The sequence below is a fragment of the Urocitellus parryii genome, chromosome 6, assembly GCF_045843805.1.
Source record: "Urocitellus parryii isolate mUroPar1 chromosome 6, mUroPar1.hap1, whole genome shotgun sequence".
NCBI classification, from domain to species: domain Eukaryota; kingdom Metazoa; phylum Chordata; class Mammalia; order Rodentia; family Sciuridae; genus Urocitellus; species Urocitellus parryii.
Window position 1 is genome coordinate 128,202,330 of NC_135536.1, and position 144,179 is coordinate 128,346,508.

Genomic DNA, 144,179 nt, shown 5'->3' on the forward strand with positions numbered 1-144,179 from the left:
TTCCCTAGCTCTAAACCTCACTCTTACGCTCTACCTAACCCTTACACTAGACCTAGCCATAAACTGAACCCTAAAACGATCCCTAACAGTAACCTTAGACCCGACATTAGCCCTAGACATAATCCTAGTCCTAACCCTAACACAAACCCTAGCCCTTATCCTAGCCCTAAACATAGCCTTAATTATAACCCTAACCCAAACCCTAGGCCTAAGCCTAACACTAACCCTTAGCCCTAATTTAGCCCTATCCCTAACCCTAACCCTAGCCCAAAGACTACCTCTAACTCTCACCTTATCCCTAACCCTAGTTCTAACCCTATCCCTTACTAGAACCCTAAACCTAGCCCTAACCCTTGGTCTAAACCTAGCCCTATCCATAGCCCTGGCCATAACCATATATCTAACCGTAACTCTAAATCTAACCCTAACCCTAAGATTAAACCTAAACCTACCACTAGCCCTAACCCTAAGACTAATCCTAAAACTAGTCCTAACCCTCTCCCTAGCCCTAAAACAAAACCAAGTCATACCCATAACTCTAACCCTTAACCTAAACCAAATCCAAACCCTACACCTAGCCCTAACCCTATCCTTAATTCTTGTCCTAACTGTAACACGAAAACTAACCATGACCCTGACTGTGACCCTAACAAATAATCCTAGCTCTAAACATTATCATAACTGTAAAAAACTCTTACCCTAGACCTAGCCCTAACCCTAACCTTATAACTAGTGCTAATCATAACCTTCCTTCATACATTAGCCGTAGACTTTACCCTATCCCTAACCTAACTGGAAACCTAGCCTTAATCCAAGTCCTAAACCTAGCTTTAACCCTAAACTTAAAACTAACCCTAACCCAAACACTAGCCCTAATCCTATACATAAACCTAGCCCTAACCTTAGGTCTAACCCTATACATTACCCTAACGATAACCTTAACCCTTATGCTAACCCTAGGAATAACCCTAACCATATCCATTACACTAAACCCAACCTAAACCCTAAAAGTAACCTGGTCATTACCCTAAACCTAAACTCTAACCTAACCCAAACTCTAACCCTGACCCTGACCCTAAAAATAATGCTAGATCTAAACCTGACCCTTAACCTAAATGTAACCCTTACACTAGACCAAGCCATAAATCTAACATTAAATCTATCCCTAACTGTAACCCTAGACCTGACATTAACCCTAGCCCTAATATTATCCCTAACACTAACACAAACCCTAAACCTCATGCTAGCCATAAACCTAGCCTTAATCATAACCCTAATCCTAACCCTAGCCCTAACCCTGATACTAACCCTCGCCCTATCTCTAAGCCTAGCTATAACCACATCCCTTACCCTAAACATAACCCTAACTCTAACCCTAACCCTAGTTGTCACCCTTGTTCTATACTTAGCCCTAGATTTAACCCTAGATCGAAACCTAACTCTAAATCTAACCCTAACTCGATGCCTAAGACTAACCCTAAAACTGGCCCTAACCCTAATGCTAATTCTAAAACTAGCCCTAACCCTATCCCTAACACTAACCCTATTCGTAATTTAGCCCTATTCCTAACCCTAAACCAAACCCTAGCCCTAAGACTAACTCTAACTCTTACACTAGCCCTATAACTCATTCCAACCCCATCCCTTACAAAACCTCTAACCCTAACCCTAACCCTAGTCCTAACCCTTGCCCTATCATTAGCCCTACCACTAACCTAAGATCAAAACCTAACTCTAAACTAACCCTAAACTGAAGCCTAAGCATAATCATAACACTAGCCTTAACCCTAACACTAATCCTAAAACTTGCCCTAATCCTAACCCTAGCCCTAAAACCAAACCAAGCCAAAGCGCTAAACCTAATCCTTAACCTAAACCAAGCCCTAACCATACCCCAAGCCCTAACCCCAGCCCAAATTCGAGTTTTAAGCCAAACCCTAAAACTAACCCTGACCATAACAGTAACCCAGTGGCTAAACATAACCCTAACCCTAAACCTAAACCTAACACTAAACATAGCTGCAATACACTAAAATTAGCCCTAATCATAACCCCAGTACTTACATTAGTGGTAACCCTAACCCTAGCCATAACTTAACACAAAACCTAGCCATCATCCAAGCCCTAACCCTAACCATAAACCTAGCACTAATCATAACCGTAACCCTAGCCCTAATCTGATCTCTAACTCTATCCATTACCATAATCATAATCCTAACCCTAATGCTAACCCTAGGTATAAACCTAACCCTATTTCTAATCCTAACTCTATCCATTACCCTAAACCTAACCTGAACCCTTAACCTAACCCTATGTTTACCCTAACCCTAACACTAACACTAATTAGAGCCCTAACTTTGAACCTTAACCTATCCCAAACTCTATCCCAGACCTTGAGCCTAATAATAACCACAGCTCTAAACCTGACTCTAACACTAAACCTAACCCTTACATTAGAAGCAGCCATATCTAACCCTAAAACTATTATTAAGCATGAAATTTCAGGTGAGAAAATTATCCCTAGCCTGAAATTAGCCCTAGCCCTAATCCTAGCCCTAACACTAAAACAAACCCTAGCCCTTATCCTAACCCTAAAACTAGCCTTAATCATAACCCTACCCTAGCCATACCTCTAACCCTAATTCTAACCCTCAACTATCTCTAAACCTAGTTATAATGCCATCCCTTACTCTAAACTTAACCCTAACTCTAACCCTAACCCTAGGCTTAAGCAGAACACTAACCCTAGCCCTAATCCTAGCCCTAATTTAGCATATCTGTAACTCCAACCCTAGCCTAAGACTAACTCCAACTCTCGCCCTAGCCCTATCCTTAGTTCTAACCCTATCCCTTACTGTAACCCAATCCCTACCTCTAACCCTTGCCCTATCCTTAGTCCTAGCACTAAACCTAGATCTAACCCTAACTCCAAATCTAACCCTAACCCTAAGCCTAAGCCTGACACTAACACAAGCTCTAACAATAACCCTAGGACTAAAACACATCCAAGCAATAGCCCTAACCCTAAACCTTAACTTAAACCAAACCCTAACACTACACCTAGAACTAACCCTAGCCTTAATTTGAGTCTTAACCCTAACCTTAAAACTAACCGTGACCCTGACTCATATCCTAACATTCATCCTAGCTCTAAACACCACTCTGACCTTAAACTGAACCTTAAGAGTAACCCTAGGCTTAATTCAAGTCCTAACTCTGACCTTAAATCTAAACTGACCCTGACTCCTATCCTAACATGAACCCTAGCTATAAATATCACCCTAACCTTAAACCTAACCATAACACTAAACCTAACCCTAACCCTAAAACTAGGTTAACCCTAACCCTAAAACCCTAATTGTAACCCTAGTTCTTACATTAGCTGTTGCCCTAACCCTAGACCTAACCCTAACACAAAAACTAGGCCTAATACAAGCCCTAAATCTATCTAACCCTAACTCTAACTCTAACAATAGCCCTAAACCTAGCTCTAAACCAATCCCTTACCCTAAGCAAAACCCTAAAACTAAGGGTAACCCTAGACCTACCCCTAATCCTTAGGCTGACCAAAACCCTAACCCTATTAATAGCTCTTACTCTTGCCCTCATTCTAGCTCTAAACCTATCCCAAACCCTAACCCTAACTCTGACCTTTATACTGACCCTTCCACTAATTCTAGGTCTAACCCTAATTCTAACCCTAACCTAAAACCTACCGTAATTCTATCCCTAAACCTAACCCTGAAACTAATTCTCAGCCTAGCCCTAACCATATCTCAGAACCTAACCCTTATGCTAAATATAACCCTAACCCTAACCCTAGTTCTAACCCTTATCCTAACCCTAACTCAAGACCTAACCATAACCCTAGCCCTAACCTTAACTCTAATCGTATCCATTACCGTAAACATAATCCTTGTCCTAATGCTAACCCTAGGCCTAACCCTAATGATAACACTAGAGCTACCCCCAAACTTATCAATTACCCTAAACCTACCCTGAACCCAAAACCTAACCCAATTATTACCCTAACCCTAACCCTAATGCTAATTTGAGCCGTAACCCTTAAACTCAAACCTAAACCAAACCCTAACACTGACCCTAACCCTAGTAATTCTCTTAACTCTAAACCTGACTCTTACCGTTCCTAACCATTACACTAGATCTAGCCATAAACCTAACCATAAAACTATCCCTAACTGTAACCCTAGACTTGATATTAGCCCTACCCATAATCCTAGCCCTAACCCTTACCCAAACCCTAGCCCTTATGCTAGCCCTAAACATAATCTTAATTATATCCCTAAACCTAACACTAACTCTAGCCCTAATCTTAGCCCTAATTCAGCCCTATTCCTAACCTTAATCCCAACCCTAGCCAAAAGACTAACTCTAACTCTCACCCTATCCCTAACCCTAGTTCTAAACCTATACTTTATTGGAACCCTAATCCTAACCCTAACCGTAGGTTTAAACCTAGTCCTATTTATAGCCCTGGCCATAACCATAGATCTAACCCTAACTCTAAATATAACCTTAACCCTAAGCCTAAACCTAAACCTAACACTAACCCTAACCCTAAGGCTAATCCTAAAACTAGCCCTAACCCTAGCCCTAAAGCAAAACTGAGCCTTAGACCTAACCCTAACCCTTAACATAAACGAAGCCCTAACCCTACAACTAGCCCTAATTCTAGTCCTAATTTGAATTTTAAGCCAAACCCTAAAACTAACACTGACCCTGTCTCTGAACTTAACACTAACCCTAGCTCTAAACAGCACCCTAATCCTGAACCTAAACTTAACACTAGACCCAGCCCTAACCCCAACCTTAAAACTTGCCCTAATCGTAACTCTGGAACTTACATTAGCCATAACCCTGACCCTAATCTTAATTTATTCCTAAACCCAGCCTTATTACGAGCCCTAAATCTAAATTTAACTCTAACCTTAACCCTAGCCCTATCACTAATCATGACCATAACCCTAGCCATAACCCTAACTCTAACCCTATCCATTACCGTAACCATAACCCTAACCCTAATGCTAACCGTAACCCTAAAACTAACCCTATCCCTAATCCTAACCATATCCATTACCCTAAACCTAACCTGAAACATAAACCTAACCCTATCATTATCCTAATCCTAACTCTAATGCTAATTTGAGCACTAACTTTAAACCTTAACTTATCCAAAACAGTAATTGTGACCCTGACGCTAATAGTACCCTTAGCTCTAAACCTGACCCTAACCCTAAACCTAAACCTTACACTAGACGTAGTCATAAATCTAAACCTAAAAATACTTTTAACCATAACTTTAGACCTGAAATTAGCCCTAGTCCTGATCCTAGTCCTAAATCTAGCCTTAATCCTAACCCGAAACATAATCTTCACCCTAACCCTAATTGGAACCCTTGCCCTATATCTAAACCTACCTATAACCCCATCTCTTACCCTAAACCGAACCATAACCCTAAACCTAACCCTAACCCTAGGCCTAAAACTAAGCCTAGTGCTAATCCTAGGCTAATTTAATCCGATCCTAACCCTAACCCTATCCCTAAGACTAACTCTAACTCTTGCCCTAGCCCTAGCCCTAGCCCTAGTTCTATCGTTAGCCCTATTCCTAATCCTAGATCTAAACATCACTCTAAATCTAAAGCTAACTCAAAATTTAACTATAACCATAAAACCAAACCCTAACACTACCCCTAACCATAACACTAATCCAAAAACTTGCCCTACCCCTAGTCCTAGCAATAAAACAAAACCAAGCCATAGCCCTAACCCTAACCCTTAACCTAAACCAAACCCTAACCCTACACCTATCCCTAACCCTAACTCTAAAACTAACCCTAATCCTGACACTGACCCTAAGGCTAATCTGAGCTCTAAACATCACCCTAACCTTAAATGAACCCTAACACTAGACCTAGCCTTAACCTAACCCTAAAACTAACCTTAATCATAACCCTAGTTCATACATTAGTTATTGTCCTAAACCTAGCCCTAACCCTAACACAAATCCTACCCCTAATCTGAGCCCTAACCCTAGCTTTAACCCTAACACTAGCCCTAACCCTCACCCTAACCCTAGCCCTAACCCTAGCTCTAACCCTATTCCTTACCCTAAGCCAAATCCTAACCCATATGCTAATCCTAGTTCTAACCCTAATCCTTAGCCTACTTTAAACTCTAACTGTATTACTAGTCTTAACCCTGGCCCTCATTCTACCTCTAACTAACCCTGACCCTCATCAGGCCCTAACAGTAACCCTAGGTCTAAACTTGACCCTAACCCTAAACCAAACCCTAACACTAGACCTGCCGGTAACTCTATACCTTTAACTAAGCCTAACAATAGATCTAGACACAAAGCTAATTCTCAATACAGCTATAATTCTATCTCTAGACCTAAAAAAAAAAACTAGCACTAGCCCTAACAATAACCCTTAACCTAAACCGAACACTTACCCTGACCCTAGACCTAACCCTAGTCCTAATTTTGGCTCTATAACCCTAACCCTATCCCGAACACTGACCCTGACCCTAACACTAAACCTAGATTTAAACCTGACACTAACCCAAAACCTAGACCTAACATTAGACCTAGCCATAACCCTAACCCTAAAACTAGCCCTAAACATAACCCTAGCTCCTACATTACCCATAGTCTAACCCTAGCCCTAAATCTAACACAAAACCTGGCCTTAATTCTAGGGCTAAACTTAGTTCTAAGCATAACCCTCAGCCTAACCATAGCCCTAAACCTAGCCCTAACCCTAAACTTCGCCTTAGACCTAATCCTAGCTCAAAGCCTAACCCTTACATTAAACATAACCCTAGACTTATCCTAAACCCTAACCCAAACACTGGCCCTATTCCTAATGTTAACCTTAGCCCGAACTTTAGCTCTAACCATATCCATTACCCTAACTCTAACCCTAACCCTAATTAAAATCCTATCCCTAACACTAAACCTTACTCTAACCATAAATGTAAACCTAGACCTAAACCTAAACCTAACCCTCACACTAGCCCTAACTCTAGCTCAAACACTAACCCTTACCCTACCTAACCATAACCCTAGCCCTAAACCTAACACTTACCCTAACCCTAACACTTACCCTAAACCAAAACCTAGCCCTATCCCTAAACCTAACCCTAATCCTAGACTTAATCCAAAACATAACCTAGCCCTAACCTTAGCTCTAAACCTAGCCATTACACTAAACATAACCCTAACCCTAATGCTAACCCTAACTCTATCACTAAAACTAACTCATCTATTACCCTAAACCTTGACTGAACCTAAACTAAACCCTAACCATTAATCCTAAACTGAATCATAACCTTAGGCCTAGTCCTAGCTATAACCCCACCCATTCCCCTAAACTTAACCTTAACCCCAATGTTAACCCTAACTGAAGCCTAACCCCTAGGCTTAATCCTAACACTAACTCTAGCCTTAATCCTAGCCCTAATTTAGCTCCAACCCTAACCCTAATTCTAAAACTACTCCTAAGACTAACTCTAATTCTCGCCCTAGCCCTATCCCTAGTTCTAACCATATTCATTATGGTAACCATAACCCTAGCCCTAACCCTAGATCTAACCCTAACTCTAAATCTAACCCTAACCCTAAGCCTAAACCTCACCCTAACACTAGCCCTAACCCTGATGCTAATCCAAAATCTAGCCCTAACCTTAGCCTTCGTCATAGCACTAAAACAAAACCAAGCCATAGCCCTAACCCTTAACCTAAACCAAACACTAATGCTACACCAAGTACTATCTTTAGCCCTAATTCAAGTCCTAACCCTAACCCTAAAACTAACCCTGACATTGACTCTGACCCTAACAATAACCCTTGCTCTAAACATCACCCTAACCCTAAACCTAACTGTAACACTAGACCTAGCGTGAACTCTAAACCTAAAACTAGCACTAATGTAACACTAGTTTATACATTAGCCATAGCCCTAATCCTAGCCCTAACCAAGCCCAAAATGTAGCCCTAATTTGAGCCTTAACCCTAGCTTTAACCCTAACCCTAAACCTAACCCTAACCTAGAACCTAGCCCTAAACCTTACCCTAACACTAGCCAGAATCCTAACCATAACCCTAGCCCTATCACTAGCTCTAACCCTATTCATTACCCTAACCATAACCATAACCCTAATGGTAACTCTAACCTTAACCTTAACCGTAACCCTAACCTTACTATTAACCTAAACCTAACCTGAACCCTAAGCCTAACCCTATCAATACCCTAACCCTAACCCTAATGCTAATTCAAGCCCTAACCCTAAACCTTAACCTAACACAAACCCTAACTCTGACCCTTCCCATAATCATACACCTAGCTCTAAACCTGACCCTACCCTAAAACTAACCCTTATAGTAGACATAGCCTAACCCTAAAACTATCCCTAACCATAACCCTAGACCTGACATTTGCCCTAGCCATAATCCTAGTCCTAACCTTAGCACAAACCATAGCCTTAATGCTAACCCTAACCCTAACCCTAGCCCTAATCCTATCTATAACTCTAGCCCTAAACTTAGCTCTAACCCTATCAATTAGCCTAAACATAACCCTAATTCTAATGCTAACCCTAGGCCTAAATCTAACCCTATCCCTAACTGTAACCTTATCCATTATGCTAAACCTAACCTGAACCCTAAACCTAATCCTACCATTACCCTAACCCAAACCCTAACGCTAATTCAAGCCCTAAACCTAAACCCTAACATAAACAAAACCCTAAACCTGACACTTACCCTAATAATGCCCTAGCTCTAAATTTGATCTTTACCCCAAACCTCACCCTTTCACTAAATATAGCCATAAACCTAACCCAAAAACTATCCCTAACCATAACCCTAGACCTGACATTCACTCTAACACTAATCCTAGCCCTAACCTTATAACAAACAATAGCCCTCATTTTAGCCCTAAACCTAGCCTTAATCATAACTCTAACGAAACCCTAGCCCTAACCCTATTTCTAACATTTGCCCTAGCCCTGAACCTAGCTCTAACCCCATGGCTTACATAAACCCAACCCTAAGCCTAAAACTAACATTGAGCCTAAACATAATCATAAACCTAGCCCTATCCCTAGCACTAATTAAGCCCTATACCTAACCCAAACCCTAAGCCTAGACCTAAAACTAACTCTCACTCTTACCCTAGCCCTATCCCTAGTACTAACCCTATCCCTTCCCATAACCCTAAGCCTAGCCATAAACCTAGACCTAACACTAGCCCTAGACCTAACCCTAGATCTAATCCTAACTCTAAATCTAACTCTAACCCTAAATCTAACTCTAACCCTAAACTTAATCTAACCCTATCACTAGCCCTAAACCTAATGCTAAACTTAAAACTACCCCTAATCATAACCCTAGCCCTAAAACAAAAATGAGCCATAGCCCTAAATTTAAAACTTAACTAACCATAGCACTAGCCCTAGCCCTTAACCAAAACCTAACCCAAAAACCTAGCCCTAGCCCTATCCCGAAAACTATCCCTGACTTTGAATTTGACCCTAACACTAACCCTAGCTCTAAACATCACCCTAACCCTAAACCTAACCCTAAAACTAGACCTAGTCGTAACCCTAATCCTATAACTAGCCCAAATAATAACCCCCCATACATAGGCCATAACTCTAAACCTAGCCCTAACACTAACCAAAACCTAGCCCTAATCCAAGACCTAATCCTAGCTTTAACCATAAACCTAACCCTAACACTAGCCCTAACCCTAACTCTAAATGTAGCCCTAACCCTAGTTCTAACCCTATACCTTATCCTAAGCCAAACCTAACTCTAATGTTAACCCTAGTTCTAACTTTAATGCCTAGCCTAACCCAAACCTTAACCCTATTAATAGTCCAAACCCTAGCCCTCATTCTTTTTCTAACCATAACCCAAACACTAACCCTAACCTGACACTTATTCTAATCCTAATGATAACTGTAGATCTAAACCTGATGCTAACCCTAAACCATACCCTAACACTAGCACTAGCAATAAACCTATACCTAAACCTAACCCTAACACTAGCCCTAGACCTAAATCTAATCCTAAATCCAGCCATATCTCAAGCCCTAGACCTAAACAAAAACTTAGCCCTAGACCTAATTATAAACCTTAACCTAACCCAAACACTAACCCTACCCCTAGACCTAACTATAGTGATAATTCTGGCTTTTACCCTAACCCTAACTCTAACCAGAGCACTGACCTTGACCCTAACACTAACCCTAGCTCTAAACATCACACTAATGCTAACCCTAACCCTAACACTTTACCTAGCCATATTACTAACCCCAAAACTAGCCCTAATCATAATTCTAGCTCATACATTAGCTGTAGCCCTAACCGTAGCCCTAACCTAACCCAAAACCTGGCCCTAATATGAGCAATCACCCTAGCTTTAACCCTACCCTAATCCTAGCCCTAACCCTAGCTCTTACCCTATTCGTTATCTTAAGCCAAACCCTAAACCTAATGCTAACCCTAGTCCTAACCCTAATCCATAGCCTATCCCAAACCCTAACCCTAACCTTCATTTTAGCTCTAACCCTAACCCAAACCCAAACCCTAATCCTTACCTTTATTCTGACCCTAACACTAACCATAGGTCTCAATCTGACACTAACCCAAACCCGAACCCTAACATTAGCCCTACTGGTAATCCTATACCTAAACCTAACATTAGCCCTAGACCTAAACCTAATCCTAAATCTAGTCATAACTCTAGCCCTAGACCTGAACAACAATCTAGCCCTAGCCCTAACAATAACCCTTTACCTAACCCATACATTAACCCTATCCCTAGACCTAATCCTAGTCCTAATTCTGGCACTAACCCCAACAATAACTCTAACTTGAACACTACCCTGACCCTAACATAAACCTAGCTCCAAAGCTGACCCTAAGCCAAAACCTAATCCTAACACTATATCTAGCCATAACCCTAGCCCTAAAACTAGCCCTAAATATAACCCTAGCTCTTACATTACCCATGTCCCTAATCCTAGGCCTAAACTAACACAAAACCTGGTCCTAATCCTAGGCCTAAACCTAGCCCTAAGTGAAACCCTAAACCTAACCCTAGCCCTAACCCTAACCCAAACCCTTGCCTTAGACCAAACCCTAGCTCAAAGCCTAACATTTACCATAACCATAACCCTAACCCTATCCTGAACCCTAACCTAACCCTAGCCCTAATCCTAACCTTACCAGAGCCCTAACTATAGCTCTAATTCTATCCACTACCCTAACCCTAGCTTTAAATCTAATCATAACCCTAGCCCTAATCCTAGCTCTAACCCTACCATTACCCTAACCATAATTCTAACTCTAATGCTAACCCTAGGCTTAACTCTAACCCTATTGCAATCCCTAAACCTATCCATTACCCTAAAACTAACCTGAATCCTAATCCTAACCCTATCCATTACCCTAACCCTAACTGTAACCCTAATGCTGATTCAAGCCCTTAACCTAAACCTTAACCTAAATCAATCCATAAGCCATACCCTGAACCTAATAATACACCTAGATGTAAACTTGACCCTTACCCTAAATCTAACCCTTACACTAGACCTAACCATAAATGGAACCCTAAATCTATCCCTAACTGTAACCCTAGACCTGACATTAGCCCTAGCCCTAATCCTAGCCATAACCTTAACACGAACACTAGATCTCATCCTAGCCCTAAACCTAGCCTTAATCATAACACTAACCCTAATTCTAACCCTTTCCCTAGCCCTAAACCTAGCTATAACCCCATAGCCTACCCTAAACTTAACCCAAACCCTAACCCTAACCTAACCCTAGCCCTAACCTTAACCCTAGGCATAGCCCTAACACCAACCCTATCCCTAATCCTAAACCTAACCCTAATCCTAGCCTTAAGACTAACTATAATTCTCGCCCTAGCCCTCACCCTAATTCTAACACTATCACTTACTCTAATCCTATTACTAGCCCTAAGCCTAGAATAACCCTAGCCCTACCTTACACCTTGTCCTAACCCTAGATCTAAACCTAACTCTACATCTAATCCTAACTCTATGCCTAAACCTAACCTTAACACTAGCCCTAACCCTAACGCTAGTCCTAAAACTAGCCCTAACCCTAGGCCTAGCCCTCAAACAAAACTGAGCCATAACCTTAACCCTAACCCTTGACCTAAACCAAACCCTAACCCTATATCTAGCCTTAACCCTATGCCTAATTCGAGTTCTAACCCTAACCCTAAAACTACCCCTGAACCTGACTCTGACTCTAATACTAACCCTACCTCTAAACATCAACCTAACCCTAAACCTTACCCTAACATTAGATTTAGTCCTAACCCTAATTCTAAAACTAGCCCTAATCATAACCCTAGATAGTACATTAGCTGTAACCTTAATCCTAATGCTAACCAACCAAAACCTAGCCCAAATCTGAGACCTAACCCTAGCTTTCATCCTAATGCTAACCATAACACTAGCCCTAACCCTAACCCTAACCCTAGCTCTAACATAGCTCTAACCTTATCCCTTACCCTAAGCCAAACCCCAACCCTAATGCTAACTCTGGTCTTAACCCTAATCCTTAGCCTAACCCAAACCCTAACCCTATTACTAGTCCTAACCCTAGCTCTCATTCTAGTTATAACCATTACCCAAACTCTAACCCTAACCCTGACTTTTATTCTGACCCTAACCCTAAACCAAACCCTAAAACTAGCCCAACCCATAACCCTATATCTAAACCTAACCCTAACACTATCCCTAGACTAAACCTAATTCTAAATCTAGCCATATCTCTCACCCAAGACCTAAACAAAAACCTAGCCCTAGCCCTAATGATAACCCTTAACCTAACCCAAATACTAACCCTACCTCTAGACCTAACCAATCCTAATTCTGGCTCTAGTCCTAACCCTAACCCTAATCCAAACACAGACTCTGACACTAACACTAACCATAGCTTTAAAACTGACCCTAACAAATACCTAAACTTAACACTAGATCTAGCCATAACCCTAACCATAACCCTAGCATTAACATTATCATAGCACTAACCCTAGCTCTAAACCTAACACAAAACCTAGCCTTAATTCTAGGCCTAAACCTAGCCCTAAGCGGAACCCTAACCCTAACCTAACCTTATCCCTTACCCTAAGCCTAACCCTCACGCTAACCCTAACCATTGCCTTAGACCTAACCGTAGCTAAAACCCAAACCCTAACCCTAAACATAACTCTAGCCCTAGCCCTAAACCTAATCATAACCCTAGCCCTAATCATTATGTTAACACTAGCCCTAATACTATCTCTAAAATTATCCATTACCCTAAACCTAAACCTAACCCTAATGATAACACTAGTTCTAACCCTAATTGTAAACCTAATCCTAGGTCTAACGCTAAACCTAACTCTTGTCATAGCCCTAAACCTAGATCAAAACCTAACCCTTATTCTAACCCTAACCCTAGCTCAAACCCTAACACTAACCCTAAACCTAAAACTACCTTTAACCCTAACCTGACATCTAAACATATCCATTAACCTAACTCTAAAGATAACCTTAGCCCTAACCCTAACACTAACCTTAATCTTAACCATAAATCTAACCCTAGACATAACCCTAAACCTAACCCTCACCCTAGCACTAACCCTAGCTCTTAACCTAAAATGTACCCTAAATCTAACCCAAATACTAACCCTAGCCTTGCCCTAAACCTAACCCTAACTCTAACCTAATCCTAACCAAAACCTAGCCCTAACCCTAGCTCTAATGCTATCCTTTACCCTAACGATAACCCTAACCCAAATGCTAACCTTAGGACTAACCCTAACCCTATCACTAATCCTAAACCTACCCATTACCCTAATCTTTACCTGAATCCTAAATCTAAACCTATTCATTACCCTAACCCTACCTCTAAAGATAATGCTAATTTGAGCCCTAACCCTAAAACTTAACCTAACACAAACCCAACACCTGACCCTGACCCTACAAATACACCTAACTCTTAACCTGACCCTTACCCTAAACCTAACACTGGACTTAGCCATGATCCTAACCCTATAACTATCCCTAACCGTAACCCTACACCTGACATTATGCTTATCCCTAAAACTCGCCCTAACCCTAACACAAACCCTAGCCCTCATCCTAAACCCAAATCTAGCCTTAATCTTAACAAATACCTAACCCTAGCCCTAAACTTAATTCTAATCATTTCCCTAGCACTAAACCTAGCTATAACCACATCCCTTCCCCTAAACTGAACCCTAAACATAGCCCTAACCCTGGGCCAAACCCTAACACTAATCCTAGACCTATTCCTAGCCCAAATTTAGCCCTAACCCTAATCCTAACCCTAGCCTTAAGACTAACTATAACTCTCACCCTAGCTCTATTCCTAGTTCTAACCCATCGCTTAACATAACCCAAACACTAGACCTAACCTTAGCCCTAACCCTAGCCATAATCCTAATCCTAGAATTAACCATAACTCTAAATCTACCCCTAAGCCTAAACTCACCCTGTCACTAGCAATAACACTAACGCTAATCGTAAAACTACCCTTGACTTTAGCCTTAGCCCTAAAATAAAACCAAGCCATAGCACTAACATTAAACCTTAACCTAAACCAAATCCTAACCCTATTTCTAGCCCCAAGCCTACCCCTTATTCGAGTCCTATCTCTAACCCTAAAACTAACCCTGACCCTGATTCTGAACCTATCACTAACCCTAGCTCAAAACATCACCCTAAACTTCAACCTAACCCTAAAACTAGACTTAGCCCTAACCGTAACCCTAAAATTAGCCCTAATCATAACCCTAGTTCTTACGTTAGCAGTATCCCTAACACTAGCCCTAAGGTAACCCAAAATCAAGTGCTAATCCGAGCCCCAACCCTAGCTTTAACCGTAACTTTAACCCTAAACCTAGCCCTAACTCTTACCCTAAACCTAACCCCAACTTTAATCCTTGAACTAACACTAAACCTAACCTTAATCATAGCCCAAACCCTAACCATAACCCTAGCCCCTAACCCTAGCTCTAACCCTACCCATTACCCTAACCCTAACCCTAAACCTAATGCTAACCTTGGGCCTAACCCTAACACATTCCCTAAATCTAACCCATCCATTACCCTAAACATAACCCTAACCCTAAACCTAACACTAGACCTACACTTAACACTAACACTAAAACTAGCCCTATAGTAATCCTAGTTCTTACATTAGTCATAGCCCTAAAGCTAACACAAAACCTAGCCTTATCCAAGCTCTAACCCTAGTTTTAACCCTAACTCTAATCCTAACCCTAGCCCTAGCCCTAACCCTAAGCCTAGCCCTAAGCCTAGTGCTAACCCTATCCCTTAACCTAAACCAAACTCTAACCCTAAAGTTACCCTAGTCCTAAACCTAATCCTTAGCCTAACGCAAAATGTAACTCTATTAATAGTCCTAACTCTATCCCTCAATCTAGCTTTATCCCTACCCCAAACCTTAGCCCTAACCCTGACCCTTATTCTGACCCCAACAATAACCATAGGTCTAAACCAGATCCTAACTCTAAACCAACTCCTAATATTGGTGCTACCTGTAACCCTATACCTAAAATTAACCCTAACACTAGACCTACACCTACACCTAATCCTTCATCTAGTGATAACTCTAGGCCTAGCCCTAAACAAAAACCTAGCCCTAGCCCTAACAATAACCCTTAACCTAACCCAAACACTAACCCTACTCCTAGACCTAACCCTAGTCTTAATGCTGGCCCTAACAATAAAGCTAACCCTAACCCCGAACACTGATCCTTACCCTAACACAAACCCTAGCTCTAAACCTTATCCTAAACCAAACCTAACCTTAACACTAGACCTAGCCATATCACTAACCCTGAAACTAGCCATCACTACAGGCCAAAATCTACCTCTAACTCTATCCATTACCCTAACCAGAACCCTAACCCTAATGGTAACCCTAGCCCTAACCCTAACCCTGACTCTAACCCTAAACCTCGTCCTAGTCCAAACCCTCAATCCCTAACTCTTAAACTTAAACTAACCCTAACACTAACCCTTGGCCTAACCCTAACCCTAACCTTAACCTTAGCTCTAATCCCAACCTTAACCCTAGCCATAACCCTAGCTCTAACCCTACCCATTACCCTAATCCTAACCCTAACCCTAACCTTGATGATAACCCTAGCCCTTACCCTAAATCTAACCTAGCCATAACCCTAGACATAACATAAACCTAATCTTTGCCATACACCTATCCCTAGCTAAAACCCTAATAATTACCTAAAACCTAACCCTAAACCTATCCCTAACCCTAACCTTAAGCCGAAACCAAACACTAACCCTAACCCTCACCCAACATCAAACCCTATTCAATACCATAACCCTAGCCCTAAATTTAACACTAACTTTGACTCTAACCTTAACTATAAACTGGACCTAACCCTAAACCTAACCCTCACCCTAGAGCTAACCCTAGCTCAAAAAATAAACCATACCCTAAACCTAAACCTAACCCTAGCCCTAGGCCTAACCATAACCATAACCCTAACTCTAGCCCTAATACTAACTATAACCCTAGTCCTAACCCTAGCTCTAACTCTATCCATTACCCTAAGCACAACCATAAACCTAATGCTAACCCTAGGCCTAACACTAACCCTTTGACTAACTCTAATCCTATCAATTATTCTACACCTAACCTGATTCCTAAACCTAACCCTATCATTACCCTAACCCTAACCCAAATGCTAATTAAAGCCCTAACCCTAAACCCTAACCTAAACCAAACCTGGAACCTGATTCTAACCCTAATAATACCCCTAGCTCTAAACCTGACCCTTACCCTAAACTTAACCCTTACACTAGACCTAGCCATAAACATAACCCTCAATCTATCCCTAACCATAACCCTAGACCTGACACTAGCCCTAGCCCGAATTCTTTCCATAACCCTAAAACCAACCCTAGCCCTAAACCTAGCCCTATTACTAGCCCAAAACATAACCCTAGCCCTAACCATAATTCTAACCTTCAGCCTAGCCCTAAAACTAGCTATAACCCCATCCCTTCCCCTAAACCTAAACCTAAGCCTAAAACTAGACTTAACCCTAACACAAACCCTAGACCTAATCTTAGCCCTAATACAGCCCTAAACCTATCCTAACCCTAGCCCTAAGACTAACTCTAACTCTCGGCCTAGTCCTATTCCTCGTTCTAACCCTATCCCTTACCATAACCCTAACACTTGCCCTAACTTTAGCCCTAACCCTAGTCCTAGCCCTAATCCTACATCTAATCCTAACTCTAAATTTAACCTAACCCTAAACTGAACCTCTCACTAACACAAGCCATAACAATAAGCTAATCCTAAAACTAGCCCTAACACTAGGCCTAGCCCTAAAACAAAACTGAGCCATAGCCCTATCCATAACCTTTAACCTAAACCAAACCCTAAGCCTACACCTAGCCCTAAACCTAGCTCTAATTCGAGTCCTATCCCTAACCCTAAAATTAAGACTGACCCTGACACTGACCCTAACATTAACCCTAGCTCTAAACATCACTCAAAACCTAAACCTAACCTTAACACTAGACCTAGGACTAACCCTAACCCTAACTTGTGGTGAGCCGCTTCTGCCGCTTTTGCAGACTGTGGTTGCCATTACAAGATGGCACTGGCTCCGCTGTGGTTTGTGACAAACAACTCCTAATTTGGGAGAGTTGGCACATGGATTTTCAACACCCTATGAGAAAGTTGCATTGTGGCAGCTTCGCATTGGGGCTTGAGGTGCTTTATTAAGGCTGGGAGGGGCATCCGAGAGTTAGAAGAAAAAGTATCAAGGACCTGAATAAAACTGCTGAAAGAAGATTCCTGAGTTGCGTCTTCCTTGCGGGCAAGGGGTCGCGACAAGTGGTGCCGAAACCCGGGAACCAGAACTTTCAGTCAGTCAGGGGCAGTGCACCGGTTAGTCCCAGGTAGGTGGGATCCGCGACCAAAGCGGGGATAGTCCCAGTAAGCGGGATCCGCGACCAAAGCGGGGTCAGCTCCTCTACAAAGAAAGAGAGAGCCTCACATTTATTGCAGCTGCACTGTGTACTTTCACTTTTGTTTTCCGTGTTTCTTTTGTTGTGTCGTTTCGCTTTTGTTTTTTGTGCGTCTTTTGTTGTTGTGTCATGGGTGTTGCATCTTCAAGTCTGCTTCTCCTGGCCCTGGATGACCTGTTACGTTCCAAGGGCCTAGAAGTGAAACGTAGTACTTTAGAGAGATTTTTACAGAAGACAGATATTGCTGCACCGTGGTTTGCATTTTCGGGCAGCCTTACTATACCTAGCTGGGATAAATTAGGCAAAGATCTTGACTTTGCTTCTGAACAGGGCATATTAGAGGGTGGGGTGATACCTCTTTGGAAAATGGTCCGTAGTTACCTCACAGATGGCAGATGTCAGGAAGCACTTACTAAAGGACAGGAAGTTTTAGAGCAATTACATGAGGAGAAGTCAGAGATGGCAGAAAGTGAGATGTCTCAGGAGGATGGGAGTGTGCGGAGCGCGAAACAGGGGAGGAGATGACTGTCTCCGGCAAGAACTGAGATATCTCAGAAGGAGGGGAGTGTGCGGAGCGTGAAACAGGGGAGGAGACGATTGTATCCAGATCTCAGTGCGCTGCGCACACCCCCATGCGAAAGTGGGTCAGAGGAAGAGAAGGATGAGGAGGAGGAGCTTGGGAGGCTGTCTCGTCAGCTAGGGAGTGTAGGTATAGGAGAAGGGAACAGAAATAAACAGGGGCTCAAGAAAAATGATCCTCCGGATCCACCGCCGTACGGCGGGGGTGTTTCGGGGAGAGCTTTCCATGCCCAAACATGGAGGGCTGTTAATGCTGAGATGGGTCTTGCTTATCCAGTTTTTCAGGATGACAATAGGGGAAGATTCCATGAACCCTTAGATTTCAAAATTGTGAAGACCCTGGCGGAGTCCGTGCTTACTTATGGGGTGGATGCCGCCTTCACACTAACTCAGGTGGAGGGTTTGTCTAGATACTGCATGACTCCCTCTGACTGGGCTAGCCTTGTTCGGGCTTGCGTTTCCCTGGGTAAATATTTGGACTGGAGAGCATTTGTGCTAGAGGGCGCCATAGAGCAGGCCGCCCAAAACCATGCGGCAGGACACCCCGCTTGGGATAAGGATATGCTTTTGGGGCAGGGGAGATTTGCTAATCAACAGACAGGATTTCCTCTTGAGGCATATGACCAAATTAACAGCATTTGCATTCGGGCATGGAAGTCACTTCCAAATAGAGGAGAGGTATCTGGTAATTTGACCAAGATTCTACAAGGCCCTACAGAACCCTTTTCAGATTTTGTAGCAAGGATGGTGGATGCCGCTGGAAAGATTTTTGGGGATCCTGATAGAGCCATGCCCCTTATCAAGCAATTGGTCTTTGAGCAATGCACAAAGGAATGTAAAGCAGCGATCACTCCTTATAAAAACAAGGGCATAGAAGCATGGATGAAGGTGTGTAGAGAGATTGGAGGACCTTTAACTAATGCAGGTCTTGCAGCCGCTGTCCTTCGGATTGCAAAAGGGGGCGGTCCTGCCGCCGGAACATGCTTCCATTGTGGTCAACCCGGTCATGTCAGACGTGAATGTCCCAAAAAAGACAATTTTACTGGACCTCCTCACGGTGGAACTTCCAATGGCCTTCGTCTACCGGGGTTGTGTCCGAGATGCAAAAAGGGGAAGCATTGGGCAAGAGAGTGTAGATCAGTGAGGGACATCCATGGACAGCCTATTTCAGCTGGGCCAAAAAACGGCCGACGGGGCCCCCGACCCCAGGGCCCACAAATATATGGGGCAGTGGAGAGTGTCACACCCGAACCCGAGACCTGGCCGTCTCTACGCCATCCCATGAAACGCGGAGAGCCACTACAGGCGCCGCAGGATTGGACCTCTGTTCCACCTCCAGACTCGTATTAACACCTAAGATGGGAGTCCAATTGGTGGAAACTGAGTTTAAAGGGCCTTTACCACCTGGCACTGTAGGTTTGTTAATTGGACGTGCATCCTCTATCTTGCAAGGTCTTCATGTTTTCCCTGGAGTCATAAGCCCTGATGCTGTAGGGACGGTAAAGGTTATGGTGGAAGCTCCAAGGGGCATTGTGTCTATTTCTCCAGGGGATCGGATTGCTCAATTACTAATTTTGCCTAGCTTGCATAACCACTTCCCTGCTGACTCAAGGTCACGGACAGGAAATGAGATTGGTACCACCGGAGGGAATTGTGCCTATTTGTCACTGAATATGAGCAATCGCCCCACTTTGGAATTAAGCATAGAAGGTAAATCTATTGTGGGATTACTGGATACAGGCGCAGACCGTAGCATTATAGCCCTTAAGGACTGGTCTAAGGGATGGCCAGTGCAGACTTCTGATCAATCCCTAAGAGGACTTGGATATGCCCAAGCCCCTCAAATCAGCTGTAGACATCTATCTTGGAAGGACCCGGAAGGACATAATGGTACCTTTCAGCCTTATGTACTTGATTTACCTGTTTCTTTATGGGGCCGTGATCTGATGAAAGACATGGGGTTTACTCTTAGCAATAACTATTCCCCGGTGTCCCAACAAATTATGCAAGATATGGGGTATAAGCCAGGTCTAGGATTAGGAAAACACCTACAGGGGCGTAGGCATCCTGTGCACGGTCATCAAAAGCTTAACAGATTTGGTCTGGGTTTTTCCTAGGGGCCACTGGGGCTCAAATACCCATAACATGGCTCACCGAGGAGCCTGTTTGGGTGCCTCAGTGGCCTCTTCCCTCGGTTAAATTGGCAGCAGCCCATGACCTAGTTAAAGAACAACTTGACTTGGGTCACATCCAACCTTCTACTTCTCCATGGAATACTCCCATATTTGTCATTAAGAAAAAATCAGGGAAGTGGCGCCTACTGCATGATCTACGAGCAGTTAATGCTCAAATGCAACTTATGGGGCCCATTCAAAGAGGGCTGCCTCTGCTCTCCTCTGTTCCTCAGGGCTGGCATATTATTGCTATTGACATTAAAGACTGTTTCTTTTCTATTCCTTTGCATCCTAAAGACTCACAGCGTTTTGCATTCACCCTTCCCTCGTGTAACCACGAGGAACCAGATCAAAGGTTTGAGTGGGTAGTGTTGCCGCAGGGCATGGCTAATAGTCCTACGATGTGTCAGATGTATGTGGGGAAGGCACTCGTACCTCTCAGACAAAAGTATTCCTCCATTAAGATCATTCATTATATGGATGATGTATTATTGGCTGCTAAATTAGAACAAAGGGTTAATGAGGCTTATAAAGACTTAATAAACCTGTTAGCTCAATATGGGCTGCATATCGCACCTGAAAAGGTTCAAACGGGGGATTCTATTAAGTATTTGGGAGCGACAATTGGGTATGATAAATTAAAACCACAAAAAATCACCATAAGAACTCAGGATCTCCAAACTCTGAATGATTTTCAAAAACTGCTGGGAGATATTAATTGGATAAGAGGATATTTACATACTCCTAATATTGTGCTTCAGCCTTTGTATGCTACTCTTAAGGGTGATCCAGATCTTGCTTCCCCTCGTAGCCTCACCAAAGAGGCTAGAGCGGCCCTTATGAAAGTACAAGAAGCTATACAGCATGCCACTCTATACAGGCTCCAGAGTGATAAACCTTTCCAGTTATGTGTGCTTGCCACTATGCGGCAGCCTACTGGAGTACTGTGGCAAGATGGGCCTTTACTATGGATCCACCCACATGTATCTCCAGGAAAATCCTTAGAATACTATCCTGATGCTGTTGCAGCGTTAGCACTTAAAGGGATTCAGCAAAGCATTCAATTTTTCGGACAGTCACCTTCTTCTCTTATCATACCCTACACTAAAGCTCAACTTAATATTTTGTGTGCTACTCTAGACAACTGGGCTATTCTATGCTGCTCATTTCAAGGAGATATTGATAATCATTACCCTTCTCATCCATTACTCAATTTTGTTAAAGAGCATCCCATCATTTTCCCTAAGGTAACTTCACCCAGTCCTATTCCGGGGGCTGTTAATATATTTACTGATGGTTCCAAATCTGGAATGGGAGCTTATGTAATTAATAATTCTCCCCCTGTCCAGCATCAATTTGCTCCAGGAAATCCACAATGGGTAGAACTACAAATTGTTATTGAGGTTTTTAAACAGTGTTCTTTCCCTTTTAATCTCATTTCGGACTCCATCTATGTGGTACAAGCACTAAGAGTCCTGGAGGCCGTGGGAGCTATTAGTGATGCCCATAATGTATCTGTTTACTTTAATCAACTTCAACAGCTTATCTGTAGCCGCACTGCTCCCTTTTATCCAATGCACATCCGGGCTCACACCTCTCTTCCTGGTCCATTATCACAGGGCAATGCCTGTGCGGACTCAGCCACTAGAGATCAGTTGATATGCTTGGCTTCCTCCTTAGAGGGGGCTAAATTATTTCACCAGAACTTCCATGTTAATGCTTTAACGCTGCGCAGGCGTTTTTCCATTTCAAGAGCAGATGCTTGTCAGATAGTATTACAATGTCCTCATTGTGTCACATTTCTTCATCCCCCTAATTATGGAGTAAACCCACGGGGATTGAAGCCATTGGTTGTCTGGCAAATGGATGTGACACACATTCCTGACTTTGGTAACTTCAAGTATGTGCATGTTTCTGTTGATACATGCTCTGGAGTTATTCATGCTTCTGCTTTATTGGGAGAAAAGGCACGTAATGTTATTACTCATTGCCTAGAAGCATGGGCAGCATGGGGTGCTCCTACATCCCTTAAGACGGATAATGGACCTGCTTATACTGGCAGACAATTTACATCCTTTTGTTCTACTATGGGAGTGCAACTTACTCATGGTCTGCCTTACAATCCTCAAGGACAAGGCATTGTTGAGCGTGCTCATCGCACCTTAAAGGAAACTTTACAAAAACAAAAAGGGGGAATAGGAGCTGAACACACTCCTAAAGAACGCCTGTCCTTAGCTCTCTTTACCATTAATTTTTTGAATTTGGATATTCATGGTCGCTCTGCGGCCGATAGACATGTGTCCCCTCAGCCCTCTGTGATTGGCTATGTTAAGTGGAAAGATGTTCTTATGGGCCAATGGAACGGCCCCGACCCCGTGCTGACATGGGCATGAGGATCTGTATGTGTTTTTCCCCAGGATCGCAAGGAACCACTGTGGGTCCCTGAACGCCTGACAAGAAGAGTCTTGACACCAACCAACCAGCAACAAGAGATACCACAGCAATCCTGTGATGAGGATCTTCATCCTGCTAAGTGCTCTGGCTCTGATGCTGATGCCGATGGTACAGGCGACACCGATGCAGTGGTGGGCAGTGGCACGGGCATGGCCAATGCCGATGCCGGTTCATGGTAATTCTAGTGTCCTCCCCACTCTTTTTTCTACCTCATGTGAGATGTCTGCTCCCTGTGCTTCTCCTAGAGGGGACATGGAGAGCATTTTTAATCAATCTCAAGTTAATCTCACAGGAGTTTTTTTGCTTCAGCCTTGGGAATGCTAATTGTATTAGCCTTAAGACCAAAAATTTGACTAACTGGGAGGACCCATTGCGGTCCAGTCAGGACTCAGGGAGCATTATTAGTGCCGTACTGAGCCAAGTAGTTTCGGGGAAGCAATCAGGCTCAGGGACCCCCGCAAATAGCTCTGCTTTAAATATAACTACCTTGGCTATTATCTCCGAGGTGCTAATCCCAGTGCCTCCTTCTTCTAATAGTATCTATCATGCCACTCATTTCAAGGCCTCTCCTTACTGTACCCCTAATCTTGGTTTTCCCCCAACATTTACACCTTGTCAGGATCATTCCTGGGAGAAACATCAAGTTGCTAAAGGTTTCTCCCTTTCCCCCTCTCTTAAGAGGTATGTTTATAACTTTAATAACAGTGCCAACTCCTCTACAGGAGTGGGTTGGTCCTGGTTTCAATGGCTGATTTCCAATGAAAGGGGGGCTTCAGCCAATATTTCTACATTGGCTCAATTGCTAGGAGCCAAAAGTTGGTTGGCTAATGTTTCTGGCACTGTTAGGGAGAGTGAACGAGGTAATAGGCTTACTTCTGTTTCGTTCAACTCTCTGTTATATAATGCCACATTGCCCCCTGCAATGGTCTGTGTCCAATCCCCGTTCCTGTTCCTTTTGGCTAATGATACCTCATCAGGGATGCTGAATTGTTCTAATGTTACCTGTCTCTTATCTGAGTGTTGGAATGGTTCTTGGACTGTAGCAGTGGTTATGAAAATTCCAACTTTTGTCCCAATCCCGGTAACTGCGGATCCTGAAAAATTCCCCATTGTTGAGCTATTTAGAGTCCGCAGGGATTTTGGAATTACAGCAGCTATAGTGACAGCCGTGGCGGTATCTGCTGCTGCAGCGGTTACGACCGGAGTGGCCATGGCCAATCAAGTACAAACTGCTGCCACCATTAATCGAGTTGTTCAACAAACTTCCACCATACTTGAATCCCAAAACACAATTAATCAGCATATTTTGTCAGGGATTTTAGCTGCCAACCAAAGAATAGATTTACTCCAAGCTCAGGTAGAAGAATTGGCTGACTTGGTGCTTTTGGGTTGCGTTGACCAACGTGCACATTTATGCATAACCTCTGTCAGATTTAATGATTCCAGGAATGCTTCCCGCATCATTGGCGAATATTTGGCCGGAAATTGGTCCATGGAAGCGGAAGACATGATCCAGTCTCAACTAACCCAAATAGCTGTCTTGAACAGTACCCGTGTCGATCCCGTGACTTTGGAACAATTCACCGATTGGATATCTTCTGCCTTTTCCTTCTTTAAAGAGTGGGTGGGGGTAGGCGTTTTTGGTGCAATGTGTTGCTTCGGTATGTTCCTCTGTTTGTGGTTTCTCTGTCGCCTCAAGGCCCGCAATGCTCACGATAAGGCTATGATCATACAAGCTCTTGCAGCTTTAGAAAATGGCAACTCACCTCAAGTCTGGCTTGCGCATCTTAAACAGTAAATCTTTGACATGGTCGTTGCACCCCAAGTTATTATAACATTGCACTGGGATCAACATGTCTTTCCTCGCTATTCTCTTAGTGTTGGAAAGCCCTTGCACTCTGCTGGCCTTGCTGCCATTGCACGCAGATGGGTTTCCACACTAGTGCTTCTCTATCGCTTTACAGTCCGTACCTTTCTTTCAGGGTGCTGTCAACTTGTTTGTCGTTGTAAACAGCCACAGTTCAGCCTCAGCAATCCCCCTCCGTCCACCACCGTCACGATACAGGATGCGAGGCAAGGCACTGCACTTGAGTGATCCTTGAAGTGGACCTCAAGGAGAGCATGTCCTATTGCATGCGGGTTTGACGGGTTTGACGTCCTTCCTTACCCCAACTTATCCACGCCCCGCCCCACGAAAAAAGGCGTCGGCTGATATGGCCTCAGATCTGGGGAAGGGCCCTCCTTAGGGCTGAGCCATACTATGCAGCCACTTCTGTACAGTGGGATAGGACCTCTACTCTTGCCTGTATTGTTTTAAGAAAACTAAAGGGGGGAACTGTGGTGAGCCGCTTCTGCCGCTTTTGCAGACTGTGGTTGCCATTACAAGATGGCGCTGGCTCCGCTGTGGTTTGTGACAAACAACTCCCAATTTGGGAGAGTTGGCACATGGTTTTTCAACACCCTATGAGAAAGTTGCATCGTGGCAGCTTCGCATTGGGGCTTGAGGTGCTTTATTAAGGCTGGGAGGGGCATCCGAGAGTTAGAAGAAAAAGTATCAAGGACCTGAATAAAACTGCTGAAAGAAGATTCCTGAGTTGCGTCTTCCTTGCGGGCAAGGGGTCGCGACACTAACTAGCCATAATCATAACCCTAGTTCTTACATTAGCTGTAGGTCTAACCCTAGCCCTAACCAAACCCAAAACCTAGCCCTAATCAGAACCCTAACACTAGCCTTAATCCTAACCATAACCCTAATCCGAGCCCTAACTCCTACCCTAAACCTAACCCTAACACTAACCCATGCAATACCCCAAAACCTAACCCTAAACATAGCCCTAATCCTAACCATAACCCTATCCCTAACCCTAGCTCTAACCCTATCCATTATCCTAGCCCTAACCCTAAACCAAATGCTAACCCTATGATAACCCTAAATCTATTCTTAACCCTAAACCTATCCATTAATCTAAACCTACCCTGAACCATAAACCTAACCATAGCCATAAACATAATTCTAACCCTTTAATCTTAATCCTAAAACTATCTCTAATCATAACCCTAAACCTAACATTAGCCTTAGCCCTAATGAAGCCCTAACCCTAAAATAAACTCTAACCCTAATCCTAGCCCAATCTTAGCCTTAATCCTAACCCTAAACGTAACCCTAGCCCTAACCCTAATTTTAGCCCTCGTCCTAGTTCTAAACTTAGCTATAACATCATACCTAACCAAAACCATAACCCTAACCCTAGCCTTAAACCTAGGCTTAGCTCTAATACTAACCCTAGCTCTAATCCTAGCCTTAATTAGGCCATAACCCTAACCCTAAACCTAACCCTAACCCTAAGACTAAATCCAACCCTTGCCCCATCCATATCCCTAGTTCTAACCCTATCCCTTATGATAACCCAAACCCTAGCCCTAACCCTATCCCTAAGCTTCACCCTAGCCCTAAACCTAGATCAAACCCTAACTCTAAATCTAACCCGAACCCTAAGCCTAAACCACGCCATAACACTAGCTCTAACCCTAAAGTTAATTCAAAAACTAGCCCTAACCCTAGCCCTAGCCCTCACAAAACCAAGCCGTAGCACTGACCCTAATCCTTAACCTAAACCAAACCCTAACCCTACACCTAGCCCTAACCCTAGCCCTAATTCAAGTCCTAACCCTAACCCTAGAACTAACAAAACCCTGACTCTGACCCTAACACTAACCCTAGATCTACACATCACCCTATACCTAAACCTAATCCTAACACTAGACCTCACCCTAAACCTAACTGTAAAACTAGCCCTAATTGTAATGCTAGTTCTTACATTAACAAAGCCCTAACTCTAACAAAAAAACCTGGCCAAGATCTAAAACTAGCTTTAACCCTAACCCTAACCCTGGCCCTAACCCTATCCTTAGTTCTAACCCTACCCCTTACACTAAGTCAAACCCTCATCCTATTGCTATGCTAGTCCTAACCCTAATCCTAAGCCTACCCCAAACCCTAACTCTATTACTAGTCCTAACCTTAGCCCTCATTATAGATCTAAACTTAACCCAAACCCTAACCCTAACCCTGACCCTTATTTTGACCCTAACACTAAACCTAGGTTTAAACCTGACCCTAACCCTTATCCGAAACCTAACATTAGCCCTACAGGTAACCTATAGTTAAATCTAACACTAACACTAGTCCTAGACCTAAACCTAATCCTATATATAGTCATAATCCTAGCCCTAGCCTTAACAATAATCCTTAACCTAACCCAAACACTAACCCTTGCCAGGGACCAAAAAGGAGTTCTCCTTCAAAGAATAACCTGACAGTGCCAGGGACCAAAAGGGAGTTCTCCTTCAAAGAATAGCCTGACAGTTACAAGAAACAGCCCCCTAGGAGACATCTCGCCTGGGAGACACCCTGCAGCCATCCATCTCCCTGAGACATCCTGCGGCCATCTGTCTTCCTGAAACATCCTGCGCTATCTCACCTTGTGAAGACTTCTAGCAACTGCTGATAAGAGAGCTCCCCCCATCCCCAGCCCATAAATACCCCTGTGTGAACAATAAAAGTTTGCAGCTTGATCAGAACTTTTGTCTTGCAGTCACCCTTCGTGTCTCTTGTCCCTTCATTCCTCCCCATCTAGGTTCGCTGCCCATGTTGATGTGTCCTGCCGGTCGGGACATTTGGCACCCAGTGTGGGGCTCGAGCCTTTGACTGAGGGGGAACACCGTCCTCCAGGAAGACTTGGCCAAGCGGGAGCGTGCGATCGCCTCCGCAGACATGACTGAGAGACAGATCTGGGAGGAGAGCGAGGACGACGCAAGGTGAGTGACACACCATGGGACAAGCAGTTTCGTCACATGAGTTGTTTTTATCAGGCCTCAAGGAGGCCCTCAAGACACGGGGGGGCGCGTGTTAAGAAAAAGGGCTTAAAATTATTCTTTTCATACGTAGGAGAATTGTGTCCATGGTTTCCCCTTGAAGGGACCATTGATGGTAAAAGATGGCTTAGAGTAGGAGACTGTTTAAAAGATTATTATGAATCCTTTGGCCCAGAAAAGGTGCCTGTTCCCACCTTTTCTTACTGGAACTTAATTAATGAACTTCTTAAAAGTTCATCCTTTGACAATGGCACCTTAAAACTTGTCAGGATTGGGGAAGAGGCTATGCAAAAGACCTCTCATCCCCCCTCGGCATGCCCTTCAGTTAGTATAGACACAGACCATTCTCAGTCTCCCCAGGACTCTGGGAACCTTCCTGGTCCCGCTCAAAACCCCACCCTAATAAATAAGGCTCCAACAGTTACCAACCACCTTTATCCAGTTTTAAATCTTGGAGACACATTGACCCTTGGGGAGGAGGCTACCTTGGAGAAGGAAACAGCTCGCTACCATTCAGAAGACCCGCCACCTCTCAGGACCCTGCCACAGCCTATAGGACTTACACATCCCCCTCCCTCCTATATCCCTCCTGCCTTTTGTGCTCAGGCCATTCAGGGGCCAACTGCCCCCTCAGATATTTTTTCTCCACTTCCCCTGCCTGACCTGGCTCCCTTGCGAGAGTCTCTCCAACACAGATGGGAACAGATCCAACTTTTAAAAGAATTAAGATCCCTTGACTCTGAGCTCTGCTCATTAGCCTTAGGCACAGAGTCAACCCGAGCTGGCCCAAGGCGATCTGATACAAAGGCTAAGCCACGCCATCGGCCTGTTCTAGCCTTCCCAGTCACCCGCAGTCAGACAGATAAGCCCGCCCAGGCTGAGGACAAAGAGGTGAAAGCGGAGGAAACAGAAGAAAGGAGGAAGCTGAAGAAAGGGATCAAGGGGATGAAGGGGGGGGGCAAGAGGAAGATCAGGACTCAGAGGATGAGGAGTTCACCCCTAGGCAGGAAGGAACCCAGAGTGCTTACAAAAAATTAAGCCTGCGCTTTCTTGAAAAACTTAAAAAGGCTTGTGCTCACTATGGACCCACTGCGCCCTACACATTGGCTTTACTAGAGAGTCACAGCGCACAATGGCTTACTCCTAATGACTGGAAATTTTTAGCCCAAGCTACCCTCAGTGCCGGAGACTTCCTGTTATGGAATGCAGATTTCAAAGAGCACTGTCGGAAATTGCTCAAAAAAATTTAACTAAGGCCTCCTCTAAATCATGGACTTATGTTAAGCTAGTGGGCAATGCGCCCTTTGACACTAACCCTAAACAGGCGCGTTTCCCTGCTGGACTTTTGGCGCAGATTCAGACGGCTGGCTTACAGGCTTGGAGACGCCTCCCTCAAAAGGGCTCGGCTACCACTTCCCTGGCAAAAATCCGACAAGGGCCTGACGAGCCTTATAGCGACTTTGTTGCCCGGCTTAACCTAGCCGCGGAGCGCCTGCTTGGACCAAGCAAAAGCGAAAGCCCCTTTGTAAAACATCTTGCCTTTGAAAACGCCAACCCGGCATGTCAGGATGTTCTTCGACCACATAAGGATAAAGGGGAACTTTCTGACTTTATTAGACTCTGTGCCGGGGTGGGTGCAGCCCATGCCATGGGTCTGGCCATAGGTGCTGCCTTTACCAAGGCCTTTCACAATCCTGGCTCACGTACTTGCTTTACTTGTAAACAGCCTGGCCATTTTGCACGTGAGTGTCCAACAGGCAAGCAAAGCCTAGGGATGGTGTCTCCTCAAACCAGGGCTAAACCGCCCCCAGCCACCCTTTGCCCTAGATGTGGTAAAGGTCGTCACTGGGCTAGTGAGTGTAGATCTAAGGCAAATGCCCTTGGACAGCCTACCTCTTCCCGCTTCCCAGGAAACTCCCTGCGGGGCCAGCCCCTGGCCCTGACCTCCCCCAGGACAAACTCAGGGGCAATAAGGTTTGTTCCCTCCCAAACTCCCAACCTACCTCAAAACCCTTCTCCATGATTGCCTCCCTCCAACGAGCCACCCCAGGCAGCGCAGGATTGGACCTCTGTGCCACCACCGATACAATATTAGACCCCATGCAAGGGCCCCAGATAATACCCACTGGAATTATGGGTCCCCCTCCATCTCATACGTGTGCCCTTATTCTTGGAAGGGCCTCTACTACTTTACAAGGTGTTCAGGTCTTCCCTGGCATTATTGATAATGATTTCACTGGAGAAATAAAAATACTGGCCACAGCTATTAATGGAGTTGCAGCCATCCCAACAGGAACAAGACTCGCACAATTAATACTCCTTCCCTTAGATTCAGGAGGCACTTCCACTGCCCAAACACTACCTCGGGGGACTGCCTCCCTGGGCTCCTCTGATGTGTATTGGGTTCAGCCCATTTCTCACAATAGACCCACCCTTACCCTACTTATTGAAGGAAAGAACTTCCAAGGAATTCTAGATACTGGGGCTGATGCCACAATTATCTCTCAAAAATACTGGCCATCAGGCTGGCCCCTCACCCCATCCTTGACTGACCTTAAAGGGATAGGACAGTCAAAAAATCCTCTGGTCAGCTCTAGGGCTCTTAGCTGGACTGATAAAGAGGGTAATAAGGGAACTGTTACTCCTTTTGTGGTTCCTGACCTCCCCGTTAACCCATGGGGCAGAGATATTTTGAGTCAAATGGAAGTTATTCTTGCCAGTCCCAATTCCATGATGACTCATCAAATGCTTCGTATGAATTTTGTTCCTGGTACAGACCTTGGGAGACTGAGACAAGGACTGGTTGAGCCCATACAACCCATACAAAAAACAGATACATATGGACTTGGGTATTCGGATTTTTAGTGTCGGTCCCTGACCCTCCTGTACCCCATGCAGATAAGATGATTTGGGAGACTCAGACTCCTGTGTGGGTGGATCAGTGGCCCCTTACCCAAGAAAAATTGGAGGCTGCCTCCATGTTAGTGCAGGAACAGCTGGCAGCCGGCCATGTAGAGCCCTCAACCTCACCATGGAATACTCCTATTTTTGTTATCAAGAAAAAATCAGGCAAGTGGCGCCTTTTACAAGATTTACGTGCCATTAATAAAGTTATGCGCCCGATGGGAGCACTACAGCCAGGCATTCCCACACCAGTGGCTATTCCCAAAAACTATTGTAAAATGGTTATTGACTTAAAAGATTGCTTTTTTACCATTCCTTTACATCCTGAGGATAGACTCTATTTTGCCTTTAGTCTCCCTCGCATTAATTTTCAGGGCCCTATGCAGAGGTTTCAATGGAAGGTTCTTCCCCAAGGTATGGCTAACAGCCCTAGTCTTTGCCAAAAATACGTGGCTCAAGCAGTAGACCCTGTAAGAGAGTGATGGCCACAAATTTATATTTTACATTATATGGATGATTTGTTAATTGCTGCACCTAATAACCATGACCTTAATAATTGTTACTTGGACCTTTACAAAGCCCTCACTACCTTGGGACTACAGATAGCTCCTGATAAGGTTCAAACACAAGACCCTTATACCTATTTGGGCCTTAAACTTCAAGATAATCAGATCCAAATTCCTATAATACAACTACGTGTGGACCAACTTCACACCCTTAATGATTTTCAAAAATTACTGGGGGATATTCAATGGCTAAGACCATATTTAAAATTACCCACTTGTGTACTTCTGTCCCTTAATGATATTTTGAGAGGTGATTCCCACCCCTCCGCCCCTCGAAAGCTTACTCCCGAGGCACGACAGGCATTAAACCAAGTCACAGAAGCCATTGCCCAACAGTTTGTTACACAAATTTCCTATAACCTTCCTCTGGTTCTGGTTATTTTACACACTCCTCATACACCCACAGGAATATTTTGGCAGCGGGATCCACATTTTAAAAATAAAGGCTGCCCCTTGCTTTGGGTCCATTTACCCACCACATCCTCCAAGGTTATTACTGTTTATCCTGCTCAGGTAGCTTCTATTATTATCAAAGGTTGTTTGCTTTCTCGACAACATTTTGGCAAAGACCCTGATAATATTTTAATTCCATATACTAAGGACCAAACCCAATTTTTACTACAGACAGGGGATGAATGGGGTATTGCCCTATCAGGCTTTTTGGGAACAATTGATAACCACCTCCCCAATGACCCCCTTTTACATTTTGCCCAATTACATCCATTTATTTTTCCCAAAATTACTCAAAAGGCTCCCATTCCCCAAGCCCTTACTGTCTTTACAGACGGCTCCAGTAATGGCCGTGCGGTCTTTGTTGTCAATAACCAGCCTACCACCTTTGATACTGTCTATCAGTCAGCACAGCTTGTGGAATTGTTTGCCATAACACAAGTTTTTATAACATTTTTCGATAAGCCTGTTAATATTTATACAGACAGTGCCTACATTGCTCACTCTGTGCCCCTGCTGGAGATTTCACCTGCCATTAAGGCTTCTTCCCATGCGGCCTTTCTGTTTCACCAGCTTCAGCAGCTAATTCAGGCCAGACAACACCCATTTTTCTTAGGACACATCAGGGCACACTCTGATCTTCCCGGCCCTCTAACACAAGGCAATGCCCAGGCTGATGCAGCAACTCGTTCCATCTTTCCAATTTTTGTTGGCTCAGTTCAAAAGGCCACGGAGTTACACAATCTTCACCATCTAAATTCCCAGAGCCTTCGATTACTTTGTAAAATTACCAGGCAGCAGGCACGAGAAATAGTAAAAGCATGTCCTGCTTGCACTGTCTCCCTCCCCATTCAACACTTGGGAGTTAATCCCCGAGGATTGCTGCCCAATCAGGTTTGGCAAATGGATGTCACTCATTTTCCTGAATTTGGAAAAACCAAATATATACACGTTTCTATAGATACCTTCAGTGGCTTTATTTCCGCATCACCACATTCCGGAGAGGCTACCAAAGATGTCCTTTCCCATCTTGTTTCAGCCTTTTCCATAATGGGTAAACCAATACATATTAAAACAGATAATGGTCCTGCATATACCAGTGCCAAGTTTAAACACTTTTGTGCCACTTTGCAAATTTGTCTTTCTACTGGAATTCCATACAACCCTCAGGGCCAAGGCATTGTGGAACGTGCCCACCTTACCTTAAAGACTTGGCTAACCCGCCTTAAGGCTTCTGGCCTTGTATTTACCACTCTCAGGGATCGCCTTAACCATGCATTATTTGCCCTTAATTTTCTTACCCTACACAGTGAAGGCCATTCGGCCGCAGACAGACACTGGCATCCCTCGTCCAGTTCTGTTCGCCCACCTGTTATGTGGCGCGATCCCCTTACAAATAAATGGAAAGGCCCAGATCCTGTCCTCATCTGGGGACGAGGCTCAGCTTGTGTTTTGGACCAAGAGCAAGCAGCCCCAAGATGGTTACCAGAACGCCTGGTTAAACAGGTTCATGACTTACCTCCACCCAGGGACGGAGACCCTCCCCCTGAGGACAAATTTTCCTCTTTTTTGCTGCCTAAATCCCAGATCCTGCTTAAGGCACTTCTGTTGAACAGGTTTGTACACGGAGGCCTTGGCCCTCCACCTTCCAACATCAGGGAGTACCTTTTTGGCCCTCCCTGTGAATGCAGGGGAGGATTTTGGACTCAGGCTCCCACTAGTTGGACCCAGACTGCTGACTGCTTGACTAAGGTGGCTTACCTCCGTGCTGAGGTTGACCATAAACTTGGAGGATTTCATCAGCCTAAATGGGTATGTGTTAACAAACCAAAGATTATTCCCCCCAGTACAAGCAAAGCTCTCCAAAATTGTTCTGCAACTTGTATGCATACCCAGGCGATGCATGTCTCTTGTTATGCATCAGCCTCAATTTGTGTTAACAAGAAGGGAGAACAATTTTTTGAAGCCACCCTAACCAAAACTCATGCAGCAGGGGGGACCGCTATTCATTATACTCCCGTTCTCTGACCGGGGAGGAGAAGGCATATACACCAAGTTACAGTCAGCTGGATGCCAAAGCACTGTTGGTAAACCCTCCTGCTGGCCCATTAAGGCCCCTACAGGGGTCTCTGATGGTGGAGGACCCACTGATGCTGTCAAGCATCTTCAGATAATCAAACTTTTGAAACCACAAATCCCTGAGCTCACATATCATCCCTTAGTGCTGCCTAAATCCCAGATCCCAGATTTAGATACCAATACATTAGATATTTTGGGAACTACCTTCTCCTTGCTTAATAATTCCAACCCCATACTCGCTGGTGATTGCTGGCTCTGCATGACAACAGGGGCAGTCATGCCTATGGCGGTTCCTATTAATTCTATCATAGACAATTATAATACATGCCAACCCGGATTTCCTTTTAAAGTACAGCCTATAGGCACATTTACATTATGTATTTTAGGCACGATGCAAAATAATACCTATGATATTGATGTTGGAGTTATTTCCTTTGGAAATTGCTCAACAGTAAAAAAGTATTCCTCACCCACCCCATCTCTTTGTCCCCCCAATGGCACAGTTTTTATGTGTGGAGGAAACTCAGCCTTCCCCAGGCTTCCAGCAAATTGGACCGGTGGCTGTGTTCTTGCCTTATTACTCCCTGATATAACTATTGTCCCAGGAGATGAACCTCTACCCGTTCCTAGCCTAGACACCTTAGTCAAAACACATAGGAGGGCAATACAGGCCTTACCACTCCTTGCCACACTTGGAATTACAGCTGCTGTGGGTACAGGTAGAGCTGGCTTAGACACAGCTATACACTCTTACTGTCGCCTATCTCAGCAACTTATAGATGATGTACAAACTCTATCAGGAACCATTAAAGATATACAGGACCAAATAGACTCCCTGGCAGAAGTGGTCCTTCAAAACAGACGAGGCTTAGATTTGCTGACAGCTAACCAGGGAGGTATTTGCTTGGCCTTAGGGGAACGATGCTGCTTTTATGCCAATAAATCAGGCATAGTACGGACTAAAATTAAGCAGCTTCAAGAAGATCTAGAAAAGAGACGAAGGGAACTATTTGAAAATCCCCTCTGGACTGGGCTTAATGGAATTTTACCCTACCTTCTTCCACTATTAGGCCCTTTGTTGGGTTTACTTTTAATAATGTCCATAGGACCCTGCATTATAAACAGGCTGGTTCAATTTATTAAAGAACAGATTAATATTTTAGCCTCTAAGCCCATACAGGTTCACTATCATCGTCTGGAGATGGAAGACCGCGCTGCCAACATTTAAAAGGATGCTATACCCTTCTCACAGGCTTATTTCTTAAGTTTACATCCCCACAGATCCTCCTTTCTTAAAAGTGTCCTTTTACCTGAACTCAAACAAGAAAAAAACCAAAAAGTAAATTGTATGATATTTACTAATTACTGGCCAGTCATTTTGACTCTTGTTTTTTCCTTAGATTCTGTATTTTTTGAGCTCATGGACAAGTTAATGCTTTCTGATCAGTTCTATTTTTGATCAACTGTGGAGTTTTTAAACATTGCAATGGAGATTTAAAAAAAAAAACTGCAAGGCCTTGTGTATGTGTTACACTCATGTTATGTGTTGTATGTCCTATGTCTGTGTGTGTGTATGTCCATATATCATGCAGTTATATGACAATTGGCAGATATACAAAGAGCGGAATGTCATATAAGAGGAAAGGAGGGGTAAGACAAGATAATACAAATGGAAGAAATGATTTACAGTAAAAGGGGTAGAGAGAGAAAAGGGGAGGGGAGGGGATGGGAGGGGAGGGGAGGGGGGATAGTAGAGAATAGGACAGACAGCAGAATACATCAGACACTAGAAAGGCAATATGTCAATCAATGGAAGGGTAACTGATGTGATACAGCAATTTGTATACGGGGTAAAAGCGGGAGTTCATAATCCACTTGAATCAAACCGTGTAATATGATGTATTAAGAACTATGTAATGTTATGAACGACCAATAAAAAAAAAAATAAATAAATAAATAAATTCCCCATCCTATAAATTGATTTATTAGAGTTAGAATTACCTCATATTTAACATTGGTAGTTCTACTTCTGAAATGCTCTATAAGCAGTAAATATACAGTAAATATTAATAGCACAGTGTCAGGAAAATCAATTTCTATCAGTATAAACCCAGTCAAATGTCCTTTTAATATGCATAACCCCTACAAAAAAAAAATAAATAAAAAATAAATAAAAATAAAAAAAAATAAAATAAAAAAAAGGATCCAAATATCTTTGATTCACATGATTCAAATGGTTCAATTTAAACTGGGTAAACAGATAGAAGTTAAGATGTCTTTAAAATTAAGCTTATAAGTTTTTCTAGGTGTTCAAAAATAAAACCTAATAAAATGTTGATGTCTATGAAATAATTGCTTAAATTCAGAAATTTACAAGTATTATTTCAAAATGTGAAAAAAAAGAAGGTTAACAGATGAAAAAGAAAAAGTAAAAGGTTCTAGATATGGATTTAATAGAGGGAAAATGTGTTTCTGGATAAAAAAGTCTATATGATTAAATTAACAAAAGGGTTTAAGCAAGTGATAAAAAAGGTCTGTGTAAATTGGTTATATGTATAAGTTTTCAAAATTATACAACTATGGTTAAACAACAACTGTTATTTTTTCAATATTGTAATGTTATTTCTTTAAGAGCTAAACTCGGTCAATATAAAATCATCAATGTAATTATGGTGCTATTAATTCATATCTTCCAGGTATAGAAGTCTGTAAGGTAGAAGCTTCAAAAGAGCATTATATCAAGCTGGTGTTCTGAAGTTATATGGTAATTTTAGGCTTAAAAAAAACATGTTGGAGATTTATTTATATCATTTGTGTTCTCTAACTGGATTTGTTATCAATAAGATATGTAAAGTTCCATGTTACTTTACACTGAGATACAATTTAAATGTATTTTCAAGTTAATGGGAGCCTAATCTGTGTGAAGGTTTTATTGTACAACACAAAAGTACTTTGCTACTTTTCAAAAAAAAAGGGGGGGGGTAGAAGTTTTCAGCCTTTAATTGATGTTGTAGATGTGATGTGTTAGCTAATGTTCATGTAAACTTGAGCAACAATTTATGTAGGCTTTATAAAATGATGTCTAAAAAACAAAGATCAGCTTCAGAACTATAGTACTTAAGATTTATAAAGAGCCCTGCCTTGCCTGAGATAAGGCTCTATGCCCCGTCTCACTACATGTGAGAGCGACTATGAAAGAAGCAGACCAGATTTCAGTACATTTAAAAGTTGTGTCCAAAAGTTGGTTCTTGTCACGATTACCAGGATCTCAAACAGGGGATTATAATGTATAACTCTGCCAGAATTCAAGGTAGCTATTACATAAACTAAATATGCTTTTACCCTAGTTAATTTTAGTTCGTAGTTTGCTTATAGGTGGTCTAAGGATTGCTTGTTGCTGTTTTACAGAGGTACTGATTTAAGAACACACAACCTGGGCTAATTTAAGATAAGGAGTTATCACCTACAGGATAGAGAGATAGATATTAAAGCCCAGTACTATTAATATAAGGCTGTTAAAACTTATTTGCTGGATGTTTAAGATTAAGTTCTAAAATTAAAGTTAAATTAAAAGGGCCAAGAAAACCAATATTTGGCTCTTGCCCTCAGAGTCAGTCTGAGCCAGGGAATAGGGGACTTCTCCAAAGGTCTCTGCAACCCTAGGCCACATAACCTCCTGAACAGGGAGATTAATGAGACCAGTGGAGGACAGAAAGCCAATCAGTGCATTTGCTGTGAAGAGGAGGGTTACCAGAAAAGGGAGACATCCCTGATGCTTCCAAGGGAAGCCACGTGGTCAAGCAAGGCCTGGACCCATCCTAGCGCAAATGGCACTAGCAGAACTGAGAAGCTGCTGTGAAGTTCCCGAGGATTTCCAGAGTAACTCAGCTGACTGTTAACAATAGGTAGAAACAAAAATCAGTTTGACTTGCTTCATCTTAAACACTTAGCAAAGAGAATCAAAGCCTAAACACTGCTATTCCTGGGTATTTTAAATGATAATAATAGTTAAATGTAACTTCCAAAAATAAGTAAACTGGAGGCTGCAAAAGAGATTCTCAGACAGGAATGCCTGATAACCATCAAAAGGGACTGCCAGAATAGTTTTTAGTTTAAGGCCTTTATTTCTAACCTACACAGGTAGGCTTAATGTTTGCTAGTATGGTTATCCAGCCCTAAGTAACAGAATTAAAGATTTCTCTATTAGACATAGGCCAGTGAGGTATGGTCATATATTTTATATAAGTAAGGGGGAGATGCCAGGGACCAAAAGGGAGTTCCTCTTCAAAGAATAGCCTGACAGTTACAAGAAACAGCCCCCTAGGAGACATCTCGCCTGGGAGACACCCTGCAGCCATCCATCTCCCTGAGACATCCTGCGGCCATCTGTCTTCCTGAAACATCCTGCACTATCTCACCTTGTGAAGACTTCTAGCAACTGCTGATAAGAGAGCTCCCCCCATCCCCAGCCCATAAATACCCCTGTGTGAACAATAAAAGTTTGCAGCTTGATCAGAACTTTTGTCTTGCTGTCACCCTTCGTGTCTCTTGTCCCTTCATTCCTCCCCATCTAGGATTGCTGCCCACATTGATGTGTCCTGCCGGTCGGGACAAACCCTACCCCTAGACCAAAGCCTAGACCTCATTATGGACCTAACCCTAAACCTAACCCTAACCCGAACACTAAAACTCACCCTAACACAAACCCTAGCTCTAAACCTTATCCTAACCCAAAAACTTACCCTAACACCAGACAAATTCTAAATCTAGCCATAACCATAACCCTAGCTCTTATATTACCCATACACATAACACTAGCCCTAAACTTCACACAAAACCTAGCCCTAAACCTAACCCGAAGCATAAACCTAACCCTAAACCTAGCCCTAAACCTAACCCAAAACCTCTCCCTAGCCCTAATCCTAGCTCATACCCTAAACCTTACCTTAAACATAACCCTAGCCCAAACCCTAAACCTCATCCTAACCCTAGCCCTAGGTCCTAACCATAACCGTAGCCCAAACCCTAGATCTAACTCTATCCATTAACCTAACCCTAAACCTAAGCCTAATGCTAACTCTAGCCCTAACCCTAACCCTAAATCTATCCTAGCCCTAACTGTAACCCTAACCCTCATCCTAGCCCTAACCCTTGCTCAATCCCTAGCCATTACACTAAATCTAAACCTAACACTAACTAAAGGCCTAACTCTAACCCTAACCTTAACTAACCCTGAACCCGACTCATATCCTAATACTCACCCTAGCTCTAAACACCACTCTAACCTTAAACTGAACCTTAACAGTAAAGTTAGCCCAAATTTGAGTCATAACTCTAACCCTAAAACTAAGCCTGACCCTAACAGCTATCCTAACAATAACCCTAGCTCTAAATATCATTCTAAGCATAAACCTAACACTAACACTAGAACTACCCCTAACTCTAACCCTAAAGCTTACCCTAATTGTAAACCTGGATCTTACATTACCCATTGCCCTAACCCTAGCCCTAATGCTAACACAACTAGTTCTAATCCAAGCCCCAAAATCTAGCTTTAACACTAACCCTAACCCTACCCCTACACTAGCTCTAACCTTATTCCTACCCTATGCATAACCCTAACCCTAATGATAAACCCTAGACCTATCCCTAATCCTTAGGCTACTCAAAACCTATTCCTATTAATAGTCCTAACCCTAGCCCTCATTCTCGCTCTAACCTTATCCCAAACCCTAACCCTAACCTTGACCCTTATTCTGACCATAACACTAACCCTAGGTCTAAACCTGAACCTAACCTTAGACCAAACCCTAACACTAGCCCTACCAGTAACCTTATACTTAAGTACCTGACCCTATCACTATCGCTAGATCTAAACCTAATCCCAAATATAGCTGTAAATCTAGCCCTAGACCTAAACAAAAATCTAGTCCTAGCCCTAACAATGACCCTTAACTTAAGACAAAGACTAACCCTAACCCTAGACATAAACCTAGTTCTAATTCTTGCTTTAACCTTAACTCTAAATCTAACCTGAACACAGACCCTGTCTTTAACACTAAACTTATCTCTAAACTTGACCCTAACCAAAATCCTAACCCTAACACTAGTCCTAGCCATAACCCTAACCCTACAACTAGCCCTAATCATAATCATAGCTCTTACATTACCCATAGCCCTAACCCTATGCCTTAACCTAACACAAAACCTAGAGTGAATACTAGGCCTAAACCTAGCCCTAAAAGTAACCCTAACCCTAACCCTAGCCCTGACCCTAACCCTAACCCTAACCCTAGCCTTAGTCCTAAACCTTCCTCAAAGCCTAATACTTACCATAAATATAAACTTAGACCTATCCCTAACTCTAACCCTAACCCTAGCCCTAACCCTAAACTTAATCCTGTCCCTAAACCTAGCTCTAAAGCTACACATTATTCTTACCCTAAAGCTAAGCCTATTGATAACCCTAGCTGTAAACCTAACCCTAACCCTAAACCTAACACTCACCATAGCCCTAACCCAAAACCTAACACTTGCCATAGCCCTAACCCTAGATCAATCCCTAACACATACAATAAACCTAAATATAACAATAACCTTAACCCTAACCCCAAAACTAAATCTAACCATAACCCTAAGCCTAAACCTACATCTAATCATATCCATTACCCTAATCCTTATCCTAACCCTAATGATAACCCTAGCCCTAACCCGAAACCTAAACCTAAACCTACCATTATACTGTCCCTAGACCTAATGCTGAACCTAAGCTTCGACCTAGTTCTAGCCCTAACTCTAGCTTAAACCCTAACCCTTACTCTAAACATAACCCTAGCTCAAACCTTAATCCTAATCCTAGCCCTAATCCTAAAAGTAACCATAGCCCAAACCCTAGCTATAACTCTATCCATTACCCTAACCATAACACTAAACTTAATGCTAAACCTAGTCCTAACCCTAACTCTAATTCTATTCCTAGCTCTGATTCTAAACCAAAGACTCAACCTAGCCCTAACACTTACTCAATCCCTGACCCTTACCCTTAACCTAACCATAAGAAAACCCTAAGCCTAAGCCTAACCCTAACCTTAACCTTAGCCCTAATCCTAAACTTAACCCTAGCCTTAACCATAGCTCTAACCCTACCCATTACCCTAACCCTAACAATAAACCTCATGATAACCCTAGCCCTAAACCTAACTGTAAACCTAACCCTAGACCTAACCATAAACCTAATCGTTGCCGTAGTCAAAACCCTAACTCAAACCCTAACAGTCTTGCTAAACCTAACACTAATCCTAGTTTTAAACATAAACCTAACCCTAACCCTAACCCAACATCTAACCCTGTCCATTACCCTAACACTAATGATAACCTTAGCCCTAACCATAATACTAACCCTAACCCTAAACCTAACCCTAGACTTAGCACTAACCCTACTCAAATCCTAACCCATACCCTTAACCTAACCCTAACTTTAACCTTAACCCTAACCCTAACTCTAGCCTAATCCTAAACATAACCTTAGCACTAATTCTAGCTCTAAACCTATCCATTACCATAACGATAACCATAAACCTACTGCTAACCCTAGGCCTAACCCTAATCCTATCCATTACCCTAAACCTAACCTAAATCCTAAACCTAACCTGAAGCCTTAACCTAACCCTATCCATTACCCTAACCCTAACTCTAACCCTAACACTAATTTGAGCCCTAACCCTAAACCTCAACCTAACTCAAACACAAAACCAGACTTTGACCATTATAATACCCCTAGCTCAAAACCTGAACCTTACCCTAACCCTAACTGTGAAAGTAGACCTAGCCATAAACCTTACCCTAAAATTATTCCTAACTGTAACCCTAGATCTGATAATAGCCCTAGCCCTAATTCTTGCCATAACCCTAACACAAACACTAGCCCTCATCCTAGCCCTAAACCTAGCCTTGATCCTAACCTGAACCCTAGCTCCAGCCCTATCACTAATTTTATCCCTTGCCCTAGTTCTAAACCTTGCTATAGCCCCATTGCTTTCGCTAAATCTACCCTAACCCTAACCCTAGACTTAACCCTTACACTAATTCTAAACCTAATCCTAGTCCTAACCCTAACACTAGCACTGAGACTAATTCTAAATCTCGCCCTAGCCCTATTCCTAGATCTAACCCTATCCCTTTTCATAACCCTAACACTTGCCCCAACCTTAGCCCTAACCCTAGCCCTAAACATAACCCTAAACCTAGATATAAACATAACTCTAAATCTAACCCTAACCCTAAGCCTAAACCTCACACTAACACTAGCCCTAACACCAACGCTAATCCTAAAACTAGCCCTAAGCTACTCCTTGCCCTAAAACAAAACTGAGCCATAGCCCTAACCCTAACCCTTAACCTAAACCAAAACCTAACCCTTCACCTAGCCCTAACCTTAGCCCTAATTCCAGGCCTACATTAACCCCAAAACTAGCCTTGACCCTGATTCTGACCCTAACACTAACCCTAGCTCTAACATCACCCTAAAAATATACCTAACCCTAAAACTAGACCTAGCACTAATCCTAACCCTAAAAGTAGCCATAATCATAACTCTAGTTCTTAAATTAGCCAAAGCCCTAATCCTAGCACTAACCTAACCCAAAACCTAGCTCTACTCCAAGCAGTATACCTCATTTTAACCCTAACACCAACCCTAGCCCTAACTATTACCCTAAACCTAACCCTAACTCTAAAACTTGCCCTAACCCTAAACCTAACCCTAGCCTTAATCCTAACCATAATTCTAGCCCTAACCCTATATCTAACCCATTTCCATTACCCTAACCATAACCCTAGCCCTAATGCTAACCCTAGGATAACCCTAACCTTATCTCTATCCCTAAATTCATCCACTACCTTAAACCTAACCTGAACCCTAAACCTAACCATAAACATTACCCTAACCTTAACCCTAAACCTAATGCTAATGAGAGCCCTGACCCTAAACTTTAACCTAACCCAAACCTTAACCATGAACCTAACACTAATAATAATCCTATCTCTAAACCTGACCCTAACTCTCAACCTACCCTTACACTAGAACTAGCCATAAACCTAACCCAAAACTAATCCTAACCATAAACCTAGACCTAACCTTAGTCCTAGCCCTAATTCTAGTCCTAAACAAAACCTAGCCCTAATCTTAGCCCTAATCCTAGCCCTCAATGTAGCCTTAGTCCTAATCCTAACCCTAACCCTAGCCCTAAACCTAGGCCTAGCCCTAACACTAACCCTAGCACTAATCCTGGCACTAATTAAGTCCTAACCCTAACCCTACCCTTAACTCTCACCCTAGTACTAACCCTAGTTCTAAACCTATCCTTTACCATAACCCAAACCCTAGCCCTAAACCAAGCCCCAACCTAGCCCTAATTTTTCCCTAGCTCTAAACCTAGATCTAACCCTAACTCTTAATCAAAACCTAACCCTAAGCCTAAACCTCACCCTAACACTAGCCCTAACACTAATGCTAATTGGAAAACTAGCCCTAACCCTAGTTCTAGCACTCAAATAAAACCGAGTTATAGGCTTCACCCTAATTCTTAACCTAAACCAAAACTTAAGCTTATACATAGACCTAGCCCTAGTCTTAGCCCTAATTCGAGTCCTAACCCTAACTCTAGAACTTACCCTGACCCTGATGCAGACCCTAAGACTAACCCTAGCTCTAAACATCACCCTAACCCTAAACCTAACTCAAACACTAGACCTAGTCCTAACCCTAATCCTAAAACTAGCCCTAGTCATAACAGCAGTTCTTACATTAGCCATAGCCCTGTGCTAACAGAAAACCTAGCCCTAATCCTAGATCTAAACTTATCTTTAAACCTAATGCTAAATTTAACCCTAGCCCTATCCCTAACCTTAAAACTAGTGCTAATTTTAGCTCTAACCCTATCCCTTAACTTAAGCCAAACCCTCAACCTAATGCTACCCTAGTCCTAACCCTAATTCTTAGCCTACCCCAAACCATAGCTCTAATACTAATCCTAACCCTAGCCCTCATTCTAGCTCTAACCCTAACTCAAACCCTGACCCTAACTCTGACCCTTATTCTGACCCTAATTCTAACCCTAGGTTTAAACCTGACCCTAACCCTAAACCAAACCCTAACACTAGCCCTACAGGTGACCCTATACCTAACCCTCACCCTAACACTCGACCTAGACAAAAGCCTAATCCTAAATCTAGTCATAACTCTAGCACTAGTCCTAACAAAAACCTAGCCCTAGCCCTAGTAATAACCCTTAACCTAACCCAAACACTAACCCTACCCCTAGACCTAACCCTAGCCCTAATTCTGTCCCTAATCCTAAATCTAACTCTAACACAAACACTGACCTTTACCCTAACACAAACCTAGCTCTAAATTTTATGCTAACCCAAAATCTAGCCATAACCCTAACACTAGATCTAGCCATAATCCTAATGCTAGCTATTACATTACCCATAGTCCTAATGCAAGCCCTAAACCTCACACAAAATCTAGCCCTAATCCTAGCCAAAAAAATAGCCCTAAGCATAACCGTAACACTAACCCTAGTCCTAACTTTAATCCTAACCCTCACCTTAGCCCTAAACCTAGCTCAAACACTAACCCTTACCATAAACATAACCCTATCCCTAACCCTAACCCTAACCCTAGCCCTAATCCTAACCATAACTAAGGCCAAACCCTAGCTCTAACGCTACCCATTGCCCTTAACATATCCCTACCCTAATGATAACCCTAGTTAATTTAAACCTAATCCTAAGCCTAGACCTGACAGTAACCTTAATTCTTACCCTAGCCCTAACCATTGTTCAAACCTTAATACTTACCCTAAACCTAACCCTAACACTAACCCTAGGCATAACTCTAACCCTAACCCTAACCCTAGCCCTAATCCTTACCATAACCCTACCCTAAACCTATCCATTACCCTAATCATAAGCCTACCCAAATGCTAACCCTAGGCCTAACCCTAAACCTATCGATACACTAACCCTATACATTACTTAAACCTAACCTGAATACTAAACCTAACCCTATCAGTTATTCTAACCCTAACCTTATCCCTAACGCTAATTTGAGCCCTAAACCTATACCAAACTCTGAACAAGACACTGACTCTAATAACACACCTAGCTCTAAACCTAACCCTTACCCTAAACCTAACCCTTACACTAGACCTAGCCATAAAACTAACCTTAATACTATCCCTAACCGTAACTCTATACCTGACATTAGCCCTCTACCTAATTCATGCACTAATCCTAACACAAATCCTAGCCCTCATCCTAACCCTAAACCTAGCCTTAATCCTAACCCGAAACCTAACCCTAGCCCAATCCCGAATTTCAACCCTTGCCCTAGTTCTGAACCTAGGTATAACCACATCCCATCTCCTAACCATAACCCTAACCTTAACACTATCACTAACCCTAACCCTAGCCCTAACTCTAGGCCTAACCCTAACACTAACCCTAGCTCTAATCCTAGCCCTAATTTATCACTAATTGTAACCCTAACTCTAACCCTAGCCCTAAGACTAACTCTAACTCTCACCCTAGACCTATTTCTAGTACTAACCTTATCTGTTTCTGTAACCCTAACACAAGCCCTAACCTAAGTCCTAACCCAAGCCCTAGCCCTAAACCTAGAACTAACCCTAACTCTAAATCTAACCCTAAACCTAAACCTAAACCTCACCCTAACACTAGCCCTAACCCTAATGCTAATTTGAAAAGTAGCCATAACCCTAGCCATAGCCCTCAAACAAAACCCTAATCCTAACCCATAACCTAAACCAAATATTAATGCTACACCTAGCCCTAACCCTATCCCTACAACTAATACTAACCATGACTCTAACCTTAAACTAACCCTAGCTCTACACATCACATTAACCACAAATGTGACCTGAACACCAGACTTAGCCCTAACCCTAAGCATAAAACGAGTCCTAATCATAAAGCCAGTTCTTACATTAGCCATAGCCCTAACCCTAACACAAAACATAGCCCTAATCTGAGCCCTAACCCTAGCTTTAATCCTAACCCTAAACCTAAACCTAGCCCTAACACTAACCCTAACCCTAGCTCTAACTGAACACTAATAGTAAACCTAGCACTTATTTGAGCCCTAACCCTAAACTTAAAACTAACCCTGATGCTTTCTACTATCCTAACAATAACCCTAGCTCTAAATAATACCCTAACATTAAACCTAAACCTAACACTAGACCTACCCCTAATCCTAACCCTAAAACTAACCCTAATTGTAACCCTAGTTCTTACATTAGCTATTGTTCAAATCTAGCCCTAATCTGAGCCCTAAACCTAGAATTAACCCTAACCCTAACTCTAGCCTAATCCTAGCTCTAAGGCTATCACTTACCCTAAGCAAAACCCTGACCCTAATGGTAATCCTAGACCTATCCATAATCCTTAGGTTAACCAAAACCTTAACCCTATTAATAGTCCTAACCCTAGCCCTCACTCTAGCTCTAACCTTATTCCAAATCCTGATGCTAACCCTCACTCTTATTCTGACCCTAACACTAACCCTAGGTCTAAATCTGATCCTAATCAAAAAAAAAAAAAAAAAAACCCTAACACTAGCCCTAGATCTAAACCTAATCCTAAATCTAGCCTTACCTCTAACCCTAGACCTAAACAAAAACCTAGGTCTAGCCCTAAGAATAACCCTTAAGCTAACCCAAACACTAACCCTAACCCTAGATCTAACGCCTGAGTCCTAATTCTGGCTGTCCTAACTCTAACTCTAACCCAAAAACTGACCCTGCCTTTAGAGTAAACCTATCTCTAAACTTGACCCTACCTGAAAATCTAAACCTAACACTAGACCTAGCCATAACCCTAACCCTACAACTAACCCCAAACATAACCCTAGGTCTTACATTACCCATATCCATAACCCTAGGCCTATACCTAACACAGAACCTAGAGTTAATCCTAGGCCTAAACCTAGCCTTAAGCATAACCCTAACCCTAACCCTAGCCCTAACCCTAACCCTAGCCCTAACCCTAACCTAACCCTCGCCTTAGTCCTAACCCTAGCTCAAAGCCTAGCCCTTGCCCTAAACTTTAACCTACACCGATCCCAAAATCTAACCCTAACCCTAGCCCTAATCCTAACCTTAATCCTAGCCCTAATCCTAGCTCTAAACCTACCCATTATCTTAAACCTAACCCTAACTCTATTGATAACCCTAGGCCTAACCCTAATCCTAAACCTAACTGGAAAATTAACCCTAGACCTAACCCTAAACCTCAAACTCACCATAGATTAACCCTAGCTCAAACCTTAACCCTCACCATAAATCTAAACATAAACATAACCATAGCCTTAACCCTAAGCCTAAACCTCAATTAAACCCTAACCACTTCCCTAAACCTACATCTAACTGTATCCATTACCCTAACCCTAAGCCTACCCCTAATGATGACCCTAGCCATAATCCTAACCCTAATCCTATCAGTACTGTAATCTTATCCCTAGACCTAACACTAAACCTAACCTCACCTAGCCCTAACCCTAGCTCTAAACCTAACCCTTATGCTAAACATAACCCTAACCCTAACCCTAGTTTTAAATCTAACCCTAACCCTAACTCAAGACCTATTCCTAACCATAAACCTAGCCCTAACCTTAGCTCTAACCCTATCCATTATACTAGCCATAACCCTTACACTAATGCAAACCCTAGGCCTAACCCTAACCCTATCGCTAATCCTAACCCTATCAATTACCCTAAACCTAACCTGAACCCTAAAGAAAACCCTATCATTAACCTAACCCACACCCTAAGGCTAATTTGAGCCCTAACCCTAAACTTTAACCTTAACCTCAACCAAACTCTAACACTGAACCTGACCCTAATAAGTATCCTAGCTCTAAAGCTGATCCTTACCCTAAACCTAACCCTTACACTAGGCCTAGCCATAACCCTAATCCTAAAATTATCCCCAACCATAAACTTAGACCTAACATTAGCCATAGCGCTAATCCTAGCACTAAACCTAACACAAACCCTAGGCCTTATCCTAGCCCTAAACCTAGCCTTAACCCTAACCCTAAACCTAACCATAGGTCTAACCCCAAAACTAACCTTAGCCCTAATCTTAGCCCTAATTTAGCCCTATTCCTAACCCTAGCCCTAAGACTAACTCTATCACTCTAGCCCCATTCCTAGTTCCAACCTTATCCCTTACCAGAACCCTAATCCTAGCCCTAACCCTACCCTAACCCTAGCCCTATCCTTAGCCCTAGCCCTAACCTAGATCTAACTTTAACTTTAAATCTAACCCTAATCCTAAGCCTAAGGCTAACCCTAACCATAACTCTAAATCTAACTTTAACCCTAAACCTATACCTAAACCTAACACTAGCCCTAACCCTAATGCTAATCCTAAAAGTAGCCCTAACCCTAGCCCTAGCTCTAAAACAAAACCTAACCTTAACCCTTAATCTAAACCAAACCCTAACCATAACCCTAACCTTATCCCTAATTCAAGTTTTAAGCCAAAAATTAGAACTAACCCTGTCCCTGACTCTGACCATAACACTAACCCTAGCTCTAAACATCACCCTAACCCTAACCCAAAACCTAACATTAGAAATAGCCCTAATCCTAACCCTAAATTTAGCCCTAATCATAACCCTGGGACATACATTAGCCATAACCCTAACCCTAGCACTAACTTAACCCAAAACCTAGCCCTAATACGAACCTTAACCCAAGTTTTAACCCTGATTCTAAACCTAAACCTAGCCCTAATTAAAACCATCACTCTAGCCCTAACCCTAGCTCTAACCCTATACATTGCCATAACCATAAAGCTAACCCTAATGCCAACCCTAGTCACAAACCTAACCCTATCCATTACCCTAAACCAAACTTAAACCCTAAACCTCACCTTATCATTGCCCTAATACTACCCTAACGCTAATTCGAGCCCTAACTTTAAACTTTAACCCATTCTAAACCTTAACCCAGGCCCTGACCCTAATAATACACCTAGTTCTAAACACCACCCTAACTCTAAACTTAACCCTTACACTACATGTAGCCATAAAACTAACCTTAAAACTATCTTTAACCATAACCCTAGACCTCATATTAGCCCTAGCCCTAATCCTAGTTCTTACCCTAAAATGAACCCTAGCCCTAATCCTAGTCCTAAATCTAGCCTTAATCATAACTCTAACCCTAACAATAGCCCTAACCCTAATTCTAACCCTCACCCTATCTGTAAGCCTAGCTATAAAGCCATTCCTTACCCTAAACTTAACCCTAACACTAACACTAACACTAGGCCTAAAATGAACACTAACTCTAGTCCTAATCTTAGCTCTAATTTAACCCTAGCCCTAGCCCTAACCCTAATCCTAGCCCTAAGACTTACTCTAACTCTCACAATAGCCCTATCCCTAGTTCTAACCCTATCCTTTAAAGTAACCCTAACCCTAACCCTACCCCTAAACCTAGGCCTAACCCTAGCTATAACCCTTGCATAACCCTTATTCCTAGTCCTAACCCTAGATTTAACCCTAACTCTAAATCTAAATCTAACCCTAAGACTAAGCCTAACATTAACACTAGCCCTAGCCCTAATGCTAATCATAAAACTAGCCTTAACCCTAATCCTAGCAGTAAAACAAAACCAAGCAACAGCCCTAACATAAACCTTAACTTAAACCAAACCCTAACACTACACCTAGCCCTAACACTATCCCTAATTCGAGTCCTAACCTTAACCTTAATACTAACCCTGACTCTCATATTCTAACACTCACCGTAGTTCTAAACACCATCCTAACCTTAAACCAAACACTTACAGTAACGCTAGCCCTATTTTGAGTCCTAACCCTAACTCTAAAACTAACCCTGACACTAACTATTAACCTAACACTAACACTAGCTCTAAATATCACCCTAACCTAAAACCTAATCCTAACACTAGAGGTTTAGCACCTAACCATAACTGTAAAACTAACCCTAAAAACCCTAGTTTTTATGTTAACCATTGCTCTAACCCTAGCCATAAACCTAACATAAAAACTAGCCCTAATCTGAGCCCTAATCCTAGCCTTAATCCTAGCCTTAACCCTAGCTCTAACACTATCCCTTACCCTAAGCCAAATCCTCACCCTAATTCTAACACTAATCCTAACCCTAATCCTTAACCTAACCAAAACCCTAACCCTATTTCTAGTGCTAACCCTAGCCCTCATTCTAGCTCTAACCATAACCCAAAAACTAACCCTAATCCTGACCCTTATTCTGACCCCAACACCAATTGTAGGTCTAAATCTGAACCTAACCCTAAACCAAACCCTAACATTACCATACCGGTAAACTTATACCTAATTCTAACCCTAACACTTGCCCTAAACCTAAACCTAATCCTAAATATAGCCATAACTCTAGCCCTAGACATAAAAAAAATCCTAGACCTTGCCCTAACAATAAGCCTTACCCTAAGCCAAACGCTAACCCTTCCCCTAGACCTAACCCTAGTCCTAATTCTGGCTTTAACCCTAACCATAACACTAACCTGAACAATGACCCTGACACTAAGAATAATCCTAGCTCTAAAATCACTCTAACCCTAAACATAAACCTAAAACTATACCTAGCCCTAACATTAACCCTAAAACTAGCCCTAATCATAATAAGTTCTTACATTAGCAGTAGCCCTAACCTATTACAAAACCTAGTCCTAATCCAAGCCCTACCCTAAATTTATCCCTAAAGCTAACCATAATCCTAACCATAGCCCTAACCCTAACCCTAAGCCTAACTCTAGACCTAATCCTAAGCATAACCCTAGCCCTATCACTAGCTCTAACCCTATCCATTACCCTAATGATAACTCTAACCTTTATGCAAACCCTAGGCCAAACCCTAATCCTATCCCTAACCCTAACCCTATCCATTACCCTACACCTAACCTGAACTCTAAACCTAAAACTATCATTATCCTATCCCTAAACCTAATGCTAACTCAAGTCCTAAACCTAAGCCTTAACCTAACAAAAACCCTAACACTTACTCTGACCCTAATAATACCCCTAGCTCTAAACCTGACCCTAACCATAAACCTAACCCTTACAATAGACCTAGCTATAAACCAAACTGTAAAACTATCCCTAACTGTAACCCTAGACCTGACATTAGCCCTAGCTCTAATTCTAGTCCTAACCCTAACACAAACCTTAGCCCACATCCTAGCCATAAACCTCACCTTAATCATAAAAATATCCCTAACCCTGACCTTAATTTGAACCCTCACCCTAGCCCTAAAACTAGCTATAATCCCATCCCTTACCCTAAACCTAACCTTAACTCTAACCCTAACAATAACCCTAGCCCTAACCCTAGACCTAACCCTAACACTAACCCTAGCCCTAATCCCAGCCCTAATTTAGCCCTATCCCTCACCCTAACCCTAACTCTAGCCTTAAGACTAACTCTAACTCTTGCCCTACCCCTATATGAGTTTTAACCCTATCCCTTACCATCACCCTAAACTTAGCCCTAAACTTAGACCTAACCCTAGCCCTATCCTTAGCCCTAGCTCAAACCCTAGCTCTAAACCTAACTCTAAATCTAATCCTAAACCTAAACCTAAACCTCACACTAACACTAGCCCTAACCCTAACACTAATCCTATCTCTAATTCTAGTCCTAACCCTAACCTGAAAACTAATCTGGACCCTGTCTCAGACCCTAACACTAACCCTAGCTCTAAACATCAAGGTAACCGTAAACCTAACCCTAACATTAGACCTAGCCCTAACCCTAACCCTATAACTAGCATTAATCATAACCCTACTTTGTACAATAGCCATATCCTTAACCCTAGCCCTAACCTACCACCAAACCTAGCATTAACCCGAGTCCTAAACCTAGCTTTAACCCTAAAATTAAACCTGACCCTAACCCAAAACAAAGCCCTAATCCTATACATAACCCAAGTCCTAACCTTAGGTCTAACCCTATCCATTACCCTAATGATAACCTAGCTATATCCAATTCTTTACCCTAATTCTAACCATAACCCTAGGCCTAAACTTAACACTAACCCTAGCCCTAATATGCCCTATCCCTAACCCTAGCCCTAAGACTAACTCTAATGCTCACACTAGCCCTATCACTAGTTCTAACCCTATACCTTGCGATAACCCTAACCCTATCCCTAACCCTAGTCCTATCTCTTGCCCTATCCTTAGCCCTAGCCCTAACCATAGATCAAAACCTAACTCTAAACCTAACCCTAACCCGAAGCCTAAGCCTAACCATTATTAATACATTTATAGTTAGACTCTATGTCTACAGATGTTGGCTTCAATTATTATTTAGAATATAGTCAGTAGTTTCATAAAAGGCATACCATTTCTGGTGGTGTATAGAGAACTGAGGGTCAGGTGTAGGAGTCTATGTTAAGGGGAAAAGGAGTGAGGGTATTGGATTAATCTAACTTAGCATCTTTGGAGGAGAACTCTGATGAATAGACAGGGATAATTTATGGAAGAATGTATATATTCAAACTCCTTATCTGTATTCATAAAATTACCCTATGTATAAATAGTAAAAGTTATGAGGTTGAAAGTGGGATAGAAGGAGGAAGAAAAAAGAAGAAAATAACAAGGAAAGAAAGGGAGAAATACAATTAGAGAAAATAAAAGGGGGGTGAGGTGGGGCCTATGCAATTCCTCTACATTATACTATTCTGGTGATTCAGTTCTTAAAGTCCAATTTGATGCAAAGTTCTTGGTTTTACATATGTTGAAGTTGTGAGGACCAGAGGGGGGGGGGAGTAGAGGAGAATGGATGAGAAGAGCGAGAAAAGAAAAGTAAGAAAGAAAAAAGAAAAGCCTCTCAGAACTTTGTTTTCTTTTCTTGCAGTAGGTGGAGTTGTCTATTCCTAGCTTGAATCTCTGTGCTCAGGTTGGTGGAGGTAGCCAGTATGAGAGGGCTTGCCCCACTAGGCTTCACAACTTTGGGACTTCTATGATCAAAGGTTATCTAAACAGGTTAGAGTTAAGGTTCGGTTAGGATTAGGGATAGGTTTAGACCTAGTGTTAGGGTTAGAGTTAGTTTTGTTCAAATTTCTTTGATACTGGCAGGATTCATCTTTTACCGAGATTTACTATGTTCTCCAAGTTTGGGCCTTCTCAGTTCAATGGTTCGCTGACAGTATTTTAAGGTTTCACTTCATTTTGACCCTTATGTAGGGTGAGGGTGAGTGTTAGAGTCAGGGATAGGGATAGAGTTAGGCTTAGGGTATGGCTAGGGTTAGCATTAGGTTTAGGGTTATGGTTAGGGTAATGAGTTAGAGCTATGGTTATGGTTAGGAATAGGGCTAGGATTAGGGTTAGGGTTTGGGCTAGGGTTATGTTTAGGGTAAGGGTGAGGGTTTTAGCTAGAGTTAGGCTAGGTCTAGGATGAGGGTTAGGTTCAGTGTTAGGTCTAGGGATAGGATTTATGATAGGTTTAGGTTTAGGATTAGGGTTAGGGCTAGGGTTTTCATTAGGAATAGGATTAGGGTTAGGGTATTGGATACAATTAGATATAGGTTTAGGTGTAGAGTTAGGGTTAGATTTAGATTTAGGGTTAGGGTTAGGGTTAAGGCTATGGTTATGTTTAGGTTTATGGTACGGGTTAGGATTTGAGCTGGGGTTAGGGCTATGGCGAGTGTTAGGTTTAGAATTAGGTCTAAGGTTAGTTTTCCAGTTAGGGTTAGGTTTAGAGTTATAGCTAGGGTTATCAGTAGGGTTTTGGTTAGGGTTAGGGTAAACAGTAGGTTTAGAGCTATGTTTAGGGCAAGGGTTAAGGTTGTGATTAGGGCTAGGGTTAGGTTTAGAGTTAAGGATATGTCTAAGTTTATATTTAAGCTAAGGGTTAGGCTTTGAGCTAGGTTTAGGACTAAGGCTAGGGTTAGGATTAGGGTTATGGATAGGGTTAGGATTAGGATTACACTTAAGGCTGGGTTTAGGCCTAGGATTTGCTCTAGGTTTTTTGTTAGGTTAAGGCGTAAGGTTAGAGCTATGGGTAATGTAAGAGGTAGGGTTATAATTAGGGCTAGTTTTATGGTTAGACTATGGCTATGTCTAATGTGAGGTTTAGATTTTTGGTTAGGGTCAGGTTTAGAGTTAGATTTACTGTTAAAGGCAGGGTCAGTGTTTGGGTTAGACTTAGTGTTAGAGGCAGAATTAGGACTCGGTTTAGGTCTAGGGGTAGGGTTAGTGTTTGGTTTAGGTTCAGGGTTATTGTTAGAGCTAGGGCTAGGTTTTTGTTTAGGCTAGGGCTAGAATTAAGGTTAGATGTAGGATTAGGTTTAGGTCTAGGGCTAGTGTTAGGGTTTGTTCTAGGGTTAGGGTCAGGTTAATCCTAGGGTTAGTGTTAGGGTCAGAATAAGGGTCAGGGTTAGCGTTAGGGTTTGGGATAAGGTTAGAGCTAGAGTGAGGGCTAGGGTTAGGACTTTTAATAAAATTAGGGTTAAGGTTGGGGTAATGGGTAGGTTTAGAGACAGGTTTAGGGCTAGGGTTAAGGATAGGATTAGGGCTAGGGTTAGGTTTAGAGTCAGAGAAAGGTCTAAGTTTGTATTTAAGGTAAGGGTTAGGCTTTCAGCTAGGTTTAGGACTAAGGCTAGGTTTAGGATTAGAGTTATGACTAATATTAGTGTTAGGGTTTTGCTTAGTGCTAGGTTTATGCCTAGGATTCACTCTAGGTTTTGTGTTATGTTAAGGCATAAGGCTAGGGCTATGGGTAATGTAAGAGCTAGAGTTATGATTACAGCTAGTTGTAGGATTAGGATTATGGCTAGGTCTAGTGTTAGGTTTAGATTTTCGGTTAGGGTCATTTTTAGAGTTAGGTTTACTGTTAAAGGTAGGATCAGTGTTCAGGTTAGAGTTAGAGTTAGGGTTACAGCCATAATTAGAACTAGGTTTAGGTGTAAGGGTAGGGGTAGTGTTTGGGTCAGATTAAGGGCTATTGTTAAAGCTAGGGCTAGGTTCTTGTTTAGGTATAGGGCTAGAGTTAAGGCTAGATTTAGGATTAGGTTTAGGTCTAGGGCTAGTGTTAGGGTTTGGTCTGGAGTTAGGGTCAGGTTTAGACCTAGGGTTAATGTTAGGGTCAGAATAAGGGTCAGGGTTGGCATTAAGGTTTGGTATAGGGTTAGAACTAGAGTGAGGGTTAAGGTTAGGATTTTTAAATGGTTAGGGTTAGGGTTATGGTAATGGGTAGGTTTAGATCTAGCTTAGGGCTAGGGTTAAGGTTAGGATTAGGGCTAGTGTTAGCTTTATAGTTAGGAATAGGTCTAAGTTTATATTTATATTTAGGGTAAGGGTTAGGCTTTGAGCTAGGTTTAGGACTAAGTCTAGGGTTAGGATTAGGGTTAGGGCTAGGTTTAGTATTAGGGATTACACTTAGGGATAGCTTTAGGCCTAGAATTCGCTCTAGGTTTTGTGTTAGGTTAAGGCATAAGGTTAGGGGTATGGGTAATGTAAGACCTAGTGTAATAATTAGGGCTAGTTGTAGGGTTAGTGTTATGTCTAGGTCTAGTGTTAGGTTTAGGTTTTTGGTTAGGGTCTGGTTTAGAGATTGGTTTAGTATTAAAGGCAGGGTCAGTGTTCAGGTTAGAGTTAAGGTTAAAGCCAGAATTAGGACTAGTTTTCTGTCTAGGGGTAGGGTTAGTCTTTGCGTTAAGTTAAGGGTTATTGTTAGGACTAGGGCTAGGTTTTTGTTTAGGTCTAGGACTACTGATAAGGTAGGTTTAGTTTTAAGTTACAGGTAGGGCTAGTGTTAGGGTTTTGTTTAGGGTTAGCTTCAGGTTTTGACCTAGGGTTAGTGTAATGGTCAGAATAAGGGTCAGGTTGGGTTAGGGTTTGGGATATAGTTAGAGCTAGAATAGGGCTAGGTTTAGGACTATTAATAGGGTTAGGGCTATGGTTATGTTTAGATTTATGGTAGGGTTAGGGTTTGAGCTAGATTTAGGACTATGGAGAGTGTTAGATTTAGGGTTATTTCTAGGGGTACTTTTCCAGTTAGGCTTAGAGTTAGCTTTAGGGTTCAGGTTAGAATTATCAAGAGAATTAGGGTTAGGGTTAGGGTAATGGGTAGGCTTAGAGCTAGGTTTAGGCATAGGGTTAACTTTAGGATTAGGGCTAGGGTTAGGGTTAGAGTTAGGGATACTTCTAGGTCTATGAGTAGGGTTAGGCTTTGAGCTAGGGTTAGGTTTAGGGTTAGGGTTAGGGTTTATCTGGGTTTAGGGCTCAGATTAGGGATAGTTTTTGTGTTAGGGTTAAGGCTACGGTTAGGGAAATGGCTAATGTAAGAACTACAGTTACAATTAGGGTTAGTTTTAGGGTTACGCTTAGGGGTAGGTCTAGTGTTAGGGTTAGATTTAAGATTAGGGTGATATTTATTGCTAGGTTTAGTGTTAGGATATGATTCAGGGTCAAGGTTAGTTTAGGGTTAAGGTTAGGACTCGAATTAGGGTTAGGGTTAGGTCTAGGTGTAGTGTTAGGGTTTCATTTAAGTTAAGGTTTAGTGTTAGGCCTGTTGCTCAGTTTTGTTTTAGTGCTAGGGTTAGGGTTAGGGCTAGTTTTATGATTAGCATTAGGGTTAGGGCTAGGGTTATTGTTCGGGTTAAGATTAAGGCTAGGTTTATGGCTAGGATTAGGTCTAGGTTTTGTGTTAGGTTTGGGGCAGGAATTAAGACTAGGGCTAATGTCAGGTCTAGGGTTACAGTTAAGAATTCTTTAGGGTTAGGTTTATGGCTAGGTCTAGTTTAAGAGTTAGGTTTAGTGAAAGAATCAGGTTTAGAGCTAGGGATATTATTAGGGTAAGGGTCAGGTTTGGGGTTTGGGTTAGGTTAAGGTTTAGGTTTAGGGCTCGAATTAACAGTAAGGTTACAGTTAGGGTTAGGGTAATGGATAGGGTTAGGTTTAGGGTTCAGGTTAGATTTAGGGTAATGGATATGGTTAGGGTTTACAATAGGTTTAGGGTTAGGCTTAGGGTTAGCATTAGGATTATGGTTATCATTATGGTAATTTATAGGGTTAGAGCTAGGGTTAGGGTAGGGTTATGGTTAGGATTAGGGCTAGTGTTAAGGTTAGGGTCAGGTTTAGGGCTAGTATTAGTGTTAGGATTAGGTTTAGGGTACAGTTTAGGGTTTGAGCTATGGTTAGTACTAAGGCTATTGTTAGGTTTAGGGTTTGGTCTAGGGTTACGTTTGTGGTTAGTGTTAGGGTTAGTGTTAGGATTAGGGATAGGGTTTTCACTAGGGTTAGGTAATTGATAAGTTTAGATGTCAGGTTAGAGTTAGGATTAGGTTTAGGTTTAGGGTTAGGGTTAGGATTAGTTTTATGATTAGTTCTAGGGTTAGGTTTATGTTTAGGGTTAATGTTGGTTTAGGTTTAGGTCTAGGGTAATCATTAGGGTTAAGTTTAGGGTAATGGGTAGGGTTCAAGCTAGGGTTAGGCTAGGCTTAAGGTTAGGGTTTAACCACTTTAGGGTTAGAGTCAGGGTTTCAGGGTTAGGGTTAAGGTTAGGATTAGGCCTTGGGTTATTGTTAGGGTTAGGTTAAGGGTAAGGGTTAGGGATTGAGCTAGGGTTAGAGTTAAGTAAGTGTTAGGGATAGTCAGGGCTAGGATAGGGTTAGGGTTAGGGTTAGGGCTAGGTTTAGCATTAGGTTTAGGGTTAGAGTTAGGGTTAGGGTTAGTGTTATGGTTATTGTTAGGGTTAGGGTTAGGGTAATGGTTAGGATAATGAATAGAGTTAGAGCTAGGGTTTGTGCTATGATTATGGTTAGGATTAGGGCTAGGTTTGGGGTGAGGTTTAGGGTTTGTGCTAGAGTTATCTTTAGTGTAAGGTTTAGGGTTGAAATTAGGGTTAGGTCTAGGGCGAGAGTAAAGGATAGGGGTAGGGCTAGGTTTAGGGTTAGGGTTATGCTTAGGTTTAGGTTTATGGCTAGGATTCGGTCTAAGTTTTGTTTTAGGTTTATTGCTAGTGTTAGGACTATGGGTATTGTAAGAGCTATGGTTATGTTTATGGCTAGTTTTAGGGTTAGGTTTATGGCTAGGTCTAGTTTAGGTCTAGGTTTTGGATTTGGGTCAGGTTTAGAGATAGTTTTAGTGTTAGGGTCAGGGTCAGTGTTCAGGATAGGGTTAGGGTTAGGGTTAGAGCCAGAATTAGGACTACGATTAGGTCTAGGGTTAGGGTTAGTATTCGGTTTATGTTAAGGGTTATTGTTAGGGCTATGGCTATGTTTTTGTTTGTTTGTTTGTTTGTTTGTTTGTTTTGTTTTGTTTTGTTTTAGATCTAGGCCTAAAGTTATAGCTATATTTAGGATTAGCTTTAGGTCTAGGCCTAGTGTTAGGGTTAGGTATAGGAATAGGGTTACTGGTAAGGCTAGTGTTAGGGTTTAGTGTTAGTGTTAGGGTTAGAGTCAGGTTTAGTAGGGTCAGAATAAGGGTCAGGGTTAGGGTTAGATCTAGAATTAGGGCTAGGTTTAGGACTAGTACTATGGTTAGTGTTTAAGTTAGGCTAAGGATAAGGGTTAGGACTAATGTTAGCATTTGTGTTAGTGTTTGGCTTAGAGTAAGGGAAAGGGTTAGAGCTAGGGTTAGGGTTAGGGTTAGGGCTAGTGTTAGGTTTAAGATTACAGTTAAAGCTAGAGTTAGGGCTCGGATTAGGGATAGGATATTGTTAGGGTTAGGGCTAGAGTTAGGACAACCACTAATATACGAATTAGGGTTATGATCAAGGCTAGTTTTAGAGTTAGGGTTAAGGCTAGGTCTAGTTTTAGGGTTAATTTAAGGTTAGGGTGATGTTTAGAGCTAGGGTCAGCGTCAGGGTCAGAGTCAGTTTTAATGTTAGGGTTAGGGCTAGGTGTAGGTTTAGGTTTTGGTTTGGGTTAAGAGTTAGGGTTAGGGCTATAGCTTGGTTTTGTTTTATGGCTTGAGCTAGGGGTAGGACAAGTTTTAGGGTTAGTGTTATTGTTAGGGCTATGTTAGGGTTTGGTTTAGGCTTATGGTTATGGTTAAATTTAGAGTTCAGTTTTAGAGTTAGGTTTAGGGCTAGGGCTAAGGATAGAACTAAAAATAGGGCTAGGGCCAGAGTTATAGTTAGTCTTAGGGCTAGGGTTAGGGTTAGGATAGGACTAAATTAGGGCTAGGGTTAGGGTTAGGATAGGACTAAATTAGGGCTAGGATTAGCACTAAGCTTAGTGTTATTGTTAGGCTTAGGGTTAGGTCTAGGGTTAGGGTTAGGTTTTGGGTCATGGTTAGGTTTAGGATTATGGTTGGGTTTAGGGTAAGAGATGGGGTAATTGCTAGGTTTAGGGCTAGGGTGAGGGTTAGAATTAAAGTTAAAGCTCAGGTTATGGTTTGGGTTAGGATTAAGGCTAGGTTTAGGGCTAGTATTAGGGCTAGGGATAATTTCAGGTCCAGAGTTATGGTTAAAGATAGTTTTAGTGTTGGTTTCATGGCTATGTCTAGTGTAAGAATTAGGATTAGGGTTCAGTCAGGTTTAGAGCTAAGAGTATTATTAGGGTCAGGGTTGCGATTAGTGTTTGGGATAGGTTAATGTTTTAAGTTGGGGTTTGAATTAGCATTAGGGTTAGGATTAGAGTAATGATAGGATTAGGTTTAGGTTTTTTTTAGGTTTCAGGTTAGGTTTAGGGTAATGGATAGGGTTAGGATTAGGGATAGGGTTAGGTTTAGGCCTAGGGTTAGCATTAGGGTTAGGGTTACGGTTAGGGTAATGGATAGGGCTAGAGCTAGGATTAGGGCTAAGTTATGGTTACAATTAGTGCTAAGGTTAGGATTAAGGTAGGGTTAGGGTTAAAGCTAGTGTTAGGGCAGAAATTAGGGCTAAGTTTTGGGTTATGTTAGGGCTCAGATTAGGGTTACTGCTAATGTAAGTACCAGGGTTAAAATTAGGGCTAGTTTTACAGTTAGGGTTAGGTCAAGGGCTAGTGTTAGGTTTAGGTTTAGGGTTAGGGTGATGTTTCGAGTTAGGGTTAGTGTTAAGGTCAGAGTCAGGTTCAGGGTTAGTTTTAGGGTTCAGCTTAAAACTTGAATTAGGGCTAGGTTTGGGCTAGGTGTAGGGTTAAGATTTGATTTAGGTTAAGGGTTAGGGTAGGGCTATAGTTCAGTTTTGTATTAGGGCTAGGGCTAGAGTTAGGGCTAGTTTTGGATTAGCATTAGGGTTGGGGTTAGGGCTAGTGTTAGGTTTACGGATAGGGTTAGGGTTAGGATTAGGCTTATGGTTAAGGTTAAGGCTAGGGTTACCAATAGATCAAGGATTATGGCTAGCACTAAGGAAAGGACTAGACTTAGGTTTAGGTTAGGGCTAGGATTAGTGTTCTGGTAAGGGATAGGATTAGAACTAGTTTTAGCGCAAGGGTGAGATTTAGCCTTAGGGTTAGGGTTAGGATTAAGGTTAGGGCTAGGGCTAAATTAGGGCTAAGATTAGGGCTAGGGTTAGTGTTAGGGTTAGGCCTAGTGTTAGGGTTAGGGTTATGATTAAGGCTATGTTTAGGGCTAGGAAAATGGCTAGGGTTTGTGTTACTGTTAGGGCTAGAATTATGGCTAGGGCTAATGTCAGGTCTAGGGTTATGATTAGGGAGTTTTAGAGTTAAGTTTTAGGCTAGGTCTAGCGTAAGGGTTAGGTTTAGGGTAAGAGTCAGGTTTAGAGCCAGGGGACTTTTTAGGTTCAGGATCAGGGCTAATGTTTGATTTAAGTTTGAGTTTAGGGTTAGTGCTTGAATTAGCATTAGCATTAGGGTTAGGGTAATGATAGGGTTAGGTTTAGGGTAATTTATAGGGTTGGGGTTAGTGATAGAGTTAGGGTTTCTTAGGGTTTGCATTAGGGTAAGGGTTATCTTTTGGGTAATGGATACAATCAGAATTAATTTTAGTGCTAGGGTTATGGTTAGGATTAGGTTTTGAGTTATGGTTAGGGTGAGGTTAGGACTAGGTTTAGGGTTAGGATTATGTTTAGCATAAGGGTTAAGTTCTGAGCTAAGGTTAGGCCTAGAGCAAGGGTTTGGTTCAGGGTTAGATCTAGGGATAGGATTATGGTAGATTTAGGGTTAGGATTATGATATATTTAGGGTTAGGGATAGGGTTAGGGATAGGGTTATCTAGGGATAGGATTATGGTAGGTTTAGGGTTAGGGATAGGGTTATCATTAAAGTTAGGGTTAGGGTTAGGGTAATGAATATGGTTAGATGTAGGTTTAGAGTTATGATTATGGTTAGATTTAGATTTAGGGTTAGGGTTAGCACTATGGTTTTGTTTAGGTTTATGGTAAGGGTTAGTGTTTTAGCTATGGTTAGGGCTATACCGAGTGTTAAGTTTAGGATTAGGTTTAGGTTTAGTTTTTTGGTTAGAGTTAGAATTATGGTTAGGGTTAAGGCCAGGGTTACCAATAGGGTTAGGATTAGGGTATTTGGTAATGGGTAGGTTTAGAGCTAGGGTTAGGGCTAGGGTTAAGGTTAGGATTAGGGCTAGGGTTAGTGTTATATTTAGGGATAGTTCTAGGTTTATGTTTATGGTAAGAGTTAGGCTTTGAGCTAGGGTTATGCTAGGGTTAGGACTAGGGTTAGGGTTAGGATTATGCTTAGGGCTAGGTTTAGGCCTAGGATTAGCTCTAGGTTTTGTGTTAGGTTTAGGCCTATGGTTAGGGCTGTGGGTAATGTAAGAGCTAGGGATATGATTAGGGCAAGTTTTAGGGTTAGGGTAATAGCTACGTCTAGTGTTAGGTTTAGATTTTCAGTTAGGGTCAGAATTAAAGGTAGATTTACTGTTAAAGGTAGGGTCAGTGTGCTGCTTAGAGTTGGAGTTAGGGTTACAGCCAGAATTAGGACTAGGTTTAGGTCTTTGGGTAGGGTTAGTGTTTGGGTTAGGGTAAGGGTTATTGTTAGGGTTAGAACTATGTATTTGTTTAGGTCTAGGGCTAGAGTTAAGGCTAGATTTTGGATGAGATTTAGTTTTATTGCTACTGGTAGGGTTAGGTTTAGGAATAAGTTTACCTGTAGGGCCAGTGTAAAGGTTTGGTCTAGGATTAGGGTCAGGTTTAGACCTAGGTTTCATTTTAGGGTCAGAATAAGGGTCAGGGATAGGACTAGGGTCAGGGATAGTGTTTGGGATAGGACTAGAAGTAGAATGAGGGCTAGGGTCAGGACTATTGATGGGATTAGGATTTTGGTCCTAGCCTAATCCTTAATCCTAATCCTTAGAGTTGCCATTAAGTTTAGGATTTCACTTAGGGTAAGGGATAGGGTTAAAGCTAGGGTTAGGGCTATAATTAGGGTTAGGGTTAAGATTAAAGCTAGGTTTAGGGCTTGGATTAGGGCTAGTTTTTGTATTAGGATTAGGGCTAGGTTTAGGGCAATGGCTAATGTAAAAACTAGAGTTACAATTAGGGTTAGTTTTAGGGTTATGGTTAGGGGTAGGTCTAGTGTTAGGATTAGGTTTAAGGTTAGGGTAATATTTAGAGCTAGGGTTAGTGTTAGGATATGAGTTAGGCTCAGGGTTAGGGTTAGGACTCTAATTAGAAATAGGGTTACTCTTAGGTTTCAGTTTTAGGTTAGAATTGTGTTTAGAGCTAGGGTAAGTTTAGGATATGAGTCAGTATTAGGGTTAGTTTAAGGTTAGAGTTAGTACTCTAATTAAGGCTAGGGTTAGGTCTAAGTGTACTTTTAGGATTTGGTTTAAGTTTAGGTTTAGGATTAGGGCTATTGCTCAGTTTTGTTTTACTGATAGGGTTAGGGTTAGGGCTAGTTTTTATGATTAGCATTAGAGTAAGGGCTAGTATTGGTGTTGGGCTTAAGCTTAGAGTTAGGTTTAGATTTAGAGTTAAGGTTAGATCTAAGGTTAGGACTAGGACTAAGGATAGGGCAAGGGTTAGGGCTAGTGTTAGGGCTAGGGTTAGAGTTACTGTAAAGGATAGGGTTAGAACTAGGGACAGGGTTAGGGTTAGGGTTAGGTATAAGGTTACGGGTAGGGCCCAAGTTAGGGTTTGCTCTAGGGTTAGGGTCAGGATTAGACCTAGGGTTATTTTTGAGTCAGAATAAGGGCCAGGGTTAGCAATAGGGTTTGGGATAGGATTTGAGCTAGAATGAGGGCTAGGTTCAGGACAATTTAGGGTTAGGATTTTGGTTAGCCTAAGGATTAGGGATAGGTCTAGGGTTACCATTAGGGTTAGGGTTTTGCTTAGGGTAAGGGATAGGATTAGAACTAGGGTTAGGGCTAGGGTTAGGGTGGGGTGAGTGTTTAAGGTAGGTTTAGGGCTCAGATTAGGGCTAGTTTTTGTGTTAGGGTTAGGGCTAGGGTTAGGGCAATAGCTAATGTAAGAACTAGGTTATAATTAGGGTTAGTTTTAGGGTTAGTGTTAGGGGTAGGTCTAGTGTTAGGGTTAGGTTTAAGGTTAGGGTGATATTTAGAGCTAGGGTTAGTGTTAGAATATGAGTCAGGATCAGGGTTAGGGTTAGGACTCAAATTAGGGATAGGGTAACTGTTAGGTTTTGGTTTAAGGTTAGGATGGTTTTTAGAGCTAGAGTGAGTTTAGGATGAGTCAGAGTCAGGATTAGTTTTAAAGTTAGGGTTAGGACTCAAATTAAGGCTAGGGTTAGGTCTAGGTGTAGTGTTAGGGTTTGGTTTAAGTTAAAATTTATGGTTAGGGCTATTGCTTGGTTTTGGTTTACTGCTAGTGTTAGGGTTAGGGCTAGTTTTATGATTAGTGCTAGGGTTAAGGCTAGTGTTAGTGTTAGGCTTAGGCTTAGTGTTAGGGATACGTTTAGAGTTAGGGTTAGATCTAGGGTTAGGGCTAGGACTAAGGATAGGACAAGTGTTAGGGCTAGGGTTAGGGTTACGGTAAGGGATAGGGTTAGAACTAGGGATAGGGCTAGTGTGAGAGTTAGAGTTAGTCTTAGGGTTGGGTTGGGTTTGGTTAGGGATAGGGCTAAATTAGGACTAGAATTAGGGCTATGGTTAGTGGACAGTTTAATCCTAGAATCAGGGTTAGAGTTAGGATTAAGTTTAGGCTAAGGGATGGTGTTATATCTAGGTTTAGATGTAGGGTGAGGGTTAGAAATAGGGTTAGGGCTAGGGTTAGGGTTAGGGTTATGATTAAGGCTATGTTTAGGGCTAGGATGAGGGCTAGGATTTGTTTTAGGTTAGGGATAGGATTAGGAGTATGGTTAATTTCAGGTCTAGAATTATGTTTAAAGATAGTTTTGGGGTTAAGATTAAGGCTATATCTAGTGTATGGTTTAGGTTTAGGGTTAGGTTCAGGTTTAGGGCTAGGGGTATTATTAAGGACAAGGTCTGGATTAAGGTTTGGGATACATTACATCTTAAAGTTAGGGATTGAATTAGCATTACAGTTAGGGTTAGGGTAATGATAGGCTTAGTGTTAGGTTTAGGGAAATGGATAGGGATAGGATTAGAGATAGGGTTAGGTTTAGACCTAGGGTTAGCATTAGGATTAAGGTTATGGTTATAATAATGGATAGGGTTAGAGCTAGGGTTACGGTTATGATTAGGGCTAGGGTTAGGGTTAGGGTTAAGGTTAGGGTTAAAGCTCGGGTTAGAGCTTGGATTAGGGCTAAGTTTTGGGTTAAGTAAGTGCTAGGGTTAGGATTATGGCTAATGTAAATACAAAGGTTAAAATTAGGGCTAATTATAGTGTTAAGATTAGGGCTAGGTTTAGTGTTAGGTTTAGGTTTAAGGTTAGTGTGATATTTAGAGCTAGGGTTAGTATTAGTGTCAGAGTCAGGGTCAGGGTTCATTTTAGGGTTCAGAATAAAACTCTAATTAGGGCTAGGGCTAAGGGTAGGTATTAGGGTTAGGGCTAGGGTTAGGATTAGGGTTAGGATTAAGGCTAGGTTTAGGGCTAGGATAAGGGCTGGGTTTTTTTTAGGGTTAGGGCTAGGATTAGGGCTAGGGCTAATGTCAGTTCTAGGGTTATGGTTGAATAATTTTAGGATTAGGTTTATAGCTATGTCTAGTGTAAGGGTTAGGTTTAGAGTAAGGGTCAGGTTTAGAGCTAGGGGAATTATTAGGGTCAGGGTCAGGGTTAGAGTTTGATTGATGTTAGGGTTTAAGGATAGGGTTAAAATCAGCATTAGGATCAGGGTTAGGGTAATCATAGGGTTTTGTTTAGGGTTCAGGTTAACTTTATGTTAATAGTTGGGTTAGGGTTAGCAATAGGGTTAGCATTAGGCCTAGGGTTAGCATTAGGATAAGGGTAATGGTTAGGATAATGGATAGGGTTAGAGCTAAGATTAGGGCCAGGGTTATGATTAGGAACAGGTCTTGAGCTAGCGTTAGGGTTAGGGTTAGGTTTAGAACTACCATTAGTGTTAGGGTTATGTTTAGCATAAGGGTTAGGTGTTGAGCTAGGGTTAGGGCTAGGACAAGGATTAGGTTTAGTGTTAGGTCTAGGGATAAGATTACAGTATGGTTAGGGTTAGGGTTAGGGTTAGGATTAGGGCAAGCATCATCATTAGTGGTAGGGTTAGGTAATGGATATGGTTAAATGTAGGTATAGGTTTATGGTTAGTGTTAGATTGAGGTTTAGGCTCAGGGCTAGTGTTTGAGCGAGGGTTAGGCGTATGGGTAGTGTGAGGTTTAGGGTTAGGTCTAGCATTAGTTTTCTGGTTAGGTTTAGGTTTTAGGTTAAGCCTGGGGTTATCAATAGGGTGAGGGTAAGCTTTAGTGTAATGGGTAGGTTTAGAGCTAGGTTTAGGGCTAGGGTTCACGTTAGAATTAGGGCTAGGTTTAGGGTTAGATTTAGGGATAAGTCTAGGTTTATGTTTAGAGTAAGGGTTAGGCTTTGAGCTAGGGTTAGGACTAAGGCGAGGGTTAGGTTAGGGTCAGGGCTAGGGTTAGGGTTGGGTTACGCTTAGGGCTAGGTTTAGGCCTAGGATTAGCTCTAGGTTTTCTGTTAGGTTTAGGCCTAGGGTTCCAACAGTGGGTAATGTAAGAGCTAGGTTTATGATTAGGGCTAGTTGTAGGGTTAGGGTTATGACTAGGTCTAGTGTTAGGTTTAGATTTTCAGTTAGGGTCAGGTTTAGAGGTAGGTTTACTCTTAAAGCAGGGTCAGTATGCAGATTAGAGTTAGAGTTAGAGTTACAGCCAGAATTAAGACTAGGTTTAGGTCTAGGGGTAGGGTTAGTGTTTTTGTTAGGTTAAGGTTTAATGTAAGGGCTAGGGCTAGTTTTTTGTTTAGGTCTAGGGCTAGAGTCAAGGCTAGATTTAGGATTAGGTTTAGGTCTAGGGCTAGTGTTAGGGTTTGGTCTAGGGTTAGGGTCAGGTTTAGACCTAGGGTTAGTGTTAGGGTCAGAATAAAGGTCAGGGTTAGCATTTGGGTTTGGGATAGGGTTAAATTAGAGTGAGGGATAGGGTTAGGAATATTAATAGGGTTAGGATTTTGGTTAGCCTATAAATTAGAGATAGGTCTATGGTTACCATTAGGGTTAGGGTTTTGCTTAAGGTAAGGGATAGGGATAGAGCTAGGGTTAGGGCTAGTGTTAGGGTTAGGGTTAGGGTTAAATCTAGGTTTAGGGCTCAGATCAGGGCTAGCTTTTGTGTTAGGGTTAGGGCTAGGTTTAGGGCAATGGCTAATGTAAGAACTAGGGTTAGAGTGATATTTAGAGCTAGTGGTAGGTTAGTAGTAAGGTTCAGGATTAGTTTTAGGGTTAGGGTTAGGACTCAAATTAGGCCTGGGTTACTGTAAGGGTTCAGTTTAAAGTTAGGGTGGTGTTAGAGCTATAGTGAGTGTTAGGATATGAGTCAGAGTCAGGGTTACTATTAAGGTTAAGGATAGGATTCGAATTTGGGCTTGGGTTAGGTCTAAGTGTAGTGTTAGGGCTTGGTTTAAGTTAACGTTTAGTGTTAGGGCTATTGCTCAGTTTTGTTTTATTCCTAGGTTTAGGGTTAGGGCTAGTTATGTGATTAGCATTAGGATTAGGGCTAGAGTCAGTTTTAGGCTTAGGCTTAGGTTTAGGTTAAGATTCGGAGTTAGGGTTAGATCTAGGGTTAGGGCTAGGTCTAAGGATAGGGCAAGGGTTAGGGCTAGGGTTGGAGATATGTAAAGGATAGTGTTAGAACTATGGATAGGGATAGGGCAAGAGTTAGAGTTAGTCTTAGGGCTAGGATTATGGTTAGTTTTAGAGATAGGGCTAAATTAGGGCAAGGATTAGGTCTAGGGTTAGTGTTCAGCTTGGCTTAGCATTAGGGCTAGGGTTAGGGTTAAGTTTATGGTAAGGGATGGTGTTAGAGGTAGGTTGAGGGTTAGAATTAGGGTTAGGGCTAGGGCTAGGGTTAGGGTTATAATCAAGGCTAGGTTTAGGGCTAGGATGAGGGCTAGGATTTGTTGTAGGTTTAGGTCTAGAATTAGGGCTAGGGCTAATGTCAGGTCTAGTGTTACAGTTAGGGGTAGATTTAGGGTTAGGTTTATTTCTAGGTCTGGTGTAAGGCTTAGGTTTAGGGTAAGGGTCAGTTTTAGAGCTTAGTGTATTTTTAGGATCAAGGTCAGGGTCAGGGTTAGGGTTTGTTTTAGGTTAAGGTGTAGGTATAGGGCTCAAATGAGTAATAGGGTTAGTGTTAGGGTTAGGGTAATGGATAGGGTTAGGTTTAGAGTTCAGGGTAGGCTTAGAGTAATGGAGAGTTTTGGGATTAGTGATAGGATTAGGATTAGGCCTAGAGTTAGCAATAGGATTAGGGTTATCATAAGGGTAATGTAGAGGGTTAGAACTAAGGTTAGAGCTAGGGTTATGGTTATGATTAGGGCTAGAGTTAGGGTTAGTAACCCTAGCTTAGGGTATGGTTAGTGTTAGGTTTAGGGTAAAGTTTAGGTTTTGAGCTAGGGTTAGTTCTAGGGAGAGGGTTAGTTTAAGTGTTATGTCTCTGATTAGGGTCATCGTTATGGTCAGGGTTAGGTTTAGGGTTAGGGCTAGGGTTTTCATTAAGTTTAGGTTTAGGTTTAGGGTAATAGATTGGGTTAGATGTAAGTTAGCTTTAGGGTTAAGGTTAGGTTTAGGGTTAAGTTTAGTTTTAAGGCTAGGTTTAATGTTGGGTTTAGGGTAAGCATTATGGTTTGAGTTAGGGTTAGAGCTATGGCAAGTGTTAGGTTTAGGGTTAGTTCTAGGGTTAAGGTTATGGTTTGGGTTAAGGTTTTGGTTAGGGTTTGGGCTAGAGTTATCATTAGGGTTAGGGTTAGAGTTAGGGTATTGCCTAGGGTTAGAGCAAGGGTAAGGGCTAGGGTTAAGATTAGGATTAGGGCTAGGGTTAGGGTTATGGTTAGGGATAGATCTAGGGTTATGTTTAGGCTAATGGTTAAGCTTTGAACTAGGGTTAGGACTAATGTTAGGGTTAGGGTTATGGTTAGGATTAGGGTCAAGTTGAGGGTTATGCTTAGGGTAGGTTTAGGCCTTGGATTGGGGCTAGGTTTTGTTTTAAGTTTAGGTCTAGGGTTAGTGTTATGGGTAATGTAAGATCTAGGGTTCTAATTAGGGCTAGTTTTAGGGTTAGGGTTATGGCTAGGTTTAGTGTTAGATTTAAGTCTTGCGTTAGGGTCAGGTTTAGAGCTAGTTTTAGTGTTAGTGTCATGGTCAGTGTTCAGGTTAGAGTTAGGGTTAGAATGAAATCCAGAATTAGGACTAGGGTTAGGTCTAAATGTAGAGTTAGTGTTTGGTTTAGGTTAAGGCTTATTGTTAGGGCTAGGACTAAGTTTTTGTTTAGGTCTAGGGCTAGAGTTATCACTAGATATAGGATTAGGTTTTGGTCTAGGCCTAGTGTTAGGGTTAGGCTTAGGTAAAAGGTTACAGGTAGGGTTAGTTTCAGAGTTCCATTTAGGATTAGGGTCAAGTTTAGTCTTATAATTAATGTTAGGGTCAGAATAAGGGTGAAGGTTAGGATTAGGTTTTGGATTAGGTTTAGAGCTACAATGAGGGCTAGGGTTAAAACTAGTAATAGGATTAGAGTTTGGGTTAGGCTAAGGATTAGGAATAGGACTAAGGTTAGCATTATGGATAGGGTTTGGCTTAGGGTAAGAGATAGTGTTAGAGCTAGAGTTAAGGTTAGGCTTAGGACTAGGGTTAGGGTTAGGCTTAGGGTTAAATCTACTGTTAGGTCTCAGATTAGGACTATTTTTTGTGTTAGGGTTAGGGCTAGGGTTAGGGCTATGGCTAATGTAAGAACTACCATTCTGATTAGGGTTAGTTTTAGGGTCAGGGTTTGGGCTAGGTCTAGTGTAAGCATTAGCTTTAGAGTTAGGGTGATATTTAGAGCTAGCATTAATGTTTGGATATGAGTCAAGTTCAGGGTTAGTTTTAGTCCTAGAACTCGAATTTGAGCTAGGGTTATTGCTAGTTGTACGGTTAGTGTTTGGTTTAGGTTAAGGTTTAAGGTTAGAGCAATGGCTCTGTTTTATTTTAGGGCTAGGGCTAGGGTTAGGGCTAGTTTTAGTATTAGCAATAGTGTTTGGATAGTGGTAGGGTGAGGTTTAGACTTAAGGTTAGAGTTAGATTTAGAGTTATGGTTAAATCTGGGGTTAGGGCTATGGCTAGTGTTAGGGCTAAGGTTAGGGCTAGTATTAAGGTTACAGTAATGGGTAGGGTTCAAAATAGAAATAGGGCTAGGGTGGGAGTTAGAGTTAATCTTATGGCTAGGGTTAGGGGTTTGCTTAGGGTTAGGGCTAAATTAGGGCTAGGATTAGTCCTAGAATTAGTTTAGGTTTAGGCCTATGTTTAGGGCTAGGGTTAGGGTTAGTGTTACTGTTAGGGTTAGTTTTAGGGGAAGGGATGGGGTTATAGCATGGTTGAGGGCTAGGGGAAGGGTTAAGGGATAGGACTAGAGTGAGGTTTTGTGTTAGGGTTAAGGCTAGGTTTAGGGCTAGGATGTGGGCTAGGGTTTGTGTTAGGTTTAGGGCTAGGATTAGGGCTAGGGTTAATGTCAGGTCTAGGGTTATGGTTAGGGATAGTGTTAGGGTTAAGTTTATGGCTAGGTCTAGTATAAGGGTTAGGTTTAGGGTGAAGATCAGGTTTAGAGCTATGTATATTATTAGGATCAGTGTCCGGGTTATGGTTTGGTTTAGGTTAAGGATTAGGGTTACGGCTTGATTTAGCATAAGGGTTAGTGTTAGGGTTAGAGTAATGGATAGGATTAGGTTTAGTGTTCAGGTTAGGTTTAGAGTATTAGATAGGGTTAGTGTTAGCGATAGGGTTAGGGTTAGGCCTAGGGTTAGCATTTGGTTTAGGCTTATGTTTAGGGTAATTAATAGGGTTAGTGCAAGTGTTAGGGCTTGTGTTACAGTTAGAACATTGGCTAGGGTTAGGGATAGGCCTAGGGTTAGTGTTAGGGTTAGGTTTAGGGTAAGTGTTAGTGTTTGAGCTAGATTAGGGCTAGTTTTTCTGTTAGGTTTAGGCCAAGGGTTAGGGCTATGGCTAATGTAAGAACTAGGGTTATGATTAGGGTTAGATTTTGGTCTAGGTCTAGTGTTAGCATTATCTTTAGGATTAGTGTGATATTTAGAGCTAGGGTTAGTGTTAGAATATAAGTCAGGATCACATTTAATTTTAGACCTAGGACTCGAATTGGAGCTAGGGGGTTATGGCTAGGTGTAGGGTTAGGGTTTGGTTTAAGTTAACATTTAGGGTTAGTGCAATAACTTGGTTTTGTTTTAGGGCTTACACTAGAATTACAGCTAGTTTTAGGATTAATGATAGTGTTAGGTCTAGTGGTAGTTGAGGTTTAGGCTTAGGGTTAGGGTTAGAATTAGAGTTATGGTTAGATCTAAGTTTAGGTCTAGGGCTAGGGTTAGGGCTAAGGTTAGGGCTTGTGTTAGGGTTATGGTAATGGATATGGTTAGAACTAGAAATAGTCTTAGGCCTAGGGTTAGGGATAGAGTTAGGGTTAGGGATAAATTAGGGCTAAGATTAGTGCTAGGGTTAGTGTTGGGTTAGGCCTAGGGTTAGGGATAGAGATAGGATTAGTGTTAGGTTTAGACCTAGGATGAGGGCTAGGGTTTGTGTTAAAGTTAGGGCTAGGATTAGGGCTGGGGATAATATCAGGTCTAGGTTTATGTTTAGGGTTAGTTTTAAGATTGTTTTATGGCTAGGTCTAGCGTAAGGCTTAGGTTTAGGGTAAGGGTCAAGTTCAGAGCTAGGTGTATTATTAGGGTCAGGGCCAGATAGGGTTTGGTTTAGGTTAAGGTTTAGGGTTAAGGCTTGAATTAGCATTAATGTTAGGGTTAGAATTAGGGTAATGCATAGGGTTAGGTTTAGGATTTAGGATAGTTTTAGAGTAATGGATAGGGTTAGTGTTAGCAATAGGGTTAGTGTTAGGCCTAGGTTAGCATTTGAGTTAGGCTTATCTTTAGGGTAATGATTAGGGTTAGAGCTAAGGTTGGGGCTAGGGTTAAGGTTAGGATTAGGGCTAGGATTAGGGTTAGGCCTAGGGTTAGTGTTAGGGTTAGGTTTAAGGTAAGTGTTAGCGTTTGAGCTAGGGATAGGGCTAGAGCGAGGGTTAGGGCTAGAGTCAGAGCTAGTTAGGTTTAGGGTTAGGGTTACATTTAGGGTAAGGGTCAGAGTTTGAGCTAGGGTTATGGCTAGGGTGATTTAGGGTTAGGTTTAGGTCTAGGGTTATGATTAGGGTTACAATTAGGGCTAGGTTTAGGGCTAGGATAAGGGCTAGGTTTTTTGTGAGGTTTATTGCTAGCGATAGGGCTATGAGTAATGTAAGAGCTAGGGTTATGGTTATGGCTAGTTTCAGTGTTAGGATTATGGATAAGTCTAGTGTTAGGGTTAGTGTAGGGTTAGGATAAGGTTTAGAGCTAGAGTTTGTGTTAGGGTAAGGGTCATTGTGTGGGTTAGGGTTAGGTTTAAGGTTAGGGCCAGAATTAGGAATAACGTTGGGTCTAGGGATAGGGTTAGTCTTTGCATTAGGTTAAGGGTTATTATTAGGGCTAGTGCTAGGTTTTTCTTTAGGGCTAGAGCTACTTTTACAACTATGTTTAGCATTAGGTTTGGTCTAGTGTTAGTGTTACTTTTCAGTTTACATATAGATTTACTATTAGGGGTACAGTAAGGGTTTGGTTTAGGATTAGGGTCAGGTTTAAACCTAGGGTTAGGGTTAGTGTCAGAATAAAGGTCAAGATTAGGGTAAGGGTTGGGTTCAGGTTAGAGCTAGAATTAGGGCTAGAGTTAGGACTAGTAATAGAGTTAGGGTTTGGGTTAGGCTAAGGATTAAGGTAAGGACTATGGTAGCATTAGGTTAAGGTTTGGCTTAGGGTAAGGGATAGTCTTAGAGGTAGGGTTAGGGTTAGGGTTAGGTTTAGGGTTAAAACCTAGGGTTAGGGCTTGAATTAGGGCTAGGATTTGTGTTAGCATTAGGGCTATGGCTAATGTAAGAACTATGTTTCCATATAAGGCTAGTTTTAGGGTTAGCTTTAGAGCGATGTTTAGAGATAGGGTTTGTGTTAGGTTCTGAGCCAGCGTCGGGGTAATTTCTAGGGTGAGGGATAGGATTCAAATTAGGGATAGGTTTAGGAATAGGTGTAGGGTTAGGGTTTGGTTTAGGTTAAGGGTTAGGGTTAGGGTTATGGGTCGGTTTTGTTTTATTGCTAGGGTAGGGTTAAGGCTAGTTTTCCAATTCGCATTAGGGTTAGAGCTAGGGTTAGGGTTAGGGTTAGGTTAGGTGTAGGGATGGAGTTATAGCTAGGTTTAGTGCTAGGGCGAGGGTTAGAATTAGGGTTAAGGCTAGGATTAGTGTTCGAGTTAGGATTAAGGCTAGGTTTAGGGCTAGGATGAGGGTTTGTGTTAGGGCTAGGGCTAGGATTAGGGCTATGGCTAATGTCATGTCTACCATTATGGTTAAGGACAGTTTAAGGGTTTGGTTATGGCTAGTCTATTATAAGGGTTAAGTTTAGGGTAAAAGTCAGGTGAGAGCTAGGTGTATTATTATGGTAAGTTTCAGGGTTAGGGATTGGTTTCAGTTAAGGTTTAGGGTTAAGGCTTAAATTAGCATTAGGTTTAGGGTAATGGATATGGTTAGATTTAGTGTTCAGGTTAGGTTTAGGGTTTTGAATAGGGTTAGGTATAGCTATACGGTTAGGTTTAGTCCTGTTGTTAGCATTTGAGTTAGGCTTATGTTTAGGGTAATTAATAATATTATAGCTAGTTTAGGGCTAGGTTTATGGTTAGGATTAGGGCTAGAGTTAGGGTTAGGGTTAGGACTAGGGTTATGGTTAGGTTTAGGGTAAGTGTTAGGGTTTTAGCTAGGTTTAGGGCTAGGGTGAGTGTTAGGGTTAGAGCAGGTCTAGGATAAAGGTTAAGGTTAGGGCTACTGTTAGCATTAGGGTTAGTGTAAGGGTTAAGGTAATGGGTAGAGTTAGAGCTAGGGTTTGGGCAATGATTACAATTAAAATTAGCATTAAAGTTGTGGTTAAGTGGCTGGGGGTGTGGCTCAAGCAGTAACGTGTTCACCTGGCATGCACGGGGTGCTGGATTTGATCCACAGAACCACATAAAAAAATAAAGATGTTGTGTCCACTGGAAACTGAAAAATAAATATTAAAAAAAATGGATTTAGTGATAGGGCTATGGTAATATTTAGGGTTAGGATTAGGGTTAGGTTTAGAGGTAGTGTTAGGGTTAGTGTTACTTTATTCAAATTTCTTTGATACAATCCAGGATTAATCTTTAACTAACCTTACTCTCTTCCCCAGGTTTAGGCCTTTTGGTTAAACTGTTTGGTGTCAGGAACAGTTAGTATTTTCATTTCACTTCATTTTGACCTGTACAAGTAAATGGAAATGGACCTAAAAATCAAACAAAGTTTATGCTAGCTGCTTGAAACTGCACACCCCTCCTCATTTTTTGTGGGGACACTCTGATATGTTCCTTGTGATTGTAGGCCTAAGCTGAAGCATGCAAAAACAACTTTATCCAATAGCCCTTTAGGAGAAAGCAGGGAAATATGCATGCACTGAAATACTCCCATAATCATTTGGTCAGATTTGTTTGATACTGTGTAGGATTCATCATTTAGCTTGCCCCACAAAGCTCCCCAAGTGTGGGACTTCTAGGATCAATGGTTCTCTAATCAGATTAGGGTTAGTGTTAGGTTTAGGGTTAGGGCTAGGGTTAGACATAGTATTAGGGTGAGAGTTAGTTTTGTTCAAATTGCTTTGATACTTGGAAGGAGTCATCTTTTACCTAGCCTTAATATGCTCCCCAGGTTTGGGCCTTCTTGTTTCAATGGTTCACTATCACGAACACTTTGTATTTTAAGGTTTCACTTAATTTTATCCTATATAGATAAATGAAAATGGAGGCTTAAATCAAACCTGATTGGTGCTAGCTGCTTGAAACTTCAAACACTTAATCAGTTCTTGTGGGCTCTCTCTGGTTTGTTCCTTGTGAAAATAGCCCTAAGATGAAGATGGCAAAAACAACTTTGTCCAAGAGCCCTTTAGCAGAAAACAGAGAAATATGCATGAACTGAAATACCACCCCAATTATTTGGTCATAATTCTTTGATACTGCATAGGATTCATCTGATACTTATCCCACTAGGCTCCCCAAGTTTAGGACTTCTAGGATCAACAGTTTTTTAAACATGTTATGGTTTGTGTTAGGGCCAGTGTTAGATATAGTATTAGGGTTAGAGTTAGTTTTGTTCAAATTTCTTTGATACTTGGAAAGATTCATTTTTTTTTCCTATCCTTACTATACTCCCCATATTTGGGTCTCCTAGGTTCAATGGTTCACTGTAAGGAACAGTTTGTATTTTAAAGTTTCACTTCATTTTGTCCTATATAGGTAAATTAAAATGGAGCTGGAAATCAAACAGCATTGTGCTAGCTGCTTGAAACTTCACACTCCATCAATTCTCTATGGGAAATCTCTGGTTTGTTCTTGTGAAAGTAGGTCTAAACTGAAGCATGTAAAATCAACTTTATCTGAGAGTCCTTTAGAAGAAAACAGGGAAATATGCATATACTGAAATACTCCATCAATTATTTGGTCATATTTCTTTGATACTGCACAGCATTCATCCCTTATATTACCTCACTAGGCTGCCCAAGTTTGGAACTTCTACGGTTAAAGTTTCCCTAAACAATTTAGGGTTAGGGGAAGGGCTATGGTTAGAGCTAGTGTTAGGGTTAGAGTTAGTTTTATTCAAAATTCTTTGATACTTGGCAGGATTTATCTTTTAGCTAGATTTTCTCTGTTCCCCAGGTTTAGGCCTTCTTGGTTCACAGGTTTGCTGTCAGGAACAGTTTATATTTTAAGATTTCATTTTGACCTATACGGGTAAGTTAATAAAGCTGAAAACCAAACAGGTTTTGTGCTAGCTGCTTGAAACTTCACACACTCCATCAGTTCTCTGTAGATACTCAGGTATATTCCTTGTGAAAACAGGCCTAACCTTAAGCATGGAAAAACAACTTTATCTGAGAGTCCTTTAGGAGAAAACAGGGAAATATGCATGTACTGATCCCTCCCATAATTATTTGGTCAGATTAGTTTGATGCTGCATAGGATTTATCACTTAACTTGCCCCACAAGGCTCCCCAAGTGTGGGACTTCTAGGATTAATGGTTCTCTAATCAGGTTAGGATTAGGGTTAGGTTTAGGGTAAGGGCTAGGGCTAGGTTTAAAGGTAATTTTAGGGTGAGAGTTTTGTTCAAATTTCTTTGATATTTGGAGTCATCTTTTATCTAGCCTTAGTATGCTCCCAAGGTTTGGGCCTTCACAATTCAATGGTTCACTATCATAAACACTTTGTGTTTTAAGGTTTCACTTCATTTTTACCTGTACGGGTAAATGGAAATGGAGGTGGAAATCAAAACTTCCCCTAAACTCCACCCTAAACCTTGCCTTAAACATAGCCCTAACCATAGGCCTGAGCCTAACACTAACCCTAGACCTATTCCTAGCCCTAATTTAGCCCCTAACCCTAACTCTAGCCCTAAGATGAACTCTAACTCTCACCCTAGCCCTATTTCTACTTCTAAGCCAAACCCTAACCCAACATCTAGCTCTAACCCTAGCCATAATTTGAGTCCTAACCCTAACCCTAAAATTAACTCTGACCCTGTTTCTGACCCTAACACTAACCCTAGCTCTAAATACCACCCTAACCCTAAACCTAACCCTAACACTAGACCTAGTCCTAACACTAATTCTAAAACTAGCCCTAATCATAACCCTGGTTCTTACATTAGCTATACCCTAAACCTAATGCTAACCAAAACCTAGCCCTAATCCAAGACCTAACCTTAGCTTTAACCCTAACCCTAACCCTAATCCTAGCCCTGTCCTAACCCTAGCTCTAAACCTATCCCTTACCCTAAGCCAAACTCTAACCCTACTGCTAACCCTAGTCCTAACCCTAATCCTTAGCCTAACCCAAATCCTAACCCTATTATAGTCCTAATCTTAACCCTCCTTCTAGTTATAACCATAACCAAAATCCTTATGCAAATCCTGATCCTTATTCTGATCCTAACCCTAAACCAATCCCTAACACTAGCCCTACCTGTAAACCTATACCTAAACTTAACCCTAACACTAGCAATAGACATAAACATAATCCTAAATCTAGCCATATTTCTCACCCAAGACCCAAACAAAAACCTAGCCCTACCCCTAATGATAACCCTTAACCTAATCAAAACACTAACCCTACCTCTAGACCTAAACTAGTCCTAATTCTGGCTCTAACCCTAACCCTAACCCTAACCCAAACACTGACCCTGATACTAACACTAACCCTAGCTTTAAAACTGATCCTAACCAGAAAACTAAACATAACATTATACCTAGCTATAACCCTAACCATAATCCTAGCCCTTACTTTACCATAAAACTAACCCTAGCTCTAAACCTAAAATAAAACCTAGCCCTAATCCTAGGCCCAACCTAGTCTTAAGCATAACTCTAACCCTAATCCTAGCCCTCAAGCTAACTCTAACCCTCGCCTTAGACCTAATCCTAGCTAAAACCCTAACCCTAATGCTAAACATAACCCTAGCCCTATTCCTAAACCTAACCCTAACCCTCACCCTAATCATTATGTTAACACTAGCCCTAATACTATTTCTAAAATTATCCATTACCATAAACCTAACTCTAAACCTAATGATAACCCTAGCTCTAACCCTAACCATAAACCTAATATTAGACCTACCACTAAACCTAAGCCTTGTTGTAGCCCTAACCCTAGATCAAACCCTAACCCTTACCCTAGCCCTAACCCTAGCCCAAACTATAACACTAACCCCAAACCTAAAACTATTCCTAACCCTAACCTGATATCTAACCCTATCCATTAACCTAACGCTAATGATAACCTTAGCCCTACCACAAACACTAACCCTAACCTTAACCGTAAACCTAACCCTGGACCTAACCTAAACCTAACCCTCACACTAGCACTAACCCTAGCTCAAAACCTAACCGGCACCCTAAACTTGACACAAACCCTAACCCTAGCCCTAGCCCTAACCCTAAACCTAACTCTAGCTCTAATCCTAACAAAAACTCTAGCCATTACCCTAAACATAACATGAACCCTAAACCTAACCATATCCATTACCCTAACTCTATCCTTAACCATAATGCTTATTTGAGCTCTAATCCTAAACCTTAACCTAAACTAAACCTTAACCCTGACCCTTACCCTGATAACACCCTTACCTCTAAATCTGACCCTAACTTTCATCCTACCCCTTTCACTATACCTAGCCATAAACCTATCCCTAAAACTATCCCTAACGATAACCCTAGACCTGACATAAACCCAGGCCTTCTGCTAGCCCTAAACCTAACACAAACCCTAGCCATAAACCTAGGCCTAACACTAGCTTTAATCCTAACCCTAAACTTAACCCTACCTCTAACCCTAATTTTAATCCTCGCCCTAGCCCTAAACCTAGCTGTAACATCATACCTTACCCTAACCCTAACCCTAATCCTAGACCTAAACATAGACCTAACTCTAACACTAACCCTAGCCCTAATCCTAGCCCTAATTTAGCCCTTACCTTAACCATAACCCTAACTCTAGCCCTAAGACTAACTTTAACTCTCACCCTAGCCCTATTAATAGTTCTAAACCAATCCCTATCATAACCCAAAACCTAGCCCTAAACCTAGCCAAAACCCGAGACCTAACCTTCACCCTAGCCCTAACCCTAGATCTAACCCTAACTCTAAATCTAACCCTAACCCTAAGCCTAAACCTCAACCTAACACTAGCCATAACCCTAACACTAATCCTAAAACTAGCCCTAATACTAGCCCTAATGCTAACCCTATCCAAAACCCTAACCCTATCACAATCCCTAAATCTATACATTACCCTAACCCTAACCCTAACTATAACCTAACCTAAGCTCAAACACTAACAAATACCTTAATCCTAACCCTAACCCTAACCCTAACCTTAACCCTAAACCTAACCCTAACTCTAACCTTAACCCGACATTTAACCCTTTCCAATACCCTGAACCTAATAAAATCCCTAGCCCTAACACTAACACTAATCTTTATCCTCATGGTAAGTCTAACCTACCCCAAACCCTAAACCTAACCCTCTCCCTAGTGCTAACTAACCCTAGCTCAAACCCTAAACCATACCTCAACCCTAATCCTAACCCTATCCCTAGGCCTAACCCTACCTCTAGCCCTAATACTAACATAACCCTAGCCCTAACCCTAGCTCTATCCATTACCCTAACAATAATCCTAACCCAAATGCTAATTCTAGGCCTAACCCTGACAGTATCACTAAACCTAACCATACCCATTACCCTAATCTTAACCTGAATCCTAAAATAACCCTATCCATTTCCCTAATCCTAACTCTAACCCTAATGCTAATTCAAGCCCTAACCCTAAATCCTTACCTAATCCAAACCTGAAGTCTGATCATAACCCTAATAATTCCCCTAGCTCTAACTTGACCCTTACACTAAACCTAATGCTTACACTAGATGTAGCCATAAACCTAACCCTAAAATTATCTTGAACCATCACCCTAGACCTGATATTAGCCATAGCTCTAATCCTAGCCCTAACCCTACAACAACACTAACCCTCATCCTAGCCCTAAACCTAGCCTTACTTATAACCCTAACACTAACCCTACCCCTAACCCTAACTCTAACACTCACCCTACCTCTAAACCTAGCTATAAAGGCATCCCTTATTCTAAACTGAACCCTAACCCTAACTCTAATGCTAGGCCTAAGCTAAACACTAACCCTACCCCTAATCCTAGCCCTAATTTAACCCTATCCCTAATCCTAACCCCAACCATAGCCCTAACACTATAACGTTAACTCTCACACTAACCCTATCCCTAGATCTAAACTTATTCCTTTCTGTAACCCTAACCCTAGCCCTAACCCTAGTGCTAATCCTTGCCCTATCCTTATTCCTAGCCGTAACCCTAGATCTAACCCTAACTCTAAATGTAACCCTAACACTAAGCCTAAGCCTAACACTAAAACTAGCCCTAACCCTTACACTAATCATAATACTAGCCCTAACTCTAACCCTAGGACTAAAACAAAACTGAGCAGTAGCCCTAACCCTAAATCGTAAATTAAACCAAACCCTAACACTACACCTAGACCTAACCCTAGCCCTAATTCGAGTACTAACCATAACCTTAAAACATACTATGACCACGACTCATATCCTAACACTCACCCTAGCTCTAAAAAACACTCTAACCTTAAACTGAACCCTAACAGTACCCTAGCCCTTATTTGAGTCCTAACCCTAAACCTAAAACTAACCACTGACTCCTATCCTAATACTAACACTAGCTCTAAATATCATACCAACCTTAAACCTAACAAGAGTTTTAAGGTTAGAGGTCTAACCCCTAACCCTAACCCTAAAACAAACCCTAATTTTCACCCTGGTTCTTACATTAGCCTTTGCCCTAACCTTAGCCCTAACCTTAATAGAAAAACTAGAATTAACTGAGCCCTAAACCTAGCTTTAACCTAACCCTAACCCTAACCCTACACCTAACACTAGCTCTAACCCTATTCCTAAGCATAACCCTAACCCTAATAGTAACCCTAGACCTATCTCTAATCCTAAGGTGAACCAACACCCTAACCCTGTTAATAGTCCTAAACCTATCTTTCATTCTAGCTCTACTCCTATCCCAAACCCTACCTAACTTGACCCTTATTCTCAACCTAACACTAACCCTAGATCTAAGCCTGACCCTAACTCTAGACCAAACCCTAACACTAGCCCTACCAGTAACCTTTACCTAAACCTGACACTATCACTAGCCCTAGACCTAAATGTAATCCAAAATCTACTCTTAACTCTAGTCCTAGACCTAAACAAAAACCTAGCCTTAGCCCTAAAAATAACCTTTAACTTAACGCAAAGACTAACCCTACCCCTACACATAAACCTAGTCCTTATTCTGGCTTTAACCTTAACTCTAATTCTAAACTGAACACTGATCCTGCCTTTAACACTAAACCTATCTCTAAACCTGATCAAAACAAAAAGCCTAAACCTAACAGTAGACCTAGCCATAACCCTAACCCTACAACTAGCCCTAATCATAATGCTAGCTCTTACATTATCCATAGACCTAACCCTACGCCTTAACTGATTACAAAACCTAGAGAGAATCCTAGGCCTAAACCTAGCCTTAAGTGTAACTATAATCCTAACCCTAGCCCTAACCCTAACCCTAGCCTTAGTCCTAAACCTTACTCAAAGCCTAACCCTTACCCTAAATATAAACTTAGACCTATCCCTAACTCTAACCTAACCCTAGCCCTAACTCTAAACTTAACCCTATCCCTAAACCTAGCTTTAAACCTACACATTACCCTAACCCAAAACCTAATCCTATTGATAACCCTAGCAGTAACCTTAACACTAACCCTAACTCTAATCAGAAAACTAACCCTAGACCTAACCCTAAACCTAACACTTGCCATAGCCCTAACCCTAGGTCAAACCCTAACCCGTACCATAAACCTAAACATAACCATAGCCTTAACTCTAACCCTAAAACTAAATCTAAACCTAACCCTAAACCTAAACCTACATCTAATCATATCCATAACCCTAATCCTTATCCTAACCCTAATGATAACCCTAGCCCCAAACCTAACCCTAAAGCTGAACCTACCATAATCCTATCCCTAGAACTAACACTGAACCTAACTCTCGACCTAACCCTAAGCCTAACACTAACTCAAACCCTAACCCTTGCCCTAAACATAAACCTAGCCTAAACTGAAACCCTAATCTTAGCTCTAATCCTAACCATAAAGTAGTCCAAACCCTAGCTCTAACTCTATCCATTATGCTAACCATAACCCTAAACCTAATGCTAAACCTAACCCTAACCCTAACTTTAACTCTATCCCTAGCCCTGATTCTAACTTGAAGCCTCAACCTAGTGCTAACACTTACTCAATCCCTGACCCTTACCCTTAACCTAATGGTAAGAAAACCCTAAGCCTAGCCCTAAACCTAGCCGTAATCCTAAACTTAACCCTAGCCTTAACCGTAGCCCTAACCCCACCCATTACCCTAACCATAACCATAAACCTCATGATAACTCTAGCCCTAACCCTAAACCTATTCTAACCCTAACCGTAAACCTAACCCTAGACTTAAACATACACCTAACCCTTGCCGTAGTCCTAATCCTAGCTCAAACCCTAACAGTTATGCTAAACCTAACACTAAACCTAGTCCTAACCTAAACATAACCATAACCCTAACCCAACATCTAACCCTGTTCATTAACCTAACCCTAATGATAATCCTATCCTAAACCTTAATACTAACCCTAAACCTAACCCTAGCCTTAGCACTCACCCTAGCTCAAACCCTAACCCATATGCTAAACCTAACCCTAGCCTTAACCCTAACACTAACACTAACTCTAGCCCTAATCCTAAACATAACATTAGCCCTAACCCTAGTTCTAACCCTATCTATTACCCTAATGATAACCATAAACCTAATGCTAACCCTAGGCCTAACCCTAACCCTATCCATTACCCTAAACCTAACCTGAAACCTAAACCTAACCCTATCCATTACCCTAACTCTAACTCAAACCCTAGTGATAATTTGAGCCCTAACCCTAAACATCAACCTAACTCAAACCCAAAACCTAACCCTGACCATTATAATACCCCAGCTCTAAACCTGAACCTTACCTTAAACCTAGCTCTGATACTAGACCTAGCCATAAACCTTACCCTAAAATTATCTCTAACCATAACCCTAGACTTGATATTAGCTAATTCTTGCCCTAATTCTTGTCATAACTCTAACACAAACACTAGCCCTCATCCTAGCCATAAACCTAGCCTTGATCGTAAACCGAAAATAAGTCTAGCCCTATTCCTAATTTTATTCATCACCCTAGTTCTGAACCTTGCAATAACCCCATCCCTTCCCATAAATCTAACCCTAACCTAACTCTAGACTTAACCCTTACACTAATCCTAGACCTGATCCTAGCCCTAATTTATCCCTAACCTTAACCCTAACATTAGCACCAAACTAACTCTCTCACACTAGCCCTATTCCTAGATCTGACCCTATCCCTTACCATAATCTTAACACTTGCCCTAACCCTAGCCCTAGCCCTAACCCTAGATCTAACCATAACTCTAAATCTAACCCTAACCCTAAGCCTAAACCTCACACTAACACTAGCCCTAACACTAAAACTAATCCTAAAACTAGCTCTAACCTAGTCCGAGCTCTAAAACAAAACCGAGCCATAGCCCTAACCCTAACCCTTAACTTAAACCAAACCCAAACTCTACACCTATCCCTAACCTTAGCCCTAATTCCAGTCATACTCTAATCCTAAAACTAACCTTGATCCTGACTCTGACCCTAACACTAACCCTACCTCTAACATCACCTTAAAAATATACCTAAACATAAAACTAGACCTAGCTCTAAACCTAAGCCTAAAAGTAGCCATAATCATGACTCTAGTTCTTACATTAGCCAAAGCCCTAATCCTAGCCCTAACTTAACCCAAAACTTAGCCTTAATTTGAGCCCTACACCTTATTTTAACCCTAATACTAACCCTAGCCCTAACCATTACCCTAAACCCTAACCCTAAAACTTGCCCTAACCCTAAACCTAACTCAAGCTTTTATCCTAACCATAATCCTAGTGATAACCCTAGCTCTATCCCTATATATTACCCTAAGCATAACCCTAACCCTAATGCTAACCCAAGGATAACCCTAACCCTATCTCTAAACCTAACTTTATCCATTACCCTAAACCTAACCTGAACCCTAAACCTAACCGTAAACAATACCCTAACCTTAACACTAACCCTAATGCTAATGAGAGCCCTGACCCTAAACCTTAACCTAACCCAAACCTTAATCGTGACCATGACACTAATAATAACTCTATATCTAAACCTGACCCTAAACCTCAACCTAACCCTTACACTAGAACTGGCCATAAACCTAACCCAAAATTAACCCTAACCATAAACCTAGACCTTACATTAGCCCTATCCCTAATCCTAGCCCTAACCCTGACACAAAACCTATCCCTAATCCTAGTCCTAAACCTAGACCTAATCCTAGCCCTAAACCTAGCCTTAATCCTAATCCTAACCCTAACTCTAGCCCTAATCCTATTTTGACCATCGCCCTAAACCTAGCTATAACATCATACCTTACACTAATCCTAACCCTAACCCTAGCCCTAAATCTAGGCCTAGCCCTAACACTAACCCTAGTGCTAATCCTGGCACTAATTTAGTCCTAATCCTAACCCAATCCCTAACTCTCATCCTAGCATTAACCATAGTTCTAAATCTATCCCTTACCATAACCCAACCCTAGCCCTAAACCTAGCACCAACCCTAGCCCAACTTTCGCCCTAACTCTAAACCTAGTCCTAACCTTAACTCTAAATCAAAACCTAACCCTAAGCCTAAACCTCACCCTAACACTACCCCTAACCCTAATGCAATTGGAAATCTAGTACTAACCCTAGCCCTAGCACTCAAACAAAATTGAGTTACAGGCTTAACCCATATCCTTAACCTAAACCAAACCCTAAGCTTATACCTAGCCCTAACCCTAGCCCTAATTCAAGTCCTAATCCTAACTCTAGAACTTACCCTGACCCTGACTCAGACCCTAACATTAATCCAAGCTCTAAACATCACCCTAACCCTGAACCTAACCCAAACACTAAATCTAGCCCTAACCCTAACCCTAAAACTAGCCCTAGTCATAACACCAGTTCTTACATTAACCATAACCCTGTGCTAACAGAAAACCCAGCCCTAATCTGAGACCTAAACCTAGCTTTAAACCTAACCCTAAGCTTAACCCTAGCCCTATCCCTAACCCTAACACTAGTGCTAACTTTAACCCTATCCCTTACCTTAAGCCAAACCCTCAACCTAATGCTACCCTAGTCCTAACCCTCATCCTTAGCCTACCCCAAACCATAACTCTAATACTAATCCTAACCCTAGCCTTCATTCTAGCTCAAACCTAACCCAAACCCTAACCCTAACCCTGCCCCTTATTCTGACCCTAACTCTAATCCTAGGTTTAAACCTGACTCTAACCTAAACTGAACCCTAACCCTATCCCTACGGGTAATCCTATACCTAAACTTAACCTTAACACTCGACCTACACAAAAACCTAATCCTAAATCTAGACATAACTCTACCACTAGCCCTAAACAAAAACCTAGCCCTAGCCCTAACAATAAGCTTTAACCTAACCCAAAAACTAAGCCTACCCCTAGACCTAACCCTAGCCCTTATTCTGGCCCTAACCGTAAATCTAACTCTAACCCAAACAATGGCCTTTCTCCTAACACAAATCCTAGCTCTAAACTTTATGCTAACCCAAAATCTAGCCATAACAGTAACACTAGACCTAGCCATAAACCTAATGCTAGCTCTTACATTACCCATAGCCCTAACCCTAGCCCTAAGCGTAACCCTAACCCTAACCCTAGCCCTAACCCTAGCTCAAACACTAACCCTTACCATAAACATAAACCTAGCTCTAATGCTAACCTAGCTTTAATCCTAACCATAACAAAGGCCAAACCCTAGATCTAACTCTATCCATAACCTAAATATAACCCTAACCCTAATGATAACCCTAGCCCTAAACTTAACTCTAATCTTTAACCTAGACCTGACACTAAACCTAACATTTTCCCTGGCCCTAACCATATCTCTAAACCTAACCCTAACACTAACCCTAGGCCTAACCCTAACCCTAAACCTAACTCTACCCATAATCCTAACCATAACCCTAGCACTAAACCTATCCATTACCCTAAATATAAGCCTAACCCAAATGATAACCCTAGGCCTAACCCTAAACCTATAACTAACTTAACCTGAACACTAAACCTAACCCTATCAATTAAGCTAACCCTAACCCTAAACCTAAACCTAACCCTAATGCTAATTCTAGCCCTAAACCTAAACCAAACTCTGAACAAGACACTGACTCTAATAATACACCTAGTTCTAAACATGACCCTAACCCTAAACTTAACCCTTACACTAGACCTAGCTATAAAACTAACCCTAACAGTAACCCTAGATCTAACATTAGCCATCTACCTAATTCTTGCCCTAAACCTAAAACAAACCTTAGCCCTCATCCGAGCCCTAAACCTAGCCTTAATCCTAACCTGAACCCTAACCTAACCCTATCCTGGCCCAATCCCTAATTTCAACCTTTGTACTAGTTCTGAACCTAGGTATAACCACATACTTTCCCCTAACCCTAACCCTAACCCTAATACTATCACTAACCTAACCCTAGCCCTAACACTAGGCCTAACCCTAACACTAAACCTAGCTCTAATCCTAGCCCTAATTTAGTACTAACCGTAACCCTAAATCTAACCCTAACTTTAAGACTAACTCTAACTCTTGACCTAGACCTATTTCTAGTACTAACTTTATCTATTACCCTAACCCTAACACTAGCCCTAACCTTAACCCTAAACCTAGCACTAGCCCTAACCTAGATTTAACCATAACTCTAAATCTAACCCTAACCCTAAACCTAAACCTCACCCTATCTCTAGCCCTAACACTATAACTAATCCTAAAACTAGCCCTAACCCTAGCCCTAGCTTTAAATAAAAAAAAAAACTGAGCCATTGCCCTAACACTAATCCTAACCTAACCGTAACTCTATACCTGACATTAGCCCTAGCCCTAATTCTTGCCTGAACCCTAACACAAAACCTAACCCTACACCTAGCCTTAATCCTATCTCTAATTCGAGTGTTATCCCTAACCCTACAACTAACATTGACCCTGACTCTGACCATAACAGTAACCCTATCTCAAATCATCACCCTAAACCTAAACCTAACCATAACACTAGACCTAGCCCTAACTCTAAGCCTAAAACTAGCCATAATTGTAACCCTAGTTCTTACATTAGCCATAGCCCTACCTTAGCCATAACCTAATCTAAAACCTAGCCCTAATCTGAGCCCTAACCCTAGCTGTAACCCTAACCATAACCCTTACCCTAAACCTAATCCTAACCCTAGCATTAATCCTAAACCATAACACTAGCCCTAACCCTAGCTCTAATTCTATCCATTACCTTAACCCTAAACCTAATGCTAACCCTAGTATAACCTTAACCCTATCCATAACTATAACCCTATCCATTACCCTAAACCTAACCTGAACCCTAAACTTAACCATATCCATTAACCTAAACCTAACCCTAAATCTAAGTTGATCCCTAACCCTAAACCTTAACCTGAACAAACCTTGACCCTGACCCTAAACCTAATATTACCCCTAGCTCTAATACTGACCCTAACCCTCAACCTAACCCTAACAAAAACAATAGCCCTAAACCTGGCCCTAAAACTAGCCTTAATCCAAACCCTAATCCCAACCCTAGTCCTAACCCTAAATATTACCCTCGCTCTAGTCCTAAACCAAGCAATAACATCATACCATACCCTAACCCTAATCCTAACACTAGCCCTAAAAAAGGCCTAGACTTAATACTAACCCTAGCTCTAATCCTAGCCCTAATTTAGCCCTAACCCTAAATCTAACCATATCCCTAGCCCTAGGACTAATTCTATGTCTCTCCCTATTCCTATCCCGAGTTCTAACCTTATCCCTTACCATAATCCAAAGACTAGCCCAAACCTAGCCCTAAATCTAGATCTAAACCTAACTCTAAATCTAACCCTAAACCTAAACATAAACCTCACTCTAACACTAGCTCTAACCCTAATGCTAATTTCAAAACTAGCCCTAACCCTAGCCATAGCCCTCAAACAAACCTGAGCTATAGCTCTAATCCTAACCCTTAACCTAAACCAAATCCTAATGCTACACCTAACCCTAACCCTATCCCTACAACTAATACTGACCCTGATTCTGGCCCTAAAACTAACCCTAGCTCTGAACATCACATTAACCCTAAACGTAACCCAAACCATAAAACTAGCCCTAATTGTAAATCCAGTTCTTACATTAGCCATAGGCCTAACCCTAACACAAAACCTAGCCCTAATCTGAGCCTTAACCCTAGCTTTAACCATAACCCTAAACCTAACACTATCCCTAACCTTAACCCTAGCTCTAATCCTATACTTTACCCTAAGCCAAACCCTCACCCTAATGCTATCCTAGTTCTAACCCTAATCTTTAACCTACCCCAAACACTAACTCTACTACTAGTCCTAACCCTAGCCCTCATTCTATCTCTAAGCATAACCCAAAGCCTAAGCCTAACTCTGACCTTTATTCTGACCCTAAAATTAACCCTAAGCCTGATCCTAGCCCTAAACCAAAACCTAACACTAGCCCTAGCAATAAACCTATACCTAAACCTAAACATAACACTAGCACTAGACCTAAACTTAATCATAAATATAGCCATAACTCTAGCTCTAGCCCTAACAATAACCTAAACAAATACCTAGCCCTAGCCCTAACAATAACCATTAACCTAACACAAAGACTAACCATAACCCTAGACCTAACCCTAGTTATAATTGTGGCCCTAACCCTAAACTCAACGCTAACCTGAACACTGGCCTAACTCTAAAACAAATCCTAGCTCTAAACCTTATCCTAAACAAAAATCTAACCCTAAAACTAGCCATAACCATAAACCTAACCCTAAAACTAGCCATAACCATAAACCTAGCTCTTACATTACCCATAGCCCTAACGCTAGCCATAAATTTCACACAAAACCTAGCCCTAAACCTAGCCCTAAGCATAACCCTAACTCTAACTCTAGCACAAACCCTAGCCCTAATGCTTGCCCCAGCCCTAACCATAGCTCAAACTCTAACCCCTATCCTAAACATAACCATAGTCCTAACCCTAACCCTAACCTGAACACTAGCCCTAATTCTAACTGTAACATAGCCCAAATCTTAGATCTAACTTTATCCATTACCTTAAACATAACCCTGAACCTAATGCTAATCCTAGCCCTAACCCTAACCCTACCCCTAACCCTAGCCCTAAGACTAACTCTAACTCTCACACTAGCCCTATTTCTATTTCTAACCCTCTCCATTACTGTAACCCTTACACTAGCCCTAACCTTAGCCCTAACCCTAGATCTAAACATAACTCTAAATCTAACCCTAACCGTAAGCCTAAACCACACTCTACCACTAGCCCTAACCCTATTGCTAATCCTAAAACTAGCCCTAACCCTAGCCCTAGCCCTAAAACAAAATCGAGCCATTGCTCTAATCCTAAACTTTAATCTAAACCAAACATTACCCATATAACTAGCCATAACCCTAGCTCTAATTTGAGTCCTAGGCCTAAAACTAACCCTGATCCTGACTCATTTTTAAACACTAACCCTAGCTCTAAATATCATCCTAACCATAAAGCTAATGCTAACACTAGACCTAGCCCAAAAGCTAACCCTAAAACTAACCCTAATCATAACTCTAGTTCTTACATTAGCCATAACCCTAACCCTAGCCCTAACCCAAACACAAAATAGCCTTAATCGGAGCCATAACACTAGATTTAACCCTAACCCTAACGCTAACCCTAGCCCTAAAACTAACCCTAAACCTAGCGTTAAACCTAGGTCTAACCCTATCCCTTACCCTAAGCCAAACCCTATCCATAATGTTAACACTAGTCTTAATCCTAATCCTTAGCCTAACCCAAACACTAACCCTATTACTAGTCCTAACCCTAGCCCTATTTATAGATCTAACCCTAACCCAAAACCCAACCCTATACTTCACCCTTATTATGACCCTAACACTAATTATAGACCTAAATCTGACCCTAACCCTAAACTGATCCCTGAAATTAGCCCTACAAGTAACATTATACTGTAACCCAACCCTAATACTAGGCCTAGAACTAAACCTAATCCTAAATCTCCTGATAACTCTAGCCCTAGACCTAAACAAAAACTTAGTCCTATACCTAACAATAACCCTTAAACTAAACCAAACACTAACCCTACACCTAGACCTGACTGTAATCTTAATTCTGGCTTTCACCCTAACCCTAACTCTAACCTGAACACTGACCGTGACAATAACACTAAACCTAGCTCTAAACCTGACCCATAACCAAGCTCTAAACCTAACACTAGACCTAGCCATAACCCTAACCCTAAAACTATCCTTAATTAGAACCCTAGATCTTACATTTCCCATAGCACTAACCCTAGGCCTAAACCTAATGCAAAACCTAGCCCTAATCCAAGGCCTAAACCTACCCTAAGCATAACCCTCACCTTAACCCTAGCCCTAACCCTAAACCTAACCCTCACCTTAGTCCTAACCCCAGCTCAAAGCCTAACCCTTAGCCTAAACATAACCCTAGACCTATCCCTAACCATAACCCTAACCCTAGACCTAATCCTAACCTTAACCCTAGTCCTAAACCTAGCTCTAACCTTAGCCATTACCCTAACTCTAACCCTAACCCTAATGATAACCCTAGCCCTAACCCTAACCAAAACCATAACCAAAATCATAAACCTAACCCTAGACCTAACCCTAAACCTAACCCTTCCCATAGCCCTAACCCTAACTCAAACCCTAACCCTTACTCTAAACTCGAGTAAACCTAGCCCTAAAACTAAACTTATCCTAAACCTAACCTTAATCCTAAAGCTAACATTACATCTAACCCAATCTATTACCCTTAATCTAACCCTAACCCTAATGAAAACCCTAGCCCTAACCCTAAACCTAACCCTGACCATAACCATAAGCCTAACCCTACACCTAACCCTAAACCAAACCCTCACCCTAGAACTAACCCTAGCTCGAAACGAACCTTTACCCTAAACCTAACACTAACCCTACCCTAAGCTAGGGTTACTAGCCCTAACCCAAACCCTAACCCTAACCCTAGCCCTAATCAAAACCATAACCCTAGCCCTAACCCTAGCTCTAACCCTATCCATTTTTATAACCATAACGCTAAACCTAATGCTAACCCTAGGCCTAAACCTAAACCTATACCTAATCCTAACCCTATCTATAACCCTAAACCAAACTTAAACCCTAAACCTCAATCTATCATTACCCTAACACTAACCCTAATGCTTATTCCAGCCCTAACTTTAAACCTTAACCTATCCCAAACCCTAACCCAGACCCTGACCCTAATAATATCCCTAGCTCTAAACCTGACCCTAACCCTAAACCTAACCCTTACACTTCATGTAGCCATAAACCTAACCCTAAAACTATATTTAACCATAACCCTAGACCTGATATTAGCCTTAGCCCTAATCCTAGCCCTAACCCTAAAACAAACCCTAGCCCCCATCCTAGCCCTAAACCTAGCCTTAATTATAACCCTAACCCTAACAATAGCCCTAACCCTAATTCTAACCCTCACCCTATCTGTAAGCCTAGCAATAGGCCATCCCTTACCCTAAACTTAACCCTAACCCTAACCATAATGCTAGGCCTAAGCTGAACACTAACCCTAGCCCTAATCCTAGCCCTAATTTAACCCTTTCCAAAACCCTAAACCTAGCCCTAAGAAAAACTCTAACTCCCACACTAGCCCTATCCCTAGTCCTAACCCTATCCCTTAAAGTAACCCTAACCCTAGCCATAACCCTAACCCTTACCCTAGCCATAACCCTTGCCTAATCCTTATTTCTAGTCCTAACCCTAGATCTAACCCAAACTCTAAATCTAACCCTAACCCTAACCCTAAGCCTAACATTAACACTGGCCCTAGCCCTAATGCTAATCATAAAACTAGTCCTAATCCTAACCCTAGCAGTAAAACAAATCTGAGCAATAGCTCTAACACTAAACCTTAACTTAAACCAAACCCTAACACCACACCTAGACCTAACTCTAGCCCTAATTTGAGTCCTAACCTTAACCTCAATAATAACCCTGACTCTGACTCATATCCTAACACTCACCCTAGCTCTAAACACCACCCCAACCTTAAACCAAACCGTTACAGTAACCCTAGCACTAATTCGAGTCCTAACCTAACCCTAAAACTAACCCTGACCCTGACTATTAACCTAACACTAACACTAGCTCTAAATATTACCCTAACCTGAAACCTAATTCTAACACTAGAGGTTTAACCCCTATCCATAACCCTAAAACTAATCCTAAAAACCCTAGTTCTTACATTAGCCATTGCTCTAACCCTAGCCATAACACTAAAACAAAAACTAGCCCTAATCTGAGCCCTAAACTTAGCTTTAACCCTAACCCTAGCCCTGAACCTAGCTCTAACCCTATTCCATACCCTAAGCCAAATCCTAACCCTAATGCTAACCCTAATCTGTAGGGCATGGCTGCCTGCTTCCTGGTCTTGAGGCCGCACATGTGGCTGGGATGGCTCCTGGCAATCAGCCAGAAGGCGGTGCTGTGGGTGGTGACAGAAGAAGCAGACCACCTCCAGGATAGGTCCAGGACTCTTCTGCCCTCTTGGACAGCTCGTGCCTTCCCTTACAGACTATGGGGTGGGTGTATACTTGAACTTGCTCCACCCCTCTGACCTTTATTCTGATTGGCTCCTGTGCAGCATATAAGCTGTGTGTACTTCCTTATTAAACAAGATCCTGCTTTGACTGTTCTCCCTGTCACGTCTGATTGTCCTCCCGGGAGGAAGGGCTGGGGTGGGCAGCCAGTCGACCTTTACCTTTCTTGGCTCGTCCTGGTCAGGGCATGATTTTCCCACTTCTCCCACTGGTCAGGAGGAGATGGGAGCTAAAAGCCCTGACATCTGGCTCCCGGAAAAGGGACGCCAAACACAGACGTGGAACAGGGACACGAAGAAAGTATTGGCGAGCCAAGCCAAGCGAATAACAGGGTAAGGGTATCCCTGGAAAGATGGGGCAATCTTATACTAAGTAGTACGACTCAGATTGTGAAGCCATTGTTAAGGAGCCTCTTGAGTCACAGTGAGTCAGTCCTCTCGCTGCCCAGGAGGAGAAAGATTTAAAACCTCACTCTGACAATGGCCTCCTAGATCCTTTTGATCCCTGGCCTGGTTCTCTGGGTTCTACACCAAGTGCTTCTATCCTGGAACATGTGGTAGAGAGTCAGGATGGGGAGCGGCCTCCGTCATATTATCACCCCTCCCCCCACGGAAATTCTCTGACCTCTCGTGCAAACTCGGAAAAGCCAGATAAGCTGCCACTTGTATGGCTTTCCCGGTAAATGCTAACCCTGGGGGCAATAGACCAGCCTTATGGTATCCCTGGGAGGCCCAAGATTTGAAAGAACTCAAAGACCATCTCTGAGGATGGACCTAATTCACCCTGGGCCAAAACCATCCTCCAGGGTCTGGCCCACCAACAGTGTACCACCCAAGACTGGAAAAACTTAACCAAGGCTGTGCTTCTTGGTCCCCTGTACCTGAAATGGTGTGCTTTTTCAATGAGGAGTGCCACACTCAGGCTGAGAGGAATCAGGCTGTTAATCCCCTGGTTCCTGTAACTTATGGGATGCTGTCAGGGTCCAGTGATCAATTTTCCACAGGCCTTCAGCAGGCTGCCATCCCTGCCCCCTACCAGAAGCATGTATGGGCTTTGGGGCTGGCAGCATGGAAGAAGTTGGAGGAAGTCCCCTCAGATCCCCCAATAGCAGGAATTACTCAGAGGGCTACTGAGGATCTTGCCACCTTCATCGAGAGGGTGGAAAAGAGCCTCCAAAGGAAATTCCCCCCTGGGCCTCTTTGGGACCAGTTTGTCAAGATGCTGGTCTGGGAAGGGATGACCTCAGACCACAAATTATCCTGTGTGGAGATGAAGGACAGATCTATGGGGAGGTAGATAGTGGCCATTAAGGATGTCGGTATTCAGGCCCACCAATCACAGTCGTTTGTTGCAGCCTTGCAGGCCCAAACGGCTTTGCTTGCTGAGGCCCTTACTACTGCCCTCACCTCTTCCAGTGGCACAGGGAAAGGGGTTTGTTATGGATATGGTCAACAGGGACACTTCAAGAGAGAGTGCCCTACAGGCTGAATAAGACCCGGTGCCCCACAGGGACATCCCTCAGGCTGTACTAAGGGGCAAACTCCACCTAAGACACCTTCCCCCCATGTAGAAAGGGATTCCATTGGCGGAGGGATTGTAAGTCCAAATTTTATATTGAGGGGAAGCCTTTAAACTAATAATGGGGTGCCCTCCAGCCAAAGGAGGAGATAACCAAAGGAGGCACTCTACCTAGTGGCCTGCCTAGGGCCCACTGGACCATCCCAATAATCCTGGGAATTAGGCCAAAAATGGATATCTTCATAGCAGGGAAAAAGTTCCGCTGCTTGATTGACACTTTAGCGGATCATACAGTATTAAGGAAAAAGGAGGTTTCCCCACTATAGAAGCTGATTCCCAGACCTCAGTTATTGGGGGTAGGGGGTAATAAAAGGTCTGAAGAAACCAAGGATTGGCTTACTTGGAAGGATGTAGATGTTAATCAGGGAGACGTATGCCTTCTGGTGGCGTCTGGCCTGACAGCTAATCTGCTGGGACAGGATATTTGGGGGGAAGCTGAGGTGTTCATCACCACAGATCACAAAGGGATATATGACGATATCCTAGAGGAAGAGAAGTGCCAACAACAGTTTGGCCCATTGGGTTCCCTTAGCAATTACCAGGGGGATTCACTATTTGAGACATCGAGGCAGAACACTCCTGTACCCCATGTGAGGCCTCACCCCCAATCCTAAAGGCCACTGTTCCTACTGTCCCTGCAATTCAATGGCTTCCAGGCAGGTGGAACAGTGACCACTTCCCCTAAATAAACTACAAAAGCTAAAGGAGATAATATCAGACCCTAGGGCATATTAGGCCCTCCTGAGCCCTTGGAATAGTCCTGTATTTGTCATACAAAAGGCCACAGGGAAATGGAGAATGTTACAGGACCTAAGAAAGATTAATGAGCGAATGATTCCTGTTGGTACTCCCTTGCAAGGGCTACCCTGGATTCCCTCCATCCCTCGGGATTTGATTCTCATTGTGATTGATATTAAGGATTGCTTCTTTTCTATTCCTCTTGATCCCTAGGACTGTGAGAAGTTTGCCTTCTTTGTTCCCTCTGTTAACTTCCAGGGGACAGACCAAAGATATGAGTGGGTGGTGTTACCCCAGGGCATGGCTAACAGTCCAGCTTTTTGTCAGCATTATGTTTCACAAGTCCTGCATCCCCTCTGGAGGTGATCGGATATAATTCTATATGTTTATATGGATGGCATCATTATTGGGGCAGCAGACGCCGAAGCGTTAGCCTCCACCTATAAGGAACTCCAAACCCTCTTGCAAAAGGGAGGATTACATATATCTAGTGACAAGTTCCAGTCCTTACCCCCTTTCAAAATTCTAGGGGCCGAACTTAAGTTAGACTGTCTGTCTGTCCCCTTAAGCCTCAATTACTTTTCCAGTCATTCTATACCTTAACTGGTTGAGGCCTTGGCTTCACCTGCATACAGAAGGCCTGCTTCCACTTTTCAATTCTTTAAGAGATAAAGTCCCCACAGATGTCATCACAATGACTCCATCGCATCAATTGATATTCCAAAAGATTCAGTCAGCCTTAGATGCAGCACAATTGGCTTGCTATAGACCCCAATGCCCCCTCTGTCTTTGGATCCTCCCCAGCTCGGAGCTTTCTTCGGCCACCATTACCCAGTTAGATGAGCCTCTTCAATGGATACATGAGTCTGTGGGAGGGACACCTAGGGTCTATTCCCAATTTGACCAGTTAGCTGATCTGATAGTTAAAGGTAGGGATATTTCCCTAAAACATTATGGGCAAGATCCTGATGTGCTAGTAGTTACCTACCAGTTGTCAGACCTTGAATGGGTCAGAAGAAACCATAGTTGGGTATCCAATGCCTTGGAGGGTTTCATGGGAAAGGTGGATTGTCATTATGGTACTTCGAGATGGGTGACATCATTCTCGAGGTTACGATGGATGCCCCCCATACTTTTCTCCATCAGACCCCTCACTAAAGTGGTAAATGTCTTTACTGATGGGGGAAAGGCAGTATCAGCTGCAGTGGTGTACTCCGCCTCTTCCCCTGCCAGTAGAGGAAAAAGTACCCACTATTTTGAGCTAGTCACTGGATCTGCACAATTTAAGGAACTGTATGCAGTTGCCCTGGCCTTGACCCATCTCCATGAACTGAGGAACTTGTTTTCTCACAGTCTATATGTAGTCAACTTGTTACCAACTCTAGTGTCAGCATATATTAAGTTGGACAGAAACCCAATTACCCCTCTAATGAGTCAAGTCTGATCCTTGTTAAAAGAGCAGGCTGAGCCCATTTTTCTGCAGCATCTCAGGGGACACCAAGAGTTATCCAGAATCTTGACACAGGGGAACCAAATGGTTAATCTATTGACTACCAATGGGACTATCATAGCTACTGCTTAGTCTCAACAGAACTTTCAGATGGCTCAAGGACTTCATGAACTTACTTACTTAAACTGGAGAAGATTACATCAAAGATTCACCCTGATTCCCATAAAAGATTTTAAAAAGATCATAAGGACATGTAAATCATGTATGCCTTTTTTACAGTTCCAACTTTTCAATCCCCCGGGGTCAACTCCAGGGGCCTCAGACCTAGTGTCATCTGGCAAACTGATGTGACCCACTATGCACCTTTTGGAAAATTAAAATATATATTTATGTCTGTATATATCTATTCACGTGCTTGTTGGGCAACTGCTCATTTGGGCGAAAAAGCTTGACATGCTGAAAGACATTTCCTATAATGTTTTGCCATTTTGGGATTACCCCTACTGGTTAAGACAGACAATGGACCCTGCTTTATGAGCAAATCATTACAAGAATTCTTCCAAACTTGGAATATTAAACACACCACTGGAATACCATACAATCCAAAAGGTCAAGCTATAATTGAGAGGCATAAGACCTTAAAGGACCAACTAATAAAACAAAAAGGGGGAAGCAACCCCCATGACCAATTAAGGATAGCCATGCTTACATTAAATATCTTAAATTTTTCCAAAGACCAATCTCTAACTGTTTTCCAGAGACATTGGTCTAATCAGACACCTTATTTAAAGGTAGAGGTCCAATGGAGGGACCCTCTTACTGGATCATGGTGTAATTCTGATCCCCTCATTAGTGCAGGGAGGGGATTTGGGTGTGTATTCCCGATTGGGGAGCCAAGTCCAATTTGGGTACCTGCTAGAGATCTAAAATACTGTTCAACAAAAATGATTACCCAAGAGCACCCCCTCTTGAGTTAGGATCCTTTATTTTCTCATTTGTAGGAATGAAAAGACTACAATGGATGCTTTGCCTGGTTGTGACTGGACTCCTCATCATCTCCCTTTCGGCATTCATCATGGACATGGGGATGGGAACTGGACTTGCTGGCCTCAGTGCACTATGTTGTCAGCACTACCTGCAATCTCAACTCAACTCCTTGGCTGTGGTAGTCCTCCAAACTTGCTTACCATCCAAGAAGGAGGTCTATGTCTGTTCCTACAGGAGGAGTGCTGTTTCTACTTGGCTCCTCCAGTTTCTCAAGGATAGAGCCAGAGCTGGTCAATTGATGGTGGTCCAGCAGCAATATGCCATCTTACAAGATACTGACTGTGAATCCTATGAGGTTGGCCACGGCCCCTATTGGGATGTGTGGATGTAAGCCGGAAGCAGATCCATCTTCTTCCTTGAGGCTTACCATTGGGCCTGCAGGCCCTGCAGGTAGAATTGCCCGAAGAGCTAGAGTGGTAGTCAATGGCAGGTAAGATTCCCAGAGGGAGACAACCTAAGACAGGTGCACTCTCGAGTAAGGCAAACACTTGCTACTAAAATGAATAGGGGGAGATGTAGGGCATGGCTGCCTGCTTCCTGGTCTTGAGGCCGGACATGTGGCTGGGATGGCTCCTGGCAATCAGCCAGGAGGCAGTGCTGTGGGCGGTGACAGAGGAGGTGGACCACTTCCAGGATAGGTCCAGGACTCTTGCGCCCTCGTGGACAACTCATGCCTTCCCTTACAGACTATGGGGTGGGTGTATACGTGAACTTGCTCCACCCCTCTGACCTTTATTCTGATTGGCTCCTGTGCAGTATATAAGCTGTGTGTACTTCACTATTAAACAAGGTCCTTCTCTGACTGTTCTCCCTGGCACATCTGATTGCCCTCCTGGGAGGACGGGCTGGGGTGGGCGGCCAGTCTACCTTTAACTTTCTTGGCTCATCCTGATAGGGCCATGCTTTTCCCACTTCTCCCACTGGTCAGGAGAATAAGGGGGCAAAAAACCCTGACACTAATCCTAACCTTAATCCTTAACCTAACCCAAACACTAACCCTATTACTAGTACTAACCGTATCCCTCATTCTAGCTCTAACCATAATCCAAATGCTAACCCTAACCCTGACCCTTATTCTGACCCTAACACTAATCATAGGTCTAAACCTGAACCTAACCCTAAACTGAACCCTAACACTAGCCCTACTGGTAAACTTATACTTAAATCTAACCCTAACACTAGCCCTAGACCTAAACCTAATCCTTAATCTAGCCATAACTCTAGTCCTAGACTAAATAAAAACCTAGCCCTAGCCCTAACAATAAACCTTATCTAAACCAAACTCTAACCCTTCCCCTAGACCTAACCCTAGTCCTAATTATGGCTTTAACAATAACCATAACCCTAACCTGAACACTGAAACTGACACTAACACTAACACTAGCTCTCAACATCACTCAAACCTTAAACCTAAACCTAAAACTATACCTAGCCCTAACATTAACCCTAAAACTAGCCCTAATCATAACTCTAGTTCTTATATTAGCCTTAGCCCTCACCTATTGCTAAACCTAGCCATAATCCAAGCCCTACCCTAGCTTTAAACTTAAAGGAAACCATAACCTTAACCATAGCCTTAACTCTAACCTTAAGCCTAACCCTAGACCTTATCCTAAGCATAACCCTAGCCCTATCACTAGCTCTAACATTATCCATTACCCTAATGATAACCCTAACCCTTATGCTAAGACTAGGCCGAACACTAATCCTATTCCCTACTTCTTTTATACAGCAAAAATGAAATACATCTTTCTGGCAGCTTGATCTTATCAAGCATGGATAAACATTCTCAGAATAATTTTGTTCATGGTCACAGTGCTCCGTACTTCTTATTATCTAAGTTGTAGTTAGTTAATTTCCTGGCAATCACATATCTACATCTCTATAGATTTTAAACTTGGCAAAACATTCTTTTCTCTTATCTTCTCAAGACTGCAACAAGGACATAGCTCAAAGAGTTCATAGTTTCTCACAGAACCCCTTTGTTTTGCTAAGCACAGCAAAACTTAACTGTTTGTGTGCATGAGCACACAGTTCCCTCCTTAAATAACAATGACGGCGATTGCACCTGTCTTAGGATGTGAACTATGCTGCAACATTCTTACCTGTCATGGAGGACTTCCACTGATGGAAAATGAAAGCCTCTGTCTTAGGTTGATATGTACAATGATTCATCTTACCCATCATTGGCAACAATCATCCAAACCGTGGGAGGGCATATGAAGTCACCACAGGAGGACGAGATAAGAGACAAGTGATCATACAATGACCAATGATGCAAGCAAGTATAGACATGCCAAGTATCAAAATCAAACATATAAATAATTCTTTTAACCAGGAAATATTAGGAAGCCAAGATGTTAACCATGAAAATAATTCTTCATTCCCTTCATATTGTCTAATATCATCAATCATTTCTTTCAAATGATGAATTTTAGTATTAATAGGAACACTGTTATCAGTCAGATTAAAGCAGCACATTTTTTTTTACTTAAATACATTTTTTATGGTGTAACAATAGTAAATAATCTATAGCAGCTCTATTATCCAAAACTCCTTGTCGTAAACCCTGCTGTTCTTTATTCAACAAGGCTAGAGCAGTAGATGTACAATTAATGTTCTTTGCCAAATTCATAGCTGTCTTATAAGCTCCTACAGCCAATCCAGGAATCCCCAAAGAAAAAAGGTCAATGAATCAAACTCTACTTTAGATAATAAGTTTATATTGTCCTTACAGTCCGATGTTAGTGTAGCCATTCTTCATAAGTGACGAGAAGGACGTTCATGAAGCAAATAATCAATGGAGGGAAGGAAAACTGTGAGATGACTAAGACAGCAACATGTTCCATGAGTCATATTTGCTGGTATGTAGTTGAATGTATAAATTCCACAGGAAAAAAACCCAGCCTTTTGGAAGTGGCACATGTCCATAACTTGAAGAAACCACAAAGTAATTATTACATGCAAAGGAAGGCCTCATAGATCTACATTTAGTTGCACAATTGTGAAACTCAGCACAGGTGTCATTATCTGTTACAATAACAGCAGTGGTTATAATTTGAACTGCATTGTGGGGTAAGTGATAAGAAGGGGTTCCCCAATTAGAATAATCAGCATAAGTAATAGTTTTATCAAACTTGGAGAAAAAGGTCATATTTCTTATTCCTTCTGCTGGATGACAGGCAGGTGGTAAACAGGAACCAAATACTGCTCCCAGATGGACATCTTGTTTTAGGCAGATATTATCAGTCCCTGCCAATTGAGCCAATTTTAGCAATACATTGGTATGATTGAAAGAGGCAACTTCCACAGCTCCAAAAAGGAGAAAAAAGTTTAGGGACAGCATCTATAAAATATAAAACAAACCAAAGAGGTAAAAGCACCCATGATGTAGTTTTAGAAGTGTCAAACTGTATCAAACAAGAAGGAATCCATCGAGATCCGGGATCATTTTGTGGAAAAACACAGGCAGCTCCTTTTCCCCACATTAATACAGGATCAGGATCCATCCATTGTCCTATTAAAACATCTTTCAACCTTACAAGTGGATGGGCTATTTGTCTGTTAACATACCATAAGCGATCTGCAGCTATCAGTTTTGTAGCTGGGTCTATAGTTTAAAAATTTAAAATAAATAATACAAGTACTAGATGAGAGTGGGGGCTGCTGTTACTCCCCCTTTAGTTTTTGACAGATATGCTTTAAGAGTTTGATGAGCTCGTTCTACTATACCTTGTCCTTGAGGGTTATAGGGAATACCTGTTATGTGTTTTACCTCATAAGTATGAAGAAATCTTGTAAATGATGTACTAGTATATGCTGGTCCATTATCTGTTTTAATATATTTAGGGAGACCCATAATAGAAAAAGCTTCCATACAGTTAGCAATTACATCTTTGACCTTTTCCCATGAATGAGGAGAAGCATAAATGAAATGAGAGTAAGTATCTATAGACACATGAACATATGCTAATTTGCCAAAAGAAGAATAATGAGTAACATCCATCTGCCATAAATGACCCGGTAAAAGGCCTCTAGGATTAATGTCAAAATTAGGAGAGTGTATCTGTGTAGAGCAGAGGGAACAATCATGAATAATTTGAGAAGTCACTTCACGAAAAATTTTTCAATGATGAGCTAAAGAAGCAGAATTAAGGTGAAATTGAGAATGTAAAGTTTGGGGATCCATAGATATAAAGGCAGACATTTTGGAGGCTAAATCAGCAGCAGCATTTTTTTCACTAAGTGGTTTTGGTAAAGTTGAATGACCTCTGTGTCTAATAGAGAAACCTTTAATTCTGTTACTCAGGGCTGGATAATCATACTAGTAAACACCAATCCTACCTGTGTAGGTTAGGAATATCTGTAGGCCTTAAACTAAAAACTTCTCTGTCTCTGGCATCTCCTCATGATAGTCTCTTTTTATACTTATCAGACATTTCTGTCTGAGAATCCTTTTTTTGTAGCCTCCAGTCTTACTGATCTTACTTATCTCAGGCTAACATAAGGTGTATACCTTAAATAATAATAATAATAATAATAATAATAATAATAATAATAATAATTATTATTATTATTATTATTATTATTAAAAATGCCCATGAATGGCTGTATTTTGGTTTTAACTGTCTTTACTGAGTGTTTAAGATGAAGGAGTTAAACTAACTTTTGTTTTTATCTATTATTAATAGTCAGCTGAGTTTTTATGAGAGTCATTCCTGGGGAAACTTAAGAGCAATTTCTCAGTTCTGCTAGTGCCATTTGCGCTAGGATGGATCTAGCTTGACCATGTGGCTTCCCACGGAAGCATCAGGGATGTCTCCCTTCTCTGATGACCCTCCTCTTCATAGCAAATGCACTGATTGGCTTTTTGTTCTCCAGTGGTCTCATTAATCTCCCTGATCGGGAGGTTATGTGGCCCAGAGTTGCAAAGCTTTTTAGAGAAGTTCCTATTTTCTGGATTAAGACTGACTCAGAGGGCAAGAGCCAAATATTGGTTTTCTTGGCCCTTTTGATTAAACTTTAATTTTAAATCTTTATCTTAAACATCTAGTAAATAAATTTCAACAGTCTTATATTAAGAATATTGGGCTTTAATGTCTATAACTTTATAATTATTTATCTTTTTATTAATTGGGGTCTGTATTATCCTATATGTCTTGTAGGCGATGGCTCATTATCTTAAATTTACCCAGGTTGTGTGTTTTTAAAGCAGTAACTCTGTAAAACATTAACAGGCAATTTTTAGACCACTTAAAGAAAATTACAAAAACATATTGTAAACATATTGAGTGAAAACATATTGAGTTTGTGTAATAGCTACCTTGAATTTTGGCTGAGTTATACATTATATGCCCTGTTTGAGATTTTAGTAATCTTGACAGAAAAAAAAACAACTTTTGAACATAACTTTAAATAAACTAAAATCTGGCGTACTGCTTTTGTAGTCATTTTCACATGTAGTGAGATGGGACACAGAACCTTATCTCAGGTAAGGCAGGGCTTTTTATAAATTTTAAGTGTTTCAGTTTTAAAGCTGATCTTTGTCTTTTAAATATCATTTTTCAAAGTTTAGATAAATTATTTGAGGTTACATGAATATTAGCTAACACCATATGATATCACATTTAAAACATGAATTAAAGAAAGGATGAAAAATTTTAACCATTAGTGGAAAGATCGCAAAATACTTGGTGCTTTACAATATTAACTTCTACATAGATTAGGCTTTCATTAACTTAAAAATATATTTAAATTGTTTTCCAATGTAAAAAGTAATATAAAACTTTACATATCTTATTGATAACATGTAAATAAATTTCCAATGTTTTTAAGCTTAAAATTACCATACAATCTTAGAACACCAACTTGATATAATATTCTTTTAAAGCTTTTACCTTACAGACTTGTATACCTGAAAGATATGTGCACATTAATAGCATCACAATTACATTGATATTTTTATATTAACCAAGTTCAGCTTTTAAAGAAATGATTGTACAATGCTCTAAAATAACAGTTCTTATTTAACCAGTTGTTTAATTTTTATGATTGCTTTTTCTTAGAAAAAAAATAAAACTTAATAAACACAATATTATGGGTAAACTTATGTTTTAAGAGACTTTTTTCTTTTTAACACATGACTGATTGTAAAAACAAACTTATATAGCCCTTAGTAAATCAATCAGATATCTAACAAAAGTACTCATGAATGAATAATATCATATTATATTTATTTTACTTATTTTATCAAAATACTAGACAAATATATTTAACAGTGTTAGTTTTTTTTAAGTAAAAGTCCTAGAACCAAGGCATATTAGACATTTTATAGACATTAATATGTTATTAGTTTTTTTGAACACCTAGAAAAACTTGTAAGCTTAAATTTAAAGACATTTATTTTTGTCTGTTTATCCAATTTAAATTGAACCATTTTAATTACATGAATTAAAGATCTTTGAATCCATTTTTTAAAAATTTTTATGAGTGCTCCTTATATATGTTAATTTGTATATCATATATATGATGTATAGACATATGTACATTTAGACATAAAACACATAACACAAGTGTGCACACATAACACAATAAGGCCTTTAGTTTTTTTCAGGGGAAATCTCCATTGCAATGTTTAAAAAAAAACTCCACAGTTGATTAAAAATAGAACTGATCAGAAAAACATTAACCTAGGTTTGTAGCATCAAAATCATGAGCTCAAAAAAATACAGAATCTAAGAAAAAGCAAGAGTCCTAGAAAAAAATGACTGGCCAGTAATTAGTAAACACCATCCAATTTACTTTTTGGTTTAGTCTAGTTTGAGTTTAGGTAAAAGATACATTTATTCATTTTTTCTTGTGACTCAGATCAGTCTCCTACTGAGCTTGTAGGCTTCTTTTATTTGTATTTTAACGTAAGTTTTGACTGAGGTCTGGAAGGAGCAGGGAAAACTTATTTTGAGCAGACACCTCATGTCTAAGGCATTTTAACTATAAGTCATAATTTTTAGGATTGAATGTTGAAAATTATGATACAAGTTGAAGACACAATTCACAAAATCTTATATCTTTACATCTTGTTTTGTCAACAGATACCATAATATGATTTACTATCCTTGTCCAAATTAATGCACTGGTATACACAGTGAAATCTTTCCAGGCTACCCTATTCAAAAATTGGTGAAAACACTGAATGATTGGGCATTATTTGCCAACTTGGAAATAGAGTTCTTTAGTTTTTTTATCCTAGGTATTTAAGTTTTGTGGCATGAATTATCTGAAATCAAAAACTAAACAATTACCTAAACCAAACTTTTAACTGCAAGATTGTGAAATGCTTCAAAAAACCATTCAGATAAGTAGACAGAGGTAGCATAATCCTCAAATTGCAGGGAAGGAAGGCAGGAGTTCCCCAGAGCAAAAAAAGGGCTTCGGCAGCTGCTGGGAGTCCCTCAGTCCCTTCTTTTACTTATAGGATTAGCTCCTCTTTTGTAGGTGGTGGATCCTCTGTTTTTAATTTAGAAGCATCATAAATGGAGGCCTCATCATCTGAGGAATCACTTTTATTCACTGAAACTATTGATTCCCTGTCCTGAACCTCCATCCAAGTTCCCCGTGTCTGCTGTTAAAAATTCACACACTTTTTTTTTAAAGAGAGAGAGAGAGAATGAATTTTAATATGTATTTTTTAGTTTTCAGTGGACACAACATCTTTGTTTGTATGTGGTGCTGAGGATCAAACCCCAGGCCACATGCATGCCAGGCGAGCACGCTACCGCTTGAGCCACATCCCCAGCCCAAAATTGACACACTTTTACATCTGGAGATAAAAGCGCATCCTTTACCAACATCCACAGAGAAAAAGTAGCTAAAGATAAACTGTCTGGACCCTTTTCCCTTAAATGTGTTTTCAAATTTTCTTTTACATATTCCCAATCATAAACCATTAAATTCCCTGAGTGCAAAAACAAGGAGATGCAGTTTCAATAGCATGCATAAAAACAGAAGCTGTTTTTTCTATTAATTACAATTCCTTGATCCTTAAGCAAAGTCATAATTGCCTGTAGTATTTGACTTCTTGAGATTTCTGATCCCATGGTACCTCTCCCCTTCACTTACTTTTTTCCGTAAGGGGACACTGCTGCCCACCCAGGGATGCCACCTGTCAGACTCGCTGATAATCTGTAATTCCTGGTACAGCAGAGATGCTTAAAAAAAGACACATGTGCACACACACGCATTCAGTAGAAAATGAGCACAGTCTTTACTTTTTTCTCTCCTTCTTTTATACAGCATTGTTAATTAAAACAAGGGAAAAGAAAAAACATCCTTTCAGCAGCTTAATCCTTACAAGCATGGATTCTCAGGAAAACTTTGTTTATGGTCACAGTGCTCCATGTTTCTTATCAATTAACTTGTGGTTAGTTATTCCCAGGCAAACACACACACACACACACACACACACACACACACAGAGAGAGAGAGAGAGAGAGAGAGAGAGAGAGAGAGAGAGAGAGAGATTTTACACTTGGCAGAACATTCTTAAGACAGCAACAAGGACACAGTTCAAAGAGTTCATAGTTTCTCATAGAACCTCTTTGTTTTGCTAAGCACAGCAAAACTTAACACTTTGTGTGCATGAGCAGTTTAGGCTTAAACTTAGGGCTAGGTTTAGGCCTAGGGTTAGAGCTAGGTTTTGTGTTAGTTTAGGCCTAGAGTTAGGGCCAGGGGTAATATAAGAGCTATTATTATGATTAGGGCTAGTTTCAGAGTTAGGATTATGGCTAAGACTAATGTTAGGATTAGGTTTGGTTTAGGGTCAGCTTTGGAGCTAGGTTTATGTTAGAGTCAGGGTCAGTGTTCAGATTAGAGTTAGTGTTGAGGTTAGTGACAAAATTAGGACTAGGGATAGGTCTAGGAGTAGGGCTAGCGTTTGTGTTAGGTTAAGGGTTATTGTTAGGGCTAGGGTTAGGTTGTTGTTTAGGTCTAAGGCTAGAGTTATGGCTAGATTTAGGATTAGGTTTAGGGGTAGGGCTAGTGTTAGGTTTTGGTTTAGGTATAGGATTACCAGTAGGGCTAGTGTTAGGGTTTGGGTTTGGGTTAGAGTCAGGTTGTGACTTACGATTAGTGTTAGGGTCAGAATAAGGGTCAGGGTTAGGGTTTGGGTTTGGGTTAGGGTTAGAGCTAGAATGAGGGTTAGGGTTAGGACTAGTAGTAATGTTAGGGTTTGTGTTAGGCTATGGATTAGGGTTAGGACTAGGGTTAGTGTTAGGGTTCCTGTTTGGCCTAAGGTAACCGATAGGGTAAGAGTTAGGGTTAGGGCTAGGGTTAGGGTTATGTTTAAAGCTAGGTTGAGTGCTCAGATTAGAACCAGTTTGGGGGGTTAGGTTAGGGCTAGGATTAGGGCTACAGCTAATATATGAACTAGGGTTATGATTAGGGCTAGTTTGGGGGTTTGAGTTAAGGCTAGGTCAGGTGTTAGGGTTAGGCTTAGCATTAGCATGATGTTTAAAGCTAGGGTTATTGGTAGGGTCAGGGTCAGTGTTTGGGTTAGAGTTAGAGTTAGGGTTAAAGTCAGAATTATCACTAGGGTTAGGTCTAGGGGTAGGGTAAATGTTTGGTTTAGGTTAAGGGTTATTGTTAGGGCTATGGCTAGCTTTTTATTTAGGTTAGGGCTAGAATTATAGCTATATTTAGGATTAGCTTTGGGTCTAGGTCTAATGTTAGGGTTAGGTATAGGTCTAGGGTTACCTGTAGGGCTAGTGTTAGGGTTTCATTTAGGGTTAGGGTCAGGTTTAGACCTAGGGTTACTATTAGGGTCAGAATAAGGGTGAGGGTTAGGGTTAGAACTAGAATGAGGGCTAGGGTTAGGACTAGTAATACAGTTAGCGTTTAAGTTAGGCTAAGGATTAGGGTTAGGAATAGGATTAGCATTTGGGTTAGGGTTTGGCTTAGGGTAAGGGATAGGGTTAGAGCTTGGGTTAGGGCTAGGGTTAGGGTTAGGGTTAGGGCTAGTGTTAGGGTTAAGATTAGGGTTAAAGCTAGGGTTAGGGCTCAGATTGGGGTAGGATTTGTGTTATGGTTAGGGCTAGGGTTAGGACAATGACTAATGTAAGAACTAGGGTTATGATTAAGGCTAGTTTTAGGGTTAGGGTTAAGGCATGGTTTAGTGTTAGGTTTAATTTAAGGTTAGGGTGATGTTTAGAGCTAGAATTAGTGTTAGGGTCAGCATCAGGAACAGGTTACTTTTAGAGTTAGGGTTAGGGCTAGGTGTAGGGTTAGGGTTTGGTTTAGGTTAAGGGTTAGGGTTAGGGCTATGGCTTGGTTTTGCTTTTTGGCTAGGGCTAGGGGTAGGGCAAGTTTTAGGATTAGCATTATGGTTAGGGCTAGTGTTAGGGTTTGGTTTAGGCTTATGGTTACAGTTAAATTTAGAGTTAGGTTTAATTTTAGAGTTAGGTTTAGATCTAGGGTTAGAGCTAAAGCTAGGGATAAGAACTAGGGCTAGGGCTATGGCAAGAGTTAGAGTTAGTCTTAGGGCTAGGGTTAGGGTTATGGTTAGGTTTAGGTTAAAATTAGGTTTAGGGTAAAGGATAGGGTATAGGTAGTTTTAGGGCTATGGTGAGGGTTAGAATTAGGGTTAGAGCTTGGGTTATGGTTTAGGTTAGATTAAGGCTATATTTAGAGCTAGGTTAGGGCTAGGGTCAATTTCAGGTCTAGGGTTATGGTTAAAGATAGTTTTAGGGTTAGGTTTATGTCTATGTCTAGTTTAAGTGTTAGGTTTAGGGTTAGAGTCAGGTTTAGAGCTAAGTGTATTATGAGGATCAGGGTCATGATTAGTGTTTGGGATAGGTTAAGGTTTAAAGTTAGGGCTTGGATTAGCATTAGGGATATGGTTAGGGTAATGATAGGGTTAGGTTTCCGATTAGGTTGAGGGTAATGGATAGGGTTAGGATTAGAAATAGGGCTAGGTTTAGGCCTAGGGTTAGCATTAGGTTTAGGGTTATGGTTAGGGTAATGGATAGGGTTAGAGCTAGGGTTAGGGCTAGGTTTATGGTTATGATTAGTGCTAGGGTTAGGATTAGGGTTAGGGTTAAAGCTAGGGTTAGGGCTCAGAATAGGGCTAGGTTTGGGGTTACGTTAGGGCTGGGGTTAAGGTTATGGCTAATGTAAGTACCAGGGTTATGATTAGGGCTAGTGTTAGGGTTAGGGTTAGGGCTAGGGCTAGTGTTAGGGTTAGCACTAGGGATAAAAATAGGGCTAGGGTTAGACCTATGGTTAGTGTTAGGGTGTTATTTAGAACTAGGGTTAGTGTTAAGGTCAGAGTCAGGGTCAGGGTTAGTTAAGGGTTTGGCTTAAAACTCCAATTAGGGTTAGGGTTAGGGCTAGGTGTAGGGTTTGGGCTTGGTTTATGTCGCGACCCCTTGCCCGCAAGGAAGACGCAACTCAGGAATCTTCTTTCAGCAGTTTATTCAGGTCCTTGATACTTTTTCTTCTTTCAGCTGTTTATTCAGGCCTTTGTATTGACATGTCTTTTAGCTTCTACTGCTACTCCTACTACTACTTCTACTACTACTCCTACTGCCACTACTACTACTGCTACTACTACTGCCACTACTCCTGCTACGTGCCCCAGCCCTAATAAAGCAGATAAAGCCCCAATGCACAACTGCCACGTGGATCTTTCTCATAGGGTGTTTTAAAGCTACGTGCCAACTCTCCCAAAATAAGGAGTTGTTTATCACAGGCCACGGCGCTTATCAGCGCCATCTTGTAATGGCGGCCACAGTACAGAGAAACAGCTCACTACAGTTCCCCCTTTTTTGTTTTACTAAGACAATACAGGCGAGAGTAGAGGTCCTATCCCACTGTGCAGAAGTGGCTGCATATGGTCCAGCCCTAAGGAGGGCCCTTCCCCAAACCTGAGGCCATATCAGCCGACGCCTTTTTTCGTGGGGCGGGGCGTGGACCTCCAACCCGCATGCAATAGGACATGCTCTCCTTGAGGTCCACTTCAAGGATCACTCAAGTGCAGTGCCTTGCCTCGCATCCTGTATCGTGATGATGGTGGACGAAGGGGGACAACTGAGGCTGAACTGTGGCTGTTTAGAAATACAACGACAAACAAGTTGGAAGCACCCTGAAAGAAAGGCACGGACAGCAGAAAGGGGGAGAAATTCGGTCGTGACATCTGCCATTGTTAGATAAAGGCCAAGACGTTCCCGTGGAATACATGTGTCTCAGGCGGAAAAACAGGAGGCCTAGTGAGCTGGCCACTTCGACATACAGAACAAAGAATTGGGGGCTGGGCCCCCAGGGGCCAGGGAAAGCCTGCTATCAGCAAGGTCCCCTCTTTTGTTTATTGCATGTCAAAGGGAATCAAGTAGCCCCTGTCTTAGGTCGTCTACCGCCCCTGCACTGCTTACCCGTCTCTGGGGAGGCCCCATTCCCCTGTCTTAGGTTGCAGTGCAAGCGTGGAAGTTGCCCGTCACTGGGTACTACAAGATCAGCTCAGCATGTTGTGGCCAACAGGACATTGTTATGGTAACTGCCTCCATAAACAGGACCCATGACCATCACCATTAAATGGCAGGTGTAGTTGAACCGTAAGATTAGTTAGTAAAGATCCTAGTGCAGAAAGGCAGGGAGGAGAGGTATGCACAAAGGAAAGATATGGTAGAAGTTCCAGCATTAGAAGAGTGACAAAAGAAGGACATGTCGATCCCAGTGCAATGTTATAATAACTTGGGGTGCAACGACCATGTCAGAGGTTTACTGTTTAAGATGCGCAAGCCAGGCCTGTGGCGAGTTGCCATTTTCTAAAGCAGCAAGAGCTTGTATGATCATAGCCTTATCGTGAGCACTGCGGGCCTTGAGGCGACAGAGAAACCACAAACAGAGAAACATACCAAAGCAACACATTGCACCAAAAATGTTTACTCCCACCCACTCCTTAAAAAAGGAAAAAGCAGAAGAAATCCAACGGGTGAATTGTCCCAAAGTCACTGGTACGACACGGGTGTTGTTCAAAACAGCTATCTGAGTCAGTTGAGACTGGATCAAATTTTCTGCCACCATGGACCAATTTCTGGCCAAGTACTCTCCGATGATGTGTGAGGCATTTCTGGAATCATAAAATCTGACAGAGGTTATACATAAATGTGCTCGTTGATCAATACAACCCAAATGTACTAGGTCAGACAATTCCTCAACTTGAGGTTGAAGTAACTCTATCCTTTGATTAGCAGCCAAAATCCCAGATAAAATGTGTTGATTAATTCTACTTTGAGATTTAGAAATTACTTGATTGTATTTTTACTTAAAAGTAAATTTATAGTAAACACATTTATCTCAAATATCTGTAACTGAAAAGGCAGAGTATCTGATAAATGTAAATATAAAACATAAATTATGGGTTTTCTGTTGAAGAAAAACAATTAGGCAAATATATATTAACTAATCAATTAGGCATGTGCTAATTAATTTATAGATTAACAAATATAGGTTATCTAAATATCTAAAATATATATATATATATATATATTAAGAATAAGAACATGACTTATAATTGTATTAACTTTATGTAACCACGTGGTCTTAAAATATTTGGATCCATTTAAATTTATTTTTAACTAGGAGTGCACTCTTCTATGTGACGTCACTTGATGTAACTGAAATAAGATCCTTGAGTATACGTTTTTATTTTTATAGTTAGCAATGAAAATAAGGATTTTTTGGTCATCACAGGAACTTTGCCGGCTTGTTCCTGTGGCGAGCAAATGCATCCTCATAACCTTCAAAATTAAAAGTAAAATATAAAGAAGCATATTTGATATCTCTCATCAATAGAACATTATTTAGTAACACAACTATAGAGAAAAAGTCAGGTTATTTAACTTAGAATTAGCTTAAATTTAGGACTGTAACATAGAAACCTGTGGAATTAAATTTTGTCTGAAAAAGATATCTTTTGTTAGTATTTAGAGGTAGGCATTTTTTAAAAAATACAGGCTCTGAGCAGCTCCGGTAGAAATCTGAAACACAGCAGTACAGGTTAGTGGCTGGAAGGCGGGACTAGAAGTCCTGTCTGAGTGACTGTGGAAGAACCAATGAGAATGAAAAGTCCTCCCGGAGCCTTGGACTCCTCCCACGTACGGGGGCAGAGCAATGGGCGGATCTATGGGTGGAACATCAGGTATAGAGCCCTCCTCTAGGTTCTCAACTTCCTCCCCAGAACTGGATTTATTACCCTTCTCACAGCAGGCTTTTACATCTGTTGTTTCCCGTTTTTTCTTTCTTATCTTAGTCTTACGTAATTGTTGTAATAACTTGTCCAATTCCTCAGAACTGTCCGAGCTACTTGTGTCCTTGGGAGTTTTTAACTCAGTCAAGTCCGGATAGAGCCTTCTCCCCTGTTTAACTTCAGACTCCCTTGCCTGTTCACCCCTCTTACTCCTAATACTTTCTGCTACCTCGCTATGTGACCCCTCCGATTTTTCTTCATGCAATTGCTCAAGAACGGCCTGACCCTCGCTCACAGCTTTCTGACATTTACCATCTATTATACATCCTCTAATTAACTTCCAAAGTAGTATAACACCATCCTTCAAGATACCCTGCTCACGAGCGAAATCCAGGTCCTTCCCTAATTTGTCCCAGCTGGGAATCGTCAGACTCCCTGAAAAAACAAACCAAAGAGCTACAGAGTCAGTCTCTTCTAAAAACCTCTGTAATGTGCTCTGCTTCACTTTAAGTCCCTTAGAATGCAGTAACCCGTCTAAGGCCAGCAAAATTGGGCTTGAGGAAGTAGCACCCATACTGTTCCAAGCAGTATAAAAAAAGTGAAAATACAAAGCCCCGCTCTCTCCTTATTTACAGAGGAGCGTCTTATTTTATTATTTTTTCCCCGCTCTCTCTTTATCTACAGAGGAGCATCCCCCGCTTTCATTTGCGGATTCCCATTTACCCGGGAATTTATTATTTTTTCCCCGCTCTCTCTTTATCTACAGAGGAGCGTACCCCGCTTTCATTTGCGGATTCCCATTTACCCGGGAATTTATTATTTTTTCCCAGCTCTCTCTTTATCTACAGAGGAGCTGCCCCGCTTTAATTGCGGATTCCCACTTACCTGGGAATTTACTGGTGCACCACCCTTGACTGCTGAAGGTTCTGGATCCTGGGTTCCAGGAGGTTTCCCAGTCAGGGCCACCAACTGCCGCGTCCCCTCGCCAGCAAAGGAAACACGACACAGGATTCTTCCTTCAGCAGTTTATTCAGGTCCTTGATACTTTTTCTTCTTTCAGCTGTTTATTCAGGCCTTTGTATTGACATGTCTTTTAGCTTCTACTGCTACTCCTACTACTACTTCTACTACTACTCCTACTGCCACTACTACTACTGCTACTACTACTGCCACTACTCCTGCTACGTGCCCCAGCCCTAATAAAGCAGATAAAGCCCCAATGCACAACTGCCACGTGGATCTTTCTCATAGGGTGTTTTAAAGCTACGTGCCAACTCTCCCAAAATAAGGAGTTGTTTATCACAGGCCACGGCGCTTATCAGCGCCATCTTGTAATGGCGGCCACAGTACACAGAAACGGCTCACTACAGGTTTAGGTTAAGAGTTAGTGTTAGACCTATGGCTCAGTTTTGTTTTAGGGCTAGGGCTAGGGTTAGGGCTAATTCTAGGATTAGCATTAGGGTTAGGGTTAGGGCTAGTGTTAGGATTAGGTTTAGGCTTAGGGTTAGGGTTAGATTTACAGATAGGGTTAGATCTAGTGTTAGGGTTAGCGCTAGGGATAAAAATAGGGCTAGGGTTAGACCTATGATTAGGACTAGGATTAGAGTTCAATAAGGGATAGGTTTAGAACTAGGGTTAGGACAAGGGTGAGAGTTAGACTTAGTCTTTGGGCTAGGGTTAGGGTTAGGGATAGGGCTAAATTATGGCTAGGGTTAGTGTTAGGGTTAGGGTTAGGGCTAGTTTTAGAATTAGCATTAGGCTTACTGCTAGTTTTAGGATTAGGCTTAGGCATTAAGATAGGGTTAGATTTAGAGTTAAGTTTTGATCTCGGGTTAGTGTCAGGGCTAAGCATCAGTCAAGGGTTACGCCTAGGGTTAGGATTAGAGTTAGGGTAAGGGATGTGGTTATAACTAGATTTAGGGCTAGGGCAAGGGTCAGTATTAGGATTAGGGCTAGGGTTATGGTTAGGGTTAGGGTTATGATTAAGGCTAGGTTTAGGGCTAGGATGAAGAGTAGGGTTTGTGTTAGGGTTAGGGATAGTATTAGGGCTAGGGCTAATGTCAGGTCTAGGTTTACATTTAGGGATAGATTTAGTGTTAGGTTTATGGCTTGGTCCAGGATAAGGGTTAGGTTTAGGGTAAGGATTAGTTATAGATCTAGAGTTATTATTAGGGTTAGATTCAGGGTTAAGGTTTGGGTTAGGTTAGAGTTTAGTTTTAGGGCTCAAATTAGTGTTAGGTTCAGGATTAGGGTAATGACAGAGTTAGGTTTAGGGTTTAGGTTTGGTTTAGTGTAATGAATAGAGTTAGGGTTAAGCCTAGGGTTAGCATAAAGGTTAGGGTTATCATTAGGGTAATGGATAGGGTTAGACCTAAGTTTTGGGCTAGGGTTATGCATAGGATTAGGGCTAGTGTTTGGGTTAGGGTTAGGTTTAAATTTAGGCTTAAAACTAGGATTAGGAATTGGATTGAGGCTAAGTTTTGGGTTAGGTTAGGGCTAGGGTTAAGGCTATGCTAATGTATTAAGTAGGGTTATGATTATCACTAATTATAGGGCTAGGGTTAGGGCTAGGTCTAGTGTTAGTGTTAGGTTTATGGTTATGATGATGTTTAGAGCCAGGGTTAGTGTTAGGATTAGAGTCAGGGTCATTGCTACTTTTCAGGTTAGGGTTAGGACTAGAATTAGTGATGGGTTAGGGCTAAATGTAGGGTAAGTGTTTGGTTTTGGTTAAGGGTTAGGGTTAGGGCTATGACTCAGTTTAGTTTTAGGGCTAGTAAGGTTAGGGCTAGTTTTAGGATTAGCATTAGGGTTAGGGTTAGTGTTAGCATGAGGTTTAGGCTTAGGGTTAGGGTTATATTTAGAGTTAGTTTAATATCTATTGTTTGAGCTAGGGCTAAGGATAGGGCTAGGGTTAGGGCTAAATTTAGGGCTAGGTTTAGGGTCATGGTAAGGTATAGGTTTAGAACTAGGTATAAGGCTAAGGTGAGAGCTAGATTTAGTCCTTGGGCTAGGGTTAGGGTTAGGGTTATAGATAGGCTAAACTAGGGCTGGGATTAGGGCTAGGGTTAGTGTCAGGGTTAGGCCTAAGATTAGGGCTAGGGTTAGTGTTAGTGTTAGGGTTAGGGTTAGGTTTAGGCTAAAGGATGGGAATATAGCTAGTTTTAGGGCTAGAGTGAGGGTTAGTGTTAGGGTTAGGGTAATAATTAAGGCGAGGTTTATGGCCAGGATGTAAGCTAAGTTTTGTGTTAAGGTTAGTACTAGGATTAAAGCTAGGGCTAATGTCAGGTCTAGGGTATGGTTAGGGATAGTTTTATGGTTAGTTTTATTGCTAGGTCTATTGTAAGTGTTAGGTTTATTGTTAGGGTCAGGTATAGAGCTAGGGGTATTATTAGGTTCAGGGCTTGGATTATGGTTAGGTTTAGGTCTAGGGTTAGGCTTAGGGTTAGGGTTAGGGTTAGCTTTAGGGTTAAAGCCAAGGTAGGGCTTGGATTAGGGCTAGATTTTTGGATAGTTTAGGGCTATGGCTAATGTAAGAACTAGTGTTATGATTAGGGCTAGTTTTAGGTTTAATGTTAGGACTAGATGTAGTTTTAGCATTAGGTTTAGGGTTAGGGTGATGTTTAGAGCTAGGGTTAGTGTTAGTGTCAGGGTCAGTGTTTGGGTTAGGGTTATGGTTATGGTGAAAGCCAGATATGGACTAATGTTAGGCCTAGGGTTAGGGTTAGGTTTTGGGTTAGGTTAAGGGTTATTGTTAAGGCTAGGTCTAGGTTTTTCTTTAGGTCTAGGGATAGAGTTATGTCTAGTTTTAGGATTAGGTTTAGGTCAAGGGTTAGTGTTAGGGTTAGGTTTAGGTATAAGTTTACGGGTAGGGCTAGTGTTAGGTTTTGGTTTACGGTTAGGTTCAAGTTTAGACCAATGATTAGTGTTAGGGTCAGAATAAGGGTCAGGGTTAGGGTTAGGATTTGGGTTATGGTTAGAGCTAGAATCAGGGTTAGGATTAGAACTAGTATTAGGGTTAGGGTTTGGGTTAGGCTAAGGATTAGGGTTAGGACTAGGGTTAGCATTTGTGTAAGGGTTTGGCTTAGGGTAAGTTATAGGGTTAGGGCTAGTATTAGGGCTAGGGTTAGGGTTAGGTTTGGGGTTAAAGCTTGGGTTAGGGCTTGGATTAGGGCTAGTTTTGTATTAGGGTTATGGCTTGTGTTAGGGTTATGGCTAATGTAAGAACTAGGGTTGTGTTTAGGGTTAATTTTAGGGTTAGGATTAGGGCTAGGTCTAGTGTTAGTGTTAGGTTTAAGGTTAGGGTGATGTTTAGAGCTAGGGTTAGTGTTAGGATATGAGTCAGGGTCATGGTTAGTTTTAGTGTTAGGGTTAGGACTCTAATTAGAGCTAGGGTTAGGGCTAGGTGTAGGGTTAAGGTTTGGTTTAGGTTAACAGTTAGGTTTAGGGTTATGGCTCGGTTTTGTTATAGGGCTAGGGCTAGGATTAGGGCTAATTTAAGGGTTAGGCTTAGGCATCAGGTTAGGGTTAGATTTAGATTTAAGTTTTAATCTAGGATAGTGCTAGGGCTAAGGTTAGGGCAAAAGTTATGACTAGCATTAGGGTTAGGGTTATGGTAAGGGATAGGGTTAGAACTAGGAATAGATCTTGTGTGAGAGTTATAGTTTGTCTTAATTCTAGGGAAAGGGTTAGAGTTAGGAATAGGGCTAAATTAGGGCTAGGTTTTGGCTAGGTTTAGTTTTAGGATTAGGGTTAGGGCTAGGGCAAGGGTTAGGGTTAGGGTAAGGATTAGGGTTTAAGCTAGGGTTAGGGCTAGGGCAAGTGTTAGGTTTAATGTTAGGACTAGGGTTATGGTTATGGTTATGGTTATGGTTATGGTTAGAGTTAGGGCTAGGGTTAGGGCTAGGGTTTTATTAGGGTTAGGTTTAGGTTTAGGGTAATGGATTGCATTAGATGTGAGGTTAGGGTTAGGGTTAAGGTTAAGTTTAGGGTTAAGTTTAGGTTTAGGGCTAGGTTTTCTGTTGGGTTTAGGGTGAGTGCTAGGGTTTGAGTTATGATTAAGGCTATGACAAGAGTTAGGTTTAGTGTTAGGTCTAGGGTTATGTTTATGTTTAGGTTTAGGGATAGGGTTAGGTTTAGGGCTATGGTTATCATTAGGGTTAGTGTTAGTATTAGAATTTGGTTATGGTTAGGATAATGAATAAGATTCAAGCTAGAGTTAGGGCTAGGGTTATGGTTAGGATTAGGGCTATGGTTCAGGTTAGGTTTCTGGTTAGGACAAGGTTTAGGTTTAGGGTTAGGTTTAGGTTAAGTGTTAGGGCTAGGGTAGGGTTAGAGTTAGGGTTAAAGATAGGATGAGGGCTTGGTTTGGTTTAGGGCTAGATTTTGGGTTATGATAGGGCTAAGGTAGATCTACAGCTACTGTAAGAACTAGCGTTACAATTAGGGCTAGTTTTAGGGTTAGCATTAGTTCTAGGTCTAGTGTTAGGGTTAGGTTTAGGTGTAGGGTGATGATTATAGATAGGGTTAGTATGAGGGCCGGGGTCAAAATCAGTGTTATTTTAAGGGTTACAGATAGGACTCCAATTAGGGCTAGAGTTAAGGCTAGGTGTAGAATTAGGGTTTGTGTTAAGGTTAGGGTAAGAATTAGGGATAGTTCTAATATCAGGTCTAGGGTTATGGTTAGGTTTGGGTTAGGGTTAGGGTTAGGGTTATGGCTCAGTTTTGTTTTAGAGCTAGGGCTGGGGTTAGGAATAGTTTTAGGATTAGTAACAGTGTTAGGGCTAGAGATAGGGTCAGGTTTAGGCTTAGATTTATTGTTATACTTAGATGTATGTTAAGGGCTAGGGCTAGGGTTACGGCTAAGATTAGGGCTAGTGTTAGGGTTATGGTAATGGATAGGCCTATGGTTAGGGCTAGGGTTAGGGTTAGTGTTGAGGGGAATGGATGGGTTTATATCTAGGTTTAGGGCTAGGGTGAGGGTTAGAATTAGGGTTAGTATTTGGGTTAGGATTAAGGCTACATTTAGGGCTAGGATGAAGGCTAGGGTTTGTGTTAGGTTCAGGGAAAGAATTTGGTAGAGGCCTAATGTCAGGGCTAGGTTTATGGTTAGGGTTAATTTTAGGGTTGGGTTATGGCTAGGTCTAGTGTAAGGGTTAGGTTTCGGGTAAGGGTCAGGTTTAGAGCTAGGTGTATTATTAGGGTCAAGGACCAGGTAGGGTTTGGTTTAGATTAAGATTTATGGTAAAGGCTTGAATTAGCGATAGGGTTAGGGTTAAGGTGTGTGTAACGGATAGGGTTAGGTTGAGTGTTCAGGTTAGGTTTAGAGTAATGGATAGGGTTAGTCTTAGCAATAGGGTTAGCACTAGGCCTAGGGTTACCTTTTGGTTTAGGCTTATCTTTAGGGTAATGGATAGGGTTAGAGTTAAGATTAGAGCTAGGGTTAAGGTTAGGACTAGGGCTAGGGTTAGGGTTAGGCCTAGGGTTAGTGTTAGAATTAGGTTTAGGATAAGTGTTAGTGTTTGAGCTAGGGTTAGGGCTAGGGCGAGGGTTAGGGTTAGGGTTATGTTTAGGGTAAGGGTTAGAGTTTGAGCTAGGGTTAAGGCTAGGGTGAAGGTTAGGTTTAGGGTTAGGTCTAGGGTTATTTTTAGGGTTAGGGTTACATCTAGGGTTACAGTAGGGTTAGGATTAGGGCTAGGTTGATGGCTAGGAAAAGGCTAGGATTTGTGTGAGGTTTATGGCTAGTGTTAGGGCTATGAGTAATGTAAGACCTAGGGTTATGATTATGGCAAGTTTTAGGGTTAGGGTTCTGGATAGGTCTACTGTTAGGGTTAGGTTTTGTGTTAGGATAAGGTTTAGAGCTAGGGTTTGTGTTAGTGTGAGAGTCATTGTTCGGGTGAGGGTAAGGGCTAGGGTTAAGGCCAGAATTAGGATTAGCTTTGGGTCTAGATATAGGGTTAGACTTTTCATTAGGTTATGGATTATTGTTAGGGCTAGTTCTAGGTTTTTGTTTAGGACTAGAGCTAGATTTATGAGTCTATTTAGGATTAGGTTTGGTCAAGTGTGAGTGTTACTGTTAGGTTTAAGTATAGGTTTACCAGTAGGGGCAGAGTTAGGGTTCGGTTTATGTTTAGGGTCAGATTTAGACCTAGGGTGAGTTTTAGGGTCAGAATAAGGGTCAGGGTTAGAGTTAGGTTTGGGTTAGGGTTAGAGCTAGAATGAGGGCTAGGGCTAGAACTAATAATAGAGTAAGGGTTTGGGGTAGGCTAAGGATTAGGTTTAGGACTAGGGCAGCATTAGGGTGAGGGTTTGGCTTATGGTAAGGGATAGGGTTAGAGGTAGGTTTATGGTTAGGATTAAGGTTAGGGCTTGGGTTTGGGTTAGGGTTAGGGTTAAACCTGTGGTTAGGGCTCAGATTAGGGTTAGGATTTGTGTTAGCATTAGGAATACAGCTAATGTAAGAACTAGGTTTCAGATAAGGGCTAATTCTAGGGTTAGAGATAGTGTAATGTTTATTGCTAGGATTAGTGCTGGGGTCGGAGTCAGGGTCATGGTTATTTCTAGGGTTAGGGTTAGGACTCAAATTAGGGCTAGTTTTAGGGCTAGGTGTAAGTTTAGGGTTTGGTTTAGGTTAAGGTTTAGGGCTAGGGTTTTTGCTCAGTTTTGTTTTAGGACTAGTTTTCCAATTAGGGTTAGGGCTAGTGTTAGGGTGAGGTTTAGGCTTAAGGTTAGGGTTAGATCCAGGTTTAAGGCTAGGCAGAATGTTCGGCCTAGGATTGGGGTTAGGGATAGGGCTAGAATTTGGGTTATGGTAAGGGATAGATTTAGAAGTAAGGATAGGACCAGCATGAGAATTAGTCATAGGGCTAGGGATAGAGTTAGATTTAGGATTAGGGCTAAATTAGGACTAGGATTAGTGCTAGTTTTAGTGTTAGGTTTAGGCCTGGGTTTAGTTCTATGTTAGTGTTAGTGTCAAGGTTAGAGTAAGATATGATTTTACAGCAAGGTTTAGGGCTAGGGTAAGGAATTAAATCAGGGTTGGGGCTAGGGTTAAGGTTAGGGTTAGGATTAAGGCTAGGATTAGGAATAGGATTAGGGCTAGAGTATGTGTTAGTGTTATGGGTAGGATTAGGGCTAGGGCTAATGTCAGGTCTAGGGTTATGGTTAGAGATAGTTTTAGGGTTAGGTTTATGGCCAGGTCTATTGTAAGGGTTAGGTTGAGAGTTAGGGTCAGGTTTACGGCTAGGGGTACTATTAGGGTCAGAATCAGGGTTAGAACATGTTAGGTTAAGGCTTAAGGTTAGGGTTCAAATTAGCATTAGGGTTAGTTTTAGGGTTAGGGTAATGGCTATGGTTAGGTTTAGGGTTCAGATTAGGTTTAGGGTAATGGATAGGTTTAGCGTTAGGGACAGGGTTAGTGGTAGGCCTAGGGATAGAATTCTTTTATGGTTTAGGGTAATGGATAGAATTAGAGCTATGGTTATGGCTAGGGTTGTGGTTAGGATTAGGGCTATGGTTTGGGTTAGAACAAAGTTTAGGTTTATATTTAGAACTAGAAAAAGAGCTATGGCAAGAGTTAGAGTTAGTCTTAGGGCTATGGTTAGGGGTACGTTTAGGGTTAGGTTTAAATAGGGCTAAAATTAGCACTAGGGTTAATGTTAGGGTTAGGCCTAGGATTTGGGCTAATGTTAGGGTTAGTGTTAACGTTAGGGTTAGGGTTAGGTTAAGGGGAATTGATGACGATTATAGCTAGGTTTAGGGCTAGGGCTAGGGTTAGAATTAGTGTTAGGGTTAGGGTTAGGATCAGGTTAGGATTAAGGCTAGGTTTAGGGCTGAGGGCTGGGGTTTGTGTTAGGTTTAGGGCAAGAATTAGGTAGAGGGCTAATGTAAGGTCTAGGTTTATGGTTAGGTTTAGTTTTAGGATTAGGTTATGGATAGGTCTAGTGTAAGGGTTAAGTTTACAGTAAGGGTCATGTTTAGAGCTAGGTGTATTATTAGGGTCAGGGTCCGGGTAGAGTTTTGTTTAGGTTAAGGTTAAGGGATAAGGCTTGAGTTAGCATTACGGTTAGGGTTAGGGTGTGGGTAATGGATAGGATTAGTTTTAGGGATCAGGTTAAGTTTAGTGTAATGGATAGTGTTAGTGTTAGTGATAGAATTAGCATTAGGCCTAGGGTTAGCATTTGGGATAGGCTTATCTTTAGGATAATGGGTAGGATTAGAGCTAAGGTTAGGGCTAGGGTTAAGGTTAGAATTAGGGCTAGGATTAAGGTTAGGCCAAGGGTTTGTGTTAGGATTATGTTTAAGGTAAGCATTAGTGTTTGAGCTCGGGTTAGGGCTAGGGCGAAGGTTAGGGTTAGGGTTAGGTCTAGGGTTATGGTAGGGTTATGATTAGGGCTTGGTTTAGGGCTAGGATAAGGGCTAGGTTTTGTGGGGGATTTTATGGCTAGCATTAGGGATATGGGTAATTAAGAGCTAGGGTTATGATTATGGCTAGTTTTGAGTTAAGGTTATGGATAAGTCTGGTGTAAGGGTTAGGTTTTGAGTTAGGATAAGGTTTAGAGCTAGAGTTTATGTTAGGGTAAGGGTCATTGTTCAGGTTAGGGTTAGGTTTAGGATTAGAGCCAGAATTAGGACCAGAGTTGGGTCTATGGATAGGGTTAGTCTTTGCTTTAGGTTAAGTGTTATTGTTAGGGCTAGTGCTAGGTTTTTGTTTAGGGCTAGGGTTAGATTTATGGCTATATTTAGGATTAGGTTTGGTCTAGTGCCAGTATTACTTTTAGGTTTAGGTACAGGTTTACTGGTAGGGGTAGGGTTAGGGTATAATTTAGGGTTAGGGTCAGGTTTAGACTTAGGGTTTGTGTTAGGGTCATAATAAGGGTAGGAGTAGGGTTAGGGTTTGGCTTAGGGTAAGGGATAGGTTGAGACGTAGGGTCAGGGTTAGGAGTAGGGTTAGGGTTCTGGTTAGAGTTTAACCTAAGGTTAGGGATCGGAATAGGGCTAGGATTTGTTTTAGCATTAGGGCTATGGCTAATGTAAGAACTAGGTTTCCAATTAGGGCTAGTTCTAGGATTAGCCTTAGTGTGATGTTTAGAGCTAGGGTTAGTGTTAGGGTCTGAGTCAGTGTCAGGGTTATTTCTAGGATTAGGGTTAGGACTGAAATTAGGGCTAGGTTTAGGGTTATGTTTTGGTTTAGGTTAAGGGTTAGGGTTAGGATTATGGCTTGGTTTTATTTTAGAGCTAGAGTTGGGTTAGGGCTAGTTTTTCAATTAGCATTAGGGTTAGGGATAGTGTTAGTGTGAGGTTTAGACTTAAGGTTAGGGTTAGATCCAGGTTTATTGCTACTTCGAAGGTTAGGGCTAGGGTTGGGACTATGAATAGGGCTAGGGAATGGGTTATGGTAAGGGATAGGTTTAGAACTATGGATAGGCTAGGGAAAGAGTTAGAGTTAGTCTTAGGGCTAGGGATAGGTTTAGGTTTAGGATTAGGTCTAAATTAGGGCTAGGATTAGCAATAGATTTAGTGTTAGGTTTAGGCTTCTTTCCAGGGCTAGGATTAGGGTTAGCATTAGGTTTAGAGTAAGGTTACAGCTAGATTTAGGGTGAGGGCAAGGGATAAAATTATGGTTAGGGCAAGGATTAGGGTTAGTGTTAGGCTAAGGTTAGGGTTAGGATTAAGGCTAGGCTTAGGGCTAGGATTAAGGCTAGAGCTGATGTCAGGTCTAGGATTATGGTTAGGGGTAGTTTTAGGTTTAGGTTATGGTTAGGAATAGTATAATGGTTAGGTTTAGGGTGAGGTTCAGATTTAGAGCTAGGTATATTATTAGGGTCAGGGTCCGGGCAGGGTTTGGTTTTAGCTTAAGGTTTAGGGTTAACCTTGAATTAGGGATAGGATTGGGGTTATGGTAATGGATAGGGTTAGGTTTAGCGTTCAGGTTAGGTTTAGAGTTTTGCATAGGGTAAGTGTTAGCAATAGGGTTAGCGTCAGGCCTAGGGTTAGCAATTGGGTTATACTTATCTTTAGGGTAATGGATAGGATTAGAGCTAAGGTTAGGGCTAGGGTTAAGGTTAGGATTAGGGCTAGGGTTAAGGTTAGGCCTAGGGTTAGTGTTAGCATTAGGTTTAGGGTAAGTGTTAGCATTTGAGCTAGGGTTAGGGCTAGGTCAAGGGCTAGGTTTTGAGTCAGGGCTAGGGTTAGGGTTAGGTTTAAGTTATGTTTAAGGTAAGGGTTAGAGTTTGAGCTAGGGTTAGGGCTAGATGAGGGTTAGGGTTAGGGTAGGGTTATGATTAGGGCTAGGTTTAGGGCTAGGATAAGGGCTAGGTTTTGTGTGAGGTTTATGGGTAGCATTAGGGCTATGGGTAATGAAAGAGCTAGGGTTATAGTTATGGCTAGTTTTAGGGTAAGGGTTATAGATAAATCTAGTGTTAGGGTTAGGTTTGGGGTTAGGATAAGATTTAGAGCTAGAGTTTGTGTTAGGGTAAGGGTCATTGTTTGGGTTAAGGTTAGCTTTAGATTTAGGGCCAGAATTAGGACTAGTGTTGGGTCTATGGATAGGGTTAGTCTTTTTGTTAGGTTAAGGGTTATTGTTAGAGCTACTGCTAGGTTATTGTTTAGGGATAGGGCTAGATTTATGACTATATTTAGGATTAGGATTTGTTTAGTGCTAGTTTTACTGTTAGATTTAGGTATAGGTTTACCAGTAGAGTTAGGGGTAGAGTTCAGTTTAGGGTTGGGGTCAGGTTTAGACCTAGGGTAAGTGTTAGGGTCAGAATAAGGGTCAGAGTAAGGGTTGGGGTTTGGGTTAGGGTTAGAGCTAGAATGAGGGCTAAAGTTAGGACTAATAATAGAGTTAGGGTTTGGGGTAGGCTAAGGATTAGGGTTAGGACTAGGGTAGCATTAGGGTGAGGGTTTGTATTAGGGTAAGGGATAAGGTTAGTGGTAACTTTAGGGTTAGTGTTAGGGCTAGGATTAAATTTAGGGTGAGGTTTAAACCTAGGGTTAGGGCTCATATTAGGGCTAGGATTTGTGTTAGCATTAGGGCTATGGCTAATGTAAGAACTAGGTTTCCAATTAGATCTAATTCTAGGGTTAGCATTAGAGTGATGTGTAGAGTTTGGGTTAGTGTTAGGGTCCGAGTCATGGTCAGGACTATTTCTGGGGTTAGAGTTAGGGCTCAAGCTAGGGTTAGGTTTAGAACCAGGTGTAAGGTTAGGTTTTGGTTTAGGTTAAGGGTTAAGGTTAGGGTTATGGCTTGGTTTTGTTTTAGAGCTAGGGTAGGGTTATGGCTAGTTTTCCAATTAGCATTAGGGTTAGGGCTAGTATTAGGGTGAGGTATAGGCTTAAGGTTTGGCTTAGGTCCAGGCTAGGGCAAAGGATAGGGCTAGGGTTGGGGCTAGGAATATGGCTCATGTTTAGGTTATGGAAAGGGATAGGTTTATAACTAGGGATAGGGCTCGGGTGAGAGTTAGAGTTAGTCTTAGGGATAGGGATAGGGTTAGGGCTAAATTAGGACTAGGATTAGCGCTAGGGTTAGTGTTATGTTTAGGCCTAGGTTTAGGGCTAGGGTTAGGGTTAGCATTAGGTTTAGGGTAAGGTATGATGTTACAGCTAGGTTTAGGGCTAGGGCAAGGGATAAAATTAGGGTTAGTGCTAGGGTTAAGGTTAGGGTTCAGATTAAGGATAAATTAGGGCTAGGATTAGGATTAGTGTTAGGTTTAGGCCTAAATTTAGGGCCATGTTAAAATTAGTGTTAGGGTTAGAATAAGGTGTGATATTACAGCTATATTTAGGGCTAGGGCAAGGGATAAAATTAGGGGTAGGGCCAGGTTTAAGGTTAAGGTTAAGATTAAAGCTAGCCTTAGGCCTGTGATTAGGGCTAAGGTTTGTGTTAAGCTTAGGGATAGGATTAGGGCTAAGGCTAATGTCAGGTCTAGGGTTATGGTTAGGGTTAGCTTTAGGGTTAGGTTATGGCTAGGTCTAGTGAAAGGGTTAGGTTTAGGGTAAGCATCAGGATTAGAGCTAGGTGTATTTTTAGAGTCAGGGTCTGGGTAGGGTTTGGTTTAGGTTAAGGTTTATGGTTAAGGCTTGAATTAGTATTAGGGTTAGGGTTGGGGTTAGAGTAATGGATAGGCTTATGTTTAGGGTTCAGGTTAGGTTTAGAGTAATGGATAGGGTTAGTGTTAGCAATAGGGTTAGCATTAGGCCTAGGGTTAGCATTTGGAATAGGCTTGTCTTTAGGGTAATGGATAGCGTTAGAGCTAAGGTTAGGGCTAGTGTTAAGGTTAGGATTAAGGCTACAGTTAGGGTTAGGCCTAGGGTTAGGTTTGGGTAAGTGTTAGCATTTGAGCTAGGGTTATGGCTATGGCACGGGTTATGGTTAGAGTCAGGGCTACATTTAGGGTTATGGTTAGGGTTATGTGTAGGTAAGGGTTAGAATTTGAGCTAGGGTTAGGGCTAGGGGGAGGATTAGGTCTAGAGTTACAGTAGGGTTATAATTAGGACTAGGTTTAGGGCTAGGATAAGGGCTAGGTTTTGTATGAGGTTTATGACATATTATGTCTATGGGTAATATAAGAGCTGGGATTATGGTTATGGCTAGTTTTAGGGTTAGGTTTATGATAAGTCTAGTGTTAGGGTTAGGTTTTGGTTTAGGATAAGATTTAGAGCTAGGGTTTGTGTTAGGGTAAGGGTCATTGTTCAGGTTAGGGTTAGTTTAGAGTTAAGTTCAGAATTAGGACTAGCGTTGGGACTAGGGATAGGGTTAGTCTTTGCATTAAGTTAAGAGTTATTGTTAGGGCTAGTGCTAGGTTTTTATTTAGGGCTAGGGCTAGATTTATGACTATATTTAAAATTAGGTTTGGTATAATGCTAGTGTTACTGTTAGGTTTAGGTATAGGTTTACTGGTAGGGGTAGGATTAGAGCTAGGGTTAGTGTTAGGGTCCAAGTCAGAGCCAGTGTTATTTCTTGGGTTAGGTTTAAGACTCAAATTAGGGCTAGGTTTAGGGCTCGGTGTAGGGTTAGGGTTTGGTTTAGGTTAAGGGTTAGTATTAGGGTTATTGCTTGGTTTTATTTTAGAGCTAGGGTAGGGTTAGGGCTAGTTTTCCTATTAGCATTAGAGTTAGGGCTAGTGTTAGGTTTAGGCATAAGGTTAGGGTTATATCCAGGTTTAGGGCTAGGGCTAAAGTTAGGGCTAGGATTGGGACTAGGGATAAGGCTAGGGTTTGGGTTATGTTAAGGGATAGGTTTAGAACTAGGGAAAGGACTATGGCGAGAGTTAGAGTTTGTCTTAGGGCTAGGGATAGGGTTAGGATTAGGGTAAAATCTAAATTAGGGATAGAATTAGCACTGAGTTAGTGTTAGGTTTAGGCCTAGGTTTAGGGCTAGGGTCAGGATTAACGTTAGATTTAAGGCTAGAATTTGTGTTAGGGTAAGGGCTAGGATTAGGGCTAGAGCTAATGTAAGGTCTAGGGTTGTTGTTTGGGATAGTTTTAGGGTTAGGTTTATGGCCAGGTATATTATAAGGTTTAGGTTGAGGGTTAGGGTCCGTTTACAGCTAGGGGTATTATTAGGGTCAGAATCAGTGTTAGGACATGGGATAGGTTAAGGTTTAGGGTTAGGACTCAAATTAGCATTAGGGTTAGGTTTAGGGTTAGGGTAATGAATATGGTTAGGTTTAGGGTTCAGGTTATTTTTAGGGTAATAGATAGGGTTGGGGTTAGGAATAGGGTTAGGGTTAAGCCTAGGTTTAGAATTCGGTTATGGTTATGGGTAGGGTAATGGATAAAATTTGAGCTAGGGTTAGGGCTAGGGTAATGTTTAGGATTAGGCCTATGGTTCAGGTTAGGTTTTGGATTAGGATAAGGTGAAGGTTTAGGGTTAGGTTTAGGTTGTTAGGGCTAGGATTAGGGTTAGGGTTAGGGTTAAAGCTAGGGTTAGGCCTTGGATTAGGGATAGGTTTTGGATTTGGTTAGGGCTAGGGTAGGTCTACGGCTAATGTAAGAACTAGGGTTACAATTAGGGCTAGTTTTAGGGTTGGCATTAGGTCTAGATCTAGTTTTAGGGTTAGGTTTAGGTTTAGAGTGATGATTTGAGATAGGGTTAGTGTTAGGGTCAGAGTCAGGATCAGTGTTATTTTAGGGTTAGGGATAGGAATCAAATTAGGGCTAGAGTTAAGGCTAGTTGTAGGGTTAGATTTGTCTTAGGGTTAAGGTAAGAAACAGGGATAGGGTTAATATCAGGTCTAGAGTTACAGTTAGGTTAGGGTTAGTGTTAGGGCTATGGCTCAATTTTGTTTTAGAACTAGGGTAAGGTTAGGGCTAGTTTTAGGGTTAGCAATAGTGTTAGGGCTAGTGGTAGGGTGAGATTTAGGCTTAGATTTATTGTTAGGGTTAGGGCTAGGTTTAGGGCTAATGTTAGGGTTATGGTAACAGATAGGGTTTGAACTAGAAATAGGGCTAGGTTGAGGGTTAGAGTTAGTTTTAGGACTAGGATTAGGATTATGTTTAAGTTTAGGGCTAAATTAGGGCTAGGATTAGTGCTAGGGTTAGTGTTAGGTTTAGGCCTAAGGTTAGGGCTAGAGTTAGCATTAGTGTTAGTGTTAGGGTTATGGTTAGGTTAAGGGGAAGGGATGGGGTTATAGCTAGGTTATGGCTAGGGCAAGGGTTAGAATTAGGTTTAGGGCTAGGATTAGTGTTTGGGTTCTATTAAGGCTAGGTTTAGGGCTAGGATGAGGCTAGAGTTTGTGTTAGGTTTAGGGCAAAAATTAGTAGAGGGCTAATGACAGATGTAGGTTTATGGTTAAGGTTAGTTTTAGAGTTAGGTTTTGGCTAGGTCTAATGTAAGGGTTAGGTTTAGAGTAAGGGTCAGGTTTAGAACTAGGTGTATTATTAGGGTCAGGGTCCGGGTAGGGTTTGGTTTAGGTTAAGGTTTAGGGTTAAGGCTTGAATTAACATTAGGGTTAGGTTTATGGTGTGGGTAATGGTTAGGGTTAGGTTTTGGGTTCAGGTCAGGTTTAGAATAATGGATAGGGTTAGTGTTAGCGATAGGGTTAATGTTAGGCCTAGGGTTAGCATTTGGGTTAAGCTTATCTTTAGGGTAATGGATAGGATTAGAGCTAAGGTTAGGGCTAGGGTTAAGGTTAGGATTAGGGCTAGGGTTAGGGTTAGGCCTAGGGTTAGGGTTAGGGTTAGGTTTAGGGTGAGTGTCAGTGTTTGAGCTAGGGTTAGGGCTAGAACTAGGGCGAGTGTTAGCTTTAGAGTCAGGGCTAGGGTCAGGGTTAGGGATAGGGTTATGATTAGGGTAAGGGTTAGAGTTTGAGCTAGGGTTAGTGCTAGGGATAGGATTAGGGTTAATTCTAGGGTTACAGTAGGGTTACGATTAGGGCTAGGTTTAGGGATAGGATAAGGGCTAGGTTTTGTGTGATGTTTATGGCTAGCATTAGGGCTATGCATAATGTAAGAGGTAAGGTTATGGTTATGGCTAGTTTTAGGGTTAGGGTTATGGATAAGTCTAGTGTTAGGGTTAGGTTTTGGGACAGGATAAGGTTTACAGCTAGGGTTTTTTTAGGGTAAGAGTCATTGTTCAGGTTAGGGTTAGCTTTAGGATTAGGGCCAGAATTAGGACTAGCATTGAGTCTAGGGATAGGGTTAGTCTTTGCTTTAGGCTAATGGTTATTATTTGGGCTAGTGCTAGGTTTTTGTTTAGGACTAGGGCTAGATTTATGACTCTATTTAGGATTAGGTTTGGTCTAATGCTAGTCTTACTGTTAGGTTTCAGTATAGGTTTACCTGTAGGAGTAAGGTTAGGATTTGGTTTAGGGTTATGGTCAGGTTTAGACCTAGGGTTAATGTTAGGGTCAGAATAAGGGTCATGGTTAGGATTAGGGTTTGGGTTAGGGTTAGAGCTAGAATGAAAGCTAGGGTTAGAACTGGTAATAGGGTTAGTGTTTGGAGTATGCTAAGGTTTAGGTTTAGGACAGGGTAGCATTAGGGTGAGGGTTTGGTTAGGGTAAGGGATAGGGTTAGAGGTAGGGTTAGGAATAGGGTTAGTGTTAGTGCTCGGGTTAGGGTTAGGGTTAAACCTAAGATAAGTGCACGGATTAGGGCTAGGATTTGTGTTAGCATTAGGGCTATGGCTAATATAAGAACTAGGTTTCCAATAGGGGTAGTTATAGGGTTAGCATTAGGCCTATGTTTATTGTTAATTTTAGTGCTAGGGTCAGAGTCAGGGTCATGGTTATTTCTAGGGTTAAGGTTAGGACTCAAACTAGGGCTAGGTTTAGGGCTAGGTGTAGGGTTAGGGTTTGATTTTGGTTAAGGGTTATGGTTAGGGGTTTGGCTCAGTTTTGTTTTAGAGCTATGGTAGGATTAGGGCTAGTTTTCCAATTAGCATTAGGGTTAGGGCTAGTATTAGGGTGAGGTTTAGGCTTAAGGTTAGGGTTAGATCCAGGTTTAAGGCTAGGGCGAATATCAGCACTAGGGTTGCGGCTTGGGACAGGGCTAGGGTTTGGTTTATGGTAAGGGATAGGTTTAGAACTAGGGATAGGGCTAGGGTAAGAGTAAGAGTTAGTCTTAGGTCTAGGGATAGTGTTTGGTTAGGATTACGGCTAAATTAGGGCTAGGATAAGCACTAGAGTTAGTGTTAGGTTTAGGCCTAGGTTTAGGGTTGAGTTAGGGTTAGCATTAGGTTAGGGTAAGGTATGATGTTACAGCTAGGTTTAGAGTTAGGGCTAGGGTTATGGTTAGGATTAGGATTAAGGCTAGGCTTAGGGCTATGATTAGGGCTAGGCTTTGTGTTAGTGTTATGGGTAGGATTAGGGCTAGGGCTAATGTCAGGACTAGGGTTATGGTTAGGGATAGTTTTAGAGTTAGGTTTATGGCCATGTCTATTGTAAGGGTTAGGTTGAGGGTTAGGGTCAGGATAGATCTAGGTGTATTATTAGGGTCAAGTCAGAATTAGGGTATAATTAAAGTTAAGGTTTAGGGTTAGGGATCAAATTATCATTAGGGTTAGGTTTAGGTTTAGGGTAAAGGATAGTGTTAGGGTTATGGTTATGGTTAAGGTTAAGCCTAGGGATAGAATTCGGGTATGGTTATGGTTAGGTTAATAGATAGGATTAGAGCTATGGTTATGGCTAGGGTGATGGTTAAGTTAGTGCTATGGTTAGGGTTAGGCCTAGGGTTAGATTTTGGTTATGGTTATGGTTATGGTTATGGTTAGAGTAATGGATAAGATTCGATCTAGGGTTAGGGCTAATGTTATGGTTAGGATTAGGGCTATGGTTTGGGTTAGGTTTTGGGTTAGGATAAGGTTTAGTTTTAGGGTTAGGTTTAGGTTACTTGTTAGGGTTAGGGTTAGGGTTAAAGCTAGGGTTAGGGCTCATATTAGGGCTAGGTTTTGGGTTAGGTTAGGGCTAGTGTAGGTCTACGGCTAAAGTAAGAACTAGGGTTATGATTAGGGCTAGTTTTAGGGTTACCGTTAGGTCTAGGTCTAGTGTTAGGGTTAGGTTTAGGTTTAGGGTGATGATTAGAGATAGGATTAGTGTTAGGGTCAGAGTCAGGATCAGTGTTACTTTTAGGATTAGGAATAGGACTCAAATTAGGGCTAGGGTTAAGGCTAGGTGTAGAGTTAGGTTTTGTGTTAGGATTAGTGTAGCAATTAGGAATAGGGTTAATGTCAGATCTAGGGTTATGGTTAGGTTAGGGTTAGGCTTAGGGCTATGGCTCAGTTTTGGTTTAGAGCTAGGTCAATGTTTAAGGCTAGTTTTAGGATTAGTGATAGTTTTAAAACTAGTGGTAGGGTGAAGTTTAGGCTTAGATTTATTTTATGGTTAGTTCTAGGTTTAGGGCTAGGGCTAGGGTTAGGGCTAAGGTTAGGGCTAGTGTTAGGATTGCGGTAACAGATAGGGTTAGAACAAGAAATAGGGCTAGGACAAGAGTTTACATTAGTCTTAGGGCTTGGGGTAGGGTTAGGTTTAGGGTTAGGGCTAAATTAGGGATAGGATTAGCGCTAGGGTTAGTGTTAGTGTTAGGCCTAATGTTAGGGCTAGGGTTAGGTTTAGAAGAAGGGATGGGGTTATAGCTAGGTTTAGAGCTAGGGCTGGGGTTAAGGTTCAGGTTAGGATTAAGCCTCGGTTTAGGGAAAGGATGAGGGTTTGTTTTAGGGCTAGGACTAGGAATAGGTCTAGGGCTAATATCAGGTCTAGATTTATGGTTATGGTTAGTTTTAGAATTAGATTATGGCTAGGTAGTAAGTGTTAGGTTTAGGGTAAGGTGTAAGTGTTAGGTTTAGGGTAAGGGTCAGGTTTAGAGCTAATAGTTTCCGGATCCAGGTAGGGTTTTTTTTAGGTTAAGGTTTAGGGTTAAGGCTTCAGTTAGCATTAGGGTGAGTGTTAGGGTTAGGGCTAGGGTTTGTGTTAGAGATAGGGCTAAGATTAGGGCTAGGGCTAATGTCAGGTCTACCGTTATGCTTAGGGATAGTTTTAGGGTTAGGTTCTGGCTAGGTCTAGCATAAGGTTTAGGTTTAGGGTAAGGGTCAGGTTTAGAGCTAGGTGTATTATTAAGTTCAGGGTCCAGTTAGGGTTTGGTTTAGGTTAAGGTTTAGGGTTAGGGTTAGGGTTAGAATAATGGATAGGGTTAGATTTAGGTTTCAGGTTAGGTTTAGAGTAATGGATAGTGTTAGTATGTTAGCGATAGGGTTAGCATTAGGCCTAGGGTTAGCATTTCGATAGGCTTATATTAAGGGTAATGGATAGGGTTAGAGCTAAAATTAGGGCTAGGATTAAGGTTAGGATAGGGCTAGAGTTAGGATCAGGCCTAAAGTTAGTGTTAGGATTAGGTTTAGGGTGTTAGCATTTGAGCTAGGGTTAGGTCTAAGGTGAGGATTAGGTTTAGAGTCAGGGCTACGGTTAGGTTTAGGGTTAAGGTTATGTTTAGGGTAAGGGTTAGAATTTGAGCTAGGGTTAGGGCTACAAAGAGGGTTAGGGTTAGGTTTAGGTCTCTGTTTATGGTAGGGTTACAATTAAGGCTAGGTTTAGGGCTAGGAAATGGGCTAGGTTTTGTGTGAGGTTTATGGTTAGATTTAGGGCTCTGGGTAATACAAGAGCTAGGGTTATGTTTATGGCTGCATTTAGGTTTAGGGTTATGGATAAGTCTAGTGGTTAGTGTTAGGTTTTGGGTTAGGATAAGGTTTAGAACTAAGGTTTGTGTTAGGGTAAGGGTCATTGTTCAGGTTAGGGTTAGGTTTAGGATTAGGGCCAGAATTAGGACTAGCCTTGGGTCTAGGGATAGGGTTAGTCTTTGCATTAGGTTAAGGGTTATTGTTAGGGCTAGGGCTAGGTTTTCATTTAGAGCTAGGCTAGATTTGTGACTATATTTAGGATTAGGTATAGTCTAGTGCTAGTGCTACTATTAGGTTTAGGTATAGGTTTACCGATAGGGGTGGGGGTAGGGTTCGAATTAGGGTTAGTGTCAGGTTTAGACCTAGGGTTAGTGTTAGGGTCAGAATAGAGATCAAGGTTAGTGTTAGCGATTGAGATAGGGTTAGAGCTAGAATGAGGGCTAGGGTTAGGACTAATAATAAAGATATGGTTTGGGGTAGGCTAGGAATTAGGATTAGGACTAGGGTAGCATTAGGGTGAGGATTTGGCTTAGGGTAAGGGGTTGGATTAGAGGTAGGATTAGGATTAGCATTAGGGTTAGGACTAGGTTAAGTTTAGGGACTGGTTTAAACCTATGGTTAGGTCTTGAATTAGGGTAGGATTTGTGTTAGCCTGAGGGCTATAGCTAATGTAAAAACTAGGTTTCCAAAAAATGCTCCTTCTAGGGTTAGACTTATAGCGATGTTTAGACCTAGGGTTAGTGTTAGGGTCTGAGTCAGTGTCAGGGCTATTTCTAGGGTCAGGTTTAGGACTCAAATTAGGGCTAGGTTTGGGGCTAGGTATAGGGTTAGGGTTTGGTTTAGATTAAGGCTTAGGGTTAGGGTTATGGCTTGGTTTTGTTTTAGAACTAGGGTAGGGTTAGAGTTAGTTTTCCAATTAGCATTAGGGTTAGGGCTAGTGTTAGGGTGATGTTGAGGCTTAAGGTTAGGGTTAGATCCAGGTTTAAGTCTAGGGTGAAGGGTTAGGTTTAGATCCATATTTATGGCTAGTGTTGGGGCTAGGGATAGGGTTAGAATTTGTGTTTTGTTAAGGGATAGGTTTAGAAGTAGGGATAGGGTTATTGTGAGAATTAGAGTTAGTCTTACAACTAGAGATAGGGTTAGGGTTAGGGTTAGGGCTAAATTAGGACTAGGATAATTGTGAGGGTTAGTGTTAGGTTTAGGTCTAGGTTTAGGGTTGGATTAGGTTTAGCGTTAGGGTTAGGGTAAGGTATGATGTTACAGCTAGATTTACGGCTAGGGCAAGGGATATAATTAGGGTTAGGGCTAGGGTTAATGTTAGGGTTAGTATTAAGGCTAGGCTTAGGGCTAGGATTAGAGTTAGGGTTGTGTTCTGGATAGGGCTAGGATTAGGGCTATGACCAATGTCAGGACTACAGTTATGGTTAGGGATATTTTTAGGTTAGGTTATGGCTAGGTCTAGTGTAAGGTTTAGATTTAGGGTAAAGGTCTGGTTTAGAGCTAGATGTATTATTAGGGTCAGAGTCTGGGTAGGATTTGGTTAAGGTTAAGGTTTAGGGATAAGGCTTGAATTAGCGTTAGGGTTAGGGTTAGGGTTAGTATAATAAATAGGGTTAGGTTAGGGTTCAGGTTAGGTTTAGAGTAATAGATAGGGTAAGTGTTAGCTTTAGGGTTAACGTCAGACCCAGGGTTAGCATTTGGGTTAGGCTTATCTTTAGGGTCATGGATAGGGTTCAAGCTAACGTTAGGGCTAGGGTTAAAGTTAGGATTAGGGCTAGGGTTAGGTTTAGGCCTAGGGTTAGTGTTATGGTTAGGTTTAAGGTTAGTGTTAGCGTTTGAGCTAGGGTTAGGGTTAGGGCTAGGGCGAGGGTTAGGGTTAGAATCCGGGCTAGTTTTAGTGTTAGGGATAGAGTTATGTATAGGTTAAAGTTTATAATTTGACCTAGGGTTAGGGTTAGTGTGAGGGTTAGGGTTAGTGTTAGGTCTAGGGTTACAGTAGGACTACAATTAGGACTATGTTTAGGGCTAGGATAAGGGCTAGGTTTTGTGTGAGATTTATGGCTAGCGTTAGGGCTCTGGGTAATGTAAAAACTCTGGATTATGGTTATGGCTAGTTTTAGGGTTAGTGTTATGGATAAGTCTAGTGTTAGGGTTTGGTTTGAGTTAGGGTAAGGTTTAGAGCAAGGGTTTTTGTTAGGGTGTCATTGTTCGTGTTAGCGTTAGGTCCAGAATTATTACTATTGTTGGATCTAGGGATAGGGTTAGACTTTGCTTTAGGTTACGAGTTATTGTTAGGCCTAGTGCTAGGTTATTATTTAGGGCTAGGGCTAGATTTATGACTATTCAGGATTAGGTTTGGTCTCGTGCTAGTGTTACTGTTAGGTTTAGGTATAGGTTTACCAGTAGGGGTAGTGGTAGGGTTTGGTTTAGGATTAGGGTCATATTTAGACCTAGGGTTAGTGTTAGGGTCAGAATAAGGGTCAGGGTTAGAGCTAGAATGAGGGATAGGATTAGGATTAGTAATAGAGTTAGAGTTTGGGGAAGGCTAAAGATAAGAATTAGTACTGGGTAGCATCAGGGTGATGGTTTGGCTTAGGGTAATGGATAGGGTTGGAGGTAGGTTAGGGTTAGTGTTAGGTTTAGGGTTAGGGTTAAGATTAGGATTATGTGTAAACCTAGGGTTAGGGCTCGGATTAGGGCTAGGATTTGTGTTAGCATTAGGGCTATGGCTAATGTAAAAACTAGGTTTCCGATTAGGGCTAATTCTAGTGTTAGAATTAGGGACATGTTTAGAGCTAGGTTTAGTGTTAGGGTCCAAGTCAGGGTCAGGGTTATTTCTAGGGTACGGGTTATGACTCAAATTAGGGCTAGGTTTAGGACTAGGTGTAGGATTGGGGTTTGGTTTAGGTTAAAGTTTAGGCTTAGGGTTATGGCTCAGTTTTGTTTTAGAGTTAGGGTAGAGTTAGGGCTAGTTTTTCCAATTAAAATTAGGGTGAGGGCTAGGGTTAGGGTTAGTTGTAGGCTTAAGGTTAGGATTAGATCCAGGTTTAGGGCTTCGGCGAAGGTTAGGGTCAGGGTTGGGGCTGGGGATAAGGATAGGTTTTGGGTTATGTTAAGGGATAGGTTTAGAAATAGGGATAGGGTTAGGGCAAGAGTTAGAGTTAGTCTTAGGGCTAGGGATAGGTTTAGGGTTGGGGTTAGGGCTAAATTAAGGCTAGGATAAGTGCTAGATTTAGAGTTAGGTTTAGGCCTAGGTTTAAGGTTGGGTTATGGTTAGTGTTAGGGTTAGTGTAAGGTATGATGCTACAGCTAGATTTAGGGCTAGAGAAAGGGATAAAATAAGGGTTAGGGCTAGGGTTGAGGTTAGGGTTAGGATTAAGGCTAGGTATAGGGTTAGAATTAGGGCTAGGGTTTGTGTTATGGTTAGGGCTAGGATTAGGACTACGTCTAATGTTTTAGTGTTAGGTTAGGAATTAGCATCAGAGTTAGGGTTAGGGTTAGAATAATTGATAGGGTAGGTTTAGGATTCAGGTTAGGTTAAGAGTAATGGATAGGGTAAGTGTCAGCGATTGGGTTAAAGTCGGGCCTAGGGTTAGCATTTGGGTTAGGCTTATCCTTAGGTTAATGGATATGGTTAGAGCTAAGTTTAGAGCTAGGGATAAGGTTAGGATTAGGGCTAGGGTTAGTGTTAGGCCTAAGGTTAGTGTTAGGGTTAGTTTTAGGGTAAGTGTTAGCGTTTGAGCTAGGTTTAGAACTACAGCGAGGTTTAGTTAGGAGTAACTCAGGGCTAGGGTTAGGAGTAGAGTTATGTTTAGGGTAAGGGTTAGAATTTGAGCTAGGTTTAGGGTTAGGGCGAGGGTTAGGGTTAGGATTAGGTCTAGCGTTATGTTAGGGATACATTTAGTGTTAGGTTGAAGGCTAGGATAAGGGCTAGGTTTTGTGTGAGATTTTTGGCTTAGGGCTCTGGGTAATGTAAGAGCTAAGGTTATATTTATGGATAGTTTTAGAGTTAGGGTTATAGATAAGTCTAGTGTTAGGGTTTGGTTTTGGGTTAGGTTAAGGTTTAGATCTAAGGTTTGTGTTAGGGTAAAGGTCATTGTTTGGGTTAGGGTTAGGTTTAGGTTTAGGTCCAGAATTAAGACTGGCATTGGATCTAGGGATAGGTTTAGTCTTTGTATTAGGTTAAAGGTTATTGTTAGGGCTAGTGCTAGGATTTGGGGGGGGGGGGCTAGGGCTTCATTTATGACTCTATTTAGGATTAGGTTTGGTCTAGTGCTAGTGTTACTGTTCGGTTCAGGTATAGGTTTACCGGTAGGGGTAGGGTGTTCAGTTTAGGGTTAGGATCAGGTTTAGACCTAGGGTTAGTGTTAGGGTCCAAATAAGGGTCAGGGTTAGGGTTAGGGTTTGCCTTATGGTTAGAGCTAGAATGAGGGCTAGGGTTAGGACTAGTTATAAAGTTAGTGTTGGGGTAGGTTAAGGATTAGGGTTAGGACTAGGGTAGCATTAAGGTGATGGTTTGACTTAGGGTAAGGAATAGGGTTAGAGCTAGGGTTAGGGTTAATATTAGGTTTGGGGTTATAGTTAAGGTTAGGATTAGGTGTAAAGCTAGGGTTAGGGCTAGGATTTGTGTTAGCATTAGGGCTGCGGCTAATGTAAGAACTAGGTTTCCAATTAGGGCTAATTCTAGTGTTAACATTAGGGCGATGTTTAGGGCTAGGTTTAGTGTTAGAGTCCAATTCAGGGTCAGGGATATTTCTAGGGTTAGGCTTAGGACTCAAATTAGGGCTAGGTTTAGGGCTAGGTGTAGGGTTAGGGTTTAGTTTACATTAAGGGTTAGGGTTAGGGTTATGGCTTGGTTTTGTATTAGAGCTAGGGTAGGGTTAGAGCTAGTTTTGCAATTAGCATTAGGGTTAGGGCTAGTGTTAGGGTGAGGTTTAGGCTTAAGTTTAGGGTTAGATCCAGGATTAGGGCTAGTGCAAAGGTTAGGGCTAGGGTTGGAGCTAGTGATTGGGCTAGGATTTGGGTTATGTTAAGGGATAGATTTAGAACTAGGGATAGGGTTAGGGTGACATTTAGAGTTAGTCTTAGGCCTAGAGATAAGATTAGATTTAGTGTTAGGGCTAAATTAGGACTAGGATTAGTGCTAGGGTTAGTGTTAGGTTTAGGCCTAGTTTTAGAGTTGGGTTAGGGTTAGTGTTAGGGTTATGGTAAGGTATGATGTTACTGTGAGGTTTAGGGCTAGGCAAGGGATAAAATTAGTGTTATGGCTAGGGTTAAGGTTAGGGTTAGGATTAAGGCTAGGCTTAGGGTTAGGATTAGGGCTAGGGATAATGTCAGATCTAGGGTTATGGTTAGGGATAGTTTTAAGTTTAGGTTATGGCTGTCTAGTGTAAAGTTTAGGTTTAGGGTAAGGGTCAGGTTTAGAGCTAGGTATATTTTTAGGGTCAAGATCTGAGTAGGGTTTGGTTTAGGTTAAGATTTAGGGTTAAGCTATGAATTAGCATTAGGGTTAGGGTTAAAGTAATGGATAAGGTTAGGTTTAGGGTTTAGGTTAGGTTTAGAATAATGGATAGGCTAAGTGTTAGTGTTAGGTTAGTGTCAGGCCTAGGGTTAGCATTTGGGTTAGGCTTATCTTTAGGGTTATGGATAGAGTTAAAGCTAAGTTTAGGGCTAGGATTAAATTTAGGATTAGGGTTAGGTCTAGGGTTAGTGTTAGGGTTAGGGTTAGGGTAAGTGTTAGTGTTTGAGCTATGGTTAAGGTTAGGGCAAGGGTTAGGGTTAGAATCATGGCTAGAGTTAAGGTTAGGTTTATGTTTAGGGTAAGGGTTAGAATTTAGCTAGGATTAGGGTTAGGGCGAGGGTTAGGGTTAAGGTTATGTCTAGGGTTACGTTATGATTACAATTAGGGCTAGGTTTAGAGCTAGGATAAGGGCTAAGTTTTGTGTGAGATTTATGGCTAGCGTTAGGGCTCTGTGTTATGTAAGAGCTAAGGTTATGTTTATGGATAGTTTTACGGTTAAGGTTATAGATAAGTCTAGTGTTAAGGTTTGGTTTTGGGTTAGGATAAGGTATAGAGCTAGGATTTTTGTTAGGGTAAGTGTCATTTTTTGGGTTAGGGTTAGCTTTAGAGTTAGGTCCAGAATATGGACTAGCATTGGATCTCGGGATAGGTTTAGTCTTTGCATTAGGTTAAGGGTTATTGTTAGGGATAGTGCTAGGTTTTTGTTTAGGGCTAGGGCTAGATTTATGACTCTATTTAGGATTAGGTTTGGTCTAGTGCTAGTGTTACTGTTAGTTTTGGGTATAGGTTTACTGGTAGGAGTGGTTTATAGTTAGGTTTAGGGTTAACATCAGGTTTAGACCTAGGGTTAGTGTTAGGGTCAGAATAAGAGTTAGGGTTAGGGTTAGAGTTAGAGCTAGAATGAGGGCTAGGGTTAGGACTAGTAATAACGTTAGGGTTTGGGTTAGGCTAACTATTAGGTTTAGGATTAGGGTAGCATTAGTGTGATGGTTTGGCTTAGGGTAAATGATAGGGTTAAAGGTAGGCTTAGGGTTAGTCTTAGGTTTAGGATTAGGGTTAAGGTTGGGATTAGGTGCAGACCTAGGGTTAGGGCTTGGATTAGGGCTAGGATTTGTGTTAGCATTAGGGCTATGGCTAATGTAAGATCTTGGTTTCCGATTAGAGCTAATTCTACTGTTAGCATTAGGGCGATGTTTAGAGCTAGGTTTAGTGTTATGGTCCAAGCCAGGATCAGGATTATTTCTAGAGTTAGTGTTAGGACTCAAGTTAGGGCTAGATTTAAGGCTAGTGTAGAGTTATGATTTTGTTTAGGTTAAGGGTTAGGGTTAGAGTTATGGCTCGGTTTTGTTTTAGAACTAGGGTAGGGTTAGGGCTAGTTTTCCAATTATCTTTAGGGTTAGGGCTAGTGTTAGGTTTAGGTTTAGGCTTAAGTTTAGGGTTAGATCCAGGTTTAGGGCTAGGAAGAAGGTTAGGGCTAGGGTTGGGCCTAGGGATAGGGCTAGGATTTGGGTTATGTTAAGGGATAGGTTTAGAACTAGGGATAGATTTAGGGAGAGATTTAGAGTTACTCGTAGGGCTAGGGATAGGTTTAAGGTTAGGGTTAGGGCAATATTAGTGCTAGGATTAGTACTAGGGTTAGTGTTAGGTTTAGGCCTAGGTTTAGGTTTGGGTTAGGGTTAACTTTAGGGTTAGGGTAAGGTATGATATTACAGCTAGGCTTAGGGTTAGGGCAAGACATAAAATTAGAGTTAGGGCTAGGGTTAAGGTTAGGGCTAGGATTAAGGCTAGGCTTACGGCTATGATTAGGGCTAAGTTTCATGTTATGGTTAGGGCTAGGATTAGAGCTAGGGCTAATGTCAGGTCTAGGATTATGGTTAGGGATAGTTTTAGGATTAGGTTATGGCTAGGTCTAGTGTAGGGGTAAGGTTTAGGGTAAGGGTCAGGTTTAGAACTAGGTGTATTATTAGGGTCAGGATCCGGGTAGGTTTTGTTTAGGTTAAGGTTTAGAATTAAGGCTTGAATTAGCATCAGGGTTAGGGTTAGGGTTAGAGTAATGGATAGGGTTAGGTTTAGGGTTCAGGTTAGGTTAAGAGTAATGGATAGGGTAAGTGTCAGCGATAGGTTTAGCATGAGACCTATGTTTAGCATTTAGGTTAGGCTTATCTTTAGGGTTAGAGCTAAGGTTAGGGCTAGGGTTAAAGTTAGGATTAGGGCTAGGGTTAGGGTTAGGCCTAGGGTTTGTGTTAGGGTTAGTTTTAGGATAAGTGTTAGCGTTTGAGCTAGGTTTAGAACTAGGGTGAAGTTTAGTGTTAGACTCAGGGCTAGGGTTAGGAGTAGAGTTATGTTTAGGGTAAGGGTTAGAATTTGAGCTAAGTTTAGGGTTAGGGCGAGGGTTAGGGTTAGGGTTAGGTCTAGCGTTATGTTAGGGATACATTTAGTGTTACGTTTAGGGCTAGGATAAGGGCTAGGTTTTGTGTGAGATTTTTGGCTAGCGTTAGGGCTCTGGGTAATGTAAGAGCTAAGGTTATGATTATGGCAGTTTTCAGGTTAGGGTTATTGATATGTCTAGTTTTAGGGTTTGTTTTTGGGTTAGCATAAGGTTTGGAGCTAGGGTTTTTGTTACGTTAAGTGTCAGTGTTCAGGTTATTGTCAGTTTTAGGTTTAGGTTCAGAATTAGGACTAGTGTTGGATCTAGGGATAGGGTTAGACTTTGTGTTAGGTTAAAGGTTATTGTTAGGACTATTGCTAGGTTTTTACTTAGGGCTAGGGCTAGATTTATGACTATATGTAGAATTAGGTCTGGTCTAGTTCTAGTGTTACTGTTAGCTTTAGATATAGGTTTACTGGTAGAGGTAGGGTTAGGGTTCAGTTTAGGGTTAGGGTTAGTTTTAGGCCTAGGGTCAGGGTTAGGGTTAGGTTTTGGGTTAGGGTTAGAGCTAGAATGAGGGCTAGGGTTAGGACTAATAATAAAGTTAGGGTATGGGGTAGGCTAAGGATTAGTGTTAGGACTAGGTTATCATTAGGGTGACGATTTGGCTTAGGGTAAGGGATAGGTTTAGAGGTAGGGTTAGGGTTAGTATTAGGTTTAGGGTTTATGTTAAGATTAGGCTTAGGTGTAAACCTAGGGTTAGGGCTCTGATTAGGGCTAGGATTTAGCATTAGGGCTATGCCTAATGTAAGAACTAGGTTTCCGATTAGAGCTAATTCTAATTAGCATTAGGGCGATGTTTAGAGCTAGGTTTAGTGTTAGGGTCCAAATCAGGATCAGGGTCATTTCTAGGGTTAGGGTTAGGACTCAAATTTGGGCTAGGTTTAGGGCTAGATGTAGGGTTAGGGTTTGGTTTAGGTTAAGGTTTAGAGTTAGGGTTATGGCTTTTTTTTTTAGAGCTATGGTAGGGTTAGGGCTAGTATTGCAATTAGCATAAGGGTTAGGGTTAGTGTTAGGGTTAGGTTTAGGCTTAAGCTTAGGGTTAGGTCCAGGTTTAGGTCTAGGCTTAATGTTGGGCTGGGGTTGGGCCTAGGGATAGAGCTAGGATTTGTGTTGTGTTAAGGAATAGGTTTAGAACTAGGGATAGGTTAGGGTGAGAGTTAAAGTTAGTCTTAGGGCTAGGGATAGGTTTAGGGTTATGGTTAGGGCTAATATAAGGCTAGGATTTGTGCTAGGGTTAGTGTTAGGTTTAGGCCTATGTTTAGGGTTATGTTAGGTTTAGCTTTAGGGTTAGGCTAAGGTATGATGTTATAGCTAGGTTAAAGGCTAAGGCAAGAGATAAAATTACAGTTAGGGCTAGGGTTAAGGTTAGGGTTAGGAATAAGGCTAGGCTTAGAGCTAGGATTAGGTTTAGGAATGTGTTATGTTTAGGGCTAGTATTAATGCTAGGGCTAATGTCAGGTCTAGGGCTATGGTTAAGGATAGTTTTAGGGTTAGGTTATGGCTAGGTCTAGTGTAAGGGTTAGGTTTAGGGTAAGGGTCGGGTTTAGAGCTTTGTGTATTATTAGGGTCAGGGTCAGAGTCTGGGTAGGATTTGGTTTAGGTTAAGGTTTAGGGTTAAGGCTTGAATTAGCATTAGGGTTAAGATTAATGTTAGAGGGTTTAGGGTTCAGGTTATGTTAAAAGTAATGGATAGGGTAAGTGTCAGATAAGGGTTAACGTCAGGTCTAGGGTTAGCATTTGGGTTAGGCTTATCTTTAGGGTAATGGATAGGGTTAGAGCTAAGGTTAGGGTTATGGTTAAGGTTAGGATTATGGCTAGGGTTAGTGTTAGGCCTTAGGTTAGTGTTAGGGTTAGGTTTAGAGTAAGTGTAAGCATTTGAGCTAAGATTAGGGATAGGGAGATGGTTAGGATTAGAGTCAGGGCTAGGGTTAGGGTTAGGGTTATGTTTAGGGTAAGGATTAGAGTTTGAGCTAGGATTAGGGTTAGGGCGAGGGTTAGGGTTAGGGTTAGATCTATGGTTATGGTAGGGTTACGATTAGGGATAGGTTTAGGGCTAGGATAACGACTAGGTTTTGTGTAAGTTTTATGGCTAGCATTCGGGCTCTGGGTATTGTTAGAGATAGAGTTATGTTTATGGCTAGATTTAGGGTTAGGGTTATGGATAAGTCTAGTGTTAGCATTAGGTTTTGGGTTAGGATAAGATTTAGATCTTGGGTTTGTGTTAGGGTGTTATTGTTTGGGTTAGGGTTAGGTTTAAGGTTAGGGCCAGAATTAGGACAAGTGTTGGGTCTAGGTATAGGGTTAGTCTTTGCATTAGGTTAAGGGTTTTTGTTAGGGCTAGTGCTGTTTTTGTTTAGGGCTAGGGCTAGATTTATGAACATATTTATGATTAGGTTTGGTCTAGTGCTAGTGTTACTGTTAGGTTTAGGTATAGGGTTACCAGTGGGGGTAAGTTTAGAATTCAGTTTAGATTAGGGTTAAGGTTATGGTTAGGATTAAGCCTAGGCTTAGGGCTAGAAGTAGGGCTAGGGTTTGTGTTAGAGTTAGGGCTAGGATTCGGGCTAGAGCTAATGTCAGGTCTAGGGTTATGGTTAGGGATAGTTTTAGGGTTAGGTTTAGTGTAAGAGCCAGGTTTAGAGCTAAGTGTATTATTAGAGTCAGGGTCTGGGTAGGATTTAGTTTAGGTTATGGTTTAGGGTTAAGGCTTGAATCAGCATTAGGTTTAGGGTTATGGTTAGAGTAATGATAGGGCTAGGTTTAGCATTCATGTTAGGTTAAGAGTAATGGATAGGGTAAGTGTCAGCAGTAGGGTTAGCATCAGGCCTAGGGTTAGCATTTGGTTTAGGCTTATCTTTAGGGTAATGGATAGTTTTAGAGCTAAGGTTAGGGCTAGGGTTAAAGTTAGGATTAGGGTAGGGTTAGTGTTAGGCCTAAGGTTAGTGTTAGGGTTAGGTTTAGGGTAAGTCTTAGCATTTGAACTAGTGTTAGGGCTAGGGAGAGGGTTGAGGTTAGAGTCAGGGCTAGGGTTATGATTAGGGTTATGTTTAGGGTAAAGGTTATAGTTTGAGCTAGGGTTAGGGCTAGGGCGAGGGTTAGGGTTAGAGTTAGGTATAGGGTTATTTTAAGGTTACAATTAGGGCTAGGTTTAGGACTAGAATAAGGACTAGGTTGTGTGAGTTTTATGGCTCTCTTTAGGGCTCTGGGTAATTTTAGAGCTAGGATTATGTTTATGGCTAGTTTTAGGGTTAGTGTTATGGAAAAGACTAATGTTAGGGTTAGGTTTTGTGTTATGATAAGATTTAGAGCCATGTTTTGTGTTAGGGTAAGTGTTATTGTTCAGGTCAGGGTTAGGTTTAAGGTTAGGGCCAGAATTAGGACAAATGCTGGGTCTAGGTTTAGGGTTAGTCTTTGTGTTAGGTTAAAGGTTTTTGTTAGGGCTAGTGCTGTTTTTGTTTAGGGCTAGGGCTAGATTTATGACTATATTTATGATTAGGTTTGGTCTAGTTCTAGTGTTACTGTTAGGCTTAGGTATATGTTTACCGTTAGGGATAGAGTTAGAATTTGGTTTAGGGTTAGGGTCAGGTTTAGACCTAGGGTTAGTGCTAGGGTCAGAATAAGTTTCAGGGTTAGGTTTATGGTTTTGGTAGGGTTAGAGCTAGAATGAGGGCTAGGATTAGGGCTAGTGATAAAGTTAGGGTTTGGGTAGGCTAAGGATTAGTGTTAGGAATAGGGGGCATTAGGTTGAGGGTTGGCTTAGGGTAAGGGATAGTTTTAGAGGTATGATTAAGGTTAGGGCTAGGTTTATGATTAGCATTAGGTTTAAACCTATTTTTTAGGTTAGGGTTAAGGGTAAGGTTAGGTTTAAACCTAGTGTTAGGGCTCAGATTAGGGCTAGGACTTATGTTAGCATTAGGGCTATGGTTAATGTAAGAACTAGGTTTCTGATTAGGGCTAATTCTAGGGTTAGCGATAGGATGATGTTTAGAGCTAGGGTTAGTGTTAGGGTCTGGGTCAGGGTCAGGGTTATTTCTAGGGTTAGGGTTAGGACTCAAATTAGGGCTAGGTTTAGTGATAGGTGTAGGGTTAGGGTTTGGTTTAGGTTAAGGGTTAGGGTTAGGGTTATGGCTCAGTTTTGTTTTAGAACTAGGGTAGGGTTAGGGCTAGTTTCTCAATTAGCATTAGGGTTAGGGCTAGTGTTAGAGTGAGGTTTAGGCTTCAGATTAGGGTTAGATCCAGGTTTGTGGCTAGGCCACAGGTTAGGGCTATATTTGGGGCTAGGGATAGGACTAGGTTTGGGCTCATTGTAAGAGATAAGTTTAGAACTAGGGATAGGTTTAGGGCGAGAGTTAGAGTTAGTCTTAGGGCTAGGCATAGGGTTAGGTTTAACGTTAGGGCTAAATTAGGACTAGGATTAGTACTAGGGTTAGTGTTAGGTTTAGGCCTAGGTTTAGAGCTAGGGTTAGGGTTAGCATTAGGATTAGGGTAAGGTATGATGTTACAGCTAGGTTTAGGGCTAGGGCAAGGGATAAAATTAGGGTTAGGGCTAGGGTTAAGGTTAGGGTTAGGATTAAGGCTAGGCTTAGGCTATGATTAGGGATAGGGTTTGTGTTAGGGTAGGGCTAGAATTAGGGCTATGGCCAATGTCAGGTCTAGGGTTATGGTGAGCGATTGTTTTAGGTTTAGGTTTATGGCCAGGTCTATTTTAAAGTGAGGTTGAGGGTAAGATTCAGGTTACT